This window comes from Vitis riparia, chromosome 7 (assembly GCF_004353265.1).
Source record: "Vitis riparia cultivar Riparia Gloire de Montpellier isolate 1030 chromosome 7, EGFV_Vit.rip_1.0, whole genome shotgun sequence".
Classification (NCBI taxonomy): Eukaryota; Viridiplantae; Streptophyta; class Magnoliopsida; order Vitales; family Vitaceae; genus Vitis; species Vitis riparia.
The window spans coordinates 2779501-2921221 of NC_048437.1; the positions used below are offsets into that span (position 1 = coordinate 2779501).

Genomic DNA, 141721 nt, shown 5'->3' on the forward strand with positions numbered 1-141721 from the left:
ACCAAGAGTGAGAGGAGGAACGGAGCTTGTAGACACAAAAACATGAGTAGATGATGAAGAAGGAAACTCATACAGACCATCCCTAAGCCATCCATTGAGAAGTGTCTGCTTGGTGACCTGATTTTTGACAAAGAAATGGGTTGAATGAAACTCAAAAAAGACAGCATTATCAGTGCAAAATTTGGAAACACTGATGAGGTTAGTGGAGAGTTGAGGAACATGAAGAACTTGATTTAAGCAAAAGACCTTGGAATGAAAGAAAAATGATTTGTTACCTGTGTTTAGGATGGGTAATGAATGACCATCACCAATGGTGACCTAATCAGCACCCGAGTACGATTGAACATGAGAGAGAGTTTGAGCATAATGATTGAGATGGTGGGTAGCTCCAGTGTCAAAGAACCAAGAATCTTGATGATCTGGTGCTGTAGCAAGCATGGCTTGTAATGGAGAAGAGTCTTGTGAAGAAGATACACCATTGGTTCATTGATAGGTGATGTCAAAACGGTGATAACACTTTACAACGGTATGTCCAAATTTACCACACAATTGGCATTGAGGGCGAGTAGGGAGGTAAGGAGGTCTATGAGGAGCAGATGAGGAAGATCTGTTAGCAGGTCTGTTATGGGGTCTAGTATGAGAAAATGGGACATGTTGGTGATTTCCTGAGTAATGGGATTGGAATCGGGGTTAAGGAGATTGGAATCTGGGGTGATGAGGTTTGGGATGTTGGGTGGAAGGGGTAGTAGCTATGTGGGCAGCCGCAAATGGCAGGTCTACAGATGAGGTATGCTGATGGTTTAAGCGTTGCTCATGGGTAAGCAGAATGCTATGGACGGAGTGGAGAGAAAGATCGTTTTCACGGGCTGTTAAGGAGGCCACAATAGAGTTGTATTCAGAACCCAGTCCTCTAAGATTATCAGAAATAGTCTTGATCTTGAGAATGTATTCTAGCATAGGATCAACCCCTTTATTTGCTGTCTGAAACTCAAGACGAAGTTGTAGAATACGAGCCTTGGATGAGGCAGAAAAGATTTTGTGTAAAGCCATCCAAGCATTATGGGAGGTCTGAAACCCAACGACTTGACCCATAATATCTGGTGTTAACGTGGAATACAACCAGCTAAGAACCATGCGATCGAAACGTCTCCATTGCACAAAATCAGGATTGAGTTCGCCAGTATGGAGCTCTTGAGGCAGGCATGGCTTGGTGCCGTCGATATATTCTTCAAAGCCATTAGCGTAAACTACATTTTCCATCTGGGTTTTCCAGAGAATGTAGTTGTTACGGTCAAGTTTGATTGGGAGGGCATGGTTGAGGGATAAAGAAACGGGGCTGGAGGTTGAAGAAGAAGGTAAATGAAGATCAGAAGAGTGAGTAGATGATGACATCTTGAAAGAAAAAAAAAATCAAGAAAACAAAGCTTGCTCTGATACCATGATAGAAGTTGTTACACAGATCAGAAAATACAAAGTAAGAAGAAGAAGAATTGTCTCATTGTATTCAGAGTACATCGGTGTGGGTATTTATAAGCTAGGTGAGGTGGTTGGGTGAGTTGGTTTGGGAGTTGTTACATGGTTGTTCAGTTACAACCGTGGGAAAGGAGGTTAGGTTAGAATCTGTTTGGTTATCAAAAATAACTTTTTATATGTAATATTTTTATTTTTATTATTATTTATCTGTATAATTATTATTTAAAACCACAAAATTTATGACTTTGTGTTTTCGAAATATTTTGTATACTTTTAAATATTCTTTTAAAATAACTTTTTATATGTAATATTTTTATTTTTATTATTTTCTATTTGTATAGTTATTATTTAAAACCACAAAAATTTATGACTTTGTGTTTTCGAAATATTTTGTATACTATTAAATATTATTTTAAAATAACTTTTTATATGTAATATTTTTATTTTTATTATTTTCTATTTGTATAGTTATTATTTAAAACCACCAAAATTTATGACTTTGTGTTTTCGAAATATTTTGTATACTTTTAAATATTTTTTTAAAAATAACTTTTTATAGGTAACTTTTTATAATTATTTGTTCACTTGTATGGTTATTATTTAAAACCACCAAAATTTATGACTTTGTGTTTTCGAAATATTTTGTATACTTTTAAATATTTTTTTAAAAATAACTTTTTATAGGTAACTTTTTATAATTATTTGTTCACTTGTATGGTTATTATTTAAAACCACCCCTATAAAATAAGAAAAAAAAAACAAAATATGTTATAACAAAAGGAAATTGATGATTTTCTTACATTACATTTTAGAAAACGGTTTTAAAAAATACAATTTTAGGAAACAAAAGTCCTTTGGAATTGGAATGTTTTCAAAATATTTTGTATATTTTCAAATATTTTTAAAAATAATTTATATATGCAATGTTTTTATTTGCATTATTATTTTTATTTGTATAATTATTATTTAAAACCACCTCAATAAAATAAAATAAAAAATTAAAATATGACATAACACAAAAAATTAATGATTTTCTTACATTAAATTTTAGACAACAGTTTTTAAAAAGACAATTTTAGGAAACAAAAGTCCTTTTGAATTCGAATGTTTTCAAAATATTTTGTATATTTTCAAATATTTCTTAAAAATAATTTATATATATAATGTTTTATCTTCAATAATTTTTTTTGTTTGTATAATTATTATTTAAAGCCACCCTTGCAAAATAAGAAAAAAAAATGTTATAAAAAGTACACCATATTTTCATAATAAGTTAAAAAAAAAATTCTAAAAAAAAATGTTTTTGCCTATTTTTTCTCTCTTAAGAATTATTTTAAAATAAATTCACAAAATTTTAAAAATGAGACTGAATATCCCATGATTCCCATCTTCTCATGCGACACCACAGATCACCACACCCACCTTCCGCGCCATTTGGCTCCAGATAAAATCTCACTTTATAGCGGGAAACTTCAAAAATTCCCTCTACCCATGCAAAGGGAAATCCAAATTTCAGATTCAGACTCTTTCCATATATATATATATATATATATATATATGGGTGGTGTAAGCCGAGCCGGTTCGACGGAGGTCCTGAGTGAGAAATAGTTCAAGAAAAATGTATGTGGTGGTGAAGAGAGATGGCGTCAGGAGTGGTGCTTTTCGACAAGATCACGGTCCGGTTGAAGAATCTGAGTTATGGGTTGTATATTGATCACTGCGATTTGGTGCTTGTGGCTCGGGTGTGCGCTGGTGTGACATCCCATATGTTGTTGGAGAGGGAAAGTTTCTAACATTTTATATAAATATAAACTCTTAATCTTGTATATGCATTTTAAAAGTTGCGAGGGCTTTGACTCACAGTATATAATATCTACTTAATTGGGAGCAGTTCATTACGTATCAGGGCCATCCCCGACCTGGTAGAGGTTTGTTTGACTTTTTAGGGGTATTTGTCTACCGACAATCTTGTGCACACAATGTGTAGAAGTGTGTTTTGTTTTTTAGGATGTTCGCCTGTTTGACCTAAAAATGAAAAATCCTATGACACACGATCATGACATTGAGTTTACATGGAGTGTTTGTGACATCTTATATTGGTATATTGGATATTGGATAGGGAGAAAGTTTCTGAAACTATATAAGTATGTACTCTTTTTAATCCTATAAACACGTTTTAAAGTTGTCAGAACTTTTGAACCAAATTGATAATATCTACACGGTTGAGAGTAGGTCGTTATGACTGAAGTCTACGAGGATGTCACCACCAGCCAGCTTGATGAATTGGCCACTGCTTTTACCGCCAATCACCCCAATTCTGTTAGATTTTTTTATTTTTATTTTTTTGCCCGGATTACAGTTCCTTTTTTTTCCTTGTATGTATGTTTCAACGATACTTTACTGTCATTTCTGCAGTTTTCATGGGATTGATAATTGAAGATAACAGGGTTTGTTTCACTTTATGATTTGTTTGAACATTTGTTTTGTACAGTTGGCTGAAAGGATTGTTGTTTCAAATCTGCATAAGAACACAAAGAAATCATTTTCAGAGACGTAAGTGCTTCTAAATTTCCATCAATCTTGGGTTTCTTTTTTTTTTTTTTTTTTTTTTTTTTTAAGTAACTTTTGATTTGGGAAATTGGTTGAGATCTGCTTTGTCATTGTAGAATCAAAGATATGCACAATCATTTTAATGAGAGATCTGGGCTGAAGCCTCCTTGGATTGCAGCTGATGTTTATGAAATAATCATGAAGGTATTCCACAACTTTTCCTTTGATAAATTTCTTTATCAAAATACAAAGCAAATGGGAGTTCTAGTTTTGTATGCTTCTAGTTAGTTAGAGAAAATGTTGTTTGCAGGAATATAATTATGTTATATTGTTTAACATACTGTTTATAATCAATTTGACCTTGCCAAAACATGTTAGTAGTAGGAAAACTTTTAGGTATTTAGTGGTCATGGAACATGGGTTTTGGTTTATGACTTCTTTGGTGAACACATGTTTTAACTTTGACAAGGCCTGGCATTTGTCTGGTGGTGTGGAATTGTTTTCCTGTTTGGCTACTGTAAAGTTTAGGGTTGATTTCAAATCTGTCAGCATAAAGCAACCAAATGGTGGAACTCGAATTGGGGCTCGTGGTTCCAATCCCAGAACGTTGAGTGAAATCTCAATAACATTACACAAAAATCTTGAAAGCCTTAACAGAAATGACAAACACATTTATGCTCTTTTTCACCCATAGTTTTTGAAGAAAATAGTTTCTTGGTGTTGTATTGACACTTTCTCTGAGATCTTTGCCCTTGACACAAATCTCAACATTCTATTTGTTTTGGTTCTTCTTTCTTTAGAATGCTCGTTTGGATAGTGAAATCATCTATGACTGGGATGTTGACTATGATTACTTTGGTTTCAAAACACTTGAGGACATCAACTACCATGGTAGAGACTGCAAAAAGGTCAAACTTATGTCATAGACCCTTTGGGATTGGAGATCAGGGTCTTGCAGATACCTTCATTTTGCATGGCATGGCATTTGATTCGCCAGAGGTTAAGCTAATTTTGGCACGGCAAATTCTTCACTGTACTCCTGTGGATTCCAATAATAATACTCGGTTGTGATAATTAACTTGACTATTGACCGCAGGCCCAACAGCTTAACAAAGACATATTTGAAATATGCCACCATGCTCTAAAGGATTCTGGTGGGTTGGCTGTGAAAGAAGGCCCCAGTGAGATTTATGATGGATGTCCAGTGAGTAAGGTATGATGTGTTGATAAGAACTTCTATGCAACTGCACGGGAGCTCAGTGACTGCTTATATATGAGTGTTCTGTTCATATGTTGCACTGCCTTTTGTTTTAGGTATGAACTATCTTCTTTCAGCTGGTCCCATTTCTTCCATCCCCATGATGTATCTTCAAGGATATGGTTATCCTTAGATTTATTTTTACTACAGCAGGATATAAAGTTTTCCCTTCTAAAAAAGCCAAAAAGTTTTGCAGTCATCCATGTTATAATTGAGACTACTAGCTGGCTGCTTAGATATCTATTGGATTAGCAGAGAATTCTCCAACCTATTCCCACTGCTTTAACCAAGCCAAATTCTTGGAAACAATGAGTCTCTGAGCTCTATACTTACAATAGTCTTTATCTGTGGTGAATTTGTTGTGGCAAACAAACATCTCATTCATGACTTAACTGAGATGGGTATGTGGTCTCCTACTCTGGAGAACAAGATAATTTATGAGGATGGCTCTGTTCTAAAAATTTCTGAAATTCCTGAGGAATTGAAAGTTATCTATAAGTGTGTATTTATCATTTGTTTCTTGTCTTCCTTTTTCCCTGCATTTTTTACTCCTTTCTGTGTTCATAAAGCAATGGACATGACCCAGAAACAGATCGAATTGAAAGCTAATCTGTGATGGTCAATTGAAAATTCAGTTGTAGTTCCTCACAGTGATTTTGTCAATAGTGACTATGGCCTAAACCTCACTGAATGTAAGCATTTACGCCCATAAACCTACTCTTTCTCTAGCCCATCAATTTTTTGTTTAACTCAATTTTGTTGCTGGCCAATTGGGTTGCGCTGCTTCGCCTTAATTAGAAAGCTGAGTTTTAGGCATTTGTTAGATAACAAGGAAGACACTGTAAAAGTGGATGTTCTTTTCAGGGAAAAAAAAAAAATCTGTTTGTTTCATGGGAAAAAAAAGACGGGAAAATCACGAGTATTTTTCTTGATGGGTGAAGCTGTGCTGCCCATGCCAATGCTCCCACTAAAATAAAATAGAAGTGAGTTGGGTGATTGGAGCATGCCTAGAGCGACAAGTGGACGAATTCGATAATGATTTCTTTATCAAATTTTAAAGTCTTTTGGATCATGCAAAATGAAAAGAAGTTACTTCTTCTACCATAATAAAAAATGACAATTAAAAATTGTCATATTATTATAAAAATATTTCTATCATTAAAATAGTATTATTATATTTTATTTACGTTTTATTTCTCAGTACGGATGGATTTTATTGACACTTTTATGATTTAGTGTAAATATTTGATTTCAAATTTTATTTATGAATATCTTTATAAATATATTTTGTATATAAATTGATTTTTTGAATATTGCTAAAAATATTTATTGTAATATTTTTAAAAATAAATTTTGTAAATAAAATAAATATATAGAAGTGTTTACATAAAATTTTATAAGGTTTAAGAGAAATTAATTACCCATATAATTTATTTACACCTTAATTTGATTACCCGAATGACATTTATTCATATTTTTGCTCGAGGATTTAGGTTTAGGTGGTATTTGTTTTTTTACTTAATTCTAAATAGAACCTTAATGTTTAATAGTATTAAATATTAAGTTGTTTATTTTTATAGTATTTTATTTTTATTAAGTATTAAAAAATAAAAAATCAATATATTATTCTTTCTGTATAAAAAAAGTTGTATATTTTGATTTTTTTTTATTTAGTAAAAAAATTATAATAAGTCATGAAAAATATAGAAAAATAAATAATCTAAATTCTGAAAACAAATTATTTTGAGTAAAAAATAAAAAAAACAATCATCATCTTAGTCTAGCCTAAGATATGAGATATTTATAGCCTAAGATATGAGATATTTTATAAAAGAATAAGATAAGAAAAATGTGACAGAAGAAGAAAAAAAAAAAAAAAAATCCTAATTCTCGAAGTGGTCCTCCACCAATGAACACAAAACCCGCGCCAAAGGAAAAAGAGCGGCAAGGCATGGTCTCAAATGTTGGCATTAGCATAAATTTGTAATTAACAGAAGGAAAAAGAAAAAGAAACAAGAAGAAAAGGAGCAACAAGTGGACCCTACGCCTTCAACACCGCACTGCCCAGCGCCCATCCGCGCCATTCGCTCCAAAAAGGCCCTCACTTTCTAGCGGGAAAACTTCAAAATCCCCACCAACCCATGTAGAGGGAAACCCTAATTACAAATTTCAAACTCTCTATCTTCTCTCGCACACTTCTTGTGGAGGCTCTTTATATATATATATATATATATAGATATGGGGGTGTGCTGGTAGTGGGTGTGCAAGGAACCTGTTCGACGGAATTCCTGAGTAAGAAATAGTTCGAGAAAAATGTATGTGGTGAAGAGAGATGGGCGTCAGGAGTCGGTGCATTTCGACAAGATCACGGCCCGGTTAAAGAAGTTGAGTTATGGGTTGAGTATAGATCACTGCGATCCCGTGCTTGTGTCTCAGAAGGTGTGCGCTGGGGTCTACAAGGGCGTCACTACCAGCCAGCTTGATGAATTGGCCGCTGAAACCGCCGCTGCTATGACTGCCAATCACCCCGATTATGCCTCGGTTGGTTTTTCTCTTTTTATTTCTTTCTTTTTCTCCATTTTGTCTTAAATACATAGGTTAATTGATTATGGGTGGTCATTTTTGAAACTTGGTTCTGTTTTCCTCATTTTCTTGGGCTTTTGGTCACGGGCTTAGTCTGATTTTGTGTCAAAAGTTTTTGGTTCTTGTTATGATTAGCAATTACAAATTTTGGCCCTTTGGCTTTTATTTTTTATTTTTATTTCTAGTGTTTGATTCCCGGTTTAGTTGATTTTGAGATTAATTTTTAGAAATCTCTGGATCTTGGTTTGGTTTATTTTGTATCTATGTTTCAAAGTATACTTGACCGTCCTTTGTATGGTTTTCATGGGATTCACAATTGAAGATACAAGGGTTTGTTTCTATTTTAATGATTTATGTGACCATTTGATATGTACAGTTGGCTGCAAGGATCGTTGTTTCAAATCTGCATAAGAACACAAAGAAATCATTTTCAGAGACGTAGGTGCTTCAAAATTTCCATTAATCTTGCGTTTCTTTTTTCTATTTTTTGATTTGGGAAAATGGCTGAAATCTACTTTGTCATTGTAGGATCAAAGAGATGTACAATCATTTTAATGAGAGATCTGGGCTGAAGGCTCCTCTGATTGCGCCTGATGTTTATGAAATAATCATGAAGGTATTCCAACTTGTCATTTGATAAATTTCTTTATCAAAATTCAACTAAAATGGGAATTCTAGTTTTGTACTCTTCTACGTAGTTAGAGAAAACGTTGTTTGTGAGAAAATGATTATGTTATATTGTTTATTATACCGTCCTTGCCAAAGCATGTTAGCAGTTGGAAAATTTTAGGATTTTAGTGGTCATGTTACATGAGTTTTGGTTTATGACTTCTTTGGTGAAGTTTGTTACTCATGTTTTATGTTTGACAAGGCCTGGCATTTGTCTGGTGGTGTACATGTCTGGATCTTGACGTGGAAATATAGAATTGCTTGTCCTTGACACAAATCTCAACAATTCTATTTGTTTATTTCTTCTTTCTTCAGAATGCTGCTCGTTTGGACAGTGAAATCATTTATGACCGGGACTTTGACTATGATTACTTTGGTTTCAAAACCCTTGAGAGGTCCTACCTCCTGAAGATTCAAGGGAAGGTTGTAGAAAGGCCTCAGCACATGTTGATGAGAGTTTCTGTTGGAATTCACAAGGATGACATTGATTCTGCTATCAAAACATACCATTTAATGTCTCAGCGTTGGTTCACTCATGCTTCGCCCACTCTTTTCAATGCAGGAACACCAAGGCCCCAAGTATGTTTCACACGCACATGAACTAGATTTTATATAACTTGTCCATTTTCCTCTCTTTCTTATGTTTTTATTTATTACTTTTATTAGTTGATTGTGGAATATGCTGTTAGGATCCTTTGCTTGAACAATGTACATTGGTCTGTGCTAATTTCTGTGTTCTGTTATGTGCTGACAGCTGAGTAGCTGCTTCCTTATTTGCATGAAAGATGATAGTATTGAAGGAATATATGACACTCTAAAGGAGTGTGCTGTTATCAGCAAGTCTGCTGGAGGAATTGGTGTTTCTGTTCATAACATTCGTGCCACAGGAAGTTATATTCGTGGAACAAATGGGACATCCAATGGCATTGTTCCTATGCTACGGGTGTTCAATGACACTGCCCGTTATGTTGATCAAGGAGGAGGCAAGAGGAAGGGTACAATCATTAAACCTTGCTTTATTTTGCTAAGGGTAATGTTAAAAAATTTGATTGTGCCTTGTGTAAACGTGATAATCTCTGCATACAGGTGCTTTTGCTGTGTACTTGGAGCCATGGCATGCTGACATATTTGAGTTTCTAGATCTTAGGAAAAACCATGGAAAGGTATGGCTGGATTGGCTCAGATCATTGTCATATGACCTTGATTTATGAAATTCTCTGTTATTTTAGTTTTTAAATATCTTCACTTGTTCTATTGTATCTGCTTTCTTCACCATGTGCAGGTGTTGAACTACAAATAACCATAATATCTGTTGTTTTTTTTTTTTTTTTTGCAGGAGGAGCATAGGGCTCGAGATCTATTTTATGCTCTTTGGGTACCTGATCTCTTTATGGAAAGAGTTCAGAGTAATGGGCATTGGTCCCTGTTTTGCCCTAGTGAAGCTCCAGGTTTGGCTGATTGTTGGGGTCAAGAATTTGTGGATCTGTACACCCAGTATGAAAGGGAGGTAATCATTCTGATTTTGTTTGTGTTTCTTTGAAATGTGATTTCTATTTGTGTTTTGTCAAAATTAACTTCTAATTTCACTCTTTTTTTTCTCTTAGGGCAAGGCAAAGAAAGTTGTCCAGGCACAGAATCTCTGGTTTGAAGTTTTGAAATCCCAGATAGAAACTGGAACCCCCTATATGTTGTTTAAGGTGGTTTATAAATTCTATGCAAAATCATTTCTGCTCCCATGATTCTTTTTATTTGGTGGTTTATGTTTTAATTTTGTTCTCTCTTTCTCTTTCCCTTCTTATAGGATTCTTGCAATAAAAAAAGTAATCAACAGAATCTGGGTACCATTAAATCTTCAAACTTATGTACTGAGATCATCGAGTACACCAGTGCTGATGAAACTGCTGTATGCAATTTGGCATCAATTGCTCTACCGCGATATGTTAGAGAAAAGGTGTGTCATATGATTGACATGTGTGTGTCAAAATTACTTTGTTCTGATTTGTAATTTTCTATTTGGTTAGGGGGTTCCAATGGAATCAAATCCTTCAAAGCTTGTTGGGAGCAGAGGTTCTAAGAATCGATTTTTTGATTTTGACAAACTAGCAGAGGTCTGATATCTTTTACCTTAGCACATGTGTTTCTGCTTTTGTTTGTTCATTTGTTTTATTAGCATCTAAAAAATCAGCATGTAACTCTGTTTTTTTTTTTTTTTTTCTTTTGATACAGGTTACTGCAATAGTTACATCAAATCTGAACAAAATAATTGATGTTAACTACTACCCGGTAGAGACTGCAAAAAGGTCAAACTTGCGTCATAGACCCATTGGTCTTGGAGTTCAGGGTCTTGCAGATACCTTCATTTTGCTTGGCATGGCATTTGATTCGCCAGAGGTAAAGCTAATTTTGCAGGGCAAATACTTCATTGTGCTCCTGTGGATTCCAATGATACTCAGCTGTGATAATTAATTTGACTATTGACTGCAGGCTCAACAGCTTAACAAAGACATATTTGAGACCATATACTACCATGCTCTAAAGGCTTCTTGTGAGTTGGCTATGAGAGAAGGCCCCTATGAGACTTACGATGGATGTCCAGTGAGTAAGGTATGTTGTGTTGATAGGAACTTCTATGCTACTGCATGGGAGCTCCGTGACTGCTTATATATGAATGTCTGTTCTTCTATTGCAGTGCCTTTTGTTTTGGTTAGGAACAATCTTCTTTCTGCCTATCCTATTTCTACCCTTAATGTATCTTTGAAATTTAATTCTACAAGACATGAGGTTTTCCTTTTAAAAAATGCCCAAAAAGATTGGCAGTTATCCATGTTGTAATCGAGACTACTACGTGCTAGCTGCTTAGATATCCATTGTATTTGTAGGGAATTCTTCAACCTGACATGTGGGGTGTAACTCCTTCAAGTCGGTGGGATTGGGATGCTCTTAGGAAAATGATATCAGAAAATGGAATAAGAAATTCACTTCTTGTAGCACCTATGCCCACTGCTTCAACCAGCCAGATTCTTGGAAACAATGAGTGCTTTGAGCCCTATACTTCCAATATCTACAGTAGGAGAGTTCTAAGGTTTGTTTTGCTACCCTAACCTGTTCACTTTCTTAGATTTAGTACTTTTGTTGCAATCTAAGTCTCCTCTTTCCTTGTATCTTTGTCAGTGGTGAATTTGTTGTGGTGAACAAACATCTTCTTCATGACTTAACTGAGATGGGTCTTTGGTCACCTACTCTTAAGAACCAGATAATTTATGAGAATGGCTCGGTTCTAAAAATGTCTGAAATTCCTGAGGATTTGAAAGTCATCTATAGGTATGTATTTATCATTCGTTTCTTGTCTTTCTTTTTACCCACATCTTCTACTCCTTTCTGTACTAAGACAATTTCTTGCAATCAGGACTGTTTGGGAGATCAAGCAAAAGACATTGGTTGATATGGCTGTGGACCGTGGATGCTACATAGACCAGAGTCAAAGCCTGAATATACACATGGACCAACCAAATTTTGGAAAACTTACGTCCTTGCATTTTTATGCATGGTCCAAGGTATCAACTTCTTTCACTTATGCTTGATGATGCATAGCTGTAATGGTTCATAAAGTGGTTTACTAATCTTCTTATGTTGTTTCTTCCTGTTCATGGACACAAAAGGGCCTGAAAACAGGAATGTACTATCTACGGTCACGGGCTGCAGCTGATGCCATCAAATTTACTGTTGACACCTCTATTCTCCAGGTGATTACTGGTTAATTGCTATGTCTTTACCCTCTCAGTTAACTTGTGTATTTTATTGAGATGTAAAATCTTCTGTTCGTTGGCAATGCAGGAAAGGACCAAGACAGCAGATGATGATGATACCAAAATGGCACAAATGGTATGTTCCCTAACAAATCGTGAAGAATGCATGGCTTGTGGAAGTTAAAGAGTTGTATGCGACGTAATTGGCACTTGGGTTGCTTTTGCTTGGGATTCCTTTCCGGCATGCTCTGAGACGAAAACCGCTTGCCCATTCACCAGTCTCATAAAAATGGCTTTTTTAAATGTTTTAAGATATGGGTTTTACATCTGAGTATTCAGATGGAAGTTTATATTAACCTCAACTTTCTGTATAGCTTTACAAATGGTGTTGGTATTTCTGGATATGTATTTGTTGGTAAGTAGGATCCTCAATGGCAAATATAAATGGAAATTGTCTCAATTTCAATGCTTTATATTATGAATTTCAGGCCTCTGTACTCAAAGAAAACGACATATCATCATATATCGAGATGGTCAATTGAAAGTTCGGTCGTAGTTCCTCCATTATTTTGTCAGTAGTGGCTATGGCCCATGCCTCACTCAATGTAACCATCGAGGCCCATAAACTCTCATTCTCTAGCCCATCAATTTGTGGTTCGCTGATGATTTAACTCATTATTGCTACTGGACAATTGGGTTGACCCTGTAGCTTCCCATAGGCTGCTTTGCCTTCGTTAGAAAGCTAAGTCTTGGGCGTTTGTTAGCTAAAATTCCATGTACATACCACCATCAATGAATCTTGAACAAGCAGAGGGGCCCTAAGTATTCATGAGGAAGACTCGGTAAAAAGTGGACATCCTTTTCAGGGAAAAAAAGAAAAATATGTTTGTTTCATGGGAAAAAAAGGAAATTTTTCTTTGGGTGAAGCTCTGCAGCCCATGTCAATGTTGTGATTGTGAAATTCACTAAAATCATGTAGTAGTGAGAAGTCACTTGTGAAATTCAACAAGGGGACCAATTCAATAATGATCTTGTTTTGTTTTTGGTGATGATACATCTGTATATCTCTACTTGGTTGTTTGAGCTTTCATCCTGCTTGCTCTTAGGTTGGACCATGGCGACCACCCTATTACTATCATTATTGATCATTATCGAAGTTGTTTGGACCACTCTGCTAAATCAATCCTCCTAAAGGAGATGGTGTGGACATTTATCCAATAACCAAACTAGCTTTGCTTGACCTGTTTGATGAAGTAACTCTCTTTGTTTGTCCATGTGATTTAGGGTTATTTAATTAAAATGCTTACTTTGGAAGAATGACATCTTTTTGGACGAAAATACCCTCCATGGAGCTTCTTGTTTACACCCATTTGACATCAAAAACATTTTCTTATAGAATAACATAAAAAGTGTTTTTATCTTTTTAAGCTCATATTTATAATTTAGAATTCATTTGATAGTAATTTTAAAAAATGTTTTTATTATTTTTAATACTTAAAAATTTATATTATTCAAATATTAGAAAGACTAGAAATATTTTCTAAAATTACTACCAAACGCAATATTATAAAGTGGGGAAGATTTTGAATATTGACCCCAGATATCGAACTCAGATTCGGTCTCATACCATTTTCTTAGGAAAAAAAAAAGATTAATTTCCACCATGAATAAAGTTATAACAAGAAGACCGGATATTTGCAAGAGCATATGTCATCCATGAAGTCACAAACCTAAAGCCAGCTTCATTTTGTTTCCTTTTATGCTTGGCCTTTTGCTCTCGTTTTCTACATTTTCTGCCATTGACATTGACCATCTCCAAATTGAAAGTTCTAGAAATCTGCAAGATAAGATGACGGATTTACCATAAAACTATGAACCCTTTTGCTGTGGTGTTAGAACCGGACAAAAGAGGTTGCCCATGACCTTAGGCAAATTAACTAAAAAACAAAAGAGAACATGTCAAAATTGAACTTCCTCTACATTCTTAATGGGGTTTTCCCAACACTTTATATATAAAATATATATATATATATATATATATATATATATATATATATATATATATATATATTTTTTTTCTTTTTGGTGTGGTTCAAGAATTGGTAAAACATCCCCCTTGGATCAAAGATTTGGGTCAAAAGCATGGTGTTGGTGGGAGATATTATTTGCTCTAATTGGTTGGGAGTTGCATGTGTGCCAATTAATGATTCATTTTGAACCAATTTGAGTTTGAATTGACAATTGTAGTGTTGTTGAATCTTAACCCTAACTTCCCCAAAAAGAAAATAATAATAATTGTTTGATAATAACGTTGTTAAAATCACACCAAAAAAGTTTATGTTATAAATGATAGGATTAAAGTATAAAATAATGATACCAAATATAAATAAATGGGTATAGTCAGGTTTAATATAAGTGCTATAATGTTGTTGGTCACGTGTTTTGATAAATACCGAAGTTATCATTAATAAAATAATCTTTTAATAACTCAAATATGAAAAATAGTTTTTTCGATCGGTTTTTTATATGATGTGAAAGTTTTGGACCATTTTTAATTATTTTGCATAACATTTTACAAAAAACCTAAAATTTGAAGTTGTGTTTGGTTTGAAAAACATTTTATAGTTTTCATTTTCTATTTTTATTTTTTTATTTGATTAAAAATGTGTTTAATTAAAAAATGTGAAAATTAGTTTTTGGAAATGAGATATGTAAAATCTGGTGTCATTTTGAGCTTTTACTAAAATAAATTCTATTTCTTCTCAAAATAAAAAGGAAAAACAATCTAAAAATGTCAATCAATTGTGGTTTACTTTGATTCATAAAGTGTCTGTGATGAGCACTTGGATTTTATCAAAGAATGTCAAACTTGGACTTGTTCTTATTTTATCAAAGTATGTCGCCTACTTTTCTCTTGTTTTAAGTGAACAAAACTATATTAGAAAAACCATAATTTAGGAGGAAGGTCGACAAGAGATTTGCTTAGTGGCAGGAATTTTAAACCTCTCTCTCTCTCTCTCTCTCTCTCTCTCTCTCTCTAGAAGGTCGACAAGAGATTTGTTTGGTGGCAGGAGTTTTAAACCACTCTCTCTCTCCCTCTCCCTGACTCCCTCCCCCTCTCCCATAACAAAAAGAGTCAGTTTTTTATCAATTGAGGCACGAGTGAAGTGAAAGAGCGAGAAAATATATTAAAAGAAAATATTTTTTTTAGGATTGTATTATAATTTTTTTAAAATTAATTAAAAAATTATATATTTTTAAATTATTAAATTTTATATTAAAAAATTAAAATAAATTAAATGAGTTTAATGTATAAATTGTTGATTTTAAATATATATTTTTATTTTTTTTCCTTCCAAATTTTTTGAAAATCAATAATTTCAGAATTAAAGAAGTAGGGTTAAATTTCAAATTAAAAAATATTTTCATCTTTTAATACTGTATTTAGTAAAAGACATAAGTCTTATTATTTTTCGAAAATATCAAAATAAAGATAAAAAAGTATGTAGTATATGATTGAGAGTTGTATTTAAATATTTATTTTGAGATGGAAAGAAGGCTTTTAAGACTCCCCAAAGGTCTAGAAGGTCCAAATGAATCTTTCAAGCCTTCCACTGTTGAACTTATAAAAATTATTTGTGACATGGAGGCTGATGAAGATGCCCATGTGCTAATAGCTTAATCAAATGCCAATCTTGTTGAATCAAAGCATGAGATTAGCAGCCTCAAAGTAAACTAATAGTAGAGTTGAAATTTGGGCAATTTGATGGGAAGCAAACAAAGATAATGGTCCACCCTTCACTTCCATTACATATAGGGTCAAGCTTTTTGAATATAGCCAAGTAAATACCATTCTATTCTATCCCTCTTCCATCCATATCACACAAGAAAACAAAGAAATAAAAATAAAATGAGAGAGAAGAAGAAGAGAAGCTCTGAGAATTTGGTGGCCCATCTTCTTTGGTGGACATTTCTATGTTTGGCAGGGAAAAAAAAAAAAAAAAAACTTCTTATGTTGATAACTTAAGAGTCGGTTTGGGAATGATGTTGAAAGGATTTTGAAAGCGATTTACCAAAAAAATTATTTTTATGTTTAGATTTAGGGAAGTACTAAGAAAAGAAAAAAATATATATATATATTAAGTAAATGAGTTTTTTCATATTTTGTTTTATTATACAAAAAAATAAATCAAATAAATTAAAATTAATTAAAAACTTATTTATTTGTAAATTATTTAAACTTTATATAAAATAATTAATATAAGATGAATGAGTTTGAAACAGTATATAAATATAATTTATTAATTTTAAATATATTTTTATTTTATTTCATCATTTTCTATAAACAATTATTTGATAGCTAATTCTTTTAAAAATCATTTATCTTTTTGTTTTATGACACATTACTAAAAAAAGGTATTAAAATATATTTTTATAAGCACTAACACCATTATTTTCCTTGAGCGTTTCCACCGAAAATAATATAGGTATGTTTGGTTGTACAAAGTATTAAGAAAAAATAATATTAAAAAAAAATTATAATATGAAAAATATAAAAGAAAATCAAATATAATTAAAATTAGTTAAAAATGATGTATTTTTAAATTATTTAATTTTATATAATAGAAGAAAATAAATAAAATAAACATTAAAAATTATATAAAGATAATTTATTAATTTTAAATACATTTTTAATTTTTATTCACTTTTTCTTTCCTCCTGTTTTTCCTCTTTATTTACTTTCTTTTATACTTTTTCTCAAATTCCATAACCAAATCATAAATATCTTTACTTTTAATAAAAACATTTTTAGCCACAAGTAAATACTCCTCTTTTTATATTAAACAAAAAAAAAATAGAGGTTATCTCCAACAGAGGGTTTTATTTCATTTTAAATATTTAGTATTTTTTTTTTCATAATACATAATTTTGAATAAAGGGTAAACCCAAAAATAAAAAATAGAAAAAACCCACAAAGTCAAATTTTCAAAAATCAAATATTGGGACTTTAAAGAGCATTGTTGAATGCGACAGTGGGTGGATTTTCAACCATTTTTTTCCCACTACTTCATCACTTTATCACTTTCAACATCTGAATCTTCATTCTTCACTGTAAAGGTAATAAATTGGCATGTGAGCTCTCAGCTTTGACTATGACCTTCCCTTAAAAAATGGTAATCTAATAATAATAATAATAATAAAATAATAATAATTTTATTATAATTTCCCCACATGGGCTAGAGTTGAAAATGAAAAAAAAAATGTTTTTTTATTTGTTTGAATTGCTTTTTATTTGTTTATTTATTATTATTTACTATTTTTCCTTTTGACAAGAAGAATTGAGAACTTTAATTCATTATTTATTTATTTATATAATCCCAATTGACATTTTCTATAGTTATTCATATTTCATTAAATCAAAATAATTGTTTTTTAAACCTATTTATCAATTTCCTGAAAATAATTTTAGTTTTACTTTATTAACATTTGTTAAAAAATAATTTATTCTTAAAAAATTGTAATTTTTTTATTTTTATAGAGAATAATAAATATATTTTTAAAATTATTTCACATATGATTTAAGTAATGTGGCTAATTTTTATTTTTTATTTTTAGGATTTAAGATTAAATTTGATAACATTTCAAATAATATACGTAAATTCTTGCAATAATAATTTTTAATTTTTTTTATTATTTTAATAAAGTTTTTAAATAATCAAATCTCTTACTTGTGAATACTAAGTAGTTAGCTTGAGCCTTGAGGTAGTGCACATCCCCAGATCACTCATCACAACTGACAATATACGGATCATTTGTCAAACTTTTGACTAAAGTAAACGCTGACCACCGTCTGAATCACCAATCCAATACTTCCACATCACCCGACATTGCCGCTACTGGCCCCACACGGAGTCACACGGATCTGATCCTTGTCTCTGGGCGGTGGGTTGGCCACTTGCTCCAACCTCTGAGCTATCTCCTACTTGTTACTCATAAAATAAGCTTGACGGGTTCACAATTGTGATTTCTGGCATAATATTTTTATTTATTTATTTTAATCATATTAAATGTCATATTATTAAACTTAAAAATTAAATTATAAAATAAAAATACCTCTCATAGTAGCAAAAAAGAAAAAGAAAAAAAAGCATTTTACAAAAAGCAATTTTACTTTTAAAGTTATAGCCTTGTTTTATAAAATTAAGATACCATTTAAAAGTAATTATAATTAAAAATATTTTATTATAAAATTATTGTATTCATAATAAATGCTTTTAAGAAAATTTATTTTGTATTTTGATGTAAAATTTTTTTATAATATCTTTAATAATTATTTTTGGAATAATCATTTGCCATAATTCTTATAAAAACACTTGAAAAAAAAAAACAATTTTACTAGAGTCCGTTTGGTAATGGTAGTAAGAAACATTTTTAATCTTCAAAACAATTGGGTAATTAACAAAATTTAGGAAATAGTTTAAAAATTTTTTAAAACTTACTTAGAATGTTAAAAATAAATAAAAATAGAATAAGTGATTTTCTTAAAAATACTTCCAAAAAAATATTTTCACTAAAAACACTTTAGAGCAAAAATAATATCAAACACACTCTAATAAGTGTATGTTTTGGAGTGATTTTAAGAAATGTTTATAGTATTTCTAACACTTAAAATAAAAAATTTCAATTGTTAGAAAGATTAAAAATGTTTTCTAAAATTATTGCCAAATGAACTTTAAGAGTTTGTTTCTTGGCGATTTTAAAAAGTTCTTTTAACTTGAAAAATATTTTTTAAAATAAATAGGTATTTGACAAAATTTAAAAAACACTTTTAAAAATTGCTTATAGTGTTAAAAAATTACTTGTAATGTTTTATAAAAAAATATTTGATTGATGGTTTTTCTAAAAATACTTCAAGTAAAAATATTATCTAACACACTTTAAAAGTACTGAAAAAGTGTCCAATGTGTCCTAAAAATTCTATTTTCTGTTATTTTAAGAAGTATTTATATGCTTTCCATCGTTTGTAAAAAACTTTCTTTTCATAAAATTTTCAAATTTCAAAAATGCTATAAATATTTCCTAAAATCTCAACCAAATTATTCATACTTCACTTCAAAACGATTCTCAATATTTTTAAAAGCCAATTTTAAATATTTATTTTTTAAAAGGAAATGTATCCGAATGTTAGATATTTGAAAATTTAATCACCCTCAAAAGTTCCCTAACCATATACTTATTGAACTTAAAAATAAGCTCCTTAGTTTGCACAATGTGAATCCAAATAATGTTTTAATTTTCTTGAGAATATTTACCAACCATGGAAGCATTTTTCTTCAAAATTAAAGATAAAATAAAGCTTTAATAACCTAATAGAGATGGTTTAAAATAAGGATAATTACAATGAAAGTTTTAATCAAATAACATTTTACACAAGTTCTTTTAATAATTTCTATACCCTTTTTAAATTAATTTTTAAAATAAAATTATTGTATATATCCAAAAATTCTTATTCAACTTGAAAAAAAAATTTTCAATTCAAAAAAGAAATAAAAAATTAGATTATATTTTATTCACGAGAAATACTTAAGAAAGAAAAAAATATTAAAAAAATCAAATATAATTAAAATTAATTATACATACATGTATTTTTAAATTAAACAAAATAAGTACGAAGATACATATAAAAATAATTTATTAATAGTTTTTTTATTTTTTTATTTTTCTTCCTTATCATTTTCCCCATGTATTTTCTCTCTAAAAAAAAAAAAAAAAACAAATAAACCCTCCATTGTTAACATTTCTTTCAAACCAAACAGATCAGCTAGACATCCAAACAAAATCATCACCGCCACTTGCAAACCCCTACAAAACCAAATCCATAAACTCCAACTTGGACACTTGTGATGGGTTCACCCTTGTCGACATTTGCCAACAAGTCACTTCCTCAAACCGCCAAACCCGCCCACAACCCCCCACGAACGACCCCCACCCCCCCGCCCTTCCTTGTCGGCTCTAAAATCTCCACCGACCCCATTCCCACTGCCTGTTACCGACTTCCACCTTCCTCAATTGTTTTTAGTTTTCGTTCACACCGGTCCTTTTTGACCCTCCTGCTACAAGCTTCCATATCCTTTTTCTGTCACCATTATCTGCAGTTTTTATCATACCAAGAAACCAATTTGTCAAACCCCTCCGGTGTGTCCACACCATTTTTTGTTTCCTTACATCGGAAGATCCATTTGGCGGTTCTGATCAAGCCTTAATCTCTATATAAATGCTGTTCCATTCTGGGAACGAAGGAGATTGATAGTTGACTGCTATTGTGGGGTTGGGGTTCAGGTTTTTTGGGGTTCATGTGCGTGTTGAAAGTGGCGAACGCGAGAAAATCTGAACAGAGATTGAGGGTTGAGGGGGTCAGGGACGATGAGATGGACGCCGGCGCTGCCTCAGGGGTGATGTTTCCGGGGCATAACAGAGAGAGGGAGATGTCAGCAATGGTGACTGCTCTCACCAATGTGGTGGCCGGCCACGTTTCTGATGATCTGGTGAACCAGACTGGCTCTGACCCCTGTTGTTTGCTGGGTTCTTGTTCGTGGGGCGCAGGCCACAAGAGAGGACGAGATGATCAAGGCCATGTCTCTGAATCAGTTTCCACTATTTCTAGAGCTTTTGGCGATCTTTCACATGGAGGATCATCATCTTTCAGAGGTGACTCTCTCTCTCTCTCCCTCCCTCCCTCTTTACATACACTCTTTCAAATCATATTTTTGCAACCTTGGAGAGGGATAATTAAGTGGAGGAAGACAAATGACAAAAGTAATAAAGAATGTGAAGCCCAAAGCCTTCAAACATTTTTGCATGTAGTAAATACACATGACATATCTATATATAGTTGAATAGTGAACTTCCTAAAATCTTTATCACTTTTTGGTTAAATTTTCTTATTCTTATTCTGTTCTATATATATGTATAAATAGTTGGAGAAGGTTCAGTGTTGAATACGAATACAACGGCAGCCAGTGAGAGTTCATTAATGGTTCCCACATATGAGTATGTTGATACGTACAGAGGAGAGCCAAGGAGGAGATACAGAGGAGTGAGGCAGAGGCCATGGGGGAAGTGGGCAGCTGAAATAAGGGATCCCCACAGAGCTGCCAGGGTGTGGTTGGGCACATTCGACTCTGCTGAAGCCGCAGCAAGAGCTTATGATGAGGCTGCTCTCCGGTTCAGAGGCAACAAAGCTAAACTCAACTTCCCTGAAAACGTCCAGCTCCGGCCATCTCCCTCCGGTTCTCAGGCGACCCAGTTGGCCATTTCCGATTCTCCAGAAACCCTTTTCTCGGTTCCTTCATACACCAACCCCATTGTTCAATCTCAACCACTTCACCGGAGCCGGAGCTCTGAGCTTCCCGGAGATTACCTCAACTATTCTCAGATGGGTTCGAGCTCTTCCGATTATTTTCCGAGGCAGCCCATGAATTTATTAGACCAAATGCGCCTGGCTTCCCCTTTACAATCTTCGTCCTCGTTGTCTTCTTCTTCTCCTCTTGGTTCCTCTGTTTCATCTGCTTCATCATCTCCACCTCCTTTTTCCCCGTTTTTTCAGCCACAGCCTCCGTCCGCCGGTCAGAGTGGTGGAGCAGATATTCCGGCACCGCCATGGTCGGACACCAGCCTGTGATTACTGGTTCCTCTAGATTGTTCGTTTGTTCCTGTTCGTGATTTTATACATTAGTTGTATTGTTCTAATAAACCCACCAAACAGCCCATTAGAATCAGAGGATACATCATACTCGGCCTTTTGTATTTGATTTCATCTCATTTTCGATACGAGAAATAATAAATACGTAGTTTTTATTTTTCAACAGCCTCTTAGTTTTATTTATTTGGAAAATTCACTGATATATTATATAATTTCTATATGAAATAAAAATGTATTATTAGCCAACAACAAAAAAAAGTTATTACCATCTGATCTGAGTTTGGAATGTGATAAATTTAAAAAATGTGATTAAAGTAAATATATATATATATGAAAAATGTGATTAATATGAAAAAATATGAAAGATATTTTTTATATTAATAATTTGTTTGAAATTAGTTTTTGTTGCTTAAAACACAAAGATATTTATGTTTAAAATTTATTAAAATTTTGTTTTTAAAATAGAGTACTTTTTATAAGAAATCTAAAGTGTTTTAGGATATTTTTCATAAATATTTTGATAAACAATACCGAAAACATGATAATAAATAAGATTTTTTTACATTTTATATAATATATACACTGTTGTAATAATTTTTTGAGTTTTAAAATAAAATTTTATTATTAAAAATAATTAAAAGTTGTTTTCAAAAACCCTTTTTTTTTTTTTTTGGCAACCCATACAAATTGGATACTGATATTTCATGGGATTTAGGGCCCGTTTTGCGGTTTTTTTAAAATTTTGTTTTTAAAAATTGTTTACAAAATAGAGAATAAAAAACAAATTTTAAAAAAAAAAAATTAAAACAAGATTGTTTGGCAAGATGTTTAAAAAAATAGTTTTTTAAAACAAAAAACAAAAATCTTGTTTAAATGAAAGAATTTGTATTGTTTTTAAAAACAATATTTTACTTTTATTTTATAAAAATTTTATAAATTTAATTTATAATAATATGAAATCAAATTCAATTTAAGTCTTATTTTAAAAAATTAAATCTATAATTATGTATGAACCGGATCAGAAATTGGTTGACCTATTTAGCTTAACCGATCGAAAAGTATAAAAACATTCTCTCTTTGAGGATGCTTGTTCAACCGGTCAAGGTTAAACCTCAACCAGTCGAGAATCGGTTGAGATACAACGGTTACCTACCAAACATTAAATGCTAACAACTAGTCAACTGGTTGAACTAGAGCTCGATCGGTCGAATTTCTAACGACTAGTTTAGTTGTTTTCTTCTATAAAAAGACTTCAATCTTCATTCCTAACGACCAAATGCACCTTTCAATTCTAATTTTTCTTATACACTTGAGCCTAAAAGTTTTGTAATAGGATCTTGTGAAATTATTTGTAAATCTTTGAGATGAAAGGAAAATTCTAAGTGTGAGATATCACTTAGGGATTTTCAAAAGTAGGGTATCTCTTGAAAATTGTAAAGGGTGCTTAGAGCCAAAAGTCCAAGAGGGTGGATTGGAACCATAATCCAATTATATTGCTTGAAGGCTTGGTTTGGAAGCCTTGAAATAGTGAAACCTCAAGCTTGGAATTGAAGTTAGAGGAGAGTGGACGTAAGCTGAGTTGTGTCGAATCGCTATAAAAATCTTGTATTTGCATTATCTCTTCTCTACTCTTTTACTTTATATGCGATCATCTTTATATTGTTTTATTATATATTTACATATAATTGTTTTTTGCATTCATATAATTTAAATTTGTAAAAAGAGATCATCACTCTATTCACCCCCCTCTAAAGTAATTACCTTGGTTGGATTAGAATAATTTTTCTAATAAAAATGACTATAATTTTGTAATTATAAATAAATTAAAAAAATATGGCTTTTAATAAAATATAAATAGTAATATTATAATAAAACCATAAATTATATTTTTAGTAGAAAATATACTACTTTATTATATGTTTAAAAAATACTTTATTATATTCATAAATTTTTTGTATTAATGAATTTATTATTTAAGTTTTAAATTATTTTTAAAAATGAATAGACTTGTTAATAAATCTAACACATTAAGTCTTGCTTAATTTGGAGTTGATTTGTCTAATGAAAAAAATTGAAAAATAATAATTTTATATAGAAGAGAAATAAAAGAGTGTGTGTTTTTCTATTGTTTTTAAAAATTGGTGAAATCAACTTTTACTTATTTTTTAAAAATTGTTTTCAATTTCATTTTATTTTTGAAAACTAGAAAAGAGAATAATAATCAAATGTTATAAATTTTTAAAAACTATTTTATGTTTTTAAAAACAGATAAAAATAACTTTTACTTGTTTTTTAAAAATTATTGTTTATTTCTCTTTATTTTTTAAAACTGAAAAACAAAGAACAATAATCAAATTATGAACTTTTAACAACTATTTTCTATTTTTAAAAACTCAACCAAGTTGTTAATAATTATAATAAAATATTGGATAATTTTTATGAGATTAAAATTTTATATTTTAAATATATATATATATATATATATATATATATATATATATATATATATATATATATATATATATATATAAAGACCACAAGTTGTAACGAGTCAAAGTCTTATTCATTTGGTTTGGATAAGGGTGTTGTTCAAATTTAGATTTTGACGTTTTCTTGTTCTGTCTGCAGCATGTGATTAAAGGAGTTTGTGTGAACATGTGAAGATTCTGTGTGGGTTGGTGATGAAAAAAACAAAAAACAAGAAATATAGCCATTTATTATAGAGAAGTAAGAAGTAAGAACACATGGTCAATGTGTGTATCACGCTATTGCACGTGTCCCACATTAATTAAGTTGCCATCAGTAATCAAATGTGAATTAGGGAACTTTAATTAGGATCTACCACAAAATCCACACTTACCACAAACTTTTCATCTTTGCATATTTGAAAGTTTGTACGGCGATCCCAAAATAATTGATGATTCGTGCACTTTGAGCTGATGTGTAGTTCTTCCACACATGCATCTATCTTTGCCTTTGCCAAATAGATATTTCCACGTGGCCTTAATAGTAGTAAAAGAGAAAAGTATGATATTTTTATACAAAATATCAAAATTTTAAGTAATTTTTTATTATAGGAGACAAGTTGATACTTTTTGGATACAAATTTGTATACTTATATAAAAACTATTTAAAAAAATAAATAAATAAAAATTATAACTTCAACTTTAAAATTATGAGGAATTTTTTTTTTTACTATTATTATTTAAATTTCTTTTAAATCAATAATAAATTATTATGAAACATAATTTAAGTCATGGTTTGAATTGAAGATGAAGAGTTCGTTGCGTCTTGGCAAGGTATTCCTGTTGGCTTTTGAAAGAACGGTATTTTTTTTGTTTTTTTGCTTTATTTTACTTTTTTTTAATGTGCGTTGACCACGTCCTTGAGGAAACGTGGCAATTCATAATTTTTAATATTTTGATATTTTAAATTTTAAATTATTGTACTTAAAAAATTTCTGTGTTTTGGATTTTATAACTACCAAACTTTCTGTTTCCAGCATTAATATTCTTCTCTTCCAAACCAATAAAAAATCCAAAGCATAGCTTTTAGAAAGAAGAAATTTATTGTTGTAGACATTGATTAGGTTTCTTACCAAAAAAGAAACCAAGAGGCAGAAATTGATTTTAATTGAAATTAAAAATTTTATTAAAAATATTTTTGCAACATTGCTAATATAAAACCAATCACATTTGAGAGTTTCATCCATACAAGTATACTACTTTTATTAGAGTTGGGCTAAGGATTGATGCCTGCCCTTGTGTTTTTCATCATCATCCTGCCATGGACCTGACCAAGCACCATTCTCTGAATTTTGGGAACAAACCTTCTTCTGAAGCAGTCAAATTTTGTTAAAAACAATGGGATTTGAATCAGGATGATAACCATAAACATCATCATCATCATCATCATAGAACAGTAACAATCAAAACCGATAAATTACTGATAAAAATGGAAAAAGAAAAAATGTTAAAAGGGCATAAAATATAAACCATGAAGAATGTAATCAATCTTAGAACAAAGCCAAGGAATTGGAGGAAACAAGTAAAAGCACTCAAATTTCCTTCCACTGCTATCAAAGAATATCCCAATTTGGCTCCTGCCAGAAGTCAGTGGTAAAGGGTAATGTGCCGGTAGTATACAACATTCTAAGATTCAAGTTTTAGAGGCATATCAACTTTTCTATCCTCCTCCAACAAAAGAAAATTTCCAGGTAAAAAAAACCCTCTTAAATGCATGCCTGGTCGATCTGGGTAAAGAAAATTACGACTTAATATTTGATCAATTAGCTCAGTCCACGAAACCAGCAGAGTTTGGGCCTCCCTGCAAGTAGTAGATTGAAAAGAAGCAATGTCATTTATTTTGGCATTGGGGAAAGACAATCTGGAGAGAGAGAGAGAGAGAGAGAGAGAGAGATACCAGTAGTTGGTCACATCATAATTTTTAAACTTTCAGGGCAGCTTTGTGAACCATGGTTTCCTTGTGGATTTGATGGCAACTCTTTTCCACAAGATCAAGCAGCTTCTCCAAGTTCATTGACCACGAGTTAAGGATGTCATTGCTGTCCTTTGCCGTCTGGAAACAGACAACTCCCATTGGCCTGTCGATTTTTGCAACCAGTGACTTGGACACGACCATATCTGAGAGATGCTTCTCGGCTTCCTGAGATGGAACAAGTTCATAAATGTTCACTTGCAAATCAGAGTTCTAGGTAACCACATAATCGTGTTGCTAACAAAATGAGAGGTGGAGGAGTTGTGAGAATCAAAAGAATATTGCATATTCTATCAATTAAATGAGATCAAGATTGCCATCAAGGAAAAGAGGTGTGTCTGGGAGAACCATGAGAAAAATTTATAATAATTTAACAAATCCTATAAATCAAATGAACTTGAACAGCAGATGAACTAAACCAATGAGAAGCAGAGTCAGGAAACAAGCTGCCTTCCCCCATCTCAATTTGTGGTGCCCTAAGCCTCCTTTTAGAGTCAATGATTAGTCGGGATTTGTGACAATCATTCATAGTGAGAGAAAAACAGATTTTAGTAAATGCAAATGACATTTATACAGAGATGGCTTCTGACTGCTTCACTGACCAACCAGGTGCAGAAAAATACAAGAATATTTGTGATGAATTAGTCAATAAATTAAATTGATCAGCAGATACACTATAGCAATGGCAGAAAACCCTCAAACCCAACAAAGCCTCAAGCCTCGACTCCTTGGGTTTGGCTCCACAAAACCTTCTACACCATTCTTGCTCTACAAGGTACTACATCCCTCTGTCAGATCTTTCAATATTAGAATTTCATTACTAAGATCCCGAATGTGAGGAAAAAAGGTCATTCAATGCAGAGGCTTAAGTGAGCAATCAAAAACCAAAAAAAAAAAAACAAAGATAACCAAAATTTTCTTCTATTGTAGTTCATATAAGTGTGATGCACATGCTTATAATTTACAAAAGTAACTTATAAAATCTCTACATACTGCTAGTTGAAAAAAATTGAAATGGGGAAAACATTGCTTTTCTCAAGATCTCCAATGTTAGGTTTTTGACTCAAAAATGATAGAAATGGATGGCCCAAAAGTTTAACTGAAATTAGAAGACCAGTAAATTAAACAAGACAGAAAAATAAAAATTGCAACAAATGGATGCAGCATATGGAGTTTAAATTTCAATGAGAGTCAACAGAGGCCAAGAAAGGCAAATTGAGTGTTACAAAGAGAGATAACCAGCTGAGAAAGTAAGTGCAACCAAAACTGAACAAATGGATGCAATAAAGAAAGTTTCAACTTCCCAAGTGTGGGTGTGACTGGGGGAGGACAATATCACAATAACTCACAGCACGAGAGAGATCAAAAATAGAGATGCTGAGACACAGCAATTCAGAGAGAAGAAAAAGCATGTGAGCACACACGTGTCCGAGAGAGAGAGAGAGAGGAAGAAGCATGTGATTGCACAAGTTTGTCTGTGTGTGAGACAGAGAACAAGAGATGGAGGAGAATAGAACAAAGAATAAGAATTAAAAACCAAGATACCAAGTGACAAATTGACAATAGTTCAGAGAGAGCATAGGATTTTTGTGCCTGGCACAAATGGATAAAGCACATATAAAGTTTAACATGCACGAGAGAGAGAGAGAGAGAGAGAGAGAGAGAGAGAGAGAGAAAGGGGGAGGGGGAGGGGGGGGGGGGGGAACATAAGATTTTTGCTCTCTCTGTGTATAAGATTTTTGCTGCTTGCACAAATAGATATCTCAGATAGAGTTTAAAACACATGCGTTCAAAAGTTGTGTGAGTGTGTGTTGGGGTTTGGGAGAGGGGGGAAGACAATGATGAGGATTCCAAACCAGTAATGAAATGGACAAGAACATATATCTAGTATAAAATATCTGGATACTGGGCCACAACAACTGAAAGAGATACAAAATAGCTCTTTTGCACACCCTACATTAAGCACTTTTAATACAACTGCTTTTAAAAAAATGAGTGAAAAAAGGGAAGGGAGGATTTCTCACACTAATAATGAAATGCACTGGAATATAGATTTAAGCAAACCTGGACGCTAAGACACAACAGCTCTGCAAGTCTCTTTAACGTTATCCTCGAGTAGTATTTTGAGACAACAAGGATGTTCTGAAAAGAAGACAGTTTTGCATACAAATAATTACCCAATAACTCAAAACTCAAATGATCAAAAAAATTAGATGGAACTAAATGTACAGAGAAACACTACATGTTCAATTATTCTCTGTCTTAGATCTTCTGCAGCTTTGTCACCCAAGGAGCCCCCAAGCATGTTCTTCTCATTTTCAAATTCATCCTTAAACATATTCCAAAGACTTATCCATTGGATAACCTCCATGGTCACCAACTGTTTCAGCAGCAACCTGTGATAATACAACAAATGATTAAAAAAAAAAAAAAAGAATCAAATAACAATAAAAGAATGTATAGAATAAATTAAATGTAGATGAAAAACCCACAGGAGATGCACAAAAAGCACAAGAGACATGCCTGAAATTTGGAATTTCAGAAAGATTCTTATCCTCCAAGGTGGAGTTAAGAAGGCTTGATTGCATTGGGTCATGCGGTGACAAAACTAAATACCAGCAAATTTTCCTCAGGACCTACATGCAGATTGTTAGAGTTGCTCCAAAAAAACAAAAGGGCAAAGGCATACATGGAAAAGATTCTTTACCGGTATCCACTGAGCTGGATCTTCTCTGACAGATGGGATTTCATATATCGCCTTATAGCTACGACAAATTTCAAGGTAATCATTGCTGTGGGAGTGATACCTACACAAGTAGGAAAAACCAAATGACATCTATTTGGTATAACAAAAATATAAACAAGGACTCAATATAGGCCATTATGCAACAAATCTTAGATGCAAAGCATTCATTTGAAACTTACACAATTTATATTGTAAAGGTTTGCATAGATTACCTTATTCTGAGAAAAAATAATGCTAGTGACAAAGTTATTCTTTCAAATCCCTTTTAACTTGCAAAAACTGAGATGATTTGCATAGATCATACCATTCTTTTTTCTTTTTTTACAAAAGCACAGATACATCTAATTTGAGAAGCTAAAAGGATATAAACCTCCAAGAAAGGATGACATGTTGTGTGTGCCTGTGTAATGTACTTGCAAATTTAATCACGACATTCCAAGACAAATTGTGAGCTTACTTCATGATCAATCCTGTAGCCTTGTTAACAAGTTTCACATCACATGTGTTCTACACAGAATGAATGGAACTAGTTCCATAAGATAGCACATTCTAAATTTTATTAGTCACCTACTTTGTTATGGCAGTCAAATTGGCATGTAAGACCTACTTAACCTTTTTTTATAAGCACACAGAATATATTATAGATATAGAAATCAGGTGATATAAAAGAGAAAGGCTAAAGCCCACTGAAGTACACCAGAAGTATATAAAGGGAGCCAAGCGAAAAGAACAAAGAAAGGAGGGCAACCAAAGGAAAACAACACCTGCCCACAACTACTTAGCTCCTAACCAATCAACAAAATCAATCAAAGGCATAGTATTCCCTTCTATATGATGCTTAACAAAATCCAAAAAGAAATGCTTAAAACCTACTTAACTATCACATAATCAGAAGTGTGCAATGTAGCCAATGTTGTTGTTTGACCCATTGTCTTTACCTTCATCAAAACAAAGTCGCTAAAGAATGCCAATTAAGCCAATTTAAACTTAAATCCAAGAAATTTGCATGCTTAGGTAAAAGTTCTCTTAGTTTCTCTGTACAACTAATCATGGACCACTTTTATGGTTTTTTCTTTTTTCTTTTCTATTTTTTGCCATTATTTCAAAAGAAGAAAGTTTCCATATTCTTTCTATAAGCCGACTGCAGGGAACTGTTCATGTTCAAGACTCTCAAGTTTCGACAGAACAATTGTTAGAAAAGATTCTACATGGGAAACCATTTGCAACATGAAATATTTTACATGAAAACAAACAAAGACCTTAATTTTTATTTCATTTTTTATAGGTAAGAAACTCCCCCTCCCAATTGGGAATTGAGCCTGAAACCTCGCACATTCCCATCCCAACCCCTACACAATTGAGCCAAGCCTCATAGGACTTGAGTACTTATGAGTCACCAGCAACTAAACTTGAAAGTTCTGTGATTTTCTTTGCACTCTCCCTGATCATAAAGAGTCATAACGCAGTATTGGCTTAGTGCATTTTTAACCCAATCTCAGACCCAACATATTTCCAAGAGAACCTGAGTTCCAAATTCAACCAATCATTAGTAACACAGTGGAAGAATGGTAAGGAACAGTCTATAACAATATTTTTATTTTTTAATTTAGTAGGTTAATATATGATGATATCAACCAATATATCGGCAATATACCAGGTTAAACTTATATTTTACTTCTCTTATGTGATAGTGGTACTTTCACAATTTCCTAGAATATATAAATAGGTAACACAATATAAAATGATTCTGAGAAAAAGTATGAATTTATACAAGGTGCATATGGGACAGTGATGCTTTCCTATTAAACTCAAGATTTAAGTAAAATAGCCACCAGGAAATTATATAGAATAAATAACAAAAAGCTCTCACCTTTACATGCAGTCAAAGCAAGAATGCAATACAAAAGATAGGAATAAGGAAACCAAGGCACCCAAAATACCTAATCATCAGTTCATAGTAGATGCGCTTCAACTCTGGCAAAGAAGGAATGTCAGCTGGTGCTTCTTCTACAACACTATCACCTTCTTTGGGCTTTTTCTTTTCTTTTGAAGAATCAGCATCGAAAACCCTTGGGCTGATCTTCCTTGAGAGAATTTGTGCGCGAACATAATCTTGGCGGTCTAAACACAGCCGGACCTGAAAAGTAATTTCAACATTATTACATAAAAATTAGCATTATCAACTTTGAACCCAAAAATAAAATAAGTTACGAATAAATGGTACAAGTAATTAAAAGAACAATAAAAGAATAAATGGTAGAAGAAATTAAAAGAACAATGAAAGAAGATAACACGTACTTGTTCAAGAATGAATGCAATTTTTTCAGTTTTTGCCATTGCACCAAATGTTTCCACCTGTGATTAAGTAACATCAACCAAAGTGCTCGTGTAATATAAAAACAAACAACAGGGTTAGTGTTTTCTAATACCAAAAATAAAAAGCCCATGGTAACTCTATTTTTAACTGACCGCAATTTCTTGCATCAAATCAGCTGCCTCAGCTATATGCCCTTGCTCTTCCTTTATTTTTGCTAGTTTCTTGATCAGCCGAGCCCTCTCTATTTCAACATATATCTACATAATAATGCAGATATAATTAACTAAAAAGCTCAAAACAAAAAAAAAACATTGTCCAACATAAGATAAGCTGAAACTTATATATATATGTATTGACCTTTCCTGCAGACACACTGTTAAGTGTTTTAATGAGCTCAATCTTAGATTCAATATCCGGTGTCTGGTCAATATACTGCATAGCTTGCTGGACCATTGCAGTTACAGCCTGTGCAAAAATAAAATAACCATGAAATAGCAACCCATAGAAATGATCACCAAATAAAGGTATGGCAGCACTTTTTTACTCCAAAAAGGGCCAGCAAATACATAGGAGTGCAACAAGAAGACTGAAATCATGGATCAAAACAAGTTTCTTCAAAAATATGAAAAAATTAGCTCCCACAAGTTATTTATAGATGGTAAAAACTACCTTCAGTAAACAGTTCACCACATGGGCAACATCCATACCTACATTGAGGGCCTATATCAGCTTGAAATTCCTATCCAGTTTTGAAGTTTGTTTGAAATTTAAGAGAAAAAGTAAGGGTCTCACAGGACTCCAAAGTCTCATGCCTAGTTTCGTAGATTTTTAATCCAAAAAAATAGATTCATATTTAATGGAGGCCTCAGCCTTCTTACTCCACCCATGTTTTGAATGGTACTGACCCCTAAACTTGTCTTCAAAGCCTTAAGGCTCCATCCTGGCCCCAATAAAGAGTCAAAGGAAAAGAGAAACAAAGACTGACCTATCCATAAGGGAGCCCAGAACATTACCCTCTGCCCCTATGCAGTCAGTGCAAGACTATTCATTACACTCCAACAGAACACCCAATGTCCATAACCAGTGGATGAGTTGGGTTTCCCAGTGGTTATAGGAGTAGTTAAAAGCATGACCAATAAAAGATTCTATTAAAAGAAGTCAGAAAAAATGAAAAGCAGAATTTTATTTTCAACCGGCCTAATGGTTCTAATCTCTTGAATATAATTAAAACTCCATACTTCTTCCCTAATTACACAATTGGATACAGTTTGAACTGCCCTGAACAAGATGAATCCGAATCTCTCAAAACCGCCAAACTGCATTATTTATTAATCGATCACACAATTGCATACAGATTTTAACATAACTAGTTACTAACATAAATTAAAAAGAAATGGAATAAAATCACCACTACCGTTAATTATTCACTCAATTCAAAAATGCAACAGTATTCTTACAAAACGAGAAGTTATTTCGTTTACCTGTTTAAGCTGGCCACGCCGTTTCGATAAAAGAACAATCTGGTCGTTGAGGGTCTTCCACGCTCTGGCCTCGAAGCATAGTTGAAGGATATCAGTGACGGCCTTCTTGGTTCCGGAGACGTCTCCGGCGAGTCTAATCTGCTTCTCTACATTCAACAGCGCCTCTATTTCCGCATCTAAATTACGTTGAGCCTCCTGAAAATTCAAAAAAAATAAGGCACAAAACGGTGATTCCGAAGTTCATCGGAGAAAATCCTTCTGAGATCTGAGGAAAAATCGAGTAATTGAGAAAGTACCATTTTCGATTCAGAGAGAGGATGTTAGAAATCGAGCTGATTTGCTGTTGAAGGAATGATAAAGACGAAACCCTAAGAGAGAGAGTTGAGAGAGAGAGAGGGGGGGGGGGTGAAGTTCGAAAGCTAATAAAACCCCTGGCACAAGAAAAGGACTTGTTGTAAATATATCTTATGGAAAAGGTCCTTTAGCTATTGCCATTTTCTTTTCTAGCCCCAAACTATCTCATTTGTATTGATCTAGCCCCCAAAATACAGAGCTGAGTCAGGCACATCCCGAAATGGGCAAAGTCTTTGGGCCCGGCCCAACCTAGGAAGAGTGAGATACAAGTAAAGTATACAAAAAATGAAAACGCCTTTATTCAAAATAAATTAAAAATAAGCTTCTTCTTTTTTTGTTACATACAAAATTTTAAATAATTTTTATTATATTTAAATTTTCCAATTTAGAGTTTCTTCCAAAATATTCGAGTCTGCTTGCCTATGATTTAAAAACAATTTTCTATTTTAAAAAACATAAACTATTTTAAAAAAAAAAATAACATTGTTTGATTGTTCTCTATAAACAATTTTTAAAAATAAAGTAAAATAAAAATTGTTTTTATTGATTTTTAAAAATAAAATCAAAATAGAGACTTATTTAGGCATGTTTTCTAAAACTTGTTTTTAAAATTTATTTTGAAGTTATATACTATAAACAGTTTTTAAAAACAAAATTTAGAAAATATAACCAAACTTCTTTCCTTTTCTTGAATACCTTTTTGTTAGAAAAAGAGATTTAGAATAATAAAAATTATTTAAAATGTTATAAAATTTCAAATTCTTACATAAAAACTAAATTTATAGAAGTCTTTTAATTTCCATCCCTATTTTTCTCAAAAAATTTCATATTTATGAAATTAATGAGACTTGAAAACTGAGCTTTTAAGACTATTTAATCCACTCGTATTTATTTTTATTAATATTAAATAAAAGTTGGCAAGAGAATTACGATGAATGTTTATAAGTTAGAGAATTTTAAGCCTTGATTGGAATTGTTTTTAAAACAAATTTCCTCCTTAAAAATCTCATTAGGATATAGAAAAAAAAAACAATTTTAAAAAATTTATTTCGAAAAAAACACTTTTTTATAAATTGCTTTGAAGAAGAATTGAAAAAATGAAAATATTTGTAAAACAAATTCCTAAACGGAATTTGATTCTTGAAAATAATTTAAAAAATGGATATAATGAAGTATTTTTGAAAACTTCCCAAATGAACCCTTAAGCAATCAACATCCGATAACATACTCCTCCCTGGCACTACAACAATTTCCTGAAACATTTTCCTGAGAAAATGACAGAATTTTTGGTATTTAATGTTGATGAGAACTAATCCAAGCAAATCCAACAACTTGAAGAGAGAGTTTACAAAAAGATACAAAAATGTTACAACTTTGATGCTGTAATTTACACCAAAAGAATCAAACCAGCTTAGCAGAAAAACTTCACAAACCATCAGTATCATCATACTATTACAAGATATCATCATCACAGTGGGAATACCTCAATCTCCTCCAGCAATTCTGCATACACATCCTCTACTGTCTTCTTTGATGAAACCCGAAAATGGGGTAGCTCAAAGATCTACAACTGAAGGAGGAGTTCCAACAACTGTAACTGCCCAAGTGAAAAGAAAGGAAAAATCAATTGGAAAAACTCCTTAATGGTGTTCTTCCTTCCTGGTGTTGTGGTTTCTGTTCTCAGTGACCGTGGAATTCATTGCGAGAATATCTGGGGAGATCTCCAAGTTCCCACTTCGTCTGCCCCAACTTGAGTGGCGGGTCTCTGATCGAATGCCAGCAGGTTGTTGTGGATCTGAGCCTAAGCCAAGCTCAGCCTCAGAAGAGTTTCTGGGCAGGCTTTCACTGCCTCTGCTGCGTATTTCCTCAACTTCAAAGTTGCGGCGTTGGGAAATCTTCAGGAGGTCATCGCCAATCTCTAGATCGTCTTCTACTTTTGCTCGCCGGTCCCCACCACAGTCGTCTGCTTCTTCTTCTAAAGTGGGAACCATGCGAGGAGGCAGCCTTGGTGGCTCTTCTCGTACATATGCATGGAAATCATTCCTTGAAGGCTTGATTTTAGTGCAGAAAACTTCAAGAAAATTTTTCAGGCAACCAAGGTCATAGGCGTTGATCCTGTTGTCTGCTCTGTAGCGGAAATTCTCATACGTGGTCTGTAATTATCAAGAAATTAGAAAAAATAAAATAAAATAAATGCAAGAATGTAGTGGTAGGTATGACTCTTAAGGCTATTTTGGTTTTCGAAAAGTAAGAAAAGAAAAAAAAAAATGCTAATAAAATATATTTTTTCATATCTAGTTTACAATAAATAAAATTAAATATAATTAAAATTAGTTAAAAACTTAAGCATTTTTAAGAAGAATAAAAATAAGTGAAATAAAGTTGAACAAACATGTAAAAGTAACTTATCAATTTTAAATCTATTCTTTATTTTACTTTACTTTTTTTTTTCCTTCTATTTTTTTACCTTGCACTTTTCCTTCCTCAAATTCTCTAAGAACCAAATATAGCCTAAGCAACTGTGCTAGTGGAAAATTTTTTGACCATTCTCCCCCCCTCCCCCAAAGAACTTCAAAGCAAAATCTTAAAAAAATTGATATGGAGCCATGCCATCAAACAACAATCAGAAACGCCCATTCTTGAATTTTAACAGCAATTCTCATGAAACAATACAAACATGCTTTAAGAATCCAATGGCACACACCCCACAAAAAAAAACAAAAACAAAAACATGTAAGATCAGAAGGAAAAAAGAATAAAAAGAAAATAGAGATACAAGAGGAAACCAGATGTTTTCTTGTATTTGAGCCATGTTTGTCTTGTATAAAAATGGTTAGAATTGAAGGAACAAATCGGCTTGAAATCTTGGTCCCATGACACGGGTTCTGCCAGTTTATTAAAACTAAAACTACTCCTCTGAATATAAATCTTGCCCAAACGAAAGAGAGAAACTGACCTGGTTTGTGCCGATAAGGTATAAATGGAAACCAGTGAGACCCCCAACAAACCACAGAGAAATGAAGCAGTAGCCCATGAGCACGACTGAAATGGGTGATTCCCTCATTGCCTTCCATACGGTTCCTTTATCATCAAAAAGAAATTTTATGTGCAGAGCCGACATTGCAAAGACGAAGATGCAGAGAAGAGTTGAAGAAGAAACAAACAGAAAGAAGTAGCGGTAGTTGCGCTGCACATAAATACAAGAACTTAATTTTTCATGAAAACACTGCAAAATTCAAATAAGACAGCAGAAACAACAGCCAAATTGACCGAACCATCCTTACTGAATTATCCTTATATGCAACTCAACAGTTAACCACTGAAATGATCAGGCTTAATATAGGGCAATATATAAACAATCCAAAATGAAAGGGGATCAACTGACATAAACTAGAAATATGGTTCATATTTTGCAAAATTTGAGGAAATTTTTTTCCCAGAACCGAACTTATCCTAATTTCAAAACTCACAACCAAACATCGAAACTTTTGCAGAAATAAGTTCAGTTCTGCAAACTATTGCAGAAATGAACTTATTTCTCTTCTCCACTATGGGTTACCAATGACGATTTTGCAGACATTCCTTTGAGCATCATTCTGCTTGATTGGAACTTAATTTGCAGAACCACAAGATGGAGTAACGAGATACCTAGAGAATGGATACCACCTCTAGTGGGCTTTGTTAAGCTAAATTTTGACGGATGTTCTTTAGGCAACCTGGGGTAGTTAGAGATTGGAGGTTGATTAGAGATCATTGTGGCAGAGTGTTAAGAGCATTCTTTAAACCTACACCATCGAGGCAGAAATTGTAGCTCTTTTAGAAGGGCTGGTACAAGCCAAAGCTTTGCATTTCTCTAATCTTCTAGTAGAAGGCGATTCTGCTAGTGTCATATCATGAATGACTAAGAAAGAAAGAAGATCATGGAAGTTTGATGTGTGGTTGAGCCAGATTATTGATGTTTCTTCGAAGTTAGGATGTTCCTTCTCTTGGACTCCCCGCTTAGGTAGATGGCGTTAGCAAAACATGGAGCTAGACATGATTTCTTTTGTAGGAAATTTTATACCTATGTGAATTGTAGTTAGATCTAATCTTTTGCACTATCATACACTTACCCACCCTTTTATCCTTCTTTGTATAAAGAGGATTATGTATTTCTTGAAATGATTTCTCATCCTTCTTTGAACTGAATATTTCAATGCAATGAAATTTTTGTTTCTTATACTAAAAAAAAATAAAAATAAAAATAAAACTTCTTGACTGTTATGATTACTGATCTTTCTCAATGTTGCAAAATTACATGTGTGTTTTGTTCAAATTTTCAGCTGAATCAATAAGAACACCACAAAACTTAGATTTTCCAAAACAGAAAAAGAAAAAAAAAAAAAAAGGAAGCGAAATGTGCTAAAAGAAGTAAGGAGAGTTGCAAGCATCCAAGAAAGCATACCATTCCAATGCATTGGCCCACCCAAGGGCAATGGTGATCAAATCGCTCCACACAATTATTACATATGGAGCAATGTGAGCAACGAGGAGGACGATATAACATGCATGTCTCACAATACTTCACCCTCACAGGATAACCATTAACGATGACTTCTTTTGTACGAGGGAATTGTAGGCTTGGTGTTTGTCTTCCACCAGCCTCAGCTGAAGCTGAAGATTCATAACAGAACTCTTCCTCTGGTGGATGAGAATTTCGAGGTATAATGCCAGGGTCACGGGCTGAAGTACAAAGAAGAAGCACCAATACCTATCATAACCAACTATGGAATTAAATTTGACAGGTAGCTAGAAAACCGGTTGGGAAAAAGGCAATCAAAATATCAATCAAAACAAACAAGCATATCATGCACACATAGAATCTCTGGCTATCAAGAGATTCGATTCTCAGGGGCTAATTTTGGAAAAAGCAAAATCAGATTGGCAGAATACAACATTGATTAAAATAATGTATACACTATTGGAAGAACAAAGCGGATGGGTAATACAGTTCTCATATAACTTTTTCTTTCCCTGTTTTTGGGTGGCCTAGAGAGATTTTGCAACAGCTACTTGCTCAAAAAGAAAAGAAAAACAATCCCAGATATTAACAAACTTCAACAAAGAAACAAGAACTGAGTGGACAGGGGTTTCAAGAACTGACATAAATCGTGAAGACAATTGCTACCACCAAAATTGCAGATCCCCCATCTGGAATTTCATCGAGGAGGTTACTAGCAACAAGTGTACAAAAGAGAACAACAGGAACAAGGATAAGCAACAATGTCACAACGAGTGACTTAGCGTCAGGTCCAAATATCAGCCTCCCCCTGAATAAAAATTTCTGCACCAAAGAAATGAAAAATAGAATAACTTTAGGAAAAAGTTCATGAGGTAGAAAATTAACATTGACAAACAATAAAGCTTGCAGCAAAGAGGTCATCAACCTATTTTTGATCAGTGAAATTTATATGATAGATAGGTATCACAGATATAGCTTGCAAAAGCCATAGACTCTACATTCTGCTAACATTGGACAATGTACATCAAATTCTATAACAATGTCATATATATCCCTAATATTGATGAACCTGTAGGCTGAAAAGTTTGATAAAGAAATCAGAACCAAGAATATCAGTAACAGGGAATTCTCTTACTAGTGAAATTGAATACATTAATGTTTTGGGGGGATAAGATACTGGTTAAATCCAGTCCTTGGAATGTCTTTTAGGTGTATAACATTGTTTGAGATATTATGAAAAAGAAAAGCACAAACCAGTGTCAAAGAGTTAACACATGAAAAGGAAATAATTTGTTCTTAAGTGCAAAAAAGGATAAAAAATTTAGTTCATGAAGAATGGAGCCTGCAACAAAGCATTAATTGTCTTCAAAACCTGTTAAAGAAGACATCTCAGCTCTTCCCTTACCAGCTCTTTCATAAACCAGGTAAAAGTGAAAAAGGTTGAGTAGCTGTCAGAGTAACTACTCTGACACAGACAATCCAGAATAATAAACTAGAGAAAAAGACAACCTGGTAGAGATATCGAAGTGACTATTACTATAATGGTTGAGGAGCAGTGATCTGATGGAACTTTCTCATCCTCTTATAGATACTGGAGGATAGCACTTTCCAAAAATGTGTTGAAATTTGGCATTCAAAGTTAGGGTTTTTAATTTAGGAAAGTATTTTAGGAATAAAAAAGGAGAGATCATTTAGGATGATTCAGTTTCCTAATTTTAGGAGAGAATCAAGCTAGATTGATATTTTCTTATTCAGTCATTTGTGTATATATATGTGTATGGTGTGTACCTAAAAAATCAATAAAGGAATTCAGAAATTCTTCATGGTATCAGAGCCAGTTTTCTGAAACCTTAATCCCTTCTAGCCACCTCTTATTCAGGCCATCATTCATTCCGACCAAATCTCTCTGGCCATCTCTCAATCCGACCATCTCTCTCTGGCCATCTCTCATTCCGGTCATCAGTCCCTGTTCTCAAAGCCAAGGGAGAAAACACTTTCTGGTCGGTCAAATCGTCGTCAGAAAACATTCACCGCCGGCGAACTTTTCCGCGACGATTTTTTTCACACCGCAAGGAGCGTCTGGAGGAGATCTACAACTTTTCCCAAAACACCGGAGCCAGAAAACCATCCACACGCCGCCCACGCGCGTTTTTCCGGCCGGCGATTGCATCTCACGCGCCGGCGCGTGAGGGCGCGTGAGCCACTTTCCGGCGACGCGCTTCCTACTCCAAGCTCGCCTGACGCCGACCAGCCACCCTACGTACCTGTTTCTGCCATCCAAGCCCTGCACGTGCCTCTTTTGGGTCCTTTTGCCTCCGCGAGCCCTCCGATCAGTTTTTCCGACGTCCTCCGGCTATTTTTCCTCAACTCCAATCCCTGCACGTGCCTTGGGAAGTGTTCTTCTACCTTTCCGGTCCATGACAAAATACGGAATGGCATCATCACAAGTATCCAGCGTCACGTCACCAGAATTAGGAGGCAGATCTGAAATTCCAAACCTTGGTGGCAGTGATTCCTCTCCTATTCTCATCACAGGACACAAATTAAATGGCTATAACTATTTACAGTGGTCACAATCTGTGTTGCTGTTCATTTGCGGTAAAGGAAAGAATGAGTACCTCACTGGAGAAGCAGCTATGCCAGAAACTACAGAACCGGGTTTCAGGAAGTGGAAGATTGAAAACAGCATGATCATGTCATGGCTTATCAATTCCATGAACAATGACATAGGTGAAAATTTCTTGCTGTTTAGGACTGCAAAGGACATATGGGATGCAGCCAAAGAAACTTACTCAAGTTCTGAAAATATTTCAGAACTTTTTCAGGTTGAATCAGCCCTACATGACTTCCGCCAAGGAGAGCAGACAGTTACTCAGTATTACAACACACTCACAAGGTATTGGCAGCACCTTGACTTATTCGAGACTCACTCATGGAAATGTCCTGATGATGCAGCAACATACAGGAAAATTGTGGAACAAAAGAGACTGTTCAAGTTTTTCCTAGGACTAAACAGGGAATTGGATGATGTTAGAGGCCGAATCATGGGCATTAAACCCCTACCAAGTCTCAGGGAGGCTTTTTCAAAGGTTAGGCGTGAAGAAAGTAGAAAGAAAGTGATGATGGGATCCAAAGAGCAACCTGCCCCAACATTGGATGCCTCTGCCCTTGCTGCTCGGTCATTTAATAGTAGTGGTGGAGATCGTCAGAAACGGGATAGGCCTTGGTGTGATTATTGTAAGAAACCAGGCCATTATAAGGAGACTTGCTGGAAGCTTCATGGCAAACCGGCTGATTGGAAACCAAAGCCACGGTCTGACAGAGATGGCAGAGCACACGTGGCTGCCAACTCTGAGAGCACATCAGTTCCCGAGCCGAGTCCATTCAACAAAGAGCAGATGGAGATGCTACAGAAACTATTAAGCCAAGTTGGCAGTGGCAGTACTAACGGTGTAGCCTTCACTGCTAATCGAGGAGGAATGAAGTCGTGGATAGTGGACACAGGTGCTTCTGATTACATGACAGGAGATGCTGCCATTCTTCAAAATTACAAGCCAAATAATGGTCATTCATCCGTCTATATTGCTGATGGTTCAAAGTCAAAAATTGTCGGGACAGGTTCTATAAAACTTACTAAAGACTTATATCTTGACTCTGTCCTCCATGTTCCAAACTTGGATTGTAATCTTTTGTCCATTAGCAAATTGGCCCGTGATCTCCAATGTGTTACTAAATTTTATCCAAACTTGTGTGTTTTTCAGGACTTGAAATCGGGGAAGATAATTGGCAGTGCTGAACTGTGTTCCGGGCTCTACCTCTTCTCATGTGGCCAATTCTCAAACCAAGTCTCTCAAGCAAGTTGCGTACAGTCTTAGAGTATGTTAGAGTCTTTCAATTCTGTGTCAAATTCTAAGATCAATAAAGATAGTGAGATTATAATGTTACACTATCGCCTTGGTCATCCTAACTTTGTTTACCTTGCAAAATTGTTTCCCAAATTATTTATCAATAAAAATCCAGCATCTTATCACTGTGAAATTTGTCAGTTTGCAAAGCATACTCGAACAGTCTATCCTCAAATCCCATACAAACCTTCGACTGTTTTCTCTCTAGTACATAGTGATGTGTGGGGTCCCTCCCGGATAAAAAATATTTCTGGCACTCGATGGTTTGTGACATTCGTTGATGATCATACACGGGTAACATGGGTTTTCCTTATGAAAGAAAAGTCAGAGGTCAGGCACATTTTTCAAACCTTCCATCTTATGGTTCAAAATCAATTCAATTCCAAAATTCAAGTCCTCAAGTCAGATAATGCAAAGGAATACTTTACTAGTAGTCTCAGTACTTATCTTCAAAATCACGGCATTATCCACATAAGTTCTTGCGTTGACACCCCATAACAAAATGGGGTGGCTGAACGCAAGAATAGACATCTCTTGGAAGTTGCCCGGTGCCTTATGTTTTCCTCTAATGTTCCAAACTATTTCTGGGGGAAGCTATTCTCACAGCTACTTATTTGATTAACCGTATGCCATCCAGAGTGCTTACCTTTCAATCCCCACGTCAACTTTTCTTAAAACAATTTCCTCACACCCGTGCAGCCTCTTCTGATTTACCACTCAAAGTATTTGGTTGCACGGCATTCCTTCATGTGTATCCTCAAAATCGTAGCAAATTTGCTCCTCGAGCCAATAAGTGCATTTTCCTAGGGTATTCTCCAACCCAAAAAGGGTACAAATGCTATTCTCCAACCAACAAAAGATTTTACACCACCATGGACGTCTCTTTCTTTGAACATGTCTTCTTCTATCTCAAATCTCATGTTCAGGGGGAGAGCATGAATGAACATCAAGTTTGGGAGTCTCTTCTTGAGGGTATACCTTCTTTTCACTCAGAGTCACCAAATCCTTTCCAATTCGCGCCCACTGAGTTGTCCACACCCATACCGTCATCAGTCCAGCCAGCCCAACACACAAATGTTCCTTCTCCTGTAACCATCCAGTCTCCCATGCCTATTCAACCTATAGCCCCACAACTTGCTAATGAGAACTTACAAGTTTACATCAGGAGGAGGAAAAGACAGGAATTAGAGCACGGATCACAGTCAACATGTGGCCAATATATTGACTCCAATTCAAGTCTTCCTAAGAGAACATAGGTGAGGATAGGGCTGGAGAGGTGTTAATTCCCAGCATTGATGATTCTACTCTGCCGATTGCATTGAGGAAGGGTGTTAGGAGATGTACAGATCATCCAATTGGGAATTATGTTACATATGAAGGGCTATCACCATCTTACAGAGCATTTGCTACTTCTCTTGATGATACTCAAGTTCCCAACACAATACAAGAGGCATTAAAAATTTCAGAATGGAAGAAGGCAGTACAAGATGAGATTGATGCACTTGAGAAGAATGGACGTGGACTATCACAGATTTGCCAGTTGGGAAGAGGCCCGTGGGGTGCAAGTGGATTTTCACCATAAAATACAAAGCAGATAGATCAGTCGAGAGATTCAAGGCTCGTTTGGTAGCTAGAGGGTTTACACAATCCTATGGGATAGACTATCAGGAGACTTTTGCTCCTGTTGCAAAACTGAACACTATCATGATTCTTCTCTCATTGGCTGTCAATCAAGATTGGTGCTTGCAACAACTGGACATAAAAAAATGCGTTTCTAAATGGTGACCTAGAAGAGGAAGTCTACATGGAAATACCACCTGGTTTCAAAGGAAGTATGGCAAAGAATCAGGTTTGCAAACTCCAAAAATCCTTGTACGGCCTTAAACAATCTCCCCGAGCCTGGTTTGATAGATTCACAAAAGCAGTCCTGAAGCTGGGCTACAAACAAGGTCAGGCTGATCATACTCTATTTGTCAAGAAGTCTTATGCCGGGAAAATGGTCATATTGATAGTCTATGTTGATGATATTATTCTATCTGGGAATGATATGGAGGAATTACAGAATTTGAAGAAGTATTTGTCAGAGGAGTTTGAAGTTAAAGACCTTGGAAATTTGAAATATTTCCTTGGTATGGAAGTGGCTAGATCAAGGAAGGGAATTGTAGTCTCTCAAAGAAAATACATACTCGATCTTCTTAAGGAGACCGGTATGCTTGGATGCAAACCAATTGATACTCCTATGGATAGTCAGAAGAAACTTGGTATCGAGAAAGAAAGTACACCGGTAGACAGGGGGAGATATCAGTGGCTCGTCGGGCGCTTGATTTATCTCTCACACACTCGGCCAGATATTGGCTTTGCAGTGAGTGCTGTAAGTCAATTCATGCACAGCCCCACTGAGGAACACATGGAAGCAGTCTACAGGATTCTTAGATATTTAAAAATGACACCAGGGAAAGGTCTATTCTTCAGAAAGACAGAGAACCGTGACACTGAAGTATACTCAGATGCGGATTGGGCAGGAAACATTATTAACAGGCGGTCCACTTCTGGATATTGTTCTTTTGTCTGGGGAAATCTTGTTACCTGGAGGAGTAAGAAGCAATCAGTTGTAGCCAGAAGTAGTGCAGAAGCTGAGTACAGAGCTCTTACACAGGGAATCTGTGAAGGGATTTGGATAAAAAGGGTTCTTAGTGAACTGAGGCAAACAAGTTCATCTCCAATTCTGATGATGTGTGATAATCAGGCAGCTATAAGCATAGCAAAGAACCCCGTGCATCATGACAGGACCAAGCACGTTGAGATTGACAGACACTTCATCACAGAGAAGGTGACTAGTGAGACGGTTAGATTGAACTATGTTCCTACCAAGCACCAAACCGCAGACATCCTCACCAAAGCTTTACCTAGGCCTAACTTTGAAGACTTAACTTGCAAGCTGGGATTATATGATATATATTCTCCAGCTTGAGGGGGAGTGTTGAAATTTGGCATTCAAAGTTAGGGTTTTTAATTTAGGAAAGTATTTTAGGAATAAAAAAGGAGATATCATTTAGGATGATTCAGTTTCCTAATTTTAGGAGAGAATCAAGCTAGATTGATATTTTCTTATTCAGTCATTTGTGTATATATATGTGTATGGTGTGTACCTAAAAAATCAATAAAGGAATTCAGAAATTCTTCAGTGAAGAGTGAATATCAGTGAACCAATCAGGATGAAATCACATGTGCAACAAACTCAAGATGTTAGACCACCAGTTAACCCAAAAACTTGACTCATTATGTAATAGGCAAACCTTGCCTATCAGGTTCCTCAAACATGGAAAGGCAATGACGGATCACAAAACAAACAAATTGAGGAATAAATAGAGAGAGACAAACTCAAGATCTCTAGGGACCAGAGCTTTGATGTCCTGTTAGACAACTGGTTAACCTAAAAGCTTAATCTATTTGGTACTGCAACAATAGTGTATGCCAGATTAACATGGGAATGGTTCCTGCAAGGATTTTCCATGAGTATATCAATAAGCAAAAGGGAAGTGAGTATTGGCTATTGGTTAAATTTCAAGACTGACGATTTAGAGAAGAATACAACCCAGCAGCAGTAGCATATCTAGACCTACAAGGACGAAAAGCCACAAGTACATAAACCAAACAATCACTGAAAACAGATTTAAATTTCTTGAGTGCAAAGGATGGCAGCAAAAGGCTTCACAATCCCTCCTGCAGACTCTACTAAATTCTGCAGACTGTTATAGGAATGTATTATGATAATACTCTCTTCCATCTCCCCCCATCCCTCATTTTGTTGATTCTGATTAATCCTAAAATGGCATCAGAACATTGTTGCCGGGATGATCTTCCATCCACTTTTTCTATAGTTATTCTTCTTCTGTTTGTCATAAATTGACTTTTCTACTTGTAGAGTTTTGACCTGCCATGGAAGATAGAATGCCCTATAGCATTAATAAGTTTCTGATATCCGCATCTATACTTTTTACAGACTCTAAGGAACAAAAGGCTAAAGTTGCAGCTTGAGTACTCTCCTCCTAAGTGCTCCACTGTAATTTGTTTTACTTCATAACATCATTCCTGGTTGAGGTACTTGCTGTGGGCTCTGCATCAGCTTTGACCTCTGAAATTCAGCATTACTAAAGTTGTTACTATATCTCTACATATGTTTCCACTTCCAAAGAATGTTATTTAACAGGATCAAAATGGCTTCTTTTGGCGATCAAGATGAGCAGATGATCCCAAGATTCCCAACTGCCTTGGTTCAGTCTAGAGTCCCTCTTTCCATCCATGGAAGGTGCAATTGACACTTTGAGATTGTTCATGCTGGCATATGGGGTTTCCCTGTTGTAAAACTGGGATGGGATTCTAATATCCCATTACTGCTCATTATCAATACCATGCCACAGAGATTTGTTTTTTGATAGGTAAATATAAAAGTGTATGAGAGGAAAAAGATATACATGTTGTATACAAAGAGACCCAACTACCAAAAAAAACAGCGCAAAGACACAAAAAACTGCAACTGTGCGACATAGAGATTCTTAGTGAAAGAAAATGTAGAACTACTATTCACCTCCTAGTTGTTTCATAAGAAAATCAAAGTTCAATTTGATATCTCAATATCCTTTAAGTTCCAACAAAGCCCTTGAAAGAGATGGGAACATTTCAACCAAATAAAAATCCAGAATAGACAACTATTGGAACCTTATTCAAGGAGAGATTTCAAATATCTGGAATTTGATTTTCTATGTTATATGGGTGATATCCACATGGAGAATGATTGATATATATTTTTTTTTTAATCATCTTTCTCTTAAAAAGAAGTGAACAAACAGTTGAAGTTCAGATTAGGATGACCAGAATGGATGTTCGATAAGGACATTTCAACCAAAGCCATCTGGATGTTCTCCAAGTAATAAATTAGAGTACAACAAAGAGTATGTCTAGGTAACACTGACCTAAACAGCCTCTGCAACCAATGAAATGCAAGAACCAAAAGATATACTTGCAATTGATTTTCTCATTAGCTATCTATTAAGAAGACCAATTAGCACCCAAGAGAATCATAAACAGCCTCAAAAGTGGCAACAACCCCAGTGCATAATAGCTCCAATAACCAGTGGAGCAGCCCAAAAAAAACAGCAGAAATGACTTGGAAATTTGAAACACCAGGACCTCCATCAATCTCGCTCTCTTTGCTATTTGTCTCTTGAAAAAACACTTCCACTTGAAATAAAAACCATCAAACTCCCACACCCAAAACAAACTGTCAAATGTGTCACTCATACATGCAAGTAACACAAAGACCAACTAGAACCCAACTCCAATACTCACTGAAGAATACACTCAGTCCAACAAAACCCATCAGTTTCAAAAACAGCGCTAAGAAGATCAAACCTTCGTGAAAGGCTGAAACTACTAGAAAACAACCAATTTAACAATGCCCAAATAAAAAATATCACTAACTCAACAAATATCCAGTTCCAACCATGATTCAAGCAAGCCCAAGTGGAGAAATCAACCAATAACAAATGTATGCATGAAAGAATTGTAGAGTAAAGAAACAATGTGTTGCTTCCTTCCCTACTCCATACGTACGCTTGGCTACTTGAAACCTGTATTTCTATGAAGGAAGAGAAACAAAGATTACTCTCATTACAACAGGAGGTACTCTGTCCAACAACCAAACAAATCCTTCCCCCGTCCAACCACCACAAATGGGTTTTTGTACTTCAGAACCACCAGCATACCACTTCATATAAAAATTTGAAGACATCTAAAATTCAGTTGCCTGGAACAACCCCTCCAGAAAAAAAAAAACATACCAATTTCTCAACAGTGACTGACCCTGTCCCTCAGACAATATCCTTTTTCAACTATACAGAACAGCCAACAATTGCTCAACCAACAACAGATCAATTAATTTAAGTTTCTCCACCATCATTTTCTCATATCATTAGGAATCGAACTGTCATTAAAAAAGAGATGTGAAATGAACCATCTCTTACTCAGGAAAATATCTTTATCAAAATCAGTTCCCATTCCAACACAATATCTGTTCTCAACTTTCTAACCTTAAGGCAACAACAGTGGAAATTCAGGTATTGCTCTTGAGTGACGATTGAGGAAATTCCAAGTTCAATTCCATTTAACAGAGGAAAAAAATGAACAAAAAAAATGCAAAAGCAACTATCCATCATAGCTTCTTCCTTCTTCCTGATTGTGCCCTTCAACTATCAAAATTGATAATGGGGAATGAAAGGTTCTAGATACTGTCCCAAACTGCTGAGAAATCTGCTCAGGGCAATTACTGCAACTTTGTATAGACAGTCAGAACATTCTAAAACTGCCAGAAATGTGTGTGTGACTAATATTCTTGATCATAAAACTACCTAGAGGGGAGTGAATAGGTAGTCCACAAAATTATGCTCAAAAATGATATATCAAATTATAATCTTTTAGGTCTAATTATAACTTACTAAATCAAATCAATTTTTCCTTTTTTATTAGCCCAATAAATTAATAACTTTTTCAATCCACACAACAAACACCGAATATACATGGAAAATTGCCTACAAAGTGTGTCTCAACTGCTACAAATGCAAAAACCTTAAGTCTTTTTTTTTTATTTTTTTTTACTAGTGTTGAATTACAATGAGGCGCTAAAATAGCAACCCAAAGATGTACAGGAAAGAGACACTCACCCCCTTACAGCTGAAACAAAAAACTGTCCAACAAGGTGGGCAAAAACCACAAGTCTATTGACAATAGTAACATCTAGTAAGATGGACAATTGTTTACTTAGACAAAAGGAAAGGGGGATTGGACATTAAGCATCTCTCAACTCTTAATAAGGCTCTCCTTTGCAAATGGAGTTGCCATTTTGCAAATAAGAGAGGGGCCCTTTGGAATCAAGTTATTAGTGGAAAGTATGGGAAAGAAAAAAGGGGTGGTATTCTCAGGAAGTGAGGGAGGAGTATGGTGTTGGGTTATGGAAAGCAATAAAGAAAGATTAGGATCTTGTGAGTAATAGGATCTCTTTCTTAGTGGGTAATGGATGAAGGGTGAAATTTTGGAATGATAAGTGGTATGGGAACACACCTTTTAGTGTTTCCTTCTCTTTTTTGTTTGCTTTAGCTGACTCCAAGGACACATGGGGTGAAACCCTTTCTTTTCTAGACCTTTAAAGGATTATGAGGTGGATTGTGTGGATAGATTTCTGACTGTTTGCATGGGAAGAGAGTGTGTAGGGATGAGGAAGATAGGGTGCTTTAGACAGAGACAAAGAACGACAAGTTTACAGTTAAATCTCTTTACAATGCCTTGGAGCTAGGCAGTTTCGTTTCTTTTCCAATGAGAAGTATTTGGAACTCACGGGCAGCCTAAAGTTAGCCTTTTTGCTTGGTAGGCAATGTGGGAAAAGGCTTTAACCTTGGGTCAAATTCAGAGAAGAGGGTGGTATTTAGCAAATAAATGTTATCTTTGTCAATTGGATGAAGAATCCATATTAGGGCTTTCGCTCAAGAGCCTCTTCCCCCCTCCTTATTCAATGTGCAAAGACAAAGGTTTTATGGGAGTTACTCTTTGAGGTGTCTCAGGTGCTTCTCTTGTCGATTAAAGAGACACTACTAGGTTGGCATGGTTGATTTATGGGCAAGAAACACAAGAAAGTTTGGAAAGCAGACCCCTCCCTTGTGCATCTTTTGGACGGTTTGGAAGGTAAGGAAAAGAATTGTCTTCGATATTGACGTGCATTTGATTCAAAGGCTAAAAAACTCTTTTGTTTGCTTTCTTTGATTGAAGACTAAGTTGTTTATCGATGATGGTCCTCAGACTGTTGTTAGTTTCTTTGATTGGTTGGGCTCTTGTTGAGGTTGTTGTAGTCCCTCCTATTTTGTAGATTTTTCTCTTTTATGAGCCTTTTCGGCGGTGGGTGTATAAGTCCTATATGCCTTGAGTTGCACTTTTGGCACCTCGTTTTAATATATCTTTTTCTTTATCTATAAAAAAAAAAAGACAGTAGCAACAATCAATTAAATACCAAAGAAGCATACACAATTTTACTTGACCCAAAAGTTAATACCCCATGAGTCTTATACTAGCCAGCACCAACATATCTTCTTCATATTCACTACACAGTGCTTTCTCGTGTTCCTTAGTAGATCACCTTAAAACAATATTGAGACTTAGTGATGTGAATCCTTGAACTCTATCTTTCCTTACTAAAAGAGCTTTCAAGATTCATAAACCCTAATTTTGAGAGTTTTTGGAACTAGGGCAAAATAATTCCAATCTCTAGATTTTCAAGGCTTTCCTTTTTGCACACATAAAAATAATTTTTTCAAAGATTTTATACCAAAACCCTAGGTTTATGGTCTTATCAAACTAGGAAAACTCGTATACTTTGCATGTACCTTGTTGCGCCCTTGGTAAAGGCATCCTTTTTTTATATTTCATTTAATATATATATATATATATATATATATATATATGTATGTATATATATCTTCTTGTTGCCTATCCAAAAATAAATAAATAAATAAAACTAGGAAAACAAGTTTTAGGAAAATAATAATTTTTATTATTATTGTTATTTAGGAAAATAATAAATATGCAAGTACTTGAACGTCCGATTTTTGGACATTCAAACGTTGAACACATGTTCCCCCTCATTTTGCTTTTGTCCACGTGATCAATCTTAGTTGCTTTCAAGAGTCCAATGCTTGCCTACAACCCTTGATTACGACTAAATCATGTATTTTATAACATCATTATTCTGTATTAATTTCAAACTCGAAATATACTTACATGAGCTTCAATTTTCGTATCTCCAACTCATACATGTCATGATATTAAACTCAGTGATAGTGAAGTACTTTTGAACTGGTGACCTTTGGAGCAAAATTGCAAACTAAATTAATACACTAACAATGTAGATCCGCCAAAGTAATGTGTACAACAATATGGGGTACTAAGAAGTAATGTATAGACTAGGAGTAAGAGAGTTTTGTGGAGTTGTACATAATACATATTTGTGTGGAATGATCTAAGGAGTCTCCAAAATATCAAGTGTTCTTAGATAGTTGGTGTTGAGCACTCTTGGGCTTTGTAAAAATCCTAACCCTTTAAAGCTTTTTTTGTGCAATACTTTTGCATTCTTCAATCTTCCAAGTCTTTTCTTACTTGTTTTCTTCCATGTGCTAGACAGCATCTAACATTGATTGGCTCAAGCTGATTTAGAAAGCATGAGTGCCTGGATGTATCATGTAACTAGAGGCTATAGAAACTTATCAAAAAAAAAAAAAAAAACTAGAGGCTATAGAAGGGAACACCCACAAGGCCTAAATATGGAATAAAACAAAAGCCCAATGATTGTAGCAATAGGATAACGAAATAATTTTATTTATTTTTTGATAGGTAGAATAACGAGATAATATATATATCATTTTAGTTCGTTGGTTCACATTCATCTTAGTATAAAAAAACTGGTTTGTGACTGCAAAATCAGCCACCTTTCTACCAGACAGGTCCCCTAAGCATGGCCACGAAACCTTACAAGAAATACACACTACAAAGTGACTTCTAGTGACACTTAACCTCTGTTAAATATAATGTCTAAATTATATTGGTTATACCCCAAAAGTACTTATCCTTAATCTCCAATATGAAACCTGTCATACCCTATTTCAGCTTAACCATTGGGTGTCTTCCAAACATCAATTTGTGCAATCCAGTCCTCTCTACCTTGTTTTTTTTTTTTAATAAGACTAAATTCCTTATCTTTGTTCCCTGCACATATCCTAAAACTTTTCATTTCAGAAAGCACTATCTACACTTCTGAATTATAAGTCAACGAGCAACATGATACCACAGGACACTTGAAAGGTTTCACATGCGGAGAATGCTTACAGCACCAACAAACCACTGTATAGAATCAAGTTATCTTTGTCATGGGACATTAAAAATAAAGTCCTCGTTCTACAGGACATTGAGTAAAAAACAAAAATATAACTTAAACCGACCAGACAGGTAAATAATGAAATCATTGCAATTGCCTCTGGATTTAAGGTTTTTGCCTCAAGGCCATATGTGAAAGTAAACAATAATGCTGGATAGAACACTCCAACCAAGCATCTGATTGTTCCTTAAGGTACCAAAGGTGCAGTGACCAAGCTACCCTACTTGAACACTGAGAAGTGGCACTTCGGTGAATGAAGGGGGAGACCTGAAAAGCTTGAAATTGAGGAATTGGGCAAAATTACTACTTGAAGTTAGCTCTCACTGAGCCCATTGAGTGATAGAGGCTGCTATAAGTAACCCACATAGAAATAAGCCACCGGTATCCAAGCTTCCACTAATGAAGCTCTCAACTGTGAAATTCTGGAGAGAACCCCAGATCATAATTGCTTCATAGTTCAAATTCAGTAGCATTTACCAAGACCATGCCAAAAAACCAGATGCCCTAGAGAAATGGAAAGGCGACCATGAATCACCTCCACCAATCTCATTGACTCCACTATTCAACACCTCAACAAAGGTTCCGTTCTTGAATCATGTCCAAAGCAGACAAAAATCAAATCTCACGCCCGCGAACACAAAAACCCAATTCATATATTCCCTGAACAACAGACTCACTGCAACAAAACCCACCATTTCCAAAAAACCATCAAACACAAACGCTGAAAATCACCAGAAAACAACAACCCCCGATTCAAATTCCACTCAATCAGCAAACACCCACCAAATTTTAGCATGTTCAAATCAAACTCCAGCCCAGCAAAAAGCAAAACAAGTACAAGAAAACTCACATTGCTTCCCTTCCAAACTTGGTACACCCTTTTTGCCATTGCAACCAACCTCCGCTATGCAGGCAGAGAATCAAAGATTTGGAACTTGTGGGTGTTCATTTCCTAGTATCGGAATCCGTGCAAAAAAACAGAGGAAGGGGCGCTTTGGGGTTCAAATGTTGTTTTGACTGAAACAAATTGATGGGCTGGTTGGATTTGCTGCCCCCTTTTTCAACTTTTTTCTCTTTTGCTGCTTTGAATGTTAGGAAATAGGAAGAGAGGGCAGTGTAGAAGCTAGATTATGAGGGCATACATGTGATGTGATGAGGTAATAGGAATGTCTTGGGGAAAGTTTTCTGTGTAGAGAGGGAGAATAACAATAATAATAAAGAGCACGAACACCTATCCATACGGTTCTATGGTCTGTTCTTGAATGATTGATTTATTAAAGTCGTGTGGACTGTCAATTCTACCCCTCTTGATTCCCACTTGATGTGAATGTTTTCCCTTACTCCTCAAGGGCGATTTGGAGAACAAAAAACGTGAGGCAGCTGATTGTGAGACTCATTGGGCGGTCGCTTATTAAATGGGGTCTATTGTAAAAGTGAACTGGCTGGCTCCTCTTTGTTTCCTTTTCTCTATCCATTTATTTATTTTTTATTATTTTATTAAATATTAGGATTTCAAAATAATTTTATATATGGAATGATCGTTTATCAAATTTGGGTATGTGAAAGTGAGGTGGTCAAATTGTCGATACTGCTTGAATAGAAGTTATGAACCCTAATTGGTTGAAGTAATTTTTTATTGTAAATAACCCATTTCTATATTAAGAGTAGGTTGATAACCCACGGCGGAATACATTTTTATCTAATAAGGTAAATACTTCACATCTTATTTTGACGAAACGGAAGATATTACCAATAAAGTACGTCTTGTTCATTAATATCTCGAAAATATTTCATCATAGTTAAGGCAATCAAACCAACTCTTATATGAGCTCCCAATTGTAAAATAGAGTCACTTTTGATTTTGAAATATTTTGTTTATTAACATCTCCTACATATTTTCTTTTTGTCAATTTATTGTATATAACTATTTTTTGAAATTAATTTTTTTTTAATTCAATCATAATTTAAAATTTTATTTAAAGATTTGTTGGAGTTTAGTTTTTAAAGTTGTTTAAGATTTACTTGAGATGGTTAACTATTTTTTAATTTAAATTCAACAATGCTAATATTATAGTATTTTTATTAAACATCGATACATGACTTTTTGTATAAATCAATTTTTAACTTATATAATAAGTGATTTTTATTGACTTTCACGACTATTGGTTTATTAAAATTGTTTAAACAAATTTATCTAATAGAGACTACTTAACTTTCAATAACTTGTAAGAAAAGCGAGATACAAATAAAATATTTTAGAGTTTTAAGTTAGGTAGGTATGTTTTGAATTTTGGACAAAGTATGCTAAACATTAAAGCGAATTATTATGAAATAAAAGGTTTTAAAAAATAAAAAAAATCGTGCTTAAAAGCAATCTATAATGATCGGGTGAACTTTGAGTACAAAATGAAAAGAATTGAGAGGCTCTAGCATGAGAAGATGATCGAGTGGGTACGTGAACATGATTCACAAATTTTTAGAATTAATTTGTTAAAATATATTAAATAATTATCAAATTTGATAATCTAATGATTATCATATATTTTATTTTAAAAAAAGTAACTCATTTTTTTACATAAATGCTATTTATTATTTAAAGTATTTAGGGTGTAATTTTTTTTTAAGTTACTTTTATAAGAACATTTATGTTGGAATAAAGCAAAAAATAATGATGGAAGGTTAGATTTTCAAAATCGATATTTCAATAGCTTTTAAACAAATAACGATTTATGAAAATTTTAGTATTTTTCTTAAAATAAGGTCTTCCTCGGCAACAAATGTTGCGGTTCAAATAAAATAAAAAATATGCACATTTTAAATGACCATTAACCTATAGTCATTATCTCATTTAAAATATTAGGAAAAAATTAAAACCCTAGAAATCTTTAATAAAGATATTGGGAACTTTATTTTTTATAAAAAGGTAAAGGGAAAAGTTAAAAATTCAATGCACTAGATTTCAATATGATTATTAAGTATAAAGTGAAATATTACACTACATTACATTGTTGTTTGTCATCAATTCACCATAATTTTTTTAATTCCTGAATGGACAATTATTTTAGGGAACTGTTTTTAGTCTTAAAAATGTTTTTGAAAAAAAAAAAGGTGTTTGAAAAAATTTGAAAATCATTTCTACAATTCTAAAAAATCACTTAGTGTGTTAAAAAATCATTATAGACAAACATCGTATTTTATAACAATATCAAAAAGCGTTTACTTTTTAAGTGTTAAAAAAATTAAAAGTGTTTCTCATTATCAATATTAAGGTGTGTTTGATAATGATTTTAGGAAATGTTTATAGCATTTTTAATACTTGAATGATAACAAATTTTAAGTATTAAAAATTTTAGAAACACTTCATAAAATTACTATAAAACAATTATTAAACTAACTCTTAATTAAAAACATTTAAAAAATATTTTAATTAAAAACATTTTGAATAAAAATACTATCAAATGCACTCTTAATCGATATTTTATAGGTATTTTTTTATGCATATTTTATTGTTCATATACTTATATATATAAGTATAATTTGACTTGATTAGTTTAATATTAATTCCTATTTAAGGTCCAAGAAATATTAATTTATTGTATAAACAACTATTGAAAATATCGAAGAACATCAATTTACCATTACTAGATGATAGAATATTGTTTAGCTCTTTTATGGAAACAATTTTCTTAAAAAAAAAAAAAATTCAAAACATTTTTTTGTTTTCAAAAATGAAAAATTGGGTGTTTTGACTTCCATATTAAAATATTTTTTGAATTATATTTTAAAATATATATTTGGCTTTGATATTAAACTATTTTGTACATTATATTAGTGTATTACAATAACTCTTTATTGAGTCTTAAAAGAAAAGAAAAAAAAAAAGGAGTTTTGTGGGGGCTTGGCAAGTTGGCAGCCAATCCAAACTAGCCCTTGTAATCCAAATGGAGCTCTAAAAATAATACGCTTTAAGCCAACAAACCGTCCGCCAAACAGGTCGCAGAGCACTTTAGTTTGGGCCAAGTTGACTGGGCTGGTTTAACATGGGCCCATCCAACCCAACCGACTTCTGTGGTGGTCAGCTGACTCAGCTCAGAGACTACTAGGTTTGGCCTCTAATCTAGAACGTTCGTTCATATAAACAGATCTCGACCGTTGATCCGACGAAAACCCTAACGCGAACCTTCTCAACCCTAAATTCCTCTCCATCTTCTCTCTCTATATATTCGTCCTCTCCTTTCTTTCTCATCATCTCCCTCGCCGGCGGTTGTCGCTAATCTCTGGATGACTCTCATTCCCACCGCTGGCGCCTGATTTCATCTTCAGTCAGATTCAGATTTTATGATCTCATAATGCGACGGCTTTCTGTGTGTTTGCGCATGGTTTTGATTGATTCCGTAAGGACTTGAATTCTGTTTATATTCTAGACTTTTCTTCCTTTTTGTTCGATCCGAAAGGCATTTTTTAATCTTTAAAAAATCTGTAAAATTCGGTGTGATTCAGATTTTGGCATTCACAATGCTGTCGTCGTTCATTTGTTTTGATGCATTATATGATACAAGCTATTCCTATATTTTTTTTTGAATTAAAAAACTGATTTCTTGTTTTGGGGTTTTTATTTTTTTTTTAGTTTTTAATATATTTTTTTATTTATAGTGCAATCGATTGTGATGGGTTTATGGTTTGGTTTTGATCGATTTATGTTGTTTTTATTTATTTTTTATTATTTTTGTTGAAACGTCGATGAGGATAACTCTAAGGCCTGTTTCTCAAAACATTCGCAGTGGCCGCCTAAGAGCTTTCGCCTTCGCCGGGCTTGAGAGCTACTGCTGCTTCAATCCTTCCTTGGATGTCTGAGACTGAATTTTTTTTTTCATTGGCAATTTTCTTTTGAAATTGATTTAAATCTTTCCATGAGATTTCAAAATTGTAATGCCTGTTTTATAAGTTGTCGTTGCATACAATCTCAAATATCGGTTCTCTTTTTCCATTTATGGATCTTCTTTTGCAAGTTTGCCTCTATTTGATTGATGTTCGTGTGTATATGATTTGTTTTGGGTGATCCTTTGATGATAATCTTGAAGTTGATGGTGTTCATACCGGCTTTCCATTAGCCGTTTTAGTAAAGTGATTGCCCTTCACATCAAATTTGTTATTAACTGTTATTGGGGGACATCAAAACAGCTGTGGGACTAGTTGGGACTTTTACGTCTACCCCTTTAGCTCAGTTTAGAATGCTTCAGGGATGAACAAGTCCCTGATATGTAATCTTATCCATCTATTTCACTTTGTCAGCAATCTATTTTGTATTTTGCTGATCATTTGCGGATGGAACATCCTCAAACACAGTGATACTTTGAGCCCAATTAGCCCAATTATCGTTTTAACACGTTGATGTACGAGTGTACCCTGTGTACTCTGGTGTGTGTTTATAGTGGCTGTAAATTCCTGCAGTGATGTTTGTCGAGTTTATGAAACTGTTAGATAAGGGTCGATGATGCCAAATCCGAAGGCTTGTTTCTCAAAACATTCGCAGTAGCCGCCTAAGAGCTTTCGCCTTCGCCAGGCTTGAGAGCTTGTGCTGCTAATCCTTCCTTGGATGTCTGAGACTTAAATTACTCTGTATGAGAAATTTTTTGTTGTTTATCTCTTGAAGTTGAATGCTTTCTTAACTTAGCTGGCCATGTGAAACATATACCCAGTGTAACATCTTGACAGCTATTGTGTTCTAGTCTCTAAAGCCAGCTTTTTAAAGTTGAATGCTCCTCAGAATTTATTGGCTGTGTGAACATATACCTAATGTTACATGCTGATAGCTATTGTATTCTAGTCTGGAAAACCAGCTTATTATATTTGCATACCTCTTGATTGGGCTTCAAAATTCTTAATGTAATTAGAATGTATCTTTATGGTATATTTTATTCTGATTTAGGTGTTACTATTGTTTGTCTAAAATTTTGTGTCTCAATGTCAATGATGACAACTCCAAAGGCTTGTTTCTCAAAACATTCGCAGTAGCCGCCTAAGAGCTTTCGCCTTTGCCAGGCTTGAGAGTTTGTGCTGCTAATCCTTCCTTGGATGTCTGATATCTCAATTTCATTGTGTCGCCCACATATACCAATTGCAGATTGTTTATGCTGGTATTTGATCCTTGTCAACTTGATCTGTTTTGTTTAGGATGGAATTTTTAGAACTTTTAATTCAATTAAATTATTTGTTATGTCTATGACTATTATCCTTGTTACTATCTTGTTTATTCTAGGTGATCATATAGTATTATTTTTTGCTGAATTAATCACTTAGTCACAACCAAGCTTTTAAGAAGCTAAAGGGTCTTGAGGCTTTTTAAGCCTGGAGGTAGAACAATGTGTTTAAGCCTCAGCTTAAACAAGTCAATATCAAAAGATTAGAAAAAGACGTGCACACACAAGAAAATTGAATAATAAAGAAGACAAACATTAGAGGAATGAAATTAATTTTTTGTCATGGTTAATAGCTTATAATTTAGTTCCTTTTTCTCTCTTATAAAATTAAGCTCGTTCTCTCATATCATCAAATATTTTTCAACATTAGTGTTATCACAAATGGGAACCTTTGAGAAATATAATCATATGCAATTGCTATATTTTCCTCCCCCACCATAGATATTGATATTTCTTTGTTCACTAACTGAAATATTATTGCCTCTTAAAAATAAAATAATGATTATATATTAGATACTAAGATAAGGAATAATTCTCCTATTCTTTGTTCTCAAACTCTTTTTCCCTTCCACTCAAAAGCTTAATTGGAAGTTGATTTAAGTCTTTATTTTATAAAAGGTTGAATCAAGTTAGCCTTGAGCCTCAAGAGAAGACTAACTTGTAGACAGTGTAGGCCCTACTAGCCTTTTAAAATGCTACTTATAATCCTGAACTGTTCCCACTGATCCCAACTCGGAAGGCTTGTTTCTCAAATCATTTGCAGTTTGCATGTCTGACATGAATTGTCTAAGAATGACATTCTTCTTTTTTTTTTTCCCTGTTTATGTTGGGGCCAAATGTAACTGATACTCCTTGTAAGTGCCTGCATTGATGTTTATCGAGCTTATAAAACTGTTAGCAAAGGGTCAATGATGCTAAATCCAAAGGCTAGTTTCTCAAAACATTCGCAGTAGCCGCCTAAGAGCTTTCGCCTTCGCCAGGCTTGAGAGCTTGTGCTGCTAATCCTTCCTTGGATGTCTGAGACTTAAATTACTCTGTATGAGAAATTTTTTGTTATTTTATCTCTTAAAGTTGAATGCTTTCTTAACTTAGTTGGCTATGTGAACATATACCCATTTTGACAGCTATTGTGTTCTAGTCTCTAAAGCCAGCTTTTTTAAGTTGAATGCTCCTCAGAATTTATTGGCTGTGTGAACATATACCTAATGTTACATGCTGATAGCTATTGTGTTCTAGTCTGGAAAACCAGCTTATTATATTTGCATACCTCTTGATTGGCCTTCAAAATTCTTAATGTAATTCGAATGTATCTTTATGGTATATTTTATTTTGATTTAGGTGTTACTATTGTTTGTCTAAAATTTTGTGTCACAATGTCAATGATGACAACTCCAAAGGCTTGTTTCTCAAAACATTCGCAGTAGCCGCCTAAGAGCTTTCGCCTTTGCCAGGCTTGAGAGTTTGTGCTGCTAATCCTTCCTTGGATGTCTGAGATCTCAATTGTGCTCATTGTGTTGCCCACATATACCAATCGCAGATTGTTTATGCTGGTATTTGATCCTTGTCAACTTGATCTGTTTTGTTTAGAATGGGATTTTTAGTACTTTCAATTCGATTAAATTATTTGTTTTGTCTATGACTACTATCCTTTTTTTTGGTGCAAAATGTAACTGGTATATCCAGTGTTCCGACCATTTCTTTATACTCCTTGGAAATGCCTGCATTGATGTTTATTGAGCTTATGAAACTATTAGAAATGGGTTGATGATGCTAAATCCAAAGGCTTGTTTCTCAAAACATTCGCAGTAGCCGCCTGAGAGTTTTCGCCTTCGCCAGGCTTGAGAGCTTGTGCTGCTAATCCTTCCTTGGATGTCTGAGACTTAAATCACTTTTTCAAATTAGTCTTATATTTTGTTTCTATTGGCAAAACCCATCCGCAAGTGCAATTTTTTTTTTTTGTTGTGTTTGTTGCTTGAAGTTGAATGCCCTCTGAACTTAGTTGTCCATGGGCACATATACCTCATGTATTATTGCTCATTTATTCACTAACCTAAAGGTTTGTGTCTCTATGTCAATGATGACCCCATAGGCTCGTTTCTCAAAACATGTAGCCACCTAAGAGCTTTTGCCTTCGCCAGGCTTGAGGGTTTGTGCTGCTTAAATTCTTCCTTGGATATCTGAGATCTCAATCGCGTTCGTTGATTGAGTTGTGTATACCAAATAAATTAAACTTTTTGCTGAATTAATCATTTAGGGTTCTTCTGTCGTCTAATTTTAATTACCTTTTACAACCCTAACCTTTCTCAATGATCTCGACTCCAAAGGCTTATTCACAGTAGCATGTTCGAGATCATCTTTTATTTTTCTTTTTTCTGGGGCAAATATAATCGACAGTGTTACAATCATATATCCTTTGGTCACATCTCTTTGTATGCATTGTGATCATTTAGAGGGGCATTGTCACTCTCATTTCTCCATTAGAAATCAAACGCTAGCCATTTAAGAGTTTATTTAATTCTAACATTGGCATCATATCGATATGGTACTACCTTACACATTGTTTCATGTTTGGTTTTTCAATTTTTCTATGCTACAAGTCCTAACCTTCAAATCTTTAAGCGCTCCTGCATAAGTTGGACAATTTTGATTTTGTCTCCATGGTTCGTTAATGCTGTAGACCTATCCAGAACTGAAACTTGTTTCTACCATAGATATTGAATCTATGGCACCTTTTTAGTTTTTATTTTTTGTCTTTGTCGACCTTGGAGTTCCGATAGTTCGGTTGTGTATATTGGGGACATTTCAATGGTGATTATAATTTTGACTATTTAAAAAGAAAAGTCAAAATCAGGAATCTTCAATTATAGAATTGTAATTGGTGATTATGATTTTGAATCTTATAACTTGGATGCTGATGTGCGGAAAGGAATTATTTTACAACCTAATCGAAGTTTAAGGATATTTTTTTGGCTAGAGGGGACTATTTTGAGTCCAAACATGTTTCATCCCCTGGGGTATTTATCAGTTATCTAGACTGGCTATTGTGATTGTGAGGCTCTTCTTTTATTTCAATGAAGTTTGACGTCATTGGTTTACTCTTTAATTCCATTATTTTCGTAGGAACGGGATGGGTTGTAAAGTAATTGTTGATGCGTGGATAGAATTTTTACCTTTTAAAACCAAATATTCTGTCAATGTTGGTTTTAGCGCCTGAAATAGCAAATGCATGTTGGAATCCATATTTTTATATTAAATGAAATTGTAATCATCTGCTGTTACATATTTTCAAATGAAATAAAGCATGCTGTGCAACGCGTTTTTTATGCATGATCGTGATTGTAGCATGGGAGAGAGGGTGTTTATGTGAACTTTATTTTAAATTGACGGAGTTAAAATGGATGTTCAGTAACAAATGGAGTATTTTTTATTAACTACGAATATGCACACGGCAGCAAAAACTACAAAATCTCTAATACGGACGACTTAATGATCTGGGTGTGTGTGAAAAACAATTGGGTGTGCAAAATTGGATTAAGGGCAGTAGAAAGTTGCCTCTGTGCCACGTGATGAAGCATAGTCCCCAGCGTCAGTGTTAGAGTCGGTGTCAGGGTAAATGTCGTGAAACAGTGGCCGTCTCCTCCTCCTTGACCTGGTTGGCTCATTCAGAAACCTGTCAATGTAAGTATTCACATCTTCCCTTGATGGGGATTGTCACTTGAAGCACTTGACAGCATAACTTCAATGCCGTGGGGAGTTTCCCTCCATATTTCTTTCTTAGACTTAAGACTCTTTGGCTGGTCAGCATGAACATTTAATTTGTCTAGGATCATTCCGTCTGAATCAAGATAAGTTTCGACTGGAACCAGAAGTATGAAGTTTTCCTTTGTACACAATGTCAGACAGAATGGACAAATTAAGCCAGTTGACCTTTCGGATGGGCTCATAATGCTAGACGAAATCAATAAGCTAAGCTTGTTGAACCGGTCAAATAAATTTGTTTAAGTCTTTAAGATTTTTGGCATGCGTGGTCAATCACGTGCAAATTTATTGTTTTACTCTTAGGAGCTGCTAATGCTCTAATAACATAGAGCATAGTGCAAGCAAATGGTTAATGACAAGTCAATAGTGGCATGAAATTTTTCATGAGTGACAAAGTTAGTAGTCATGAGCTTTGAGGGTACTTCAAATTTTCATATTAAATGATACCCTTCAATGTGTGGGTTCAGTTGAGGGAGATGTAAACCGATGACATTGGGAAGATGATTAAAAATTAGGACAACCCTCACGGTGCAGAAATTAAAATAGGTAGACTCAGTGTTAGAAGAACCTTGGTTATGAAATGTTGATAATGTCTTGGCCCAAATCAACCATTGAATCCTAGATATCCGATAGACCTTATAAGGCATCTTGAGCCCCAATGGGAAGAATTGGCATCCCCAACTGGAAGAATTTTGATGTGTTCTCCTCATATGCATAAAAGCTCTTTGTGCATGGCCACCTTTGGTGGGCCATCCTTGAAGTATACGTGCGGTTATCCTTTTTGATTCTTTATCCTCACGTGTCAAAATTGATTTTCATAAATCCTTTTTCAAATAATTTTCAAAATTTCGATTTTTCAAATAATTTTCAAAATCCCAAATTTCAAAACTTCAATTTTCAAGTTTAATTTTCAAAATTTTGATTTTCAAAACTTCATGTTTTAAATAATTTTCAAATTTTCGATTTTTCAAATAATTTTCAAAACCCCAAATTTCAAATAATTTTCAAAACTTCAATTTTCAAGTTTAATTTTCAAAATTCTGATTTTCAAAACTTCATGTTTTAAATAATTTTCAAAATTATAGTTTTTTCAAATTTAATCTTCAAAACTTTAATTTTCAAGTTTAATTTTCAAACAATTTTCAAAATTTTAATGGTCAAAATTTAATTTTCAAATAATTTTTAAAACTCTAATTTCCAAATAATTTTTAAAACTCCAGTTTTTTTTTTTCAAATTTAATCATCAAAACTCCCATTTTCAAAACTCCAATTTTCAAGTTTAATTTTCAAAATTCCAATGGTCAAAATTTAATTTTCAAAATTTCAATTTTCAAAACTTTAATATTCAAAATTCCAATTGTTAAAATTTAATTTTCAAAATTTCAATTGTCAAAATTAAATATTCAAAACTCAAATTTTTCATGTAAAATCAAGTGGGCTTGGGTAGGGCCTAACACCATGATATTTTCTTTTAAAATTGATTTGAGTGAAGTGCATAATTGACATTGATGGTATTTTACTCTGTTTTGTGACACATGTGATATACTTTGTATTCATTATTGTGCATTAACCATGTTTTATGATAATGCATTATGACTTGCTGCTAAGGTGCGATCTCACTCCTATTTTGCTTATTCTCATATATGATTAGTTTTATTAGTTGATCATTTTATCGGTATTTATTAATTTCTTTATCAATTGTCATACTTGTTTCACCTTATTTAATAGAGACCGTATGTATACGAACTTAGGGGTGTTACAGCTCATCACCCTAGGACCCCGACTCGGTTTTTTATAGACTTGGTTTTTCCTTCAAGAGTTTTTCTTTTTTATTTTGTTTCTCTTTAAAAATAAAACAAAAATAAGTGATGACTTCAAGTCTTTTATAAAAATCATTTTTTTCACAACTAAATAAAAAAACGAGTTTGCCACCGAGAGGAACACATTGTGCAAAATGCGGTCACAATATGTTTAAAAGATTGCTTATAAAAATTATTGATAATTGAGTTTTAGTAAAGAGGGAAGATTTTCTATGTTTTCCATTATTGTAAAAATTTAAGATATTTGTCGGTTTGAAATTTGCTTTTAATGCAAAATTTTGTTTATAAAAATAATTAAAACTAACAAAATGTAGCAAAAAATACCTATAATTTTATTTTATTTTTAATATAAGTTGATTATTCAAGAACTTATTCCAAAATTTGAAAGATTAAATTTAAGAAGAAAAATAGAGTTACTCTGAAAATATTGGGAAAATAAAGATTATGAAAGAAAATTATTTCAAATTACTTCTTTAATCTATCTCAAATCTCTATATAAAATTAGAGACATTTGACCTGAGTTTTGATTTACAAACTGAATCTTGAAAAATTGACCCGCCGTTCGAGTTCTAAAAATCCGGCGAAATCCGACCAATGGGGTTCCACCGTACTGCCGGCGATCATCAGCACATCCTCCTCCACGTTCACCAACGGTGTCGGCTTCGTCTTCTCAACAACGGCGATTCGTTGCACGAAGAGCCTCCAAGGCCGTTGGTGGTGCTGTGTTATATCGACTTTGCTTCGGAGCTCAAGAAGCGCATCAGAACCGAGTCGATTAGTTCAACGAGCCTGAGAATTTTCGAAGGATTGCTTCTGGAAATGCCTTTGTATTCTACCATGAATTCCCTTCCCATCTCTGCTATTACGAAAGAAAGAAGACGGAGAAGGAGAATGAAGAATTCTCTGAAAAATGGTTTGATTCACTGCGACTACCAAAAATGTTTTGACTCGTAACATATTGAAATTTGTGCTAACTAACTAAACCGTACTCTTTGAGTCGTAACTGAGTTGGAAGTGTTATTAACTGTAGGTAACCGTTTTTTAAAACTGTTTTCAAAAACAATTTTTTAAAATAATGTTCAAAAAATATTATTCGATATTTTATAAAACAAAAATCTATTTAAAAATATAATAATTTTTATATTTAATATTTTATATTTAATTATTTTATATCTTTATATAATTATTTTTTAAATAGATATTAAAAAAAAAAATATTTTTTGACGTTTTTTAAAATTGAATGTATTTTCCTATTTTTTTATTTTGATGAACATAAATTAACACTCATAAACGTTATCAAAATTTTCATTATTTTTGTCAGATTTTATCATCTATTTGTATATTAAATGGTGATCGAATGTGTCAAAAAAATTATCATAAGAATACAAATTGTGATATTAATTTGGGGAAGCAAAACAGTTTTGAAATTATTAAAAAAAGAAAAAAAATAGAAAAACTGGATGTCTTTAAAAACATCTTTTAAATAAAATAAAAACAGCTTTGAAAAAGTCCTAATTTTGAACCTTCACTCTCATGAAGTACAAATTGAGCTCTATGTTTTGTACTTACATGATGCACTAGCTTTGCAACTCTGAAGATATACTTGAATTGTCACACCAGATAATTGGAACCTTTGAAAATTCAACTATGAAGAATGTAAAGGGGTGAATGAGTGAAAATTAATATATGACATTTTAACCTATTATTGTACCAAATGAGCTTAGGAGGGAAATTTTTTCTTCTTTGTGATGTTCTACTCCGGAATTATTAAAATAGATGACTTTTCCCGGTCATTATCACCCTATATGATAATTTTTTTCAATTTTAAAACTTTCGATCTAATCCTACTTCATCAGAAAAAAATTAACTTATCTTTATTCAATTTTTATTTTATTTTATTTTTTCAGATCCAACCGTTATGGTTTGGTTAATTAAATAACAACTCTGAATCTTCAATAGAAAGTAAGTTACTATTTAAAAAATTCGTATGATATAACGAAAAGGAACTAAATTGCCAACAATAAAAATAAAATATAATGTCCTAACAAACTCTCTATTCTCCAACTAAATATTAAAGCTAAGGTTATTTTAGCTATGAAGCAACTAAACTTTTGTATTCAACTTCTATAGTTATTTTAGCTAGTTTTTATAGTGTTATGGGATCAAGTTTCATACAAGGAAAATGCAATAACCATAAGTAAACCTTCTATCAACATCAATGTCTTAACCCACATCACAAAATACCTTTATTGTAGACCTTTCAAAATGGAAGTCCTATTCAAGAGGGCCTACTAGATACCTTCAAATATCCTTTACTTCTTTCCAATGAACTTTAAGTGGATTTCGCATCAACTAGCAAACTTTGTTAACAATCTTAGGCTTGGTGATTGTGACATATTGAACAAACTAATGATACTTTTGTACAACCTAGAACTCTTTATAGGATCATTGTCATAACTAATTAATCCACTTGTCATTGGTGCGATAATTGGTTTTGCATATTGCATTTTGGCCTCAAAGAGTAGATTAGTAATATATTTTGTTTAGGAAAAATAAAAACCACCATCTAAAGTGTACTTAACCTAAATTCCCAAAAAAAAATTTGATGAGATCAAAATCCTTTAAAGCAAAACTTTGATTCAAACTAAAAGTTAAAATTTGAACTACTTTTGTACCACTTTCAATGATCAATATATCATCCACATGACCAAAATATAGGTAGAATGTTGGGTAATGATTCTAGTGGACAAAAAAAAGTAATCTAACTTAGCTCAGTGAAATCCAAGTTTAAGTAAAACATAATACAACTTCTTTAACCAAGCTTTAGGGGCTTGTTTGAGACCATATAAAGACTTGTGAAGCTTGTAAACTAAATATGGTGTTTTGGGGCCTTTGCAACTTTCAAGTTGTTCCATAAACACTACCTTTTGCCAATCACTGTTTGAGAAAACCTTATTAATAAATAGTTGCCTAAATGTCTACACTTTGGAAAGAGTTATAATAAGAACAATTTTAATAACTGTAGGCTTCACTACGAGATTAAAGGTCTTATTAATATCAAAGCTTATAACCTAATTAGATTTTTTTATTACAAGCCGCTCATTGTTCTTATTAACAACACATCATAATTTTCTTTTACTTTGAACACCTATTTGCATCCTATAACTTTTATTCTATTAAGCAAAAGTAAAAAAGACTAAATTTTATTTCCCATTAGCGCTAAAAATTTATCTGTCATAATTTGTTTCCATTACAACAATAATAAAACTTTAAGTTGAATTTGGCTCCCTTGAAGCTACAAATATCTTGTGTTTAAAAATTTCATTTTTGGCTTTTGTCACCATTAGATGTATGTTTTATACTTCTATCCATATGTTCTAACTAAAACAAAAGGCATTCGGGCATTCATTAGAAGCCACAATAAAGTTTTGTAAAATAGTAGTTTGATCAATCATGTTTGTTTGTTTGTTTTTTTTTTTTTTTTTTTTTAACAGCATGATCGCTAGGATTTGCCAAGGATAAGACAAGATGCTAAGGAATTGGAGTTAGTATAACTAAAGAGTTAGAAAGAATTTCTAAATGAATATCTAGTATAGGATGTGTTTTGAGACTAACAACCAAAGGAAAAGAATTGAACTATTAATAAGCAAAGCTTAGAATAAAAAATAACTAGAATGGAAAGTTTCATATATGGAAATGATTGTTCATCAAATATGACATCACATGAGATAAAGATTTTTCTGATTTGATCAAAGCATTTGTAACCTTTATAATTCAAACTTAACCAATGAAAACATAGGAAGTTGAATGAAATTGCAAGTTATAAGTGTTGTAAGGTCTAGTGTTTGGAAAACAAACACAACTAAACACTTAATTTGAGAACAAACGGGTGTTTTATGGGAAAAAAACTTCTAAGGGAGATTTATGGTGAAGATTATGTGTAGGTAGCATGTTAGTTATGAAAGCTAAACTCTTAAAAGCTTCATTCTAGTATCTCAACATCACAAATGCTTTGACGTGAACAATAAGACAATTTTCAACTATATGGACGTGTTTTCTCTTAGCGACACCATTTTGCTTATGTATGTGAGGGGTACGAGCTCCTATGAATTATGACATGAGTATGAAGAAAGTTAATGAATACTTTATACTTCTTATCTTAGGTGGTGTTTGTTTTTTGGTTAAATAGAAAAAACTAAAATATTTGATTTTTTCTATTCATCTAAAAGAAAATTATTAATATCAATAAACATAAACTAAAATGGACTTATTAGTAATAGATTCAGTTTAGTTATGTTGGTTGATACCAACAGATTACTTTTAGTTGAATAAAAAAAAACCAAATATTTTGGTTTTTTCTAATCAGTCAAAAAATAAACATTACCTTAATCAAATGGAAGACTTTTGATTTTGAATAGCCCAATTGAAGTTCAACTTGTGCTTTGAAGTTAATGAAAACATAGGAAGTTGAATGAAATTGCAAGTTATAAGTGTTGTAAGGTCTAGTGTTTGGAAAACAAACACAACTAAACACTTAATTTGAGAACAAACGGGTGTTTTATGGGAAAAAAACTTCTAAGGGAGATTTATGGTGAAGATTATGTGTAGGTAGCATGTTAGTTATGAAAGCTAAACTCTTAAAAGCTTCATTCTAGTATCTCAACATCACAAATGCTTTGACGTGAACAATAAGACAATTTTCAACTATATGGACGTGTTTTCTCTTAGCGACACCATTTTGCTTATGTATGTGAGGGGTACGAGCTCCTATGAATTATGACATGAGTATGAAGAAAGTTAATGAATACTTTATACTTCTTATCTTAGGTGGTGTTTGTTTTTTGGTTAAATAGAAAAAACTAAAATATTTGATTTTTTCTATTCATCTAAAAGAAAATTATTAATATCAATAAACATAAACTAAAATGGACTTATTAGTAATAGATTCAGTTTAGTTATGTTGGTTGATACCAACAGATTACTTTTAGTTGAATAAAAAAAAACCAAATATTTTGGTTTTTTCTAATCAGTCAAAAAATAAACATTACCTTAATCAAATGGAAGACTTTTGATTTTGAATAGCCCAATTGAAGTTCAACTTGTGCTTTGAAGTTAATGAATATTTAAAGGGCTTTTGCCTCATGCTAAGCAAATAAAGTAAAGTGGATTTGGAGAAAGCATCTGCATAGTGAACGCAATATTTATAACCATTAGAAGGGGCACCATAGGAGGGTACCCACATGTACGAATGAATCAATTGGAGTGGTTGAACATATATAGTTTTCGATGGAGCAAATAAAAATTTATGAATCTTGCCCAAAAAGCAAGCTGAATGAAAAAAAATGACATTTCATTGATCATTGAACTTTGGAATATTACATCTGCAAAGAATTGATTTTAGAATTTTCTAAGGTAAATATCCTAACCTATTATGCTAAATGTAAAAAACTGAAAGAGTTGGAATATTTGAATGAACAAATTTTGGTATGGACATAAAAGAGGTAAAAATCGAAAGTTTTAACTTTTGAATAAGCTATCTTGAAAGCAATATGAAGTTGATGAAGGATTGGATTTTTAGAGATTGATTTCAAAAGTCTTGAAGACATAATGACCTCCCTTATGTTTCCTAGACATCATGGTAGTTTTAGTAGCTCGGTCCTTAACAAAAATATTGGAATGAAATTCAAAGGAAACACCATAATCATTGGTAAATTTAAGGACACCAGAGAAGGTTTTATCAATTGTAGGAACATAAAGTAAATGATTAGGAAAGAGAAGTTTAGAAGAATGTTAAGGAGATAAAAACATAGATGGACTAATATGCTTACTGAATGAGCCCTTACCATTGCCAAAATGAATATGATCTTAGCTAAATAACGCAATCTTGTTCATCAAATTCCTAACATTTGTACTAATATGATTTGTTACCCTTAAATTAAGATACCAATTTGTAGTGACATATAGTCTATAGTGTGGCAAGCATGGCAACTATTTGAGAAATTTTACTCTGATTATATCGCATTTGAGGGAAAGTTCCTTGAAAATGACAAAAACTTTAGAAGTGAGAAGGCATTTGATACAATTTATCAAACTTGTGATAACATTGCATGATCACATGTTTAAAACATTCAGGAAAATAGGTTTTAAGGCTTGTTAACATTCCATAAACCTCTACCAAAACCTCCACCAAGATGACCTTTGTCTTTGCCATTAAAACCAACTCTCTAGTGAAATTGAACACGAGGATTAAAGCCATGAAATTGACCTTGACCAAAAAAGTTGGAACTGAAATTCTGGTCTTAATTACAAGTGCCTCCAAAATTATTATTGTACTTTTTCCTCTCTTGTTGATAATTTTATCTTGAAATTGTAGTCACATTAGCATTATGAGTTGTTGAATCCAATGACTTATGATTCTTCTCAATATACGCTTCTTAAGCCAATAACAAAGACTCGATCTCAACGATGATATATGGATCAATTTGTGAATCTACATAAATAACAGATGTTTCATATTTAGGATGCAAATGTGGTCTTGAACATGGGGATCATGATCTACTAAAGTTAGCATATCAACACAATCTCTAACTTCCACGAAATATTCATTAATTGATTTAGTAATTAAGTTTTGAATTGTGTAACTTTAGCCTTAATTTAAGAAGTAAAGTATACTTCCAAAGTGATCCAAATATGTATAAAAGTTTCATAATTGATCATGCAAATGAGAACAATTTTACACATTAAAGACAAGAGTTAAGAAACGATCAATTATTCTTGAAAGTAGATTTGATTATGTCAATAGCTGCATTGTTTAAAGTGACAAACTTCAATAAAGGTGATCTTGAACTTGAAAGAAAATTATGGAGTTTCTGTTCATAAATGGTTGCAAACAGACTTATTTCCCCTAAGAGTAAAATTATTGTTGTCCAATTATGAGGAATTTAAATACAACACAACTTGAAAAGGATGACACCATGACAATTGTTGAAAAAGTTTCCCTTATTTTTGAGTCGTTATTATTGTGCCTATGGTAGAAGAATACAAATGTTTTAGTGCTATTTTGAATTTCTTAAAAAGACTTGCTAATAAAAAAAGAATTTTCTTCAACTTCTATAAATGATTTCATCAATTAAATATATTATTTTTAAGATACCTCAAGACAATGAGACTAATATGCAAAACAACGAAATCTTACCTGTATGGTGACACCATTGGAAAGGTTATGGCTGTTGGGGTACCATAGCTATGCCCAAATTTATATAATAAAGTAAATAAAAATTTAATGGAAACACTTGCTACGTCAGCAAAGCAAAGATAAGAGAAGCCAAATAAGCAGGTCACGTGGCATGACACGTGGAGGACCAGCCAGTGTATGCACTGCTGCTTAATCACCAACTTTCCCAACCTCAGTCCATAAAAACCTCACCAACACATTGCAACTTCCGCAACCCAAGCCAATTCCAGATAGAAAAGCCCTCTTCTGAAGCGTCTAGGGTTCCGATTTCCATGGCGAAGAAGAGGAAATCTGACGCTACGCGCCTCGACGAAGTTGATCGCACCATGTATACCTCCTTCTGCAGTGCTGCCAACTCGCTTTCGCAGCTCTACACGCAGGCCATGAACCAGCAACGCTTGTCTTTCCAAGCCGGTGAGCGTCACGCGCTGGTATGAGCTCTCTTCCCTCTTTTTGGTGTTTTGATCTGATGAGATTTCTCTGGAATGCGTTTTGGTTCGTGAATTTGTTCGGGTTTGGGTGTTCTTTGTTGTTTTGGTTGGATTCTCGGTGAGAAAATGAGGGAAAGGAGGGGAAAGTTTTGGAATTTGGTTGCTGGGTTTGTTTGATTTGGGTGGAGGATCTGTTTTTTTGAAATGGAAGAAAAGCCCATCTGTTTTCCTTCATTTTCATGCTTTTTCTCATCGACCAAACATGGCGTATAGTGGTTGTGGAGTTAGGCGTTATCTTTTTTGTTTGCTTGCCTTACTTCCTCAATATTCCCTTCCCCCCCCCTATATTTTCCCCAGAACGAAACGTTTTTTTATTTTGTTTGAACTAATTTCACTTCTACATTGATTGGAAGTAGGATAACGGCCGTGAAATTCCTGGTTCTTAGATAACGGCCTCTTTAAGAAAATTTTAGAGAAGCCCAATGGAAAAATGGCCATTTGAACGTGATAAATTCAATAAGAATTTATACAACTAACTTTTGCGTACTCTGCGTGGATAACTAAAACAGTTTGAAGGAAAAATTGGATTCAATTATTGGCTTCAGGGAAATTTTTTTGGTAAACTTCTTTGTCAGGGTTTCTGATTCGTACCCTTTTGACCTATCATTTAATCAGTCCTACTCAGATTAACTAAGGATTTTTTTATTTTTTTTTAAATTTTTATTATGGTAGATAACTAGTAGTCATACTGATTTTATGGTTACCTCTCACTTTAATGGGTTTCCCTTTTTTTCTCCCAAAAACGATCCTGGAGACTATGTGGTGCTTCTCCTTTGTTGTGCAGTATCGATATTCTTTCTCTCTCTTAATTTAGGGATTCCTATCTAATGTTCAAGGCTGTTACGAGGATGAAGAATTGGAAATGTATCTTTGCTCTTTATTTTTAAATTTTTTTATGTTTTATCTATTCCACACACCTATTTTATGTCTAACCTATTGGATTATTGGAGGGGCAATCCTCTATGATTGGTGGTTGAGTACGTGGTAAAGGTTGGAAAGTGTAATGGCATGCTTGACAATGTCAAGCAAATTAGAAGGGCCAAATCATGAATTGTTTTTAGCAGAAGGAAAACAAGTGAATTTCTGATACACTTAAGTCTCATAGGCTTGAGTTCGTGATAAGGAACGCTATATATTTGAAATAAAAGACAAGCAAGGGGGGGGGGGGGGGTCTGGCTCTTGAGAGGAAGATTCATCTTGTTAGGTGGGAGTTGGTTTGCCTTGAGAAGGATAATGGGGGGTTGGGGGTCAAGAATCTTTCTATCCTCAATAAGGCTCTTTTATGTAAATGGAGTTGGAGATTTGCTATTGAGAGAGAGGCTTTTTGGAACCAAGTGATTAGGGGAAAATATGGGGAGGAGCAAGGGGGATGGAGTTCAAAGGAAGCAAGAGGGGGGGGGGGGGGCATGGTGTGGGATTGCGGAAAACTCTTAGGAAAGAATGGGAAGTTGTGAAAAGTAGGCTTTTTTTCGTTGTGGGGAATGGGAAAAGGATAAAATTCTGGAAAGACATTTGGTGTGGGGATGAACCCCTTTGTGTTTCTTTTCCTTCTTTATTTGCATTGGCTGTTTCCAAGGATGCTTGGGTTAAGGATGTTTGAAGGTGCAATGAGGGTGGGGGAAGTTGGAGCCCGTTGTTTTCTAGACCGTTTAATGATTGGGAGTTGGAAGAGGTGTGCAGTTTTTTTGTGGCCTTAAATAGGAAGCAAATTCAGCAAGGGGTGGATGATAGGGTGATTTGGAGAGAGACTAATTGTGGGAAGTTTTCGGTTAAGTCTCTCAACAAATCATTAGTATCAGGCCATCCAATCTCCTTCCCTTCGTCGGCTATTTGGAAAGTTACGGTGCAGCCTAGAGTGAGTTTTTTTGGGTGGGAAGCAACGTGGGGAAAGACTCTCACCTTGGATCAGCTTCAAAGGAGAGGTTGGGCTCTAGCGAACAGATGTTACCTTTGTCAAAGACATGAAGAATCAATTGATCACATTCTTCTCCATTGTGATAAGACAAGAACTCTTTGGGTGCTGCTTTTCTCAATGTTCGGGGTGCAGTGGGTGCTGCCAGCCACGGTTAAGGAGATGCTTCTTTTGTGGGAAAGAAGAGGAAGGGTGTTTGGAAAGCAAGTCCTTTATGCCTTTTTTGGACGGTTTGGAAGACAAAGAACAAAGTTGCTTTTGAGGAAGAGGAGCTGTCAATCCAAAGACTTAAGACTTCTTTTGTTTATTTTCTTTGGTTGGAAACGAAGAGGTCTATAAAAGATGGTCCCTCGACCTTAGTTGATTTTGTTGGGTGGGTGGCTTCCCGTTAAGGGTGTGGGTAGGGTTGCTCTTCGATCCTTGGCTTTCTGCTAGGGAGCGTGGGGCGTTTTTCTTTCTTTTTCTTTTCTCCTTCTTGTACTTTTAGCCACTGCTTCGGTGGTTTTTAATACAATCTCTTTATTTATCAAAAAAAAAAAAAAGACAAGCAAACATTGGGCCTATGGTCACATAGTAGCACGGTATATCATTTAATTAATGGAAGTCTCTTATTTCAAGGGTTTATGGTTCCTTATTTAACATTCAAGTCCATGATTTTTTTTTTTTTTTGTTTTGTGGGATGGGGGGTGGTTTGATAAGAATGAATCAGCACTAAAGACAAGAACAAGAAAAAACCACTATCTACAGATCAAGTTATCAATAAAACCCAATAGTTCTCCTATAGAGCTATATACTATTCCATAAGAGACCTAATAAGGATCTCTTTCAGCTTTTGGCTGTTGAGCTCTTCCCCGCTGAAGATCCTTCTATTTTTTTTCATGCCACACAAACTAAAACAAACAAAGAAGAGCCATCCTCCTCTGTCTTTTGTCCATGCCCTACACCTTCCAACTCATAACAGTTCTTTCATAGAATCTGTGAACTCCCATGTAGCCTGAAAATTGCTAACATGTTCTACAACTTTCTGGTTCTATCACAATGGATGAGAATGTGGTTTGCCAATTCCTCACCGAATTTACAAAGGCTATACTCGTTGGTGATCAATCATCCTCTCCTCATAAGAACAACAATGGTTTGGATCTTACCCCATGCATCACAACTTCAAACTCCCAACTTTGAAAATATCTTCTAAAAGGGAGGGACCGAGAGCTTTCTTCCTCCATTGCCACCCAAAAGTGAGGTACTGTTGCATTCCTATTAGAGTCAATCATGAACATCTGAGGGAACAACTCTTTTAGAGCAAGCTCGCCTACTGATCTATCCAACGAGAATTTGGTGCTAAGGCCATTCCTAACCAAAATAGAGTTTCTAAGGCTGAATTTCTCTCATCCTTTTCTAATTGCTTTCCATAAACGCATACTAAAAGCCTCTGTCACCTCTAGAGTGCACCATCATCCATCCCCACCTTTCCATATTTGCCCCAGATTATTTTTTCTCCATAGGTAGTTATACCCAAGGGCATATCTCCACAACCATTTGCCTAACAAAGCTCTATTAGAAACATGCAACTTTCTAATTCTGAATCCTCCATTCATCTTATCTTACATATTGTTCTCCAATTCATGAGATGCAATTTTCTATCCTCAGAACGACTCTCTCACAAGAAATTCGATATTTTTCTAATCTTCTCTTTTTCTTGGGCATCACAAAATGGGCTATGAAATATATGGGAAGGCTTGTGAGAGTATTTTTTATGAGGATTAATCTCCCTATCTTTGATAAGTACCCTTTCTTCCAAGGGGTTAACCTCCTTTTGAACCTCTTTTTATCTGAATCTCACACTACACAAGACTTATGAGATGCTCCCAAAGGCAACCTAAGATAGATGGAAGGGAGCTCCCAACCTTGCACCCAAACAAAGATTCCAAAATGTCCAAATCTTCCACTTCTCAAGTCAGAACTATCTCGCTCTTTTGCTATTTAACTTTCAATCTTGATAAAAGCTTAAAACATAACATGCCTCTTTTCCAATATTTCATTTGCTCAACATTGGCTTTAGAAAAAAAAACAAGGTATCACTTGCAAGCAAAAGGTGCAAGACTTCAAATCCGACTCCCCCTCTGCCCTCAACCTTAAAGCCACTTAAAAAGACTCTTCTTGCGTTGTCTTAGAGATTAGGCAGCTCAAAGCCATCATAACTAGAACAAATAAGAGGAAAAAACCAACAAATCCACCTTATCCATCTTGGTCCAAAACCCATTTTTTCCATTATTATTATTTTTGATAGGTAAAAGCAATTGCATTAACAATGTCTAAAGAAGGGCGCCCAAAAATATACATGTGTATCAAGGCACCTAAGGCCAAAAAAGAAGAGAGATACACAAAAAACACCTTTCCCTCACTTGTAGCTCAACCAATTAATAAAATCAAATAAAGACGTTGAATTAAAACCTAAATGCACTTTGACCCATTCCAAGAACATGCACGTAAAGGACCGTAAAATAGTTTGGTTCGCTAAATTAGAATCATCAAAAGCTCTTCAATTTTTCTCATTCCATAAGATCCAAAATAAGTACAAAGAAGTTGCTTTCCACACCTTCTTCTTTTTCTTCCCTACGAAGGCACCATACTAGCTAAAGGAGGGCATCCTTGATCGAAGATGACATCATGCACTGAACACCAAAAAGAGCAAAAATAAGTTGCCAAAGCATGGCTACCTTGGGGTAGTGAAGGAGTATATGATTTGCCAATGCCTTCTCTTCTTTACATAAATAATACCTACTTGGTAAACACCAGCCCTTCCTTTTTAGCTGATCTAGAATTATAATTCTTCCATACAACTTCCCAAGCCAAAAAATTAACCCTCCTCGAGACCTAAGGTTTCCACACAATGCTTGAGGGAACACCTTCAGATTGCAACATGCTAAGGAGGAGTAAAATGATTTAACTGTAAAGGTACCTCCCTTTGACACTTGCCAAGTCATGACATCCTAAACACCCTTTCTAATCGCTTTGCCTTTGCTATCTTTTGAAAAAATCTCCCACCTTTTTCATTTCCCAATCATTATTCTGTCTTGTGAACATTAGTATTGAACAACCTACTTCCCCAAACTACTCCCACATTTAGTCTACCCAAGCATCTTTAGAAGAGGCTATTGAGAGCAACTTTGGGAAAGCCTTATCCAAGGAATCCTCACACCACCACCTATCCTCCTAAAATCTCACCCTCCTAATAGCCTTCTTTCCATAACCTTCCCTCAAAGCTCAAGAACACCAACCCCCCTTTTCCTTTCCTTCCACCCGTTTTTTCCATGATTGAAAGAAGGAACCTCCAATTTACATGATCTTAAGCTTTTTCTGTATCTAGCTTACACACTAATCCCACCCTTGAGCTTTTTTACTTGAGTCTTTGGTCTTATTACCAATCAAGTCCATGATAATGCTAATTGAACAATGTTTTAAGTTTGGAAAATTAGATGATGTTTCAAATTTCCATGTAAATTCAAAATTTGGGAACATTTGCAATATTCTTCATATCTGTTCATCTAGTTTACATATTGTGAAGGGGTCTAGGGTGTTGCTACTAGCATAATGAAGTTTATTTATTCTTTCATAGCGCACATACTTGTACATGGATTACCGCTGGTGCAAGAATTGGAATGCTTGATTTTGGTTCATTTGATAGAGTTCTCAATGTTTCTTTGTCTAAACTGTGATGGCATATGACTGACTATTGAATTGGAAGCACATCACAGAGTAGAAAATAGAAAAATGCCACTGGGAGAATGATCCTTTTGAAGAATTATCTTGAGGCATTTGTGCTCTCATTCTTAACACTACTTACATCAGATTGATGAATGTTATCACTACTTTCTTGATCAATTATAAACCCAAGGCAGTGCTTATTCGAGAAAAGAAAATCCAAACATCCATGACAGTTTGGGAAAAGTGTAGCAGAACCAAAAAAAAAAGCAGGATGCCTTGTTTAACCAGTCCTCATCTCATGAACAACAATTTAGGTTGAGGGTGCATATGCATTGTTGGAAGACTTACACCATTTAAAACATTTATTATTTAACATACGTGGGGAATGGAATTCCCTCTGGGTGGCATAAAACCTCCAATACTGAGACAAAGGGTTTATAGTACAATGCTAATTTGACATTGTAATTTTTGTCTTAATTCTCTTTTTACTTTCTTACAAAATTTTTGACATGGAATGCAGTGTAGCATCCTCAGTAACATATTCTGAATCTAGATTAGAATTGTCAGAATTTATGTATGAAGTCTCATTGGAGTTCAACATTGCTAAGAGCCTAAAACTGTTGCAAGTTGCCTTGAACTTAAGCCGGAACTGTTCTCTGAATCAGGAGCAGAGTCATTACGGCCCCTTCTCTAGTTGATTAAAAATTTGATGACATTTGATTCTGAGATCAATCTAAGGATAGCAAAAAGGTCAAGTGCCTTGTTAAGAGGTTTTGCCACTAACATGCCTCAAAGTGTGCAAGTTAATTTTAAAATTCAAACTCGTCTCATGTAATTGACCATAAAAAAAAATGAAATAAAAAATCTTTTAATGATTGCTTATTTCTTATTTGAGTTTGGATACATAGCAAGAGTGAAGTGCTTCTATTTATCTTTAAGCGGACATGATGCAAAGATAAAGAGGGAACTTGGCTTTTATGATGTATCTGAAATTTTGAGCTTGGACAACAATGAGCATGCATTGCTATTATTTGTTAGCAGAGGAGACATCAGTATTTTGTTACAAAGCAATGATTTCACGGACTCAAGTCTGTGATAAAGAGCCATAAGCCTTGAAATACAAGAGAAGAGAGCACTAAACCTAGAGTTTCATGGAGCCCAAAATTGGGTCCTTTAACCAATTGGAGGCCTTGTATTTCAAGGGTTTATGGCTCCTTATCATAGAATCAAGTTCGTGAGTTTACTTGCTTGTGCCATATTAGAAGGAAATTTTGAAAATATTTCGAAATTTCATAGCTAATTCCTGGCAACATCTACAAGATTCTGAAATCTGCTCATCCAGTATATCTACTGTAAAAGGTTTCCATGAATTGCAATCAGAGGAACATGTGGTTGTGGTTGGTTCCTTGATATAGGGTATGTTCTCATAAAGGGATATCGATGCTATGCATACTGGATGGTTTCGTTTTGTAAGGTTCATCTTGATGGAGCTTTAGATAAGTACGCTCATCTTGGGAGATGATGTAGGGAATGGATGGATTGATTGCCAAAAAACACAGTGCTATTTTACAAATATGGGAATCCCAAGCCTAGAGATTGGGAGTCAAAAAGATGTGGTCAACCTCAATTATCATCTATATTTCAGTTAAGTTTAAACAGATAAGAACACTCATTGAGGGCTTAACTCTGTAGAACTTCAAATATTGCATTCATTCTTTGTTTCTAATATCCACTATGGTGGGCCAAACCCCAAATACAGGGTAACATGCTTTCTTTTTGGAAAAGGGTTTATCTTATGTGTTTCAATTTATGGGAAATCTTTTACTTTTATTCACTAATTGAGGATTTTGACTGGACTTCAATATCAATGCTCAAAGCTTTTAATTTACTTCCACCTAAACATCCGCATGGCCTGATCTTACAGACACTCTACTCTCTAGTTATTAAACTAAGGCTCGATCTCTTGTTTTAGTGGGTGGCTTCAGATTCTTTGAATCTTCATGTAGTATTTGTTTTTCTCAATGTGGTACCTGTGGATCACTCTGAATTTTTCCAATACTTCTCTAAACAGTGAAACACAGATTTCCAGGAGGTCATCTGTCTAATTTTCTTCCTTTTGAAAATTTAGTGGTCTTTTGGACTTCAAATTGAACAATGGTATCATGTATCCTAGTTTTGTGGCTCTCACATCTAGATCATTTCCATAGATCTTTTTTGGTCCTCTCATCTTTCTGGAACTTATTGGCTGTAGGATTGATGAATGATGGATAAGGCCAAAGGTGGTATCCATTCGGTCTGAACTGAGCATTTTCCTTTATCCTTCTATTTCTATATTGCTAGATGTAACCTGTTTGGTTTTCCTTTATATCCATTTATTTAACACTAACCATTTGTTTTTTTTTTCTCCCTCTTTCTGGGTTCCCTGCTTGTGTGTTTTTGCTTCTGGTTTTGGTAGGAGAAACTTTATCAATGGGTTTTGAGACAACAGGAAGAGGGATCAAGAGTGACAACCGTAGATATTGTTGCATACCTGCAGGTATCTTAACTTTCAAATTTCTTTTATAACTGCTCTTTATAGTTTCTCATTGTCATTGCAATGATGATATGCTATTACTTTCTTGATGGTTATTCCTTCTTTCTTTTAAGGTTAATCAACCCCATAGTGTAATGCATGGTTTGAAATGCTGAGTCACATCCAAAGCCATAATTTTGAAAGGTTTCAATAATAATTTCCTGCACAAGATGAATAGGGCTTTCATAAGAACCAACTTTGTCCTTGCTTCCACATTAAGCTCTTTCTAAACCAGAAGCTATGTTAATAAATTGCCCAAATAGGCAACTAAGCTCTTTCAGTTTTTGGCTTTGTAGAAGCCAATCCAGACAGGTCCTTTGTGTGCTTAAAAAACTACTGATAGGTTCTGATTCAAAAAGAAAAAAAGGAAAAGGGTCCATTATTAGGGAAGTAGTGACATAGATTCTGGTTTGACCCGATTTTTTTGATATGGTGGTGTTGAGGCATGGCACATGGCCTAAAATCTTACCTTCATCATTTTTGTCTTGTATCTCAACATTAGTCAGGAGTGGTACAAATTCGACTTTCTAAGGTCCTAGCTAATAGGATAATGGAGCTCATCAGCAAATTTAACAAATTGACATGATGCTGTAGTGGAGGCCATTAAATTTTGGATGGTGCCATTAGGTTCTTGTTTGAGAATAGGACTACCAGGATTAGTGTATAAGCAGTTCATTGAAAAGACTTACAATCATGATAGTTGGAATTTCCTTTTATAGTTAATCTCCCCTATGAGGCAGCTCATTTGGATGTGGATTTGTATCTTTTGGGTTACATACTTTGTTCTTTTTAACAGGACTTAGTTTGGTTTCTTAAATAGTTGCAAGGGCATAATACAAGGTTCTATCTTTCTCCTTTTCATTTCATTGTAGTGATGGAAGTGTGGAAGTAGGGTTCTTTCAAGGTTGCCATGTGTGAGGAGTGGAGAGGGTACCAAATTTTTTATTCTCTTATTGATGACTTGCTTCCTTCCTAAGGAGCTGGCTTGGGTCAATTTGGACGAGGGAGAGCTTATTCCCCTAGGAAGTATAATAATGTTCTTCAATGTATTTGGGTTGCAAAGCAAGTAGGTTGCCCACATCTTGCCTCCCTTTGTTTGGGTGCTTTTCTTCAACAGTGATTGAAATGTCGATTTTTGTTGGTGAAATTTCGCCGATATTTTCAGTTATCAGTGAAACTGAATATGACATTAAGGACTGATAATTGGTTGGAAGGAATTTCGCCTTTTTTTCAAAGTTATCGTCAAAATATCGGCAAATATTGGGTTTTTGCCTATTTTTCGGGAAATTTCCCTATATTTCTGCTGGTCAATGTGCTGGCTTGGGTCAAAGTGTAGCTCCGCTCCGCTCAAAAATTAATTTTTCACTGCAGCGTGGGCGTTGGGGTTCGATGAAACTGGGATCATCGAAGAAGAAGAAGAAGAGGAGATACGAGGTTGCTTGCTTGACTGGGTGGTGGGTCCAGAAGAAGGGGCTGCTGAGGATGCCTCTGCCCGCTTGCAGCTCCGAGTTTCCAGACAAAAGCCCCCACCCCTCAAATCGGACGGTTGCTCGCCATCTGAAAAGCGGCAATCAGACGACACCCGATCCACGATTCCCCACCATTTTCAAAACTCCACCAACAAAAACAATCCCCAAGATTCAATCTTTCCCTCCCCACCTCAACCACACCAAAACCCCATATCACAAACCCTAGATTCCTCCCAAACCAGATACCAATCAGCTTCCACAACACCAAAACCCCCCAAATCACAAATCCTAGGCTCTCCCACCCAAACTCCCCCCGATTCAAACAAACTACTGGGTAATTCTTAAGCTAATTGAGCATAGGTTCTGATTCACAAACAAAGGTAAGTCCCCAAGAAAGAGAAACAAAACAATACAGAGAATGAGAGACAAATAGAAACCCTAGCTATCGTTCTTCAATAAAGAACAGTAGAGACTATTTTCCAACTTTTCATGCACACACCCACATGTATAAACCCATATATATATATATATATATATTTTTTTTTTTTTTTGATAGGAAACGACAACGGAATATATTGATAAAAAGAATGTACAATTAGAAGGATGAGAAATCCTCCCACCAAAGAGTATATATATATTTTTATATATAGCTATAAACATACATAAGTTTAGTAGACATATATATAATATATGAAATTGTGAATAAAGACCAATATGATAATTTATACTACACATGTTTCATTTGTGGAAGGAAATAAAAATGGAGTGGAAACTATTCTTTAAAGATAAAAATATATTGTATCTTGATGTTTAAAAAAATATGAAATCTTTTTCATGTTTTTCGCATTATATGGGGTATCTTTTGATGATTTATATTTAATATGTAATTTTTTAATTTGTTTATTAATAACATTCATGATTGAAATATGTAGAATTTATAAATAAAAAAATATTATATTATGAAGTTAATTCTTAATATATAAAATCAATATCTATATATATACATATATATATATATACATATATATATTATGCATGTATAAACTTTTTTCATCTCTCTTCTTTTTAACCAAAAATTTTACTTGAATTAAAATTTTTTGTTTTGCGAATAACATGAAAAGAAATAGAGAATGGAAGAGAATAAATGAGAGAAAGAAATTTATGATCCATGAGAAACATATATCAATCTCTCAACATGAGATTAATCAAATATAATTTAAAGGGGATGTAAGAGAGAGGTTAACCGGGTACGTTACTCTATCTCATTTTGTATTCTATTGTCAATCGAATAAGTGGAGAAGTCTAGAGACAATATGGGAATTAGTCTACTTTTTATTACACTCTTAGAATTTGGTGTGTAATTATAGGGTTAAAAGAGCCGAATCTTGGAATAAAGAATTGCCTTTTTTGTACGTGTATTGTTCACTAAAGAGAGTAGAACCACGTCCATTGTGAATAATATTAGGCTTATGACCTGCATTCTGTCTTTGTTACACATTTACAATTTAGCCTAAGAAAAAGAAATACAATAATAGAAGATTCAATTAGTTAACCTTTTCCCTCTGTATTAAAGCTGGGGGATTTGATGAAACACACCCTTTTGTTTATGGTTTTTTGTAGAATGAGCTCGAGTACGGTGTGGAGGATGCGCCAGTGTCCCCCCGGCTGCCGCTCCAGCACCAACACACCCAGACCACAATGCACATGACCAACTCAGGCGCCCCAGTTTCTTCCAACTCGTTTGGGCATCCTTCTGCGGTTGGGATGGGACTTCGTTTTGGGAACATCGATCAGCAACCCAAGAACAACGTATTCTCAAATGCTCTCTCAAGCCCTGTTCGTCGCAGCCTACAGAACTATCACTTGGCACAGGGCAGCTACTATTCAAACAATGTCATGCCATCCGGAAATGGACCCAGAAACAGCGAGACCCAAACCAGGGATTCGAACCCCCCAAGCTCCAACGACTCATCCATGGACATGCATGCAGATAGCCCAGGTCATGAATCTTCTTACTGAAAATTCTGCAGTAAACCCATCTTCAAACTGACTGCAGTTTCCGATGGAAAAGGAGCAAGAATCTTGAAAAAAAAAAAGGATTGCTTACAAGAACCCAGAAAAAAGCAAGGTGTGTGCCTAGAATTGGTGTATTGCAAAAAGAAATATGTCTGAAGGAGAGGGAAGAGATTAAGTTGAGAGGGCTCTCCCATATATTTTCTCTTTTTTGGGTTGTCTATACATATAAAAGATGCAAGGTGTGTTGTTTGAGTGGATCTGTGAACCTTTCTGTTATTGTAGTTGATGATTTTTATTTTTATTTTTATTGTTTGCTTTTTATATTTGTTTATTTTAGCATTTCTATTTATGTGACTTTTTGGTGATGTGATTCTAATTATTATTATTCTTATTAGGGTTATTTGATTAAAAAGGATGAAATAATTCATTTTGTAAATTTAACTTCCATTTATTTAGCTTCACAAATAGGATTAATTGAGTAAACAGGATGAAAAGATTCTAAATATGTAAAATTAATTGTTTTTATTTTTGAACTTGAAGAGTAATATGTTTTTAATATAATTTTTTTTAATATTTTGATCATTTATACGTGTATTTTAATGGAAAAATGTTATTTTTGTAAAAGAAAAAATAAGACTATTTTTGTTAAAAATGATTAAAAAATGTTATTTTTGTAAAAGAAAAAATAAGACTATTTTTGTTAAAAATGATTATTGTTTTGGATAAAAAAATTAAGGATATGTTTTGTTTATACGTTATAATGATAAAAATACTTTTTTATTTTATTTTTTATTTTATAAAATATAATCTTCTTTCTCAAAATTATGTATTAATGAATGAAGTGGTAAAAAATATTTATATAAAAAATGAGTTATTCAGAATAAAAATTATCTAAGTTAATTTTTTTTATTTCTTTTAAGTAAATCCATACCATCTTTACCTATCTTTTATAGTATATGGTTATGAGCTTCTTTTTTGGCTATTGTAATATCAATTTCCTAATAATATATATATATATATATATATATATATATATATATATATATATCTATTTAAATTCAAATAGATATTTTATTTAAAATTCTCATAATTGGAGTAGAGAGTGCAACAATAGATATCATTTCTGTTATAGCAAAATAACGTATTTTGTGAAACCTATTTTATAAAAATTATTAATTTGATAATAAATTAAAATTCTATGAATCCACCACAAACAAATGAAATAAAAATAAATGATCAAAAAATATTTTTATATCTAAATTATCAAAAACAACAAACAAAATATTTTATATTTATTATTATAACTTATTTTTAAAGTTAAATTAATATATATATTCTAAATAGTGTGTAATTAATATGATCTAAAGGAAAAAGGTCAAAGAAAAAAAAAAAAACAACTCAGGGTCACTCACAAGTCACGTGGCAATCTCGGGGTGGCGGGTAGAACAAGCCAAGCGCAAGTTAGCAAAACCTACACGTCTTTCATTTTTTCGTTTTTGGACAAAGGCGGCAATCGTATTTTGAAACACTTGGAAATTCATTGCCGCCAATTCTCTCTTCCTCTGGAGATCCTTCGAGTCGGTGATCTGATATAGGCTTCGATTAGGTACTCAATTTCTGTCTCATATGTGATTTCGTAATGTTTATTTGCGCCGTTTGATTTCAATTCAAAATTGGATTTCACTCCCAGCTCTTTCAATTTCGAAATTGGGTGTTCAAAGTCGTGGGTAATTAGGTCGGAGGACTTTGGTTTTCTGGTTTTGGTTGTGGTGGTTTGGATTTGGGCCTGAGAATTGTATGAAATTTGGTGGTGATTCAAAGGTGATGTGATTATGAATGGTTAACGCATACTCTTTGTATGTGCGCGCGCGCGTGTTTTTGTTGGTACAAAATCCTAACCCTAGTTGATGATTGGGTTTTTGGTTGCTGAGAAAATGGAGCGAAGAAAGGGAAGGGAGGTTTTTGGGTCTTACCTTATGTTTTTTGTGATTGTGTTTCTGAGGCTCAGTTCGAACAAGTGAATCGGATAGTAAAGTGGGTTTTTATGCCTCGTTCGTTCGTTTTTATGTTTTTTGTTTTATTTTTGGGGGGTTATAAGGAGTTTCCTCCACTTTCTTGGCCATCAACTGAGCTTACTTTATTCACCAAAATTTTCTATGTTTCATTTTCTATCTATAATTTTTCATGATTTGATATGAATTTAAAATTTTTAGGTGAGATTTATTTTTAGAATAGTATTTAAACTGCAGCTGTGAATTTTGTGATGTTGCCTGTGTATATGGGTGAGTCTAAAGCCCTAATGATAATAATATATGTTAACCTGCGATTGAACTTGGATGGTACTTCCTTAATTGGATACAAAACCTATGTTACAGAAATCGGTGTTTTATTCATCACATGAAATTGTGTGGGGAGATAGTCTCTTTTGTCGTTCCCATTAGTCTCTGCCCTGCAGTTACATTCACAATGGTGTGACCTAACCTTCTGGAAAATTGGGTATTTGATTTCTTGAGACATCTAGATGTATTGATATTTACTTCAGGTGCATTTCATTGTGCAAAATTAGATTATATTGTACTTCCATTTTTTTTTTTTTAAAGATTCAAAAACCCTAATAGTAATGTGTTTGGCTGTTATAAAAGTAAAATTTTTTGTTTGTTTTTCTTACATTTTTCAGCTGCCAACTTGACTAGCTAGAGTTTTTCTGTGAGGTTATGCTTTTTATTTTTGACTTGATTCCTAGTGGAAGCTATTCTATTTATGAGAACCTTCAAGTCTAAATGATTTCAAATTTTCAAGGCTGTTTTTTGCTCATTGTTTTGGTATTTGAAGTTTCCTTACTGTATTCTTCTTCAATCATCTTCACCTGCCGCCACAAAAAAAGGCTGCATGATTCTTGTGTTTTGTGTTTATTTATTTAGCTGTTTTTCTCTTATTTTATTTTATTTTTTTATGGTGTTAATTATCTTGGGAGCATTTTTTTTTTTTTTTTACATAAACAATTAGGAGCATGCCATGATAATGCTCATGTAGTATCATTGCTGAATTTTAGTACCAAAAGTTTCTTAAGCTACGTTTTGAAATATTGTTATTTACAAGGAAGATAAAGAAGAGTGTGAACTGATGCTTGCAGGAGATCCAAGCTACCATGAAAACTGGTAAAGAGAGAAAGGGAAAGAGAGTTGAGCCTCCCACAAATTGCTATGGAAGTACAAGTTCGATAGGTGTCAATAAATCTACAAAGAGAAATAGTGCACAAGGTCGCAAAGCAACTGGTATTTTTTGTGTTAAGTTACCATTTAGAGTGTCATTTTACTCTCTTCTTTACAAAAGCCCGATTTGGTTTATATAGGATATCTTAAACAAGTCTTTGTTAAATTTGGTATTTTGGACTTGTGTAGCCTCTCAGTTTAGTTCAATTTGCTTGCTCAGAAAAAGGAAATAAGGGAAGAAAAAACGAGAGATGAACTGTCACATCATTTCCTTGTCTTTTATGCTTACGTTTTTTTTTTTTTAATCTTTTCTTCTTAGGGAAAAATGAACATTTTTTGGTTCAAGAAGACAAGTTACCTTCTATCACAGGTCAGGCATTGTGTCAGCAGCTTCCAGACAAAAGAACATGTCCTCCAGAAACAACAAAAGAATCATCTGTCCTCAAGCTTGTTTTGGGACAAACACTTGATCCTTCTTCAAAGATCAAGTTGCAGCTTTTCCCAATAGATGAAGGCACTCGCATAGGATTGGAGAGGGTAAAATTGTAAATCACAAAGTGTTGAAATAATGAGGAACTCTTTACAAGTGAAACCTGTATTTGGAAATTTATAGAAGTTAATTTCTCTTTCTTATAGGATGGACATCATCCATACTTGGAACTCACCCTAAGAGCTCGGAAGAAGATATCCTCTGTACTTAAGCATATCAATAGTAAGTGGGGTAGTTCAAGCATATCACTGGGAGACCCCATACTTTTTCCATACCACGTGGCACTTGAAAATATGTCTAGTTATAGAACATGGTCTTTGAATGAGGGTGACATCAGTGCAGGAGATGTCTATGCAGCTACTGGAAGTCCTTCTGTTTTTCGCTTGAAGTATGTATATAACCACTTTATCCTCTTTGTGTGTTGTGTAGTTTAGCTTGCTTTTCTAATTCGATTTGTCTTTCAAGGTATGGCTGGTTCTCTAGTGATCCTAAAACCTTTGCAACACCTTCCACATCAATTGCCTCTGAGCCTTGTTCAAAATCTGAAGGTGTACAGAAAGGTTGCAGTTCAAATATGGAGAATTTATATGGTAAAGGAAAACCAATCGAGTTAACAAGAAACAAGTTTAAAACAAACAACATAAGTGAAGGGGCAAATGTGGCTGCAGTTGAGAAGACGTCTATGGATGCATCAGTTAATCCTGTGGTATGTTGGCTGAAATTGTCCCCCTTTTTTGTTTGTTCGTTATCTTATTAATCTCCATCAGCACCTTATTTGAGGTGGGCATGACTGTTTATTACAATATAATACATCATAAATAGTAAATGATTGCTATGACTGTTTGGTTTCGGCCATTTTACTCAAACAGTGACAATATCTTAGAAAGCCTTGATATTGAATGTACAAAAGCCATCAGATGAAGGTTAAGTCTGCACAATATTTTAGTCCAGATATGTCCAGATTTGTTGCTAAAGGACTCATGTTTTTAGTCAGAGGAACTTAACCTTTAACACATGCTTTTATAATTCATGCCACTTTGTTCTAACCAGATTGATGAAGTGAGGGTGGATAATGGCCTATCACAAACATCAGATCTATGGGCTGATAGTCTAACTAACATTAGCATCGGAGGTCTGCTGTCTGAAGCCTCTTTGCAAGCCAAGCTCAATAATTGCAGTCAGAAGTCTGATGGGAGCAAGTCAAGCTTTAGGATACCTTCTACATTCACTCCCTTTGAAAGTTGTTCACAATCTGGAGGCATACAGAAAGGTTGCAGTTCAAATGTGGAGAAAACATATGGCAAAAGGAAACAGATTGAGGTAACAGGAGAAGATTATAAACCAACCAATATAAATGAAGTGACAAATGCAGTTGTGGCAGAGAAGATGCATTTAGACTTATCAGTTGAACCTCAGGTATTCTTTCTTTAATTTTCTATTATAATATTCACATGGAAATTCTCTACATGATTAGTTGAATCTTCATAATTAACCGGCTTCCAGTTCATGAATTGTAATTAATCATATAAGAGGCTCAGGATGAACAGATGATTTTGAAAATTCTTTAATTTATTTTCCTACATAAAGGTTTAATTTCTTTCCCCTTTTTTTATTTATTTGGATTAAGTGGTCAAAGTTCATCACTCACTCCATTTTTTTCAACCAGCCTTTTGTCAGTTTTGCTGCTTAAGAATCCATGCAAATTCGGAGAATCATATGCAATTTAAACCCAAATACATGTTTTACTTCTATGTAATAATCTCATTTTGTTCTAATCAGGATAATGAAATCAGGATGGATAATGGCCTTGCACGACCATCAGCACTATGGGATGATTGTCTAACCAACATAAGCATTGGTGGCCTGCTTTCTGAAGCTTCCTTGCAGGGAAAATTTAACAACTGCAGTCCAAAGACAAATAAAAGCAATTCGGGCTTGCAACCTTCTCTGTTAATCTCTGACTCATTTGATGCTTTTATTGCTGGCCAAATGCAGCTTCCTCAAGGCCCAAGGCTGCCCTCCCATGAGGTGCACTCATCTATTTTGGATGCAGAAGAAACATGTCATGCATTTCCATGTCAAAAATTCTCTTCCTCAGGCAAAGATTTTCTGGTTTTAGGGGGTGCTAATTCTGGAGCCTGCAGCCAGGATGCTGGTTTCAAGTCATTCAAGCTTCCTAAATTTGCAGAGGTTTGCTAAATCTTTATTTAGATGTTTTTTCTCTATACCTGCACTTAAGGAATTGCCTGATAAATGTAGTTAAATTTGTTAGTTGACAGCAACTAAGCTTCAATTTTAGTATAAAAAGAGTTACTCTATTACATAACATAAATGAACCTTTAGAAATGGTTCATACCCGTAGGATTCGGCGGGAATCAAGACGTTCATATTATGTTTGTATGGGATTTATTGCTTCTTGAAGGAAGAAATTTTTTTTAGAGTACCAAATAGGTGACCTGAAAGATACCTAGCTGTTACATATTGTTATGACTGGCTTCATGCATCTGGATAAGAACTAAAACTCTTTTGGATCAACTTGTTGGTTTTGATATAAGATGACACATTTGATCATCCAAACTGTCTGGTCCCATGGTTTTCATGTCTTTTTGCACTGTTTTTCAGGTCACCGGTCAAACTGGGCTTCCACAAGACCATACTTGTCAAGAATCCAAAACAGACCCATTGCTTTGTTCAGGAGGCATCTTTGCTGATGACAGCAGCCTTGGGCTGGCAGGCATCAAATGGGTAATGGAATCTCTTGTTGAAAATTTTGTATTGGTTGTTCTATGTATGACATAGAATTGCTGATTTGATTTATTTTTTAATGGCTGAATTCAGAATGACTCTTTGGGACCCTTTGATCTTGGCCTGTCCTCCTCTCGGAAGATTATCAATGGGGACAGTATTAGCCTCAGCGGATTTGTTAGATAGCAACCCCAAGATGGACATCTCCGTTTCCCAATTCCATAGACTCATTCTCATCTGAGAATGCTTTCTAGTGACATCCCAGCAAATCTATCACTGAGATGGAGACTTCATTACCAGCGAAATTGTGAATTCATGCTGAACTCTGGAGGCATGAAGTTATTCCTTAAATTCAGATTTAACTGCAAAGTTAGCAAGAGAATTAGGAATGTACTGAAGTGAATATGATTAGTTATTTTGTCTTTTCAAGATGCCAAGAGTGGAAAAATAAAACTGGCAAGAAAAACTACATTTATTAGGTTGTGAGAAGTAATTCTTCCATGTCCATATTTGTCCTAATTTTGCTGCTGATTTGGATGAAAAAGTTTGTTATATTTTGAACTTACTCTGTAAACCCCATTGAAATTTAAATCTCAAGTTATTATTTGATAGAAATCTGGATAAAATGGAAATCCATTTTCTTTTCTCCTTTTTTTCTCTCTTTTTCTTTTGGGACAGGGAAGCAAGAAAAAAGAATTAGAGTAATGTTCCATATATTGTTAAGTTGTGGAATTGTTTTCATCAAAATGGTGTCATTTCTTCTGTTTTCAACCGTATTATTGACAGGGCTGATGTTTGTTTGCCATATGTAGTAGCTTGTTTGCTTTGTAATAGTTGATGGTAAGAACAAGCACCAATGCAAGATTGCTTCAGGTTTGTTGCATTCTTGACCAAGCTTTTTGATTCTTGAATTAGGTTTAAAAGCTCTTTTCAGTAAGGTTGAGCATAGAATAACTTACCATATTGTGCTGTCAACACTTATTATTGTTATCTTAAACTTAAGAGTGATATTACAAATATCATTCATATATGTCATAAAAGTTCATTTTTTATCATAAAAAAATAATCTGTCGTTTAGCAAGGTAATAGCAAAGTGGTAGTGTGATTAGCAATTTTTGATCATATATGAATTATCGTTTAAGCAATGTTTTTTTTTTTTTTTTATAGACAAAGAGAAGAAAAATGATTAAAACACGCCTAAAAGGGGCGTTCCCCATGTACATAGGCAGTATACAAAGAAAGCCAAACCCAAGGCCATAAAAACAACAACAGACTAAAAAGGAAACAGCTAAACTTCAACCCCATCACCCAAAAAAATCAGAAAGGAGAGATAGTCCAAGTTCAGAAAAGGTTTAGACCACTCTAGAAGAGACCGAAAAAAGAGGTTCCTTAGACTCGTATCTGACATTTCTTCCTCTTGGAACGTTCTTCAGTTTCGCTCTCCCCAAATGCACCAAAAGAGACAAATAGGCGCTAATCTCCACGCTGCTTTCCTTTTCTTTCCTAGGCCCTTAATTTTTCATTCGCCTAGCAAGTTTCTCATTGAAGCTAGGAATACCCATATTGTTTAAGCAATGTTATTTGTTTAGTACAATAAATTGGGAGACCAATAAAAAATGGACCTTTGTCAAAGATGGTTCTATTTGCTTATACCTTCATTAATGTTTTGTTTATTTGTATTTGAGTTCTATTTATTTATACATTTATTCTAACAATTTAGATTTAATTGCACACATCAATGGCTTAGATTCAGAGTTTGATATCGTACTTGTTTGGTAATATAACATATATATATATAATATTAATATATTTTTCTTTCATTTATTTAGATAGTCAATGGTGATTGAATGTATTACAAACTCTAAATAAAAATGTTCTATTTTTTTTATTTATATAGATATAAAAATAATATTTTGTCATGCTCTTTTTTATTATGGCAAATAATGTTGGGCGTGAAAGAAAACAGCTGTAATTTTGTGCCCCATAAGGACCTTAGCTTGGTGGTGGAATTGTGAATGCATTATTACACTAGTCCTTGGTCATTGGTTCAACATATTATAGTCTAGTCTACGATATTCTTTCTCTTCTCACGGTTCAAACTATCATTCTAATCGGTATGGAACATCATTTTTTAGTTTTATGCTTTTCACATTTCTTTTTCCCTATTTCTATACAATTCCCAAAGGAATTCCTTGGAACTTCAACCATTGTTTAAGTATACTCTTGGTATCCTAACCATTATTTTCTTGGGAAAATTCTTCCTTTTTACAAAACATTTTAATCTTTCCTACCGTTAAACTTTCATTTTTTTTCTTGCTTCAATTTTCATTTGTCACCTTATCAAATTAATTAAAAAAAAAAAACATACATAAATGTATCAAGAAGACTTTATATTATTCTTTTTTTTTCCTTTATTATTTATCTAACTTTTTTTTTAACAAAAAAAGAAAAGAAATAAGTCTTATTTAAATAATATATGAAAATTGATTTTTGAAAATATACTTTACTACATATAATTATAAATTTATGATATAAATATCCCTTATTTATAAAAATAAAAAACCTATTATTAATTTTAGTATTCTTATAAATCAATTAGATATAATAATTTAAATATTTATATTAAACTTAAATCCTAAATCCTATCAATTTAAGTTTTTAGGAAAAATTGATAATTTAGAAGTTGAACATGGTATATGGGCGACAAAGAGAGTCGGTGTATTTAGAAATACTTTTTTTCCCGTAAAATACACAAATATAAATAAACATGCCCGCCGAATCCAAGAGAGGACTAACCGTCAAAACTACCAAAAACTTCATAGTGAAAGCAGTCCAAGTCGTGGAAAATGGAGAAAACAGACACTTCAATCTTTTTCCATTCTCCACCCAATCCCCATGGCGGAGAAAGCGGAGTCATTTCCGAAGACTCTTACTCCCAGTTTTCATCCATAATTCCAATTCTCGCCGGCTCCATCTGTCCTCTTCTTCTCACCTCCTCTTTTTCATCAAAATTTATTCTCTTCCCATCATCGCCATCTCTCCTTTCTCTCCTTCCTTACTATGTCATCTTGCTGTTCCCGCAGAAGAATCACCGGGGATTCCCACAGATTCTATGGGGTGTGTTCAGACTAAACCTTCCGTCTACTCCCCACCTGAGGGGCTTGTCAAGCTGAAACTGCAGAATGGGTATGCGAAGAGAGGATATGGAGGAAGACCCATCCGTCATAAGCCACCAGAGAAGCTGAATGGGAAGAGCGCCGATACGCTTGTGAACTGTGGCGGTGGTGGAGGAGGAAAGGAGATGGTTGGCAGAGAAGATGAGAATAAGCTTAATGGCGGTGGTGGGAATGTTTCTCAGAGGATTACAGTGAAGAGGATTGGAGGAGACGAGCTGGTTGATGGGTGGCCCAAGTGGCTTGTCGACAACATCCACAGAGATGCTTTGGTAGGCTTGGTTCCCAAAAGTGTCGATTCCTATGAGAAGCTTGCCAAGGTTTGTCTTTTCAGATTGTCAATTTTGGGAGATTCTCGATCTAATTTAAAGATTTTACAGAAAATTTACCTTCTTTTTCCAGATGGGTCTGTGGAAATTGTGGATAGAAACACATGATCTGAACTGGGTTTTGGTGGTTCTTCTTCCTTCTGCAGGTAGGCCAGGGAACATACAGCAATGTGTACAAAGCTCGGGACAGAGAGACTCGGAAGATTGTTGCTTTGAAGAAGGTGAGGTTTGATACATCAGAGGCCGAGAGCGTGAAGTTCATGGCAAGAGAGATTATGATACTGCAGAAGCTTGATCACCCCAACATCATCAAGCTTGAAGGACTGGCCACATCCAGAATGCAGTATAGTCTTTATCTGGTTTTCGATTTCATGCCAACTGACTTAACCAGAATCATTTCCCGCCCAAACGAGAGGCTAACTGAACCACAGGTTCAATTCTCCACTCTCACTTTTATCAATTAGTTTTTGAAGTTTGCAGCATCTCTGCTTACATGGGTGTATGTCAGTGAAGTAATAATACTTCCATCTCTATATTGAGTAAATTCTAAGGCTGGCTGCAACTTGGACGGGTTGTAAAATTAGTGTTCACCTTATTTTTTCTAATTTCTTGGATTGGATGGATTAATTGATGTTTTTTTTTAGTTTCTAATTTCTTTCTACTATCAAAATTACAAAGTTAAAATATAAAATAAAATAAAAATTATTATATAAGATACTACAAATTATAAATATTACTAAAAAAATCAAATTGAGATGCATTTGTCTAAACCTTAATTCCAATCCAATCAAGTTTGGATCTCAACTTCAATATTAAAAAATAATTGTTAAAGTCCTTTCAATTGGGTTGGGTTGGGTTGGGTTAGGTTACCGATCAATTCACAATGACAGTGAATTTAAAGAAGTTGGTGACATTGATTTGATGTTTTTTTAACTTGCAGGTGAAGTTCTATATGCAGCAACTGCTAGCAGGCGTCCAGCATTGCCATGAGAGGGGGATTTTACACAGAGACCTTAAAGGATCAAATTTGTTGATAGACAAAAAAGGGGTGCTCAAGATTGCAGATTTTGGGCTTGCAAATTTTCTACACCCAAAACCAAAGAAGCCCCTTACAAGTAGAGTGGTGACACTTTGGTACAGAGCTCCAGAGCTGCTGTTAGGTTCTACTGACTATGGAGTTGGTATTGATCTTTGGAGTGTGGGTTGCCTTCTTGCAGAAATGTTCACTGGAAGGCCTATCATGCCTGGTAGAACTGAGGTAAACTTCCATTCAAACCCCACAGGTAAATGATAGGAGGTGTTTGGGATCATTCCCTGTTATACCAATTTATCTTCCAATGGAATAAGTATGCATCAATGTTTAGTATTTTCCAACATCTCCCGTAAAACGCCGTTTCAAAATTTGTTTCACCGAAGATTCAAGGTTTCTTACTCGAGTTAGACAAATATTTTTAATACTTAGGTTCGATTAGGATTAAATTTTCTTAACCCAAACCTAGTTTAATATTCTATAATATTTATTATTTATGTTATTATATATATTACAATAATCATTCTATTTGTTTTCAAATAATTTTAAAAGAAAAAAAAATCAAATTTTGTTATATTACTTTATTTTTATGGATTGATTTGTTTTTGTTTTTCTTTATTATTATTAAGAAATACATCATTTATTACCTAACATTTAGTACAACTATAATTGACCGTTAGTCCCACCTAACCCAATCAACCTTTAGACTAACCCAATCAACCTAAATCAGAATTAATCTCACATTGAAAATATGATGCCCAATTGAGTTCAGGCCCAATACATTCGGTGCAAATTTAGGTTAAGTATTTATTAACTTGGGTTAAGCTCGGGTTCGAGGTTGGCTTTGAGCCTAATTCAATCCATCCCATCCAAGTTCCGGTCCGCAGTTAATATTAAGCTCTTTGTGCATTCAGGTAGAGCAGCTTCACAGGATTTTTAAGTTGTGTGGGTCTCCCTCGGAGGATTACTGGAAAAAGTTGAGGCTACCAACAAGCTTCAGACCACCTCAACAATACAAACCTAGTTTTCAAGACGCATTCAGGGATTTCCCCTCTTCTTCTTTCGCTCTCTTGACCTCCCTTCTCGCTCTGGACCCTGCCTTTCGAGGCAGTGCCGCGACCGCTCTTGAAAGCGGGGTAAGTACCGACTTAATTTCTTCCTATTGCGTCTCGTATTCTGATGAATTTTAATTTTTTGCTTGCAGTTCTTTACTTCGAGCCCATTGCCGTGTGATCTTTCTGGCCTACCCGTCGTCGTCTACAAAGAGGCCGATGAGCCATCTCAAGCCAATAAGAGGAAGAAGTACGTATTCTGTTTAGACTATCTAGTTTCTTTTTCCTGATAGAAGACTGTAATCATCTGTTTGGTTGCTGAGAAAGAGGAGTTGGAAGGAAAAAGAAAATCTTAGAATGCAACATGTTTAAAATGCATACAAAAGTAGTCGGATGAGAGCGAGGTTGCATTTTGGCTGATGGTGGTTTTGAATCTTATAGCAGACACAGGACTTCGAGATCGAGGCAACAGTCTCGAACATATAATGAAGGGAGTAGGAAAAAGGATCCGATTGCAGAAGAAGCTAAAGGAGATTCAGGAACTTCTTCAAAGGTACAAATTTTGCTCTCAAGTTTACTGATTTAGCATAAATTCTGGAGATTCTTCCACATGGAAACTTCTCAAAGTGTTGTGAGTTTGTGGTGATTCTAAGAAGAAAAGGTTTGCCCTCTTGAAGGTTGAGAATATATTTGGTTTTCATAAATGGTGTAGAGGGAAAAAAAATGGTTTAAGGCAAAAGGGGGGGAAATTTATTCATTTTCTTTCTCATTTTTGTTGAGAAGGGTGGAAAAAAGAGCTGTTCATAATATTTTCTTTTAAGACTATGTTTGGATGACAAAAGATTTAAGGAAAAATCTTATATATATATATATGAGAAATAATTTAAAATTATATAAAATTTTAACTTATTTTAATTATATTTTATTTTCTTTTATAAAACTAAGTATGAGAAATAATTTTTCTAAACATTTTTTTTCCATTCAGATTAAACATACCCTAAATTTCCTTAGATAAGGGAATAAGAGAAAGAAAAAATAATTTTTTTTTATTCTCTTTTTCCCAATTTATTTAATTTTTTCTCTCAAATTTTTTGTAAAACCAAATTCCATCTTACATTTTACTTGGGGCAAGAGCAATGTTTTCACGTGCACCCTTCCCCTTCATAAAGATTTGGGAAACGGGATAAAACCAAATCTTCGTCCAAGACGTGCATGGGGGCAAATTCTGTTGTGAGATGACCACCTACTACACTGTTTCGGGCCAGATCTTACATTTTCTTTTTGCCGGGGAAGAGTTCATTAATTCATCCTCTTATGCACATCGCATAAACACAAACACTTGTACTTTAGCAGGAGAAGAGCACAGATCCAAACAGCCAAGAGACAGGCAACAGCTCCAGCAGCAGATCCAGTAGCTCAAAGCCAATGAAGCAAGAAGGCCACTTGCCTCTCTCCCTTTCTCCAGCCCTTCAATCTCATGGTAAGAGAGCCCCAAAAACCGAGGGCCATCCTAATGCTACCAAGAACATCAAGAACCTGCCCTTATTATATAATAGCTTCCAGACAGACAGTAGTAATACCAGCCGGGATGAAGGCCCCAGACTGACTTTCAATTATAGGTCTCTCTCCACCTTGGATTTCCGAACACTTGATACTGCGAAGATAGCTAAACTCTTTGCCCCGGATAAAGATAGCTAAACTGTTGAGTCTCAACTCTTTCTTTTCTGAACTGAGCTATTATGAATAAAGGAATACGTTTTTGTTGTTTTTGTAAGGATTATTCTTTTCTAGCTTGATCATATCTCACTGGTTTCTTCATTAAAATTTCCCATGAAAAAAAATAATTGCAGTGTATGATGTTATGTTAGTTTTTATGTAGTTGGGTTTTGGCTAAAAGGCTTAAGCAAAAACTGTACTTCCTTCGTTCAGATAAAACCCAGAAGTGGACAACTTATTAGTAATAGCATGCTCGGTTCCAGCCTAAATACATGAAATTCAGTAGGATTCATACACTTTGATGTTTGATCAGTCCACAAGGAAAGGAACATGAAGATGGGATTTTTACATATCGTCGTAGTAGTCGTCGGTGAACTTGTTCTTGATCCATTTGAAGCTGTTCCGCAAGGATGATTTGAGCTTACCTTCCATGGAGTACATGTTGTAGGATGCCACCCTCTTTCTCCTCTTCATCTCTGGATTATCGGATGTTGCAAAGTCGTCCACCTTGCCTATTGGACCATTAAAGCTGTATGAGTTGGAGCGTACCTCAAACCCATGCCGGGCGTCTGAGTAGGAGTATGGATGGTCAGGAAAGGATCTGCTCTTCTCCATGATCAAAAGCTTGATGAGTTGTGGAGACCTGCAAGTCCATTATATATAGGGAGGTGAGTACTTCTGGAGTTTAGGCAAAGAGCCGTCTAAGTGCGATGTGCACGGGTGTTGAGATGACTTTGGTTGATGAGAAAAGATTCGAATCAGTGTCTATGTACAGTAAAGGATGGTGTTTGATGAGATGGAAAATCAGTGTGCAGGACTAATGGTAGTCCGGTGGAAACAAATACATTTGGGGAACAAGTATGGATGATGTTGATGGTGGCACATCTCCACATAGGGCAGCCTATAGTTTTGTGCCAGGATGGAAACCATGAAGGCAGTGGTATGCCACATTGGAAATCATGAAAGTGGTGGCGGGCGATGGTGACTGAACCTGGTGATGGTGGTGGGGCAGACCACAGTTTAGGCCCTAAGGTGGTGAGGACCACAAGGTGCAATTGACTAGGGGAAATAGACAGTCCCCTTAAGTGGGTGTCCCACTATGATGAAAATGCAGCCCTCTTGTGGTCCCTCTTTTTGTGTCCTAGTCAATACAGAGAAGAAAATGTCTAGAGAATCATCGTTGCATTTTGTTTAATAACTGGAAAGGAATCATTTCCCAGAAGGTTCAAAGGAATACCTGGTAACAAGAGATGACGTACACTCCACCTTGATTAGGTAACAGCAGCAAGAAGATAGGGTCAGCCAGGAAGCACAAGTCACTGTGGGAGAAGCTTGAGCCTAAATAATCAGGCATGCTCCAGCAACCCTTGTCAGAGTTGGTTGGGGTTTATGCCTCTAAGAGCTGAAGAGGGGTATAGTCCGTAAAAATGTCACTGTTTGCACCCAACTTGTCACTATCCAACTTGCTTAGACTTACTGACCCGGCAACATGGATAGAAATCAAAAGCCAATCTCAATGCTGCTTGAGAGAGTGGATTCCAGCTGACTTCAACTAAGTCCTCATGCTCGGAAATGTATGAATTAATGAATGAGACACAAAACATAATGCAGAGCAAAGAAATTCGTGGGCGAAACATGATGGTGAACCATATACAGGGATCTATTTCTGTTCATATGATAACAATGATAGCCAAGAATCACAATTTAAGATGATTGGTGTCTGAAGAAATCAGCACCATCCTCAACATCATCGGTTTTCATATTTCCGCTTTGAGCCATGAGTATTCTGTACACTCTCTTAGAACAAACCTCACCTAATCTTCTATCTTCACCAAGTAAGCCTTCCGTTGTCAAGTCCTTGAGCAGAAATTCTTTCTCATGCACCTGTCATATTAAATAAAAGAGTCAATGTTAAATATCATAATTACATACACTGTTTATAGCTAAGAAGACACAGAAGGAAAGGGATCTTCATGGAAACCAAAAGATAACTCGAATAAGATGTGGAAAGTATTCATTCTCAAAGTTGCTTTCCTTAGCTTTGTTTTCTTTTGTTTTCTCTTTTCCAACAAGAGCCCCATTACGAGTTCTAAACTTATCTATGTACAAAGAAACACAGACACACATGATATGTAGAGGACATGGTAATTGCTGTTTTAAGAACAACAATCTTTTTTTATTCACAAAATTTTAAGGATATGGTAATTGAGTAGTAAGATGCCTAAACGCTGGTGCACAAACTGAACTGTGCAATAACACTCACAATAAGTGGAGTAGTGCACCAATAAAAAGGTCAAACTACTGAATTGGTCATCAATAGAAAAAAGAGCTGCCACTAATAATACTCACTGATTTACTTGGATCCATGTAAACTCTCAAAAGGGATTTCATGGTTGGGTATTTCTTCCATATTGCAATAGCAAATCGTGGCTGTACCTTTGGGATAGCTACCAATGCTTTTAACCTGAATATGAAAAGAAAAATCAGGAAAAACAATGACATGCTCACATAGATCAATGGATGTTATCAGTCCACACAAGCACACACAGAGAAACACATATGCCATATGTGGTCTACGCACATCAGATTATGAGATGTTTTGCAAAGAAATTGGAAATAAGTGCTATATGGTATCTTGCTCATGCTGACGTATGTTTGACACATTAATAAAAAGGTGGTCAAGAAGGGCTAAGGGAGTTATATATTATATGCTTAGTGTTCTTTTTTAAAATTGTTACACGTAACTGACATAAGTATTTAAATTGATCACACAATTTGGCATCTCTTTGGTATGTCAGAAATTAAATCCAAGGCGAGTCAACTAGGCTGAAAAAGGTGTAAACAAAATGGATATTCATGCACTAAAAGAGCAGTGCAACTTCTACACGTGAAAAGTAACAGATAAGAACTGTGATACAGAAATTATTATCAATCCACAAGTTAAGAAAAATGCAGAAAGATATTTAAAGATTTTCTTCTGTTGTCATACTTGATGATCAATGTAATATGAGAAAAGAATACCTACCAGACACTCTTTTTTATTAGATTCCTATCTGTGGAATCCTTGGGGATAAGGGAACCATTAGCATTTACAGATAACCGTGTTAACTTCTTTCTGCAATTAAAAATAAGCAATGTTAAATTACAATCAGTAACAGTATGAAAAAGAATGCAAATGGGAGAAAAAGAAAAAAAGAAAAAAAAGATATGAGAAAAATATGAAACAAACCAACAAAACCTATACTGATTTGGATCTACAAGATGATGCAATTCTAAAGAAATCAAATTCATTGGTTTTAAATCAGATGGTCACTGAAAAAGACAAGACATGAGAATCAGGGGGATCATAGGCCAATAGCAGATAGAATAACTAGATACTAATTTCTTTATTTTCAAGATTTTACAGGAGTTTCCTTTCTCAGCAAGATAGATAAACCTATGAAGGGTAAACAAGGGAAGCAAATACCCAATAGGATACATGATCAAGGTATACCAGGACACTTATTGGCAGATCATTAAACAATTAGTATTTATGGTCTAAAGAGATCAAGCATCCTTAACCTGAGTTTACTGTTTATTCTTACAAGAAATCTCTAATACAACCTAAGTAAAAACACCTATGTAAGTCACAAAGTTGCCATACTTCTTCACATACTACTCAGATAAGGAAGATGTCTTGCCGATCAGTGACTTGGTGAGTCACTCAAATCCAAGTTACAAGGGAGATTCTGCTGTTATTATTCATGGGTGTCTAAAAAGGAGAGTGGAGAAAGACTTGTGGAAGTTCAATGGTTGACTTCACAAAATAATAGATATTGCTGAGAGTTTGGGAAGTTCAATGGTGTCTAAATGGTTTTGTGGAGAGCATTTGTTGGGTTAACAATTTTTTTTCTTGATACATGTTACAGCCTAATTGCTGAACTATTGTATTGACCCCACTTGTTTGGATGGGTGTTCACCCAAAGTGTTCTCTGACCACATGCATAGATCCATAAGTAACTTAGGAGATGTTCTTACCTCCTTGAGTGTAAGAGCAGTTTTAGTGCGTATACATTTGCTTTCTCAGCATTTGGCTTGTGCAGATAGTTTTGTTCTTTGTGGAGTAATATTTCTCTTCTTTTTTTATCAGCATTTGTACATTTCAACCACTTCTGTGCACCTTATATTCATAATCAGTTGAATGAAGGTAAGCTTTTTGCAATCAGCAAACCGATGGACAGAAGATACTTTCTTATTGGATAGAAAGATAAACTATGTCACCGATGCTATTCCAAACCCTATTTTGGATTGCCTACTAGATTGGATGAAAAACGAAGGAGCTCTCCAGCAAATAGAATCTTTCTTTGTCCCTCTTTTTAACAAAACAGTTGCTTCTTCAACCAGAGCCACCCCCCACTTTGCCCAACTTTGCTTTCTTTATTTGAACTACATCTAACAGATTTTAAACTTTTCTATTTTGAGGAAGTGACCACATCCTTATTGATGCTTTACAAGCTAATGACGAGAAGTGGCCACATGCTAATTAACTTTATATTTTGAGTACCAGAAACGTTGACCACCTCCAAATGTAGCCACAGCAAATCCCATATATGTGTGTGCATCCTAGCCAGTGTAGTAAATCAAGTCACAAACCCATCCACACAAAACCAAGATATAAGCATATAATTGGGGTAAAAGGGTTTTTAAGATTTCCTAATAGTTTTGCTAGAGAAAAAGTAAACGATCCCATGTTTACTTGGAATGCTAGGATTTCTAAGGATACTTGGAAGACACTTGAGTTGATGTGGAACTTGCTTCATTTCCATGTTTCTTTTTGGGCCTACTGTACTAACATTTTTAAACCATTTCCCTTGAGTGTAATTCAAGCTTAATCGGCTTTTGGTACATGCACCCTAGGGTTGGGGCCTACTTGTATAGACTTTTTTTTGGTTCCTTTTGTATGGTCCTCCCTGTAAAGTGGAGGTTTCTTTGGGTCTTTTGATCAGGTTTGTATTTCATGGGGAGGATTTCTCATTCTTCTCATGTTTTTATTCATATTAATTAATACATCTTTTGTTTCTGATATAAAATAAATAAAAGTAAGCAATCCCAACTTTAACTAATAAAAAAGAATTTAAACGCAGTCCGCATAATCATACCAATGTATTGTATATTAGGTAATATGATGAAAATTGCTTTAAACCTGAATAAAAACATCAGGAACTCTTGATTTACCAATTTCTATAATACCAAATATATCATAATAGGTTACAAGAGGCCACAAAAATTAATGTTGTGGGTTAGAGGTTTTATTTTAATTCAACAATTTAGACCTGAACTGGTTAGTTTTCATTGCACAAAGATGAGCATGCAATACCTGAATTGACAAGAGGCCAAGCTGCATGTCAAACCAACAACATGTTCAGCTAATTCAGCTTCGTCTATGCATTGTCTTGAATGTACCCTAAGAAAATGAGTGGTTAGCTTTGACAGAACCTGTTACAATAACAAAAATCAGGTGTCAATACAAAGATGGATATTGAGATTTTTAATTTCAACTATGAAAAGCCACAAATTAGAAATTCTCAAGCTCTGTGCAAGTAAAAGGGAGAGATCTTTCATTAAATGATCTAACCTCCTCAACAGGAGGGCGTCTCCAACTGCTACTATTTGTGGGGTTCTTGTAATGTCCCTGCTCCCTAAGACAACGAAAAAATATGTGCATCAAATCATTGCAGTAATACACAATTAACAAGGATATATCCCGCAAAAGATAGAAACAAATAGTTCCTGATAGAAACAAATTGGAAGGTTCATCACACGCACACACCAGAAAAAAAGTAAGAACAAAAAACACCACATCTACATATTGACATTGCATATTTGTAATAGATAACATCTGCTTCAATTGGCAGGTGATCTGATTTCTGCGAATCTCTAAACAGAATATATAGCAATAAAATGGTGAAAAAAACCCAGTTGTATCCTTGGATGAAAACTTATGATTCCAAAATAGTAGATGAAATTAATTGATTGCCATGCAATTCTGCTCATGATGCAAGAAGAGTAAATTAGCTTACTTATAAAGAGTGACTCAGATGTGATAGACCCTTGTTTGAGAATTGACTTAAACTAGAAAAGAAGAAGCAATCATAAACTATGTGACAGCTATGAGGAGAAATATAATTGCTGCATTGAGAATCATGAGTAAATCTTTATACATTTTATACCAAAGGAAATAGATGCAGGAAGAGCTTTTATTGGTGTTATTAATCAAAACTACACCTGGATGTTGTACACTAGTACTAACTTTGTCATACACAGAAGTCAACAAGAATGAAGAAACCAATACCACAAGTAATTAACAAATTATTTTAGTTCATTTTTTCAATTCTTTGATAGATAAAATCTTATTAAAGACCTGCTTGTTTTGTATTCTGGAAAATTGCATTTGTATAGTTGATTTGATAGTGCTTTCTTGGAAAATAAATTGTCCAGCTGGTTAGGACTTGAGAGAATTTTAAGAAGCAAGGATTTTGTTGATCTTCCAACTTACAAAATGAACTATGACATTTTTGTAAAGTACAGGTCAGCTATGCAAGATAATTCCTTGACCATACTGCTTCCAAAATGCTGCTTTATTGTCTTGATTCAACAATTCCAAATCCCAAATTTGCCAATGTAGCCCAAAAGTACAGTAAGATCAAGGATCACGATTACAAGCTAAACCAAGAGTACAGTGGCTTAAAATTCTCAAGCATTTAAAGTCTTTTTCAGCAGTTTTTTCCTATGTGTTTGATTAGCATATAACATATGGATTGCCTAAGATGTAAAAATATCATGTGCACTTACATGCAAGACAATGCTTTCAATCATAAGTTGCTTGTTTTCTTTGATTTCATTTTTGCCCCCCATAATACCTTTCTAATTAGAAAGAAGAAATACACCAGAAGAATTTGACAATTGTTTTACATGATTGGTTTTTTCAATATTTTAAGTATAGCTGTCTATCTATGTCAACACTCATTGAATTTTATTTGATAAAATTATCCAGTGCTTATTTGGAAAAACTATGGACTTGTATATGTGTCTTGATTTCTTTTGCTCTCTCAATGACAAACCCACAATCAAACCGAAGTGTATCATCACTATATTTTTCATCATGCCTATCACTAGATATTAACAAAATGCAACGACCCCCAGAGTCGCATGTCTAAAATTATGAGAGAAGATGACAACAACCAAAAAATGTAAAAGAAATACATATCAGTAACTTAATTAAAGAAAATTCTATAAGCACAATTCATTAACCCTCCTATATAATGAAGAAAACTATAAAAATCTCAATGTTTTACAGAAAAGAGAAAATGTTTTAGCAATTAACCAAGCCAAAGGTAACATAGAAAATAAGGTATAGGATTCTATGAGTAAGCTTCAGCACTTTCTCACCTTTTATGGATATAGGCCATTAACCTATTTGTGAGATAGCAAACAGTATGAGATGGATAATGACTCTGAACACCCAAAACATGATCCATAAGAGATTCATTAGTAACAAGATTACAGAATTCCTCAGCCTCATATACAAGCAATACATATGGGATTTCCATTCCTTCAGGAGAAAGCTGCAATAAACTCAAGATGTCAATATCTATCAAAACATAATTTTATATGCAGTAACTTCAAAATGAATCACAAACATCATGGATAGCAAGGAAGCCTATAAATCTTAATTAATCTTATAACAAGTTAACAGTATAGTTATTGCCTTGTTATGTTAGTGAATTTGTCAAACTCAAAAACAGCCAATCGTACCATGTTGGCTATTCAAAGCAACCATTACACATGATCTTAGCATACTAGTACCAAGATAAAAATTTGAAACAACATCCATACATGTAATATGATCTCAGACAAGGCTAAAGAGCATTTGCTTCAAAGAAACAGTTGTTTGATGAAGAATTAAGATAAACTATAAATACTTGGCACCATTCAGCCAAACACAAGCCAAAAAAAACAGCTTATTTTGCTACATACAAAACGTGTATTATTGAATGTTTTACAGTATGGCAATATTTGTGTTTAGGTAAAAATTAACAATACCTCAAATGCCTTTTAACTGTTATTGTTCATTCCCTTTTTGTCATTTTAGGTATTATAGTTGACCAAATCAAGTTTTTAATCAACCGCTAAGACTCTAGTCTCTAGCAATCATGTAACGTACCAAACAAATCAGGGGATAAAAACCAAAAGCAGTCAACCAAAAGAGAAAACTCTAGCAGATTAGCATTTTAAAAGGGGAATATCCACCTCAAATAATTGCTAAGAGCAAACAATTTGATGAAGTGATAAACCTTCCCATGATAATATGCATCAGAAGGGGCTGAAATCCATTTCATGCTTTTTCTCTGCAGTATTTGAGGGATATGAGGCTTGCACCTCAAGACAAGGCTCACTTCCCATTGTTAGAGAAACATTCAACCTTAAGTCTGCTTTATTTTAGACCCTCCAACTCAATTTTTGGTTGCAATGCCCAGGAAGCAACAGTATTGATACTGAACCACATAAAATTGTTTCATCTAATAATCAATTTCCAAAAATTAAAATTGCCAGTATAAATTGCAGGCTTATTTGCTGTGAAATATAAGTGCAAGGTGGGAATATAGTGATGCTATTAAATATCAGAGCCTACAAATTTTATATCCAAACTCCAATTATTTAATCACCTGTGAAATTTGTTCTGGAACAGTCATTGTCCATACAATGGACCTTGCAATTGGATTTGATGTTACACGGAATGTAAGGCCCTTTTCAGCAAACCTTGAAAGCAGATGTCCTAAAGAAAGTAAAAAACAAAAAATTTGCTCAGCACATACCAGATTTGAGAAGTAGATGATATCAGTAAATATAAGAAGAGGAAGATGCCATATCACCAATCCCAGATTTGAGAAGTAAATGATATAGGTAAGATCAATTAGACCATACCTCCAATTGACCCCAACTCTATAACCTTGGTGTCAATTTGAGCCACAATGGATTTTAGCGCAAGCTTCCCTTTCTCCCACTTCTGCTTTTCTTTCTGCAATTTCTTCACCTCAGCAGCTTCAGCCTTCAAAGCGGCTTTCTGCAATTTTTCTTCCTGTATAATGGATTTAATCAGTCATTTATATCCATAAAAGCATCTGCCAATTCAAAATACAGTACCAGATAAAATACTGACTTGCTTCTTTAGTTTCTTTTCTTCCATTAATCGAATTCTTTCTTCTTTCTTTTGATTTTTTGTTCCCATTGCTCTGTCCATTCTCTTTTTCTTCTCTGCATTAACTTCAATGGTACTCTTTTGCTTTAGGACATCATCCTTTTGCTCCAGTCCAACATTTTCTTTGTCACTATGGTCCTCTACCTGCTTTTATTGCCACCCAATCATAGAAACATGCTGAATAAAATTCTTTGTTAAGATGTTTCTACAGGAATTCACATGTAGGTAAACCAAAATCCGATAAATAACAAAAGATGAAGAACATATTCACAACCAAGTTTCCACTCATGAACACCAATTCTACCCTAATTATGGCACATAGTATGCACGATGAACTACAGAAAGCAGTTGTCCAATAATTATATCATTCTTATGCTGAAGGAACACTACTGCTACTGCCACGAGAAAACTAGAACCATTATATGACCAGTGCTAAAGTTTAAAGCACTGGCTTATAAAACTCCAATAGCATGTATGCTGGTACATCAATCATTTGAATCACAATTAGCTTGAGCACAGTAGCAGTTAGCTATGGATGATTACATGTAAGTGCCACCTCTGAGACACCTTGACTATATCGGAGATGTAGGGTTCTTTTTCTAGTAATATGAAACAAACCCATGTTTGGATTGACTTCTTGGAAGCCAAATGCACCTTTTTTCTTATGCTCAATGAGAGCTTCTGGAAATTTCACTAAAACATATTTCCAGCAAGCAGCTTCATTGTTTGAAAAGGAACCAAAAGGTTGCAAACATTTAATGATAACAGAAATGCAACTGGTTTTTCAAAAGTGTTTTTATTTTTAGAAATGAAAACAATGGCCATGTTTAAGACCTTGTTGTTTTTATATCATTTTCAATTCTTAAAGTGCTTGCATTTTTCAAAACACTATCTATATATATAGCAGTCTATATTTTGATGTTATTCTAAAAATTACCCGTTTTCAGAAAAAAGTTGTTGAAAATAATTTTTGAAAGTGTGGTACCAATTTATTTTTTTCTTTTATTTTTCGTTTTTTTTTAAATTAATAGAAATCTATTTTCATTTCTATTGCTAGACCTTCACATTTTATATATGTACAAATATGAGCATAAGGGAGTATAATTATCATCACTCACCACAACCATGAAGAATGTACCTGATGGATATCATCTTCCAAAAAGGTTGGAACCATACAACCGTCTCTATACATCCATGTTTCATTGACAGACCCTGATGAAGAATGCAACACAGAACAATACAAATAAACTCCAGAAGATATGGAAATAATTTCATTCATAACTTTGAAACTCATTTATGAATCTAGACATCAAGGCACCAGATTGAACCTTATAAACTTACCCGGAGAACATGCAGGCTCAACAAATTGAGAACTCAAATCTGAAACTTTCAGAACATTAGAATCAACACAAGTCGTTTCATTTTCATTTTCCTTCAAATTTCCCCTCCCAATACCACTTTCAGATTCATTGTCAGACTCCAACCATATCAATCTGCTAATTTCTAACACATAAAGCAAACAAGGGGAGTACAAATAAATTAAATCAAATTCATGCAAAATAGATAGAAATTCAAAATCTAAACAAACCTATAATCCTAATTCACAAACAAAACTCTAACGGTATGTTTAGTTCTCAGAAAATTTGAGGGAAAATGCAAAGAAAAGAAAATAGAGAGGAAAAGTAAAAAGAAAGAAAAAAATGAAGGAAAATAAAAAATAGAGTTAAAATGATAAATTATTTTTATTTTCTGCTTCAAACTCATTTTATTTATTTTAACTCATCGATATAAAGATTAAATAATTTTAAAATATATAAGTTTCTAACTAATTTTAATTATATTTAATTTTCTCTTGAATATTTTATAAAATAACCAAGAAAATCATTTTCTTAGCATTCTTTTTCTTTCGTTTGTACTTTCTTGCGAACCAAACACAACCTAAATAAATTTAACCAAAATGCTAATCACCCAAACACAACAAATAATCTTCTAATTAAGACTCCATGGGAACACAGAGTACGAAGAAGAGATAAAATAAAATAAAAATAAATAAAAAGAAGAGGAACGTAAAAAAATTAAACTTTAAATAATTTTCATAACAGAATAAATAAAAAATGAGGGAGACCTTCCTTTTCGGAGGATCCAAACAGAGTGAAATCGTCAGCCCGAAATAAAAAATAACCAAACTCACCAGCAAACTTTTGGTCAGAAGTCGAAACCCTAACTTCCGGATTGGATGAAGCGTAGGTGCATTTAACAATTGAGACATCGGATTTGGATAAACCGGACAACGGCGTCTCCGCCACGAACGACGGGGTGGAGTCTGAACCTGGCTTCCGCGGCGTCGGGTCATCATCGATGATGAGAATTGTAGGGTTTGGAAGCGTAGAGATAGGATCGCAATCCTCTGTTCTTCGCTTCTTGGACTGGATTGGAAGAGGAGTAGAGTGCAGTGAACTTGGATCCTGATCGTCATCTGAGAGAATGTGGAATGAGATCGGCTCAGCCATTGGTGAAATGGAGAAAACTGTAGAGAATCGCAATGGAGAGAATGTGATTTTTCGTATTTGAGAAGAAGCGCGGGTTCGTGAGGTAAAGGGGGTGTTTGGTTGCAAGTTTTTGCAAAGCGCCACTCGGTTTATTTACATTCCCGATTTCAATTAGCGTTTTTATACTAATAAATAAACAGAGCTATATAAATTATAATTGGAAATTGACTTCAAAACAATTTTCTACCATTTGACAAATTTTTTTATCTTAAATATTTTTTTAATAATTATTCTGAAAAATTATCATTTTTAAAAAACTAATTTTTAAAATATATATATATTCTAAAAATATATCATTAAAAAAAATTTTTGACATTTTTTTAGTTATTTTTTATATACATAATAATTTAAAAAATGTATACTTTTCAAGATGTTTGATTTTTAAAATAATAATAATAATTTTTTTTTTTTGAAAAGATGTATTTTTTTCTAAATCAATGAATTTTATGGAGGTTTATAAAATGAATAAAATTAAATAAATGTAATTGGAACAATTAATAAAATGACTACTTCAACCTCCTAATGGTTAGTTGGCAAGTCTTAAATATATAATTTTGAAAAACAATTATATATAAAAAATTTCATCAAACCTTAGAAAAAGATAAATTTTGTCTTTGTTCTTCCAAGAATCGTAAAGGTTGTAAAAAATTAAAAATATTAGTTTTGTAAGTGTCCAAGAAACGTATGCTAATTAACTGGGTTACGGCCCAACGCATTTGAGTTGGGCATGGACCTAGTCTACAAACAAAAGTGGGCCCAGATTGCTGTCCAATGGTTAAAGGGAGCACACTTTATAGTTTGGGCTCACACTTGGTTTTGGCATATGAGCGCAGTTGTATCAAGAAAAACATATTGATCTCAAAATAATTTTATCTTTTAGATAATAAACCAATAATATTTATCGAATTGACATAGTTTCCCCCCCTTAGAGACAGCCCTTTTGTTGAGCAAGAAAAAACTTATAATTCTATTGCTAGTATACCTCTTACTTAATACCAATTGGTTTGAATCTTCTAATTTCATCTAAAATATAAATCCATCTTATTACTTTTTATATTGTGACACTATTTATACTAATTCTTAGGGATGACCATTGAGCGATTTTGGGACGGATCACCCATATCCCGTTTATTTATATATATTATTATCCCATGCACAAAATAATAATAATAATAAATAAATAAATAGGACGGGGAGAGGTAAGGTAGGTATAAAAAATTCTTATACCGGCCCGACTTGTTTAATTTTTATTCAATTTTTATGTTTTTAAATTTTAATTTTTATTAAAAGTAAATATAATTTATAAATGAAAAACAATATTTTTATTTATGTTAAAAAAGTTAAAAAATGAAAAAAAAATATTTATTTTAAATTATACATAATTGGGGTGGGACATGATAGAAGAAGTCACACTCAAATTGGTTTTTAAAAACTTTTCAAACTCATTTGAATTTATTTATCTTTATCTCAAACTCTTTTTGTTAGGAGAGAGGTAGGACGAGTACAAAAAAGAGAAACCGTTTCATCGTCATCCCTACTAATTTCTTATATTTCCTCTCTAATCCATTATTTCAATTTATCTTTTTACATGATTGGGTTAACTTTTTACTCCCATCTATCATTCATATTTGTTTATCCTCTTCAATTATTTGTCCTTACTGGTTGTAATTATCTTAATGTTAAATATCCCATCGGAAAATGCCTAATTTATGTTTCCTATAGAGGTATATCGTGTATTAGTAGTTACTTCCAAAAAACCTAGCTTAATTTCTTCAAATGCAATGAACTTTTTTTTTGTAAGATGTATCTCATTTGATTGTCATAAGAATCTTTATTCTCTAAAACACAATGCTAACGTAGGCTAAGAGCGAGGAACTATCACATGTTGATGCATGTAAAGCCAAATTCAAGATCTGCAATTAATTAGAGCTTGAAAACAAAACGATCAAACTACTTAAAAAGATAACTTATTAATGATAGTACTTAAGTTTTGTTTGAACTATGAAATAAATAAATTCAAAAAAAAATTTTAATTTTAAGCTTCTAAAAAGGTAAAAGGTTTTTATCCCTTTTAAATTTAGTACAAAATGAATAATTTTATTCAATGGTTTATAGATTAAAGTATGAAAGAAAAATGTCATTTTCAAATATGGGCGATTCTTCAATTCGTCGACATGAATTTTTATTATTTATTTATTTATTTATTTTTATTTTTTTATGATATCGATTTGATTTGATTTTTATTTTATTTTTTACTTTTAAATGAAACCCAAAAAACAAAGAAAAAAAAAAAAACTATTTCAAAACATGCCGTATCAATAAATACATACACCTTTTAAGCATGTGACCACACATTTCCTTCCTGTCCTTTCCGTTCCATCGTCCATGAAAGAAAGAAAACGACCGAAATCAGATTCCCACAGACCAAACACGCCCCCAACCCCACCTCATTAAATTAGCCTGAATGCGACTCTCCTTCCTCCAAAACCCTCCAAACCTTGCCACCCTAATCAAGAAAATGACACCGCCCTCGGCCCCCTTAAACCCTGTAAACCAAAACTCTAACCAGACCCTAGCCGATGCCGGTTAGTACTCGACAGAAGGCAGACCAAAAGCCCTTTCACGAGACCCTCCAACCCATTTCTGGCCCCAGGCGTGGGAGCCTTTGCCGGAGCCGAGGATGGGGACCATGGACATGGTGACGAAGCTTGTGGGGTCAAGTAGGGTTTGGCGACAGGCAGGTTTCTGAGAGTCGTTCATACTGTCTGCGAGGGGGTGATGTGGTGGAAACTTATGATTGGAATGCGGTTTATGAGTGAGGGAGTGGAGTAGACAAGGGCTTATTAATGGAGTGTTGTCCCTTGGCTTGCTGGTCAGTCGACGTGAGCCGTTTGTCTAGGGAGAAAGACAAGAGTGACGGAGGGGAGAGGATTTTCTAGATATTGCATGCGATCATTTAATTAATTTCCACCATTCAATTGAAAATTTGAAAATTAAAAGAAAATAATTTTTAGATTCTTTTTTAATTGACGGCAAAAGAATGAGTTTTTTTTTTTTTTTTTTTTTTTTTTTAAGAAATTGGAGATTTTTTAGGACCCCCGTTTGAGTGGTGGGAAAAAGTTTTAAGAAGGCAAGCAGGAAAAATTATATGGGTGTCAACTCTTTTTTAAAAGTATTTTTGGAGATTTGTTATTGAAAAATAATTTTTAATTATTTTAAAAACTCTCAAAAAAAATTATTTTCAAATTAAAATTGGCCAAATATGAAAGATGTTAGATTTAAAAATTTAGGATAAATTCATTCCTTTTAATCAATTAATTATTAGAATAAATAAATAAATAAAATAAAAAATTGTAAATAATTTATTTTATTTTTTACATAGAAAAGAAAACATGAGTAATAAGTTGTGTTGGAAAAATATGAGAATAAAATAGGAAAAAATAATAAAGAAAAATTTTAAAAATATTTTTTCATATATTTTATTTTATTTCTTTTTTCATTGTACTATTATTTTTTATCAAATATTATCTCTCCACAAATTATAATAATAAATACACTTTTATGTCATTTAGGTTATATTTTATTCTCAAAAAATATGAGGGAAAACATAAGAGAGAGAAAACAAAAAGAAAAGTTCACAGAAAGAAAAAAAAAATAAATTAATAAATTATTTTATATATTATTTCATTTCACTTTTTTTTATATAAACGTTAAATTATTTAAATATATATAAATTTTAATTATATTTTATTTATTTTTATATATTTTTCATGTTGAAACCAAATATATATATATATTTAGTATTTTCAGTAACCAAACATCCCCTTACGGATGATAATAATATTTTTTTTAAAAAAATTAATGATAAAAATGATTATGTACTTTGTAACTCACATGCACTATGTAAAAATGAAAATAATTACCATTTTCACTAGACAACAAGTGGAATAATTTTGTCCACGGTTGGGATGTCAAGATTCTGATGATTGGAATATGATTTGTGGATGAGGGCCGCTCTTATTAATGCTATGTTTTCACTAGGGTTTCGCCCATGTAGATAGGCCGTTTGGTTCCTAAGAAAGACAAAAAGAAATGGATCTTTGGTGATAATTGATATTACAATTTCGCTTTCACTAGGGTTTGACCTAAGCAAATGGATTATTTGGCTCCCAAGGAAACACACAATTTTGCACTAAATATAACCAAAAAAAAATACAAGTTCTTTTGTTTTTTGCTTTGCATGGATAAATTTAATTTATAAAATTCAACTTAAAATGTGAGGAAGTTGATAGCTAATATTGTGATACATGTTTGGTTCATAAAAATGTTAAGGAAAGAAAAAAAAATCATTAATGCTATGTTTGGTTCTAAAAAGTATTAAGGAAATAAAAAAAGAATGCTAAAAAAAATAATTTTTGTTATATTTGGTTTTATTATGAAAAAAAAAATCAAAGATAATTAAAAATTAATGTATTTTATTTTATTTTTATATTTATATAATAAATAAAAATAAATGAAGTGAGTTTGAAGAAGTATTTAAAAATAATTTGTTGATGTTTAATATATTTTTTATTTTTCTTTTACTTTTCATTTCTATTGTCCTTTCTTTAACATTTTCTTTCAAATTTTTCAAAAACAAAACATAATTTTATATAATTATTTTATTTTATTTAAATACCTTTAGTGGGAGATATTTTCATAAATTAAAATCTCAATGTTTTGCTTAAAGGATTGGGAAAAAGCTAAAAGAAAAATGAATTTATTTTAAGTGATTAGAAGGAAAAATTGGAGTGAAAAGTACATGAAAGTGAACGAAAAGATTGAATATAAATCTTGCTCCCTTTTTTTATAACACTCTTCGTTTTGGTGTCTTACATTTTATATTTTTTATTTATAAAAATAAAAAATAACAATAACTTCTATATAAAATGTGTAAAAAAAAAAAAAACTTATTTTATATTCTTGAAAAATATTATAAAAAAATTTAAGATCTCAAGTAATAAAATTTTTAAAATTAAAATTTGTTATTTTTTTTATATGAATTTCTACTATTTAACAAAATAAAGTTTTGAACTAATGATTATGTTGGTAGATTGGAGGGTTAGTCACGTCCATCAACTCCCCTTATATTTATCGTAGGCGCTTGGGCGAATGCACTATAAAGTTAAGGTATGCGTCTTTCCTAACAGTAATTGCTTTTAAGAGACTTGGTAGCGTCTGAAGTCCTACAAGTGATCTCAGAGTTGAGGTCATAGGTTTGAATCCCAGGGGTGTCGTTGGGGGGGAGATTGTTGGCAGATCGAAGGGTTGGTCGTGTCCATCAATTCCCCTTGTGTTCACCGTGGGCGCTTGGGTGGATGCACTATAAGGTTAGGGTATACGCCAATTGCTTTTAGGAGAGTTGGTAAGTCTAAGGTCCTACAAATTATATTTCAAATGTGATTAAATAAAATGATTTCCAAAGTGACAATCACAAAGAAAAAATCGAGCCAAAGAGAAATCAATAATAAGAAGAAGAAGACCTCAAAGACAAGTATTTTTCAAGACTTAAACTTCATAGGACCTCTTTGTAAGGTTGTTGGTGCACTAGGTCTTTCATGCATTACATTATTAATTTATACACCAAAATCATCCAAAAAAAATTGTTTTAAATCCTTTAAAATTGGATGATTTCATATTTTCAACTAAAATTTTGTATTAAATGTTTTCCAAACTTGTTTAAAAGGTTTTAAGTTAAAAATAATAGTTGTTGAGACAAAAATGGCTTAATCGGTTGAACTGAATGAGGAATCGGTCAACCTGTTCACTTCAATTAGTCGAAGGATGCAAAAATTGTTAAATCGATCAAGATTGAACCTCAACCAGTCGAGTTCCAATCAAGGGGCGAAGAAGGTCCAATTGTTACCTACCAAACATTAAATACTATCGACTAGTCAACCAGTCGACCCCTAGCTCGACCGGTCGAACTTCTAACTGCTAATTTGATCATTTTCCTCTATAAAAAGGCATCAATCTTCATTGTTTCATGAGTCTAACTTTCCTAAACATTTCTTGAATATATTTGAGCCTTAGGAGAGTATTTTTTAGTACACAATTGTTCTAAAACTTGTATAGCATTAGTACATCTTTCCATCCTAGTTTTTCTTATATCATTTGAGCTTAAAGTTTTGTAGGATTTTATGAAATTATTTGTAAATCTTTGAGATAAATAATCTAAGTGTGAGGTATCACTTGAAATGTTGTTCAAGAGTGAGATATTTCTTGAAAATTGTAAAAGGTGTTTGGAGTCAAAAGTCCAAGATGATGAATTGGAACCATAATCCAATTGTATTGCTTGAAGATTTGGTTTGGAAGCCTTAAAATAATGAAACCTCAAGTTTGAGATTGAAGCTAGAGGAAAGTGGATGTAAGTTGGGTTACGTCAAACCACTATAAAAATCTTGTATTTGCATGGTCTCTTTCTTACTCTTTTACTTTATATACAATTGTTTTTATATTATTTTATCCTCTATTCACCCTCCTCTAAAGTGATTACTTTAAGTTAGATTAGTCTATTTTTTCTAACAAAACTAATATAAAAAATATGATTTTCTTGATCCATCACTTGCTTCGTTTTTCAAATTATTTTTACTTAAAATCAATTATTTAGTATCAAATCACACAATATATATATATAAAATGGTTTTCTTGATCCATCACTCGCTTCATTTTTCAAATTATTTCTATTTAAAATCAATTATTTAGCATCAAATCGTACTATACATAAAAATATGGTTTTCTTGATCCATCACTAGTTCCATTTTTCAAATTATTTTTATTTAAAATCATTTATTCAGCATCAAATCGCACTATTCCTAAACACCTAGTGTCGCCCTAGGAAAAATTGACCCTTGGTTCACTCTAATTAGGGCACATAAGTCTCTAGGTAGTCACAAGTTTCTTCAAGTGCAACGACAAGCATGACCCACCTATTTAGTTTGTTATGAAGGCTAAGTGTTTATTCTGGATCTCTCTCACATCCTCTTGAGTAAGTCCTTACTCTGGTGTGAAACCAAAAGCTTTGAGCAAAAATAATCTATAAAATAAATTTCCTCTTAAAATAACTATTAGATTAATATTTCTCATTCATATAGACATTTACATTAGACGTTTACGTCACAAAACTATAATCCGTAATTACAATTTTGAAGTCAAAATCATAATTATGGAGTATAGTTTTAAATTTAAACTTAAAATCTTAATTGGTGAGTATCATTTTAAAGATAAATTTAAAATCATAATCATTAAATACGATTTTATGTTTAAAAAATAAATTTAAATCGTAGTTATTAATTATAATTTTGTAATAAAAAAAAATAAAACCTCTTTGGTCACATCCGCATCGACGGGTTGAGATTGAGATGTAGTAGTGTGAGAACTATTTTAGTGAAAGATTTAATTTGTAGATTTTTTTTTTTCAAATGAATTTATTTTTTCTCAAAACTCGTGAAACCAAGTGATTCTTCTCATCCTCTCTTCTTTGTCCTCTGGAGTTGGAACAATTCATTGAGATGATTTCAAAGGGTAGGTCACTTGGAGCCATCATGGGTCCCTATTAAACTAGTTGGGATGGCCTTGTTGGGGGCTCCATCAATACACTTTAAGGACATGGTTCCTTGTTTAGGGCAGTGTCCAGCACCACCCACTTGGCATGGGATAAATATCAAGGGAAAAGATAGAACAATGCCCTACTTTTCATGTTCAATTCCCTTTTCTTTTCCTTTTTATTTTTTTTATTTGTTGTGTTTTACCCCCTTCTACAACCTTCTATTTTTAACTTTCCCAAAAAAACTAAAATTTCACAAGTATATAATATATATATATATTATAAAGTTGTTATTGAAATTGAAAAATAACTTGAACCTTCTCAAAAGCAAATGTAAACAAGCCAATGAGTAATATGGTGAAATAATTTTATATTAGGAGGAAACCCTACTACTAGAACAAGATAATTTTGAACTTAAAAATTTAAAAATTATTTAAAAAATACATTATTTGTAATTTGGGCGCAAATAAATGAATCATTTTATAATTAAAAGATGATTAGAAAAACTCGTGATTTTGTCGGATAGACTCTTTTGTTGTATAAGTAATAAACAAATGTTATAGGAAAAAAATATACAAATAAAAATATGGTTAAAACACCCCTAAAAATTAAATTAAAAATAAAATTTGATATCAAAATATTTAATTTTATTTATAATTATTTTACCATTGAGGGTTTTTCATAACCTCTATTTACTATGAGCAGAAGGAAGGGTCTATTGTATACAAATCTCAAAGACAAGGTGAGCCCACCAAGTAGATGCATGAACCACACCATGTCCCATATCATGAATTTTCTTCTTGAAAATTGTCCTTAGTCTTATCCTAAAACTAGATCAATTAATTGTCTATCAATTAATCAAAAGTTTTCTTTCAATAATTAATGAAAAATACAAAAAAAAAAAAAAAGAGTGAAAGAAACTAATAAGAGAAATTAAAAAAGAAAATGCATTAGTTATGAGAGGAATTGCCATGTGGGTTGAGGCCTTGAAGGTGAAGGGTCATCAATGCTTGTTGGGAACAAAGCTCCATAGAAAAAGGAAATAGGATATGGTATTTTAGAACCAAAATTATAAGCTTTAAATCATTATAAAATTGAGAATTAATTTAATATGAAAGTGAAAAGAAAAAAATTAAACAATTAGAATTTAATCTAAAGGTTGACCACCAATTATTTAAGTCATATATATCATGGCTTTAAGCCCCTCCACCCTCCACCCAAAAAAAATAAAAATAAAAATCACTGAATTTTATAAAAATAAAATAAAAAAAAATAAAACAAAAGAATTTATTTTCAATTGTGAATCATTTCTTCACAAAAATATAGTAACATAGCTAGAAAATATCCAAGATATTTTGTATATTTTCATCCAAAATTTTATAATATATATGGATATATTTTATGATATTGATATTAATATGAGTACATATTATACTATTGTCCAATGATACTATATCATATTTATATTAATTTATTAAAAAATCTAATTAAATATACATTGTCATTGTTTTATCATTTATTGTAGTTTCATGTAAAATTCACCAAAAAGAAAAAAAATAAAAAATCTTACCTTCCATTTTGATTTTTTTTTTTTCAAATTCAACAATCAATATCTCATGATTTAATTGATTTTTTGATATTTTCATCCTCTCAAAATGCCATGCAAGAAACAATTAAATTGAAGAGCTAGCTAATATTTAAATTATGTTTGGTTCTTATAAAATTTGATAAAAAAAATATAAAGAAAAAAATAAAAATAAAAATAAAAATTATATTTAAAGCAAATAAATTATTTTCATTAAATTCATTTCACTTATATTTCTCGTATTATTTCCTACTTCATACTACTTATTTTTCTTGTATTATTTCCTACTTCGTATTGTAAAATCAAACATAAAATAAAACTATTTCTTTTAACATTTTTTTCTTTTCTAATTAACCAAAATTCATTTCACTTATCTTTCTCGTATTATTTTCTACTTCATATCACTTATCTTTCCCGTATTATTTCTTACTTCGTATTATTAAATTTTTTTCATTTTTAATTACTTGCGCCAAAATTCATTTCACTTATTTTTCTCGTATTATTTTCTACTTCGTATCACTTTATCTTTCTTGTATTATTTCCTACTTCTTATTGTGAAATCAGCCTTAAAAGAAAACTATTTCTTTTAACATTTTTTTCTTTCCTAATTACTTGCCGCCGAACATGGCATTAATTTTCATCCTTTCAGGAAACTTTTCCTGCAGAAGATGCGGAACCCGTTGATGTGGACTCAGCATGATCATGTTACGTAGGATTGCTACAACCCTACTACACCATCGACGTTGCTGTCCACTGCACCACATGTCTTGATGCCCGCCCTTTCATCTCTCCAAATCCCTCTCTCTATATATACACTCCAACATCTAACACCAAGATACTACACAAAACACAATTTCAAAGTTAATTAAGAAGAAGAAGAAGAATCAGTCTACTGATCGTCACTTCAGTAATAGCCATGGCGCCATGCAAATGTCTCATTCTTCTGGCCCTCCTCCTCTGCTTCTTCTTCTTCACCACCGCCAACGCCACTGGTAACCAGCTAAACTCATTTAAAGAAAAACCCTTTAAAACTGATTTTAAAATAAAATTTTGATGGATAACTGATTGTTGATTTGATGTTGCAGCGCGGAGTTTTGGAGTGATGGAAAGTGACCAGTATGAATCCGCAGAGAAGGGCCACGACAGTAAGTTTAAGCCAAGTGAAGATGGAGTGCTGCCGGAGCCGGAAGAGATCGGGGACTTGGCGGAGATGGACTACACTCCGCCGAGGAAGAAGCCTCCGATCCATAACTGAAATGGTGTAGGGTTTTGAAGGAAGAAAAATGATAAGAAACTGTGATCAGTTTAATTATTAGATTAGGGTTTGGTGATCACTGTAACTTCATTTACTGCACGTATGCTTGGTCTGGTTTTTCTATATGGTTTTGTGCTTCAACTTTAGGCCATACAAATAAGTGTGTAAATTTTCTTGAATTTGAATCCATATCGGGTTTTTCTCTAATAGAAAATTTTATTTTACCTAGAAAATTGTATCTTCATTCTTGGGCTCCATTTATAAAAGGACCAAAAGGGCCATAGTGAAAAATGGTTTGGGAAGATGTCCATAGTGTCAACTCTAAAACATAACTTCATAGATTTTGAATTGAATAATGTGTTTCTCTTAGAGAAATACATAAAATATGTTTATAGAAAATGTGCAGAAAGATACAAGGATTATTTTTCCTCAATGTTTGGAAAAATTTGAAGAAAATTACCCGTGTTGCTTTGTTTGGATCTTGGAAAGTTTGAATTAAAAGTAGAAAATGAAGTTAAAAACATAAATCCATGTGTGGTTCATAAAAAACTCGAGGGAAAATAAAAAAGAAAAAAAAAGTAAAAGGAAATAAAAAACTCAGGAAAATACTATTGGGTTGTTGCATTGAGTTGGTTGCCTAATGGTGCACAAGATGTTTTAGGAACTTATTGTATAAATTTTACTGTGATTCTTTTGTTTAAGTTGGGATAGTTTGTATGAAGTTTTAATGAAGTATATGAAATGAAATTCTATAAAATAAAAGAAGTTGTTGATGTTTGGGTTTGTGTAAACAAAAGATTTTTAAGATGTTGAAGGTTTTTAATAGAGGAAAAGGGATTTGTAGAAGTGGGTTAAGATGTTGGAGTTGAGTGAAGCTGAAAGAAGAGAAGAAGTTTGTGCATGTAGTTGTGGCGCTGGTGCTTGAAGGAGGGAGCATGCACAATAGGTGGTGCAAAGGGTGAGTTTAGCCATGCTCATGGGCGTCCGTTGTCAATGTGCATAGTACTAAAGAAGAAAAGGTTGAGGGTGTATTAAGTGGAAGGGGTGTGCAGGTCTAAGACGTACAAAATAAGTAAATAAGGGTGGTGCACTATTGGAGCTACGTAAATTTAACCTAAGAAGGAAGTCCACAATGGGAAGAACTCAAGAAAGTGTGCAATCAGGAGGCACGCTCGATGGTGCGCAAGTTGAGAGGTGCGCTCAATGGCTCACGACTTAGGAGGTGAATCATTATATTAAGGGAGAGTTGTAATTCACTCAATTTTTATTTTATTTTATTTTTTGTCTTTTTGAAATTATTAAGGGTGAAAAAGATAACGGACATAAAAATTATTCTTTGCAAATGATAGAATGGAGTAGATATTAGCTTCTAAAATAATAATTTAACATTGTTTCCATATAAAATAATTTTGGAATAAATTAATATCCACTCTATAAAAAGGAAGGTTTACTCGATCGTCAATTGCAAAAAGGTGCAGAAAAGATAAAATACCATTTCTTTGGGCTGGCTTTCTACAAAAATTCATTGTCATGGGCCCATGGCCAGGATGATATATCTAAGCCAAGAGAAGATACTGTACGGCCCAAGGTCGGGGACTTGATCGAGATCGACCACACTCTGCTCTCCTCCGGTCCATCACTGAAATGGTGTAGGGTTTTGAGAGAAGAAAATGAGACAAAGGTTTGATTTTGGTTTTCCACATGGTTTAGCAGTTCGCCTATGAGGCATATAGATAGCTTGAAAATTTGAATTTATATGGATAGTCGAAGTTTCAACGTTGTATAAATTCAGTATTAATATATTTTTGGTATGCAGAAATGAGGAATAAATATTTTATTTTTTTCATTTATTCTTATATTTTGATCATTTAAATGAGAATGGGATTAAAATAAATGGAAACAACATATTTATTATTATTTGCTAAAATATGTGTTTTTTTATTTTTAATTTTTGGTAATTAAAAACAAATCACTTCCAAACATACCCTAAATCTTAACAATAATAAAATTTGATATCCTTCAAAAAAAAAAAAAAAAATTATTCCTATTCTCATTTCTAATAATTAATTCAAACATGACCAATAGGAAATCTGAATGGATTTCCCATTCTCATTTCCTATTCCAAAGTCCAAACATGCCCTTGAAAATCTCGAATTAGTAAAAGCATGAAGGAATAAGGAGACCATCACTTGAAAAAGAATCAAATGCAACTGCTATATAACAATACATCATAGTTCATTATCACATCAAAATTCCTCAGTCCTGAAGTTAAAAAATAGATCTGTAAATTTTGCTGGGGAAAAGCACCAAGAGAACCGAGAAAACTAAAAGCATATTTTCCATGAATTCATTCTCAAGACTCAAGGCTGGCCCCTTCTCAGAGGAGTATTCTCTCCTTATGATAATGATATGGTCTGAAGTATGGGGTACAATTTAGCCTGACAACTTGTTCAGAATCTGTATCAGCTTCATTGTTATAGGTGAAGATGCCATATGCCTCCAGGCACTTCCTCAAGCTGATAGCAGCCTCCTTGGAGTTGTAACTGAAATGGGATTTTCCTGGATAACAAACAACAAATTTCAAATGCAGTAGGTGCAGTTCTCACTCATCTGCAATTCTTTCATAAAAGAGCAAGCTAGCCTCTGCTGCAAGAACATCTTTTTCTGAAACACTGTATACTTGAGAATCCGAAATGCAAAACCAGTGCCCAAGGGAAGGCGCAAATTGTCCATTATGAAATTCTCTCTCCTGCTCAGTTCTCACTCTTCTGTAGACAGTGTAATGCCCACTCCCATCTCTTCCAAAGTGTTCCACAACAGAAACAAGATGGTAACTATGTGTATCTAAAGAATCACAATCACGAGCCATGCTCACCTGCAGTCCAAAGAAAAACCAAATCAATCAACTAAAAGCCTAATATCCCATGAACGCATGGAAACCACCATGGTTAAAAGTGAGGATGCAGGTAGAGCATTGAGGCACGGATATTTGAATAATAACAAAAGAAAGCATCATAAGAAAAACTAACACGCAAAAAGTGAAAAAGTAGAATGTTTTTCTAAAAAAATGTATCCCCTTTTTTAGCATCTCTTCATATAGCAAAGACATTTCAAATTAATAGTACATCATGGTGGTATGGTGGTGGTGGGTGGGAGGTGGAAGTCTAAAGTAGAAATCTTAAGATCTACACACCATTTTTTGGTATTATCTACAAGAAACCCGAGTTTGCCCATAATTCAATCTTTGGACTCGTATTTTGACAGGCAGTTAAAGATAACCAACAAAAACTACAACAAATTATTGTGGCTCCAAATCCACTAAAATACACAATCTATATTCCAAATAATTTTTTGAAAAAAGTAAATGCATTTGATATCATAAACGAAGAAGCTTCAGTCTAAAAGCATGAAGTTTATAAGCCATGAGCTGCAGGGCCATGAACTGAATAGCAGGACAAAATCAGAATCAAAATGTCCCTGTGTATAAAGCTTTTTCCCTAGATGTTCTCTTAATCCTTGCCTCAAGATGTGCTTGAAGACCATTGGCACCAAGCAATCAAATGTGAAATGCTAATTTTTCTCATAGTCAAATTAAAGAGATGAATCTACATCCAGCACACCTATTTCTATGTCAGCAAGAACTCAACCAACCTTATCACGCCTGTGTTCAAGTTTTGTATCTGAGAAGCCTCCAGTTTCAGCCAAACTGGATTCCCCAAGAGTTGGAAAATTCATACTACCCATAAGTTTAAGTGTAGTGCTTCCCAATTCATCAGCATACCTTGCCTCTGAGTTCATGTTTTCTCCCTCAAGCCCATAAATGCAATTTAGCATTCTTGTATCAAATTGCGAATTAAAATGTTTCAGATCAGGAACAGGTTGTTGATTTTGCTGCTTTGCTCGCTTTCTTAGAAAATTATCTTCCCAGTTCTTTATTCCCACTTCACTCTTCATGAATGGCGATAGGTTCAATATCAATGGAAAAGAAATATGACCCTGCAATCATCACTGTGCCACTCATTAATTGCATCATTGCATAATTGCATTAATTGCAGAAAGTAAGTTTTGCAAAATTTAACAAGTTAATACAGATTTTATAAGAAGCTTGTATCTGACTTAAAAATTTAAGAGAATAATGCATGTTTTAAAAAAAAAGAAAAAAAAGTAGAAACAAGTACTGTATAATTTGGCAAAATTATGTCCAACTTTTGACAAGTGTTGAAATAATGTCTAGGATTTGTCTTTGAAAAGACAAACTAAATACCTGAACTTTGGTTAGTTCTCCAAATATGGTCATTGAAGCTCGTTGTAGATGAATGCATAGAATCTGCACGAATATGATCAGATGGATGGGTATGCATGGAGATTAAGCATACATAAAAATAAATAAATAAATAAAGTAGCAAAATACTAGAAATGAAAATGGAGGTATTGATTAGAGTATTGGCTCCTCAGCAGAACTCATGGTGGTGATGCTTAACATGCCTAAGACTATTCATACACAAGGGTTGGCACGAAAGGCCAAATTGCAGTCCATAAAGGACATGTTTTCAAGAGTTCCTCCTCTCCTAAATCAAGCGCTTGAAATCCAAATCTGTGTTAGTTGACAAAGTTCCACTCATCTTAGGCAAGGATTTCATGCACCACAACATGGAAATTCAGTCAATTAGATATCCAACTTGCAACTAGCAACCATAATGATCTTCCCACTTGCTTTATCTCATTCCTACACGAATTTACAAGGTTGGTTGACCTTGAAAAGTACCTTAGAGTCGTTACAAAAGGTAGATTGCCCATACCTTTGGACAACGAACTATGCTTAGTTGCTTTAAAGTACGTGAAAAACTATTTGACCATGGCAGTGCTTCAAGATTAAGGAGATTTCTGCAGTCACAGGAGCCTTGCTCTCTACAGCACCTGAGCTTTTGAATTACTGCCTGACAAGAAGGGGCAACACAACAAGTAAATAAAACAAAGAGTAACAACTCATTTCTATAAATATTTAGAAAATTTGAGGAAACTTGAGTCACTGAAACCAGAAGTCAAAGCATTAAGGGTAAGGCCAAAATAAAATCTGGAAAAGGAACAAAATAATACGGGGAGAAATGAGGGATTGAAGGACATGCACCCCAACAGACTGCACTTTTATATATTAGGGGATAAAAGCAGGCATTTCATAGCATAGAAGTACCTCATTTCCAGGCTGTAAAGATAAGTACTTTGTTGCAGCAATATGCCAACAGCTGTGGCAGTGATAATTCTCAACTTGTTCTGCAACAATGAATTGCCTCAGGCAATCCTCCACAGTGCATCCAGCCATCTATGGTTATAAGCAAAAGCCAGAGTAAAGGGAAACACCTTAGTAATACGGTAATATCAAAATGGACATGAAGCCCAGTGAAAATTTTGAATGTGCAGATAACTAAAATAATGAAACAAACATACAATGGCACCACCATTATTGAGCACTGGTGAAAGAGACAAGCTATGGAAAAATTCAAAATCCAATGTGATCTGCAAAACCCAGCAATGGTATTGAGAAAAAAGGGGAATTGTACAGAGCTATGTGTGCAAAATTCGAAAATTAGAATAGTGAAAAATGTGGTGCAAATACTTTTACAAATACTACTCATCACCTGAAATGAACAGCTTTGACAAGTTAAAAAGCTGCCAAGAATCCCATTGAATGGCCCAAGGAAGTGTCGCTGCCATCTTTCCTGTTCACTCGGTTGTTCCCTCTTGGTTGGAGTAAGAATCCTACAATTAGGAAAAGCAGAAATGCCTGCTAGAGAACTGTAATTTGGAACATAACATTCTGAAAATTCTTCTCTTAAACAAGACAAAAGATGAAGGAATGCTTCTGCTGCATCCTACATGCATATACAACTAACAAATTAGACATCAGGTCATAATGTTCTGGAAATATTAAGCCACTAAAACACACATAACCCACCTGCTGCCTCGTGAGATTGAAATTGGGAATATAAAGAGCCATGGCAAGCATCACTTTCCGGGGGCTCAAGACCTTTCTTCCACCATGAGTGGCACATAATTCTGCAGAAATTTAATGCTAATTATGAGGTTAATTGACCAAGACAAGTTTCATCAAAGTGAGAAATTTGAGGTCATGAAGTACTAGGCAGCAAATGGTTTGGAACTCATAAGTGAGATTGAAAGTATGAAGAAAATTTTCAAGAAAATCCAAGAAACAACGAGAAAAGCAATGGATGTTCATCATTCTGGAACAATCCAAAATGAATCCTGAAATTCACAAACAACTCTATAGCTTCTTTAAATACTTGGAGCAATTGATGCTTGATGAAAGTTGGGGAACATCAACGAATTCAGAGATTCAACTCATCATCAAACTAAACACCTTGAGTCACAAAACTGCAACAATCGTATTGCTAGCACAATTCCGCATTTGAAACAATTAAAACACTGGAAAAAACAGTAGTGGAGTGCATATATTGATGTTCTAGACTGTTAGAATGAAATTTAGATATTTCACATAATTTCCTCGTTCTACCTTCCAACAAAGTGGTCAAAGCAGTTGTGAGGGGCAAGCTTTCAACCCCTTCCTCATCCGAGGAAGATTTAGATTCCTCCATAATTCCGTGAAGAAATTGCCGGAAACAAAAGCAGCTAGCCAGGGCCTACCAAAAATTACATTAAAAATATCAATTACTACAAATCCTTCTACCCCGTTTGGTTGCCAAGAGACATGGAAAAAGAACAGAAAATTAAGAGCTGAAAATCTCTGCTGTTTCAACTCCAAGGAAAATGAAACAATTGGCCTAATTATATTTTCTTGTTTATCTCCATTTTCAACGTCATCTCGTCCTCTTCTCTCCCTCATCCTTTCCCAAGACCCAAACAAAGCTTTAGGAACTAAACAGCAGGAATTTTTTAAAAACCGAAAATCCTTTCCCTTTTTCCCTCAGTTTCTCAGCAACCAAACAGAATTCAACACGCTCAAGAAAACCCCGAGCTCAAATCGACCGCACATCTTTTACCTGTAAAATTACATTCAAAAAACAGTTATTTCCAAGATTCTGCAGCCCAGGAACTAAGCACAACTCCGACGAAAAATCCCCTCGTTCTGAAGACCATGGTAAGCTACCAAAATTTCCCATTTTATTATCTTTTATAGCCACGACAAACCCAGCAATACTCAACAAGCCAGCAACTGATATATGCAGCCCAGAAATTGAAAACCACTTTATCCGAGATAAAATCCAAAACCCATGCTTGAATTTGCGTATTGAAAAAGATACACTCACATTTCCTTCGATTTTCATACGATTTGGGTCAATTTTTTTTTCTCTCTTTGAATGCTGAGAAACTCAAAAGAGAACCTACTGTACGAAACACAGACAAAAATGGAAAAAAGAAAAATCAGAGAAATATTGATATGCGGCTAAAGATTATCAAATAAAGAGAAAAAACATTATGAGAAACTCTCTATTCATCTGTGAAATTCGATTCTCTTGCAGATAGACTAAGTTAATTAAAAAGTGCAGAAATGGATGGTGGTAATAATATGAAATAAATAAATAAATAAATAAATTTTGAAAAGTATGGAAGGACTTGGGAGGAGTAAAGCTTACTGAAACAAAAAAAATTTCAAAGAATTTCTTGAGCTTCAAGGATCGTCTTTTCTTTTTTTCTCATGTCGATTGCTTTCTCTTCAGTTCCTCGAAAGCCTATAGGGCATGCTCTTTGCACGTGACCATGTATTTCTATTTCTGTTTTTTTTCATCCTCGCCGTTTTTTATATTTTTATTTCCCTCTTTAAATAAAAGATAATTATTATCTATAGAAAATAATATTTCATTGCTTTTTTAAATATAAAAAATTAAATAAAAGAGATATTATATAATTTAATTTAATATTTACAAGCAACAAAATATATAGTAAAAGGAATTAAATGGCTTTTAAATCTATACTTTATTTTCAACATATAAAATTTTATAAATATATAATATTCAAAATATTATAAAATTGAGAGAAATATATATTACTCTAAATAATATATATTTTATTAAGAGAGTTTCTTCTTACTTGGGATATTCATTATGCAAAGAACGGAAAGTCTTTAATGTGATGGTCTAATTTTATTTACAATACACATAAAAAAATTTTATAAGATAATCTACTCTTTATGGAAAATAAAAGAAATAAATAAATAAAAGTTTCGTAGGTTCCAAAATAAAATTTTATGATTATGAAATAAATGGTTGTGTTAAATGTTTTACTATCACTTTTTATTGACAAAATAAATAATAGTGACAAACATAATCTTAACTCAAGGTTACACTGTCGTTTACAAAACGAAATATTTGTTTTAATAGAGTATAAATTGACAAGTAAATTGAAAAATATTAACTTAGACAAAGAAGTCGACATAATGCGTCGGGGATCCACCAAGCTTAAATAGTACATTTAAGATTTTAAAATTGTAAGATTAATTAGGGGAGATGCATGAAAATGTTTTTAAGGCACATAACAATTAAAAAACTCATCCAATCAATATTTAAGTTTTGACATAAATTTTTCAAAAAAAAAATGGATTATGAGAAAAGTATTGCAAAATCAATGTATTTATTCTTTAAGGTCATGTTTGGTTAGCTGGATATAATATAAGATAAGATAAACGAGAAATAATACATTTTATCATATTTAATTGATAATAAAATAGGATGATAAGTTATTTCATCATTTATCATATTTTATGATGAATCAATTATGGGTTAGGATAAGTAGTGATATATATTATTCACAATTTTTTTATATCTATTTTATATAAGATATGTTAATTTAAGTTTTTTTTTCATTCTTTATTTTATTTTTTATATTGCTTATTTTATAAAAAAAATTTGATTATAAATTAAAATCGTAGTTAAAAAATAAGAGCTAAAAAATTACAAAATATATTATAGAATAATATTAATATTTACAATATATATAAATTATTTGTATGTAATATAAAAATATTATTTATAAATTTTAAATATTGTAATAGTGAATATTATTAAATGTTGGAGAAAATCCAATATTTTTCAATACAATATATTTTTATTTTAAACAAATATATGTGATAGTAAAATAATATATATTATATTTTTTTATTTTATAAATTAAATGTAAATATAATACAATATATTCAATTCCATACATCGTCTTAGGATTTCATATTAATTAGATTTATTATTTAAGGATATTATTTTTATCTGAAATTATATATTTCATATTAATTTAAAAATAATATCTTAAGATATATATTTTTTTATCTGAAATTATGTAATATACTAAGATATACATATCTTATTTTAACGATGCTTAAAATTAGGATTAGTTAATTAATTACGGATTTGCTTACTAATAATGTTGAAGTCAGGCAAGAATAAAATAGCATTCCATTAAATTCCCCTTTCTTTCCCTCTATCATTCAAACCGTTCCATTTCTAAGCCAAATCGGCTCTTTCTTTTCTAATGATTCCATTGAAAATAAATGAGGAAGCGGATTGATTTTAGTTGATTTTAGCTCAATTTCAATCATCCTGGCGAAAGTTTATCACATTTTTCTCTACAACTGAGTTTCAGGTATAAAATTCATTTATTGAATTCTCTTCAAATCCGAATTTTTGGAATTGTATTTGGTGTTGGTACAATCTTCTATGTCATTCAATTCTGAGCTTCCGGATGTCTTAAATAGGAAATGGAATCATTTTTGTTCAAATTCTTCCGCTTCTAGCAACTTAGAAAGTATCAATTGAGTCTGTCTTTATTATTTGATCGGTGCTAAACTTCAGGCCATTTTTCCTCCATAAACTGAGCTTCCCAACTTCACGCTATTTTTTTCTGTGAAAACTGAGCTTACGCCATTTTTTCTCTGTAAAGTGAGCTTGGGGTATAAATCTCATTCATCGTACTCGATTCAATGCCTCATGTTTGGTTTTTTTTTTAGAATTTTATTGTTTGTCTTGCTAAACCTTTTTTGTTCTTTATTCGATTCAATTGTCGTTTTGGATTGCTGAATTATTTGTTTTTCTAGAATTTCTTGTTCTGGCGGGAACTGGAAGAAATTTGAAAATCTCGAGTTTGTTCTTCAGTGCACAGATGGAGAGAGAATTCATGGAAGAAGATCAAGGCATTTACAGTAGCAACGCCTCGAAAATTTTTAAGATCGCTTCACAAATGGACCCGGCACTGATGTGGTACATGCGCTCTGGCGCGGCGGCCGGTGACGGTTTCACAACTCCGGTGAGCGACGCCTCCATGTACCGGTCATTGCTCACGCATTACCAACACAGCAGCAGCGACGGCCTTGGATCCCTTCCGTCCCGTGGATCGCCGCTTTCGCTGGTGGAGAACTTAGAGGTGACGCCGACACCGGCGGTAAAGGTGGAGGAGGATGTACTGGTGATGGACGGAATTATGGTGGAATCCATGGCCGGCATGAAGGGGATGAGGTCGGTGTCCTCCGATTCCAGCGGATCGTCCTCGGCTGCAGCGGCGTCCGGCAACGGACTTTACAAGACGGAGATTTGCCGGTCTTGGGAGGACTTAGCGAGTTGCCGATATGGAGCAAAATGCCAGGTCAGTTCTCGGACATTCAATTTTCTACATAAGAACACATCTTAAAGGCGTCTAATTTTATAACAAAATTAAATCGATAACTTTTGACATCTTCAACGTGCCATTGTGATCAGTTTATTAAGGAAATTCAATGTGCCATTGTGATTAGTTTGACATCTTCATCTTCAAATCTTTTTAAGGAAATTCAAATATTTTTCTGTCGAAATCTTTGCTTTCCAATTTTGTTAATGCCTCTTTATTAGATCCGAAATTTACTCTTTCAAAACGCCAGTTATTGAATAGTCAGTTCTGGTTGGGCGGGGAGGAGAATATATTAATATATATTATCATCAAATTCTTTCGATCGAGGAAAAACTTCGAGATCTTCCGTCTGCGCAGCTCAATCATCAAGAGTTGAGCATACGTTTTATCTGATCGAGATTTGATGTCCAATACTTTTTAGATGATTTCTAAAATTCAATTTTTGATTTTCTTAGAATGATTCTTTATACTCGTGTTCCTTCACGCAGTTTGCCCACGGAAAGGAGGAGCTTCGTCCATTACGTTATTCTATGAGGACCAGACCCGAGGTAAGCGGCTCTGAAGATGAAAATGAACTGAATGGTAGAAAATAAAAAATAAAAGAGAATTAACTGAATCCAGTGGAACCCTAATAGGTTGTGTTAGGTTTGAAAAATGGGAAAAAAAAAAAATACAAAGGAAAATGATATTTTCATGTTTAGTTGTTTAAGATTCTATTTACCTTATTTTTAATTGGAAAATAATATATCTATCTATTATTATTTTTGTGTTTATTTTTATGATTTAGCGCTTGTTCTGCAATTGATTGAAATTATTTGTTGGTGCGTTCAGGGAAACGTTTGCAAGCAATTTGCTGTAACTGGAACATGCCCATACGGCCCAAGGTGCCGTTTTTCTCATCAGCTTCAGTCTCTACTATCAACAACCCAGCAAACACCCTCCCCTTCTAGACCTCAACACACAGCTGCCACCACCCCCACCATCAAGACTGCCACCCCCACCAAGACCACCGCTGACTGGTCGCCCATGGACGACGGCATTGAGGTTGTGCTGCCAGGTTCTTCAGCAGAGAAACCAGCGTCAAGGGACGAGGTAAACACCTACATCAACACTTTTCTCTATGGTCCCACAACTCCAAGGAGGAGACTGCCAGTTTTTGAAGAGATATGCCCTAGCAGGGAGGCTACTCCTTGACTTCCCTCTTCTTCATCACGTATACACACTTGGTGTCAATCTTCCCTGCTGCTTCTCTTTCTATATTTCTTTAGATAATGGGCCTATTCTCTTGATGTGGTGTGGATACATCTTCGCCTCATAAGCAACCAGTCATTAATCATTTCATTTTTTTTCCTTGTTATCAACAATATTGCAACACAACTCTCTACTCTTTCCTTAATTTTCTTCATTTTAATTAAACCTTTTTTTTTTTCTATTTCCCCAAGTATCGTGTTACTTGCAAATATGAAGTGAAAAGGATCACCAAGAAAAATGCTGAATTAAAATTAAAAATAGTGATATAAAAATCAAAATGTTAATTTTCTGCCTAATATACTCTATATTAAATATTTTATTTTATTAAATGTTGTCAATCATTTATTCATATTACATTGTAATTGTTTATTTTAGTACTAAAATCAAGACTAATACGATTTCATAACACAATAGGAAAGAAATCTCATTTTAATGTGCATGATATTGGTATCAAAAAATGGTAAAAGAAACCATAATACACATAAAAATCAATAAATTTAGTATATATGTTTAGATATATTTCTTATTTCATATTTTTAGAAATAGAAAACTTTGTATAAAATATAAGAATTCTTATACAAAAGTTAGGTATTCATGCTATGTACTTTAAAATTTAAAAAAAAAATTTAAAATTTAAGAAAGTACACAAATTTTATTTTCAGCTTTTTTAATTTCTGAAAGAATTATTATAATTTAAATAGTTATAAATTGTCAAAATGAAAATAAAAATAGAAAAACAATAAAAAAATATCTTTCTTAACATGAAAAAATGGTTATAGATTTAACAAGTTACTTTAAATTATTATTATTATTATTCATAAATGATTTTTATTTCTCAAGATATTATCAAACATAGTTTTAATAAAAAATATTTTACAATAACATCAAAATGTTAACTTTTTATTCTTTATACATATATATCTAATAAATAAAAAACATTCATTATTATAATTATAATAAAAAATTTATTTTAAATTTTAAATTTTTTTATTAAATATTTAACAAATTTTATTAAATAACATGTAACGTGACATGTACATAGGCATACCCAGTACACATGTATTTTATTTTTTGAATAAATAATAGAATCCTCTACCAACTAATCTTTGATTGCCACGTAAGGAATTAAAAAAAAAAAAGTGAAATTCTTTTTATTTAAGGAAGCCATCATCTCCACTCTATAAAAAGGGGCTTTACTCGATCAATAGAATCCAAAGAGTGCAGAAACAGAAATACCATATCCGTGTCTACTAATTTTTCTTTGGCTTTCTTCCCTAATCCAAGTAAGGACAATAGTTTTGGGTTTTTTTTTTTTCTTCTTTTCTTTTCTTTTATATTGTTTATTTATTTATATATTGTTTATGTTTGTTGGCTCCGCATAAAATTTATATTATTTACATGATGTACATATAGCAAAACTAAATTCAATTTTCTCCGACATTACTGTGATAGAAAATTTGATTCAATAATCACAAAACTATAGTTTGTTTTTGTTTTTTTCAATGTTTTCAGAATCATACCGATCATTGAACCGGAAAAGTTATTGGTTCACGGTTCACTGGTCAAACTGATGATTGAACCACGATCGAACCAGTGACGTCATGAATTTATATTTTATTATTTTATATATTATTAAAATTAAAAAAAATAATAAATTCTATCTAAATTTTTACAATATCTATCAAAATTAAAATGAACAAATAAAAATAACACATTAAATAATAAATATTAAAGTAATAAAACATAAAAAATAAATTTTTTAAAAAATAAAAATTGAGCAGCTACTGCCACTGCACAGGCCGGGGAGGGGGGGTCGAGTGCGATCTACCCCCAATCTCCCACTTCGCCTTTCCTAAAGTGCGTCGAGTTTTTAAATCCGCAGGGGCGTTTTGCAATCTTGTTCACCTTCAAATTTGTAAGACTCTGAAGACTATACAACCTTGATATTTCCTCTATAATCCCCACTCTCTCTTCCTCCTCATAAAAAGGAAAGCTCAAGAAGTGCGCTAACCTTTTGATGTGAGTAATGATAACCTCCTTGAGATCTTCGTATTTCAAAAACAACACCTCGTCTGGCCTCTCCCTACTCATCTTCCGGTACTCCAGCACTTGGTCCTAGTAGGGTCCAAATGACTCTACACCCCGGCAAAACATCTTCAACCCATGGTCTAGGGAGGTTGGATTAAGAGGTTGAAAATAAAAAGTGAGTAGCTATTGCTGCTGCACAGGCCGAGGAGGAGGGTGGGGTTACAACCGGCCGAAGAGGAGAAGGGGTTACAACTGAGGGTTGGAGCAGCTACTGCCACTGCACAAGTCAAGGGGGCGGCGGTTACAGCGGTGGGAGCCTGTCACGACGCGTTGGGAGCGGGCCTAGAGGCGGGCTACAGTTGTTGCAGATATAAGGAGAAGGGTTTGGAAGGAGGTCCTCCAAAACGACGTCGTTTTGATGCTAAAAATAAAAATAAAATAATTGAATTGTCCGATTTGGAGGGAACCGACCGGTTCGTCTGGTTCAGTAGTTGGACTACCGATTCAACCGGTCTGATCCCGGTTCTACCTATTTCCAGTCTAAATGACCGAACCGGGAGCATGATCGGCCGACGGTCAGACCGGCCGATCCGGACCCGTTTTTAAAACTAAGGTTTTTTCAACAAGAAATGAGGTTTGAGAGTTGTTTGTCAACGGGATATTTTCAAGGTGGGATTGATAGTGTTTTTAGTGAAAGCTTTTTCTTTAAAATTATGTTTGGTTATGAAATATTCGAGGGAAAATACAATAGAAAAAAAAATGAAATGAAAAATAAAAATTTGGATTTAAAATCAATAACTTATTTTTATATGCTACTTAAAATATATTTTATTTATTTTAATATTTCATTGTATTTTATAATATTTCATAATTTTTATAATACAATCAAATGAGAAAATATTCCTTAATATATATTTTAAATATTTTCTGAAAATTAAACATAACCTAAAAGAATCACATGTTTTACCTTTATAGGAAAAATTGATTTTTTTTTTTTTTTAGAAATGCTTTTTAAATTTTATCATTTACACTTGATTTTTCTTTAATATTTTTTTATTAGATGTGATTTTTATAAGTATTGGCTGTTTCTAAACTTTTCTCCTTTTAATTTAAGGGTTTGAAAAAGACAGAGCATCATAAAGGAAAAGGAAAAAAAAAAGGCGTTTTTAGATTTTTTAAGTTGTTTTCTCACTTTTCTTTGGGTTGTTAGGGTTATTTTAAAAAATAATTATTTAAATATGGATAATAATTAAAAATGAAGTAAAATGAGAAATTATTTTTCATAACTATTTTCAAAAGTAATTTTCCAAATAAGGCTTAAATTTCAAGCCATAACTAGTTTTTATAGGAATAAGTTTGCCAAGTTGATTTCAAATTTTAAATAGTTTCCTTAATTTTAGGATTAGTAATTACAACAAGTTAATTTTTAGTAGGAATTATTATTTTCTTTCAAAACCTTTGATTTGAAAAAAAAAAATAGCAAGAAAAATAATTCATGGTATTGAGGTTAGCAATCATGAAAATTTTGAGGAAAATACTTTATCTAAATTTCCCATCTTTTACTAAATAAAATATTATGACTTTTTTTTATTGCTTTCCTTCTTTTTATTTTATTTTTACCAAATTAATTTTCTTGCTTTCTATAGCAGTTCTAGATAGAATGTCAAACACCGGTATGCAATTTTCTAAATTTTAATATATCTCTTTTTTGCTAATATGTTTTGAAATTTTAAAGGAAAATAGAATAGGAGAGAAAAATAAAATAATAAGTAAATAAATAAATAATAGATTTAAAAATAATAATTATTTTTATATAAAATTTATTTTAAATTTTTAAATTTTTTTATATAAAAATTAAAGGTTAATTTGAGAACTGTTTTTAAAAATAGTTCTAAAAAACAATTTTTAAAAATAATTTTACATTTAATATTTTCTTTTTTAATAATTAAAAACAGAATTTTTCGTTATTAAACTTGCTTGATTTTTTTTTTTTTTTTTTTTTGTGGAAAATAGAAAAACAGGTGTTAAATATATTTTTAGTATTTTTCATGAAAAATATTATTTTTAATATTTTTTCCTAATTGTTTATTTTCCAAAAATGATAGAATGATGACTATTTATAAGATGCAAATTCTTATTTCCATGCAGATTGCCCGTCTAGTTCGTGATTCAATGAGGAACAAACCAGAGGTAAATATTTTGTAGTTAATTAATAAAAAAGAATTTATTAAATATTTTGTATTTATTTTTGTCCAGGAAAAGATTTGCAAACAATTTGCTGCCACCGGCTCATGCCCATACAGCCCAAGATGCCCCTTCTCTCACCAGCTTCCGTCTGCTTCCCCGCCACCAACCCACCAAACATCCTCCGCTTCCACATCTCAAACCACCACGACCGCCGCCACTGCCGCTGACTGGTCGCCTCTGGACGACGGCATTGAGGTTAAGTTGCCAGGTTCTTCATCAACAGACAAGCCGCCATCAAGGGAAGAGGTGAACGCTTTTAATAACCGCTTTCTCAATCGTCCGATGAAACCGAGGAGGAGGAGACTGACGGTGTTTGAAGATATTTGCCCTAGCCGCGAGAAGAACTAACCTCCCTCCCTTTTCTCTAACTCCTTCCTCTCTTTCTAGTTTTTATTTTTTATTTTTTATTTTTCCATTTTTTTAAGGAATAATTATGATTTAGCTTTCGAGACAAAACATATTTGTTAAAAATAAATAAAATATATATTTAGATTATATTTCTTTCTTTATTAAATAATAAAAATTAGTAAATTAATCTAATGAATTAAAAGGATTTAATAACTTAATTTAAATTATTAAATATATTTATCAAAATAACTTAATATCATAACTTAAAATAAAAAATGACTTTAAGTAATAAGTCATATAGAGTTAAATATCATCATATAAACCGAAAATAAAATAAATTTTCAATTTTATTTTTAGTAGACAATAATTATTTATTTTAATTTTTTTAATTCTGTTGGTTACTCCACAAAAATGATACAATATAAGGATAAAAAATCATTCGTATTATAAAATTTCAAACTTTTTTCCGAAATCAACCATCTCCCCTTACTCCCTAAATTGTCAAAAATTTTGAAAATACTTTTTTAAATTGCTATAATTTTGAAAATGTTTTTATAAACACCATTTTTTGTAAATATTTTATTTAATAAACTATACAAATATATATAAAATCATTCCAAATAGGTAATAATGTACATTAACAACTTTTTAATAGACAATCACCCCATGACATATAATTAGGGAAATTAAATGTGACGGACAAAAAAGTAACATTATTCATTTTGTAACAATGCATTAAACCCTTTTTATAATATGGTCAACCACAACAAAAAAATTAAAATAATAATAATAATAATAATAAATAAATAAATAAATAATCTCATTTTGGCCTAGTTTGGCATTTAAAAGAAAATTCATTTGTGAAAAAAAAATTAGTGCTTTGAGAATCAATTTTTAATTAATTTAATTATAAAATAAATTTTAATGGATCTAATTTCCTTCTTTCATATTTTTCCCAAATTTCCCATAAACCAAACATAACCAAAGAGTTTCTACATTTATTTTTCCTTATTTTTTGTCTTATGTTTTGTTACCTAACTCTTTTTGTGTTCCATTATCATCTATCACATAACTTCATCTAAAATTAAAAACAAAGTTGATGTTCAAACATAAATAAATAATAGATAAATTAAAATTTGAATATTATTAATATAATTAAAAATTTTAATTAAATAATAAATTCCTTAAATTTTTAATAGATTTTTATTAATATAGGTTGTGCATAAAAAAATCACATGGAATATTTTGTGCAAAATTAATTGGAGAAACATTTCAAGACAATTTAAATTATTTAAATTAAAATTTTAGATAAACTAATTTTATTTATATATATATATATATATATATATATATATATATATATATATATATATATATATTAAAAGACCCTTTTAAGATGGACAAAACAATACTACCTTAAATTTTGCCACACCTAATTATATCATTTCATGAGTTAGGATTTCATATAGCATATCACCACCATGAAAACCATGGAAACACACCTCATAACCTTTGTGAAGTTGATAATTAAATTATAGGATAAAAAAAAAAAAAAAAGACACAACCATAAAGAAGTTGATTAACTCTTTTTTTTTTTTTTTTAAGTTTTAATATATGGATTTGAAATTTTGAATCTCAAATTTTAATATATATGACTAAAGAACAAAGATACAACGAAATAAAATTTAAATGCAAATAAGAGTCCGTTTGTTAACAATTTTATAAAGCATTTTTAGTTTTAAAAGCGATTTTAAAAAAAATTAGGTGTTCAAATTATACTATAAGTTTTTCGAGTAAAAATACTATTAAATATATTTTAAATTATGTTTGATAATGATTTTAAGAAGTGTTTTTAGCTTAAAAAGTATTTTTGAAAAAAAATGAGGTGTTTGATAAATTTTAGGAAACACTTTTAAAATTCTAAAAAATTTATTAGTAATATTAAAAAATCACCCTAAACCCTGTTTTATGAAAAAACATTTGATAGATGATTTTCTTAAAAATACTTTTAGAAAAAACACTTTTAAGTAAGAATGTTGTCAAATATACTCTAAGAATGGGTTTGGGAGTGATTTTAGAAAGTTTTTTTTTAATATTTTTAATTTTTTAATAATAAAAATTTTAAAGTATTAAAAATATTTTATAAAATCACTATTAAACAGGCTCTAAACGTGATTCAAATGCAAAAATATAAACGTATTTTATGTACGTGATGATATTTAATCGGTATTTTTTTATATGGCATCATAAGGTGGACATGGCTTAAAATTTAGGGTCTATTATTAAAAAGTAGAATTTCAATTCACAAATCAAACAATAAATTGAAATTCTACTTTTTTTAATAATCACAAGAACGACATCGGACAGAACAAGAAAAATGAGAGCAAAGTGAAGGACGAATCATAAATTTTAAATTAATGAAAGAAAATGACATCCATGAGGCCTCCAAAACCCAAGTTAGTTGAATATTATTGGCCCAATAAAAACACACCAACTGTACAAATCGGGAAAATGACACCAAATTTTTTTTCCTTTATTAATAAGACTGAAAATCAAATCAAATTATTTTGATTTTTGAATATTATTGGACGAATACTAACATGCCATGTGTACAGAGTGGAGGAATTCAAAGAATTTTTCCATATTAATAAAACTGAAATCAAATCAAATTATCTTGACTTTTTTTTCTTTTTTCTTTTTTTTTCTAAAGAAAATTTTAATTTTCTTGTTTCAGTCCCACCTCCCTTTAAAGGGAGAAAATATAAAAAAATATATTTTTTTCATAAAAAATTGTATTTAACCTTTTATATTAATTTAATAAAAAATAGGTACATCCTTAAAAAAATAGGTAAATTAATGCTTAAAAAAATCGAAAACACTATCATACTTATCATAGTGTATATATTCCTTTAGGACCCTTGATAAGTAATTGGAGGTCTTTGCCCACCCCAAAAAGAACTTTGGGATCCTAAGTATATCCATTCTTAGAGGAACCAAGATCCCTATTTTCATTTTCATGGTTCATGTATTCCTTTGGGGACCCTTGAGACGGAATTAGAGGTTATTCCCCACCTTAAAACGGATATTGGAACCCAAGGTACTTCTTAACGACAATTTGGTGTATCATTTATAAAATTTGGTACATATTTCATAAAATTTGGCATATCCTTAAAACAATTTTGTACATCCAATTCATGAGCTACTAGGACCTCTATATTATTACCCATGGTTTGTTTATTTCTTTAGGAATCTTTAGGAAGTAATTAAAGGTCGTTCCCTACTCAGAAACAAACTTTGGTACATCGTTAAGAAATTTTAGTACATCCAATCCTCCGACTATCGAGACCCCTATCTATCTTCCCATGGTCCATATTATCATTTGAGGACTTTTAAGTAGTGATTGAAGGTCATTCCCCACATCAGAACGAACTTTGGCACTCTTGGTACATTCTTTACAAAATTTGATACATCCTTAAAAATATTTGGTACATACTTGAGCTATTGAAACCTCTATCTTATTACCCATGGTCCGATTATTCCTTTAGGGATCTTTAGGAAGTGATTGGAGATCGTTCCCTACTCCGAAATGAACTTTGGAACCCTAGGTACATCATTGAGAAAATTTGATACATCCAATCCTTGAGCTAACGGAACACTTATCTTCATTTTCATAATCCATTTCTTCATTTGGAGACCCTCAGGAAGTTATTGAAGGTCGTTCCCCGTCTCATAACGGACTTTGGCAACATTGGTGCATCATTTAAAAAATTTGGTATATCATTTAAAAATTTTGATACATTCTTAACAAAATTTGGTACTTCCTTCACAAAATTTGGTACATTATGAAGGATATACCAAATTTTGTGAAGGATGTACCAAAGGTTCCAAAGTGCATTCTGAGGTGGAGATCGACCCCCAATCACTTCCTTATGGGTTCCAAAATGAAATCATGTATCATCCATGTTCAGATGGGGGACCCGAAAACAATAGGATTGGATGTACCAAATTTAATGAATGATGTACCAAATTTTGAGAGGGATGTACCAAGCGTTCCAAAGTGCGTTTCAAAGCGAGGATCGACCCCCAATCACTTTCTTATAGGTTTCTAAATGAAATTATGGATCATCCATGTTTAGATGAGAGTCCTAAAAGCGATAGGATGGGATGTACCAAATTTAATGAAGGATGTACCAAATTTTGTGAAGAATGTACCAAGGGTTCCAAAGTGTGTTCCAAAATGGGAATCAACCCTCAATCACTTCCTTATGGGTTTCAAAATGAAATCATGAATCATCCATGTTCAGATGGGGGTCCCAAAAGCAATAGGTTCAGATATACCAAATTTAATGAAGGATGTACCAAATTTTGTGAAGGATGTACCAAGGGTTCAAAAGTGTATTTCGAGGTGGGGATCGTCCCTCAATCACTTCCTTATGGGTTTCAAAATGAAATCATGGACCATCCATATTCAGATGAGGATCCCGAAAACAATAAGATCGGATGTACCAAATTTAATGAAAGATATACCAAATTTTGTGAATGATATACCAAGGGTTCCAAAATGCGTTCCAAGGTGGGGATCGGCCCCCAAACACTTCCTTATGGGTTTCCAAATGAAATTATGGACCATCCATGTTCAGATGTGGGTCCTAGAAGCAATAGGATGGAATGTACAAAAATTTAATGAAGAATGTACCAAATTTAATGAAGGATGTACAAAATTTTGTGAAAGGTGTACCAAAGGTTCCAAAGTGCGTTTCGAGGTGGGGATCGACCCCCAAACACTTTCTTATGGATTCCAAAATGAAATCATGGACCATCCATGTTCAAATGGGGGTCCCATAAGCAATAGGATCGGATGTACCAAATTTTGGGAAGGATGTACCAAGGGTTCCAAAGCGTGTTCTGATGTGGGAATCGGCCCCCAATCACTTTCTTATGGGTTTCTAAATGAAATTATGGATCATTCATGTTCAGATGGGGGTCCAAGAAGCGATAGGATCGAATGTATCAAATTTAACGAAGAATGTACCAAATTTTGTGAATGATGTACCAAGGGTTCCAAATTGCGTTTTAAGGTGGGGATCGACCCCCAATCACTTTCTTATGGGTTTCTAAATGAAATTATGAATCATTCATGTTTAGATGGGGGTCCTAGAAGAGATAGGATTGGATGTACCAAATTTAACGAATGATGTACCAAAATTTGGGAAGGATGTACCAAGGGTTCCAAAGTGTGTTCCAAGGTGGGGATCGACTCCCAATCAATTTCTTATGGGTTCCAAAATGAAATCATGAACCATCCATGTTCAAATGAGGATCCCATAACTAATAGGATCGAATGTACCAAATTTTGGGAATGATGTACCAAGGGTTCCAAAGTGCGTTTCGAGGTAGGGATCGGCCCCTAATCACTTTCTTGTGGGTTTCTAAATGAAATTATGGACCATTCATGTTCAGATGGGGGTCTCGGAAGCGTTAGGATGGGATGTACCAAATTTAATGAAGAATGTACAAAATTGTGAAGGATATACCAAGGGTTTCAAAGTGCGTTCTAAGGTGGGGATTGACCTCCAATTACTTTGTTATGGGTTTCTAAATTTAATTATGGACCATCCATGTTCAGATGGGGGTCCCGGAAGTGATAGGATCAAACGTACCAAATTTTTGTGAAGTATGTACCAAGGGTTCCAAAGTGCGTTACGAGGTGGGGATCAACCCCTTAACACTTCCTTATGGGTTCCAAAATGAAATTATGAACCACCCATATTCAGATGGGGGCCCCGAAAGCTTTAGGATCGGATGTACCAAATTTAATGAAGAATGTACCAAATTTAATGAAGGATGTATCAAATTTTGTAAAGGATGTACCAAAGGTTCTAAAGTGTGTTTCGAGGTGGGGATCGGCCCCCAATCACTTTCTTATAGGTTTCTAAATGAAATTATGGACCATTCATGTTTAGATGGGGGTCTTAGAAGTGATAAGATCGGATGTACTAAATTTAATGAAGGATGTATCAAATTTTGTGAAGGATGTGCCAAATCCTTGAGGTGGGGATTGACTTCGTGTTATGTGAGGAGTCGGTAAAAGGAAGGTTGACCCATTAACACATTGGGAAAGCATTCGAACATTTACACCTTATCCTTAGAATAAATGGAATTTTTTTATACAATAACATTAGTTTGATATGTTATGTGCAGAAGGCAATCTAGGGGTGCACCTTCCATTTCAAAGGCATGCCTATGGTTGAATGACATCATATTACTATGCTACATGCAGAAGGCAAAGTAAGAGTGCACCCTTCGTTGCATAGGCATGCCCATGGGTATG

The 141721-nt window shown here is 33.4% G+C and overlaps 11 protein-coding genes, 2 long non-coding RNA genes and 7 other non-coding genes across 34 annotated transcripts; 16 read left to right on the forward strand and 4 right to left on the reverse strand.

Annotated features, from left to right (window-relative positions):
- The first annotated feature begins 3725 nt into the window (after positions 1 to 3725).
- LOC117919205 lies at positions 3726 to 6042 on the forward strand. Its single transcript, XR_004652045.1, has 4 exons — positions 3726 to 4026; positions 4140 to 4227; positions 4824 to 5022; positions 5120 to 6042. It is a non-coding gene; the product is annotated as an uncharacterized LOC117919205 (long non-coding RNA).
- A 1249-nt stretch (positions 6043 to 7291) lies between these two features.
- On the forward strand, positions 7292 to 12826 carry LOC117918967 (ribonucleoside-diphosphate reductase large subunit). Its single transcript, XM_034835965.1, has 17 exons — positions 7292 to 7822; positions 8241 to 8302; positions 8393 to 8480; positions 8849 to 9112; positions 9288 to 9528; positions 9620 to 9696; positions 9870 to 10040; positions 10138 to 10230; positions 10335 to 10484; positions 10555 to 10641; positions 10760 to 10924; positions 11018 to 11137; positions 11413 to 11615; positions 11705 to 11854; positions 11940 to 12087; positions 12193 to 12276; positions 12368 to 12826. The coding sequence occupies exons 1-17, from the start codon at positions 7595 to 7597 to the stop codon at positions 12461 to 12463; spliced, it is 2427 nt and encodes an 808-aa protein (XP_034691856.1). The 5' UTR covers positions 7292 to 7594; the 3' UTR covers positions 12464 to 12826.
- A 7493-nt stretch (positions 12827 to 20319) lies between these two features.
- On the forward strand, positions 20320 to 22145 carry LOC117917479 (ethylene-responsive transcription factor ERF110-like). The gene is made up of 2 exons (XM_034833774.1): positions 20320 to 20988; positions 21258 to 22145. The coding sequence occupies exons 1-2, from the start codon at positions 20634 to 20636 to the stop codon at positions 21959 to 21961; spliced, it is 1059 nt and encodes a 352-aa protein (XP_034689665.1). The 5' UTR covers positions 20320 to 20633; the 3' UTR covers positions 21962 to 22145.
- Positions 22146 to 25940: 3795 nt separating this feature from the next.
- On the reverse strand, positions 25941 to 33430 carry LOC117918517 (26S proteasome non-ATPase regulatory subunit 12 homolog A). Its single transcript, XM_034835241.1, has 12 exons — positions 33320 to 33430; positions 33024 to 33218; positions 31900 to 32007; positions 31695 to 31799; positions 31524 to 31580; positions 31166 to 31362; positions 29187 to 29286; positions 29003 to 29115; positions 28722 to 28875; positions 28544 to 28621; positions 26405 to 26647; positions 25941 to 26308 (listed from the first exon to the last, which is right to left on the reverse strand). Exons 1-11 carry the CDS (start codon positions 33320 to 33322, stop codon positions 26429 to 26431), a joined length of 1329 nt encoding a protein of 442 aa, XP_034691132.1. The 5' UTR covers positions 33323 to 33430; the 3' UTR covers positions 25941 to 26308; positions 26405 to 26428.
- A 1196-nt stretch (positions 33431 to 34626) lies between these two features.
- On the reverse strand, positions 34627 to 52978 carry LOC117918655 (protein S-acyltransferase 8-like). Its single transcript, XM_034835458.1, has 5 exons — positions 52607 to 52978; positions 38521 to 38700; positions 37822 to 38127; positions 36334 to 36564; positions 34627 to 35530 (listed from the first exon to the last, which is right to left on the reverse strand). Exons 1-5 carry the CDS (start codon positions 52643 to 52645, stop codon positions 35018 to 35020), a joined length of 1269 nt encoding a protein of 422 aa, XP_034691349.1. The 5' UTR covers positions 52646 to 52978; the 3' UTR covers positions 34627 to 35017.
- A 2969-nt stretch (positions 52979 to 55947) lies between these two features.
- Positions 55948 to 61051, forward strand: LOC117918907. Of its 2 annotated transcripts, none has more exons than XR_004651970.1 (2): positions 55948 to 56150; positions 57266 to 59872. It is a non-coding gene; the product is annotated as an uncharacterized LOC117918907 (long non-coding RNA). The 2 variants fall into 2 exon arrangements; XR_004651971.1 differs by having other exon boundaries at positions 55949 to 56150; positions 57686 to 61051.
- LOC117919472 lies at positions 56492 to 56614 on the forward strand. The gene has a single exon (XR_004652070.1). It is a non-coding gene; the product is annotated as a small nucleolar RNA SNORD14 (small nucleolar RNA).
- Positions 56988 to 57092, forward strand: LOC117919492. The gene has a single exon (XR_004652088.1). It is a non-coding gene; the product is annotated as a small nucleolar RNA snoR99 (small nucleolar RNA).
- On the forward strand, positions 57243 to 57364 carry LOC117919499. Its single transcript, XR_004652095.1, has one exon. It is a non-coding gene; the product is annotated as a small nucleolar RNA SNORD14 (small nucleolar RNA).
- Positions 57722 to 57843, forward strand: LOC117919471. The gene has a single exon (XR_004652069.1). It is a non-coding gene; the product is annotated as a small nucleolar RNA SNORD14 (small nucleolar RNA).
- Positions 58860 to 58981, forward strand: LOC117919498. The gene has a single exon (XR_004652094.1). It is a non-coding gene; the product is annotated as a small nucleolar RNA SNORD14 (small nucleolar RNA).
- On the forward strand, positions 59331 to 59452 carry LOC117919470. The gene has a single exon (XR_004652068.1). It is a non-coding gene; the product is annotated as a small nucleolar RNA SNORD14 (small nucleolar RNA).
- On the forward strand, positions 59716 to 59837 carry LOC117919469. The gene has a single exon (XR_004652067.1). It is a non-coding gene; the product is annotated as a small nucleolar RNA SNORD14 (small nucleolar RNA).
- A 9917-nt stretch (positions 61052 to 70968) lies between the features above and the next one.
- Positions 70969 to 83257, forward strand: LOC117917974. Its single transcript, XM_034834478.1, has 3 exons — positions 70969 to 71200; positions 79333 to 79413; positions 82539 to 83257. Exons 1-3 carry the CDS (start codon positions 71042 to 71044, stop codon positions 82935 to 82937), a joined length of 639 nt encoding a protein of 212 aa, XP_034690369.1. The 5' UTR covers positions 70969 to 71041; the 3' UTR covers positions 82938 to 83257.
- Positions 83258 to 84436: 1179 nt separating this feature from the next.
- LOC117917474 (TSL-kinase interacting protein 1) lies at positions 84437 to 89996 on the forward strand. Of its 5 annotated transcripts, none has more exons than XM_034833768.1 (9): positions 84437 to 84540; positions 86068 to 86209; positions 86466 to 86683; positions 86783 to 87024; positions 87102 to 87342; positions 87687 to 88052; positions 88416 to 88826; positions 89259 to 89381; positions 89475 to 89996. In XM_034833768.1, exons 2-9 carry the CDS (start codon positions 86083 to 86085, stop codon positions 89565 to 89567), a joined length of 1821 nt encoding a protein of 606 aa, XP_034689659.1. In that variant the 5' UTR covers positions 84437 to 84540; positions 86068 to 86082; the 3' UTR covers positions 89568 to 89996. The 5 variants fall into 5 exon arrangements, with proteins under 5 accessions (XP_034689659.1, XP_034689658.1, XP_034689656.1 ...); XM_034833767.1 differs by lacking the exon at positions 84437 to 84540 and adding an exon at positions 84557 to 84755; XM_034833765.1 differs by lacking the exon at positions 84437 to 84540 and adding an exon at positions 84745 to 84818.
- A 2166-nt stretch (positions 89997 to 92162) lies between these two features.
- Positions 92163 to 96739, forward strand: LOC117918753 (probable serine/threonine-protein kinase At1g54610). 3 transcript variants are annotated; one of them, XM_034835633.1, is made up of 7 exons: positions 92163 to 92874; positions 93030 to 93314; positions 93824 to 94141; positions 94828 to 95049; positions 95118 to 95215; positions 95407 to 95518; positions 96316 to 96739. In XM_034835633.1, exons 1-7 carry the CDS (start codon positions 92494 to 92496, stop codon positions 96661 to 96663), a joined length of 1764 nt encoding a protein of 587 aa, XP_034691524.1. In that variant the 5' UTR covers positions 92163 to 92493; the 3' UTR covers positions 96664 to 96739. The 3 variants fall into 3 exon arrangements, with proteins under 3 accessions (XP_034691524.1, XP_034691525.1, XP_034691526.1); XM_034835634.1 differs by having other exon boundaries at positions 96319 to 96739; XM_034835635.1 differs by having other exon boundaries at positions 95410 to 95518.
- A 1179-nt stretch (positions 96740 to 97918) lies between these two features.
- Positions 97919 to 108504, reverse strand: LOC117918754 (crossover junction endonuclease EME1B-like). Of its 2 annotated transcripts, none has more exons than XM_034835636.1 (12): positions 108111 to 108504; positions 107261 to 107422; positions 107058 to 107131; positions 105881 to 106066; positions 105646 to 105799; positions 105387 to 105496; positions 104110 to 104285; positions 102296 to 102359; positions 102038 to 102156; positions 99707 to 99796; positions 99031 to 99145; positions 97919 to 98565 (listed from the first exon to the last, which is right to left on the reverse strand). In XM_034835636.1, the coding sequence occupies exons 1-12, from the start codon at positions 108427 to 108429 to the stop codon at positions 98386 to 98388; spliced, it is 1749 nt and encodes a 582-aa protein (XP_034691527.1). In that variant the 5' UTR covers positions 108430 to 108504; the 3' UTR covers positions 97919 to 98385. The 2 variants fall into 2 exon arrangements, with proteins under 2 accessions (XP_034691527.1, XP_034691528.1); XM_034835637.1 differs by having other exon boundaries at positions 105881 to 106063; positions 108111 to 108503.
- Positions 108505 to 121059: 12555 nt separating this feature from the next.
- LOC117917233 (ubiquitin carboxyl-terminal hydrolase 27) lies at positions 121060 to 126541 on the reverse strand. Of its 4 annotated transcripts, XM_034833438.1 has the most exons (12): positions 126504 to 126541; positions 126177 to 126254; positions 125910 to 126082; positions 125423 to 125549; positions 124847 to 124947; positions 124530 to 124763; positions 124339 to 124407; positions 124085 to 124213; positions 123693 to 123830; positions 123158 to 123220; positions 122545 to 122889; positions 121060 to 121768 (listed from the first exon to the last, which is right to left on the reverse strand). In XM_034833438.1, exons 3-12 carry the CDS (start codon positions 126027 to 126029, stop codon positions 121496 to 121498), a joined length of 1599 nt encoding a protein of 532 aa, XP_034689329.1. In that variant the 5' UTR covers positions 126030 to 126082; positions 126177 to 126254; positions 126504 to 126541; the 3' UTR covers positions 121060 to 121495. The 4 variants fall into 4 exon arrangements, with proteins under 4 accessions (XP_034689329.1, XP_034689326.1, XP_034689328.1 ...); XM_034833435.1 differs by having other exon boundaries at positions 125910 to 126254; XM_034833437.1 differs by having other exon boundaries at positions 125910 to 126251; positions 126504 to 126521.
- Positions 126542 to 128414: 1873 nt separating this feature from the next.
- Positions 128415 to 135412, forward strand: LOC117917987 (mRNA decay activator protein ZFP36-like). 4 transcript variants are annotated; one of them, XR_004651817.1, is made up of 5 exons: positions 128931 to 129495; positions 130005 to 130064; positions 130348 to 130742; positions 134944 to 134985; positions 135052 to 135412. XR_004651817.1 is itself a non-coding variant. In XM_034834491.1 (4 exons), the coding sequence occupies exons 2-4, from the start codon at positions 129016 to 129018 to the stop codon at positions 130708 to 130710; spliced, it is 903 nt and encodes a 300-aa protein (XP_034690382.1). In that variant the 5' UTR covers positions 128415 to 128499; positions 129009 to 129015; the 3' UTR covers positions 130711 to 130893. The 4 variants fall into 4 exon arrangements, 3 of the variants coding, with proteins under 3 accessions (XP_034690382.1, XP_034690383.1, XP_034690384.1); XM_034834491.1 differs by lacking the exons at positions 134944 to 134985; positions 135052 to 135412 and adding an exon at positions 128415 to 128499 and having other exon boundaries at positions 129009 to 129495; positions 130348 to 130893; XM_034834492.1 differs by lacking the exons at positions 134944 to 134985; positions 135052 to 135412 and adding an exon at positions 128630 to 128806 and having other exon boundaries at positions 129009 to 129495; positions 130348 to 130893.
- LOC117919358 lies at positions 134905 to 135390 on the forward strand. The gene is made up of 2 exons (XM_034836539.1): positions 134905 to 134985; positions 135052 to 135390. The coding sequence occupies exons 1-2, from the start codon at positions 134905 to 134907 to the stop codon at positions 135388 to 135390; spliced, it is 420 nt and encodes a 139-aa protein (XP_034692430.1).
- Positions 135413 to 141721: the final 6309 nt, after the last annotated feature.

Excerpts from the sequence above, each read along its gene's own strand:
- LOC117918655 (XM_034835458.1), bottom strand. The coding sequence starts at position 52,645 with ATGGCAAAAAGGGTGTACCAAGTTTGGAAGGGAAGCAAT. Across the intron at positions 38,128-38,520 it reads CAATTGTCTTCACGATTTAT|GTATTGGTGCTTCTTCTTTG; the intron begins GTCAGTTCTTGA and ends TGGTTATGATAG. Across the intron at positions 36,565-37,821 it reads TGGGCCAATGCATTGGAATG|CGCAACTACCGCTACTTCTT; the intron begins GTATGCTTTCTT and ends ATTTATGTGCAG.
- LOC117917974 (XM_034834478.1), top strand. The coding sequence starts at position 71,042 with ATGGCGAAGAAGAGGAAATCTGACGCTACGCGCCTCGACGAAGTTGAT. Across the intron at positions 71,201-79,332 it reads CCGGTGAGCGTCACGCGCTG|GAGAAACTTTATCAATGGGT; the intron begins GTATGAGCTCTC and ends TGGTTTTGGTAG. Across the intron at positions 79,414-82,538 it reads ATATTGTTGCATACCTGCAG|AATGAGCTCGAGTACGGTGT; the intron begins GTATCTTAACTT and ends GGTTTTTTGTAG.
- LOC117917474 (XM_034833765.1), top strand. The coding sequence starts at position 84,771 with ATGGTTAACGCATACTCTTTGTATGTGCGCGCGCGCGTGTTTTTGTTG. Across the intron at positions 86,684-86,782 it reads CTCGCATAGGATTGGAGAGG|GATGGACATCATCCATACTT; the intron begins GTAAAATTGTAA and ends TCTTTCTTATAG. Across the intron at positions 88,827-89,258 it reads AGCTTCCTAAATTTGCAGAG|GTCACCGGTCAAACTGGGCT; the intron begins GTTTGCTAAATC and ends ACTGTTTTTCAG.
- LOC117918967 (XM_034835965.1), top strand. The coding sequence starts at position 7,595 with ATGTATGTGGTGAAGAGAGATGGGCGTCAGGAGTCGGTGCATTTCGAC. Across the intron at positions 10,231-10,334 it reads CCCCCTATATGTTGTTTAAG|GATTCTTGCAATAAAAAAAG; the intron begins GTGGTTTATAAA and ends CCCTTCTTATAG. Across the intron at positions 11,138-11,412 it reads ATGGATGTCCAGTGAGTAAG|GGAATTCTTCAACCTGACAT; the intron begins GTATGTTGTGTT and ends TTGTATTTGTAG.
- LOC117918517 (XM_034835241.1), bottom strand. Across the intron at positions 31,363-31,523 it reads TTGCATTCATTCTTGAACAA|GTCCGGCTGTGTTTAGACCG; the intron begins GTACGTGTTATC and ends ATTACTTTTCAG. Across the intron at positions 29,116-29,186 it reads ATCCAGCTCAGTGGATACCG|GTCCTGAGGAAAATTTGCTG; the intron begins GTAAAGAATCTT and ends ATCTGCATGTAG.
- LOC117919358 (XM_034836539.1), top strand. The coding sequence starts at position 134,905 with ATGACTATTTATAAGATGCAAATTCTTATTTCCATGCAGATTGCCCGT. Across the intron at positions 134,986-135,051 it reads CAATGAGGAACAAACCAGAG|GAAAAGATTTGCAAACAATT; the intron begins GTAAATATTTTG and ends ATTTTTGTCCAG.
- LOC117917233 (XM_034833435.1), bottom strand. The coding sequence starts at position 126,194 with ATGAAAATCGAAGGAAATGTGAGTGTATCTTTTTCAATACGCAAATTC. Across the intron at positions 125,550-125,909 it reads TTTTGAATGTAATTTTACAG|GCCCTGGCTAGCTGCTTTTG; the intron begins GTAAAAGATGTG and ends AATTTTTGGTAG. Across the intron at positions 124,408-124,529 it reads GTCAAAGCTGTTCATTTCAG|ATCACATTGGATTTTGAATT; the intron begins GTGATGAGTAGT and ends TGGGTTTTGCAG.
- LOC117917987 (XM_034834491.1), top strand. The coding sequence starts at position 129,016 with ATGGAGAGAGAATTCATGGAAGAAGATCAAGGCATTTACAGTAGCAAC. Across the intron at positions 129,496-130,004 it reads GATATGGAGCAAAATGCCAG|TTTGCCCACGGAAAGGAGGA; the intron begins GTCAGTTCTCGG and ends TCCTTCACGCAG. Across the intron at positions 130,065-130,347 it reads CTATGAGGACCAGACCCGAG|GGAAACGTTTGCAAGCAATT; the intron begins GTAAGCGGCTCT and ends TGGTGCGTTCAG.
- LOC117918753 (XM_034835633.1), top strand. The coding sequence starts at position 92,494 with ATGGGGTGTGTTCAGACTAAACCTTCCGTCTACTCCCCACCTGAGGGG. Across the intron at positions 92,875-93,029 it reads CCTATGAGAAGCTTGCCAAG|GTAGGCCAGGGAACATACAG; the intron begins GTTTGTCTTTTC and ends TTCCTTCTGCAG. Across the intron at positions 93,315-93,823 it reads AGAGGCTAACTGAACCACAG|GTGAAGTTCTATATGCAGCA; the intron begins GTTCAATTCTCC and ends TTTAACTTGCAG.
- LOC117918754 (XM_034835636.1), bottom strand. The coding sequence starts at position 108,429 with ATGGCTGAGCCGATCTCATTCCACATTCTCTCAGATGACGATCAGGAT. Across the intron at positions 106,067-107,057 it reads TGGAAGATGATATCCATCAG|CAGGTAGAGGACCATAGTGA; the intron begins GTACATTCTTCA and ends TGGCAATAAAAG. Across the intron at positions 99,797-102,037 it reads TTGGCCTCTTGTCAATTCAG|AAAGAAGTTAACACGGTTAT; the intron begins GTATTGCATGCT and ends TTTTAATTGCAG.
- LOC117917479 (XM_034833774.1), top strand. The coding sequence starts at position 20,634 with ATGTGCGTGTTGAAAGTGGCGAACGCGAGAAAATCTGAACAGAGATTG. Across the intron at positions 20,989-21,257 it reads AGGATCATCATCTTTCAGAG|TTGGAGAAGGTTCAGTGTTG; the intron begins GTGACTCTCTCT and ends ATGTATAAATAG.